The sequence below is a fragment of the Coffea arabica genome, chromosome 5c (genome assembly GCF_036785885.1).
Source record: "Coffea arabica cultivar ET-39 chromosome 5c, Coffea Arabica ET-39 HiFi, whole genome shotgun sequence".
Lineage (NCBI taxonomy): Eukaryota > Viridiplantae > Streptophyta > Magnoliopsida > Gentianales > Rubiaceae > Coffea > Coffea arabica.
Window position 1 is genome coordinate 34,171,201 of NC_092319.1, and position 144,179 is coordinate 34,315,379.

Here is a 144,179-nt window from a genome sequence, read left to right on the forward strand (position 1 = left end):
TTTATTCCTAATTTTGACATATAAAATGTTAGCCATGTGAAAAAAGGAAAATCAAACTTTTGTTTTTCTATTTCAATTTTCCATTCTGTAATTAATTTTTCTTTATATTGTGATTCTAATTGAAAAAACCAAATTCTTTTTTCAGTATTTTCTTCATCATCAAAATCTTCTTGTAAGTATTTATGATTTATTTTATATGGTTTATTTATAACATTTATTTCTCCTTTCATTTGTGAATGAGTAGGGGAATATTCTGATTGATTTTGATTTATAACTTCTGGAACAGGTGTTTTATACTTAAAAGTTGAAGTATTTTCTAAAGGAAAATTTATTTCAGTGGATTCATAATTTCAGTGTATTTATCGTAATGCTTAAGTGTATTCATAATTGAAATTTCATAATATTACCACAAATGATATTTCAGTGGATTCTAGTCCCTGTATGTAGTCTGAACCTTCAAACTGCTAGACATCAACTAATGGGTTGGCCTGTGATTTCCATGATAGCGTTCCCGTCCCAGCTTGACTACATATTTCTTGCTTACCATATGCTTTATACCCTTTGAATTGTAATTCCATGGTCTGTTACCATGTAAAAAACACGCAATTGCTTAGGATCATCTTGATCTTCTCATAGTGTTGGCTAGGAAGCAAGACGACTACTTCCTCTATCCCTGTTGGCACATCACAATTCATAACCTGATGAAGTCTACTTATATGCAATTAATAAGCAGGACTGGGGCATTAACTTGCACTTCTCCTCAATGCTTGTTCTCCTGAGGTGACAATTGCGATGCAATATTCCAAGTTGACAGTTTCACTAGTTAATACCTCATAAATTTTCCTAAGCAGTAGCCAGAGTTTTCCCAAGTTGACAAGTGGTTGTTTTATTTCAAAAGTGATCTAAATAGTTCATCTTCAATTATTGATAGAGAGCTAACTTGTATTATATTTGTGAATACTCCCTCTTAACCCTAGTCAAGTATTGTGTTAATTGATAAATTTTACTTATATTTTGTATTTGGTGCTATTTATAGGAATTTGAGGTTAAAAGGACCTTAAAAGATAGTTTCTAAAAGACTAAACTTTGTTTGGTGTGGGCAAATCTTATTATGCTCTGAAGTCTAGAGAGTGCGGGATTTGAAGTGCCCCTATTGCATGGAACTCTTGATGATTAATTAGGGGAAAAATGCGCTTTTCATCCTCAAAATTTAGGTTGTTGACCAATTTCACCTCAAAGTTTCATCCAAAACACATTTCATCCTCAAAGTTCTGTAATTTTGACCAATTAAGGATAATTGACGGGAAATGAAGGATAATTATTTAATTTGCACGGAACTTTGCACGTGAGAAGCACGCTCCGTCAGATCCAACTTTATACCCAACAAAAAACGGGTCAAACCGAATGAAGCCACTTTTTGTAACGAACAAAAATTTGGAAAATAGCAAAAGGGAAAAGCTCCATTCTTCTCCTTCTTTTTTCTCCACTCTTTTAGGAACTTGGGAAGAAAACCTTAGTGCGGCCGTCAGTCTTCAAGTTCTGGAAATAGCTGATAAATTTTCCAAAACTGCTGCATCCCACAACATCGCAACTGATTATAGGAAACTTGACTGCCAGAATTCTATATTTATGAATGTCTTCTCTTGTAATCAACCCCTGGCATTCTGGAAAGCTCTGTTCCCTATGTTCAACAGTGTCTTTGAACTCCATGGAGCAACACTAATGGCAAGGGAAAATGATCGATTCTTGAAGCAAGTTGCTTTTCATCTTCTTCGTCTTGCAGTTTTTCGGAATGACAGTATCAGGAAAAGAACTGTTACTGGCCTACAAATACTTGTCCGGGTATAGTTACTGATTTACTTAGGATAGTTATATGGCTCCAGTGGTAAATATGCTTCTTGACATGTTGAGTAAAGTTTAGCTTTTTTATGTTGTAGAGCTCTTTCTCCTACTTCACGCAAACAGCTAGGCTAAGGGTCATGGTAATTATTACTCTTTCTGAATTGATATCTGAAGTTCAAGTGACTCAGATGAAATCTGATGGAACACTTGAAGAAAGTGGTGAAGCGCTCTTAGAATATCGTTGAGGGAAATGGAAGATGAATCTAAGAGTCCTAACTTGTTAAATGATTGTGGTCTTCCAGATAATTCACTTGCTCTGTTCCTCAAAATTTATCAGAGAACCATTGGTCCTGGACTGAGGTCAAATATCTTGCTGACAGCTCTTTTTTGGCTTTTGATGCTAGCTTGGAACATACGCTTATGGTATATTTGATGTTATGATCAATCCTACCACATATAATATGCATGATGAATTTTTATTAATATATGGTATTAATCAAAAAATCTTCTAGGCTTCTATTATGACTGTGGATCGATATGCAGTAGCAGAGGGCTTTTACAAACTTGCATTGGCCTTTGCTCCTGCAGGTTGGGGGCTGATGTCAATCATTTGGTCGATTAGAGAACAGTAAAAATAATACACACTTGACATATGCTACCGTTAAGGGAGCAGCCCATGAAGTCCCCTTCACTTCTTCTTCCCAAGCTCTCACAGTTTTCAAAGCATTTCTAAGTGGACATCCTCCCCCAAGAACCAGTAATATTTGAGTCGGAAATTGCTGGGTTGAGTGCTGTACTATACGTTGCTATTCAAGATGGAAGCTTTTGCTTCGGATTTTAACTTACCAAGTCAGCTAAATGTGCAGTTCACTGTGATGATACCACATACAGAGCAATGAACATGAATAATACTACAGTGCTCCAATCAGAAGATTGAAGAAAATTGTTGCAACAACAATGTATGCTATCGTCTTCAAGGGATGCTAAATAACAAATGCATTCGAAACCTAGTAACTTGTATATGATAGCTGTTGAATTCAAACCAATGGCCCCAATTTCTGGCCCCTTATATCTTTACCCTGTTACCTATGCATCATGTATTGTGGAGGCGAGTTGAAGTTGCATATTGTTTCGTAACTAAATTCTACTTCACATAAGGGATCTCTGTAAAAGAAGCCAGGCAAGCTTTCCACAGGGTTAAACTATTTTATGAACTGTTCATCTCTAAAGGAACTAGTACAATAGTAACTCCAAAAAGAAGAGTACCAGATATAAATATAATACTAGCATATATACACGAAAAGGATTTAACTTCCTGCATGACGCCCCCTAACTTCAGTAAAGATCACCAAGGAAGTAATAATACGCTAGTTGTTTTGACAACACTACTTGGTTACAGAAGGCGTTCCAGATCTTTATATAATGTGGTTACTGCATTTGTGTGATGCATATCAGGAGATGCAATCTTGGGCTGAAGCTGCACAAAAAATTTTGGGGTTGCAAAAAGGCAGAGGGGAGAAGGTAGAGGGAAGAAGGAGAAGAATGTTGGTTTTTGTCCGTTGCAAATTATTGTTCTGTTAAAAAATGGCTCCATTCGGTTTTACCCATTTTTTGTTGGGTTTAAAGTTGGTTCTAATGATAAATTTACAAATTCCCGTCAATTGTCCTTAATTGGCCAAAATTACGAAACTTTGAGGATGAAATGTGTTTTGGGTGAAACTTTGAGGTGAAATTGGTTAACAATCCAAACTTTGAGGATGAAAAGTGTATTTTTCCCATTAATTAGAAACGGACTTGGTGTTCTTAATAGGCTAGTTGTCATTGATTCCTTTATAAACAGAAATTACTTATTTTACCAAGTAGTAGTATTGCTTAAGTAAGATTCTTAATAAGGAGATGAGACTCTTTTTAAGATCATTCCCTGAGCAAATCCTAGTTTTTTTTTTGTCTGTGTTTTCACTGTGAAGAGCGGCTAAAGTTCTCTTTTTCTAATTGAAAATTAATTAAGACTTTTGGTTCTACAACAAATGTGATATCTAATTTTATTTTTATGTTTCATTAGTTTATGAGTATATGTATATTCTCTATGCTTCTCAAGGTGATTGTTTTGTTTGATTAAATAACGGACCCTTATTTGATTTGACAAAATAATTTGATGCGTCTAAAATGTTAAATCTGTAATTGTTTGATAGTTTTGATATTTGTGGTAAGTGTTATAAAATTTAATTGTAAAAGAAGCTTTTGAATATATATTACAAGAATATATGATCTAGTTTAAATAAACCTTCGTATGTATTTGCTGATTAGAATTGATGGCTTTTCTAAATCTTTATGCTGTTAATATATTAAATCTTATGGTCGTACATAGGGTTATCATTGAATTAAAGAAGTAATTAATAGTCGTACCTTGGTAGCTAAAAAAGTAAGAAAAGGCAGGTTGTTAGAACTTATTAATAGTGATAACCAATTTATTCATGACTATGTGAATTTATCTTTACATCAATGACTAGTTGATGAACCAAAGTTGAAATTATTCCTTCGACTAAAAGTTGTCTCTTATTAACATACTTTTATTAAGTTTTGCCTTTTTATTTTGTTAATTGAATTATGTTAGTTTAATTCCTTGAAACACTATTACTATTTGCACAAAAAAAAATCACCCAATCCTTTGAATACAACCCTACTCTTTGCTATTGCATTCAAAATTATGTTTTTGGAATAGGAATTTTATACTTACTAGTTTGACACCTATCAATTATATAATATTTAGTTAAAACACTTTTTCCTTAAATAAATTATCAAATCCATCTAATAAAACATAAACTTGAATCTCAAAATTCTCAAATATCTCAAAAAATCATAGATTGATGTCATAAATTGTTTCCCAAATAGAAACTCAAACAAGAAATTTGATTTTGAGCTAATCAATCACAAGATTAAAACTCAATTTTATGTAATTTATTATACAGTAAGAGCAATCTTTACACTCCCAAATTCTAAATTTCAATTATGAGACCAACTCAAACAGCAATCTTGATTAGGGTTCAATAGATGATCAATGAAATTTCAGTGGTGTGTAATGCTTCATTATAAGTAGTTGGACTTACTTTTGATTCTTGAGTGACTAACGGAAGCTTGGAAGGAAATTCAACCTTGAAGACTTTATTGTATCAATTTTAGTATTTAATACTTCCATATGTTGAGATATTGTATGAAGAATTTGATTTGTATAATTATTTTGTTGATAAACTCTACATTATTATTTGTACTTGATTCAGCTTCTCTTCCTTTCTTAAAAGGTGAGGCAATTATTTCTCCTTGTCCTATATTAATTTTTACTTCTTGTAATGGAGGGTGTATTGAGGTTATAATTTGTTCGTCTTTTAATTTCCATTTTTTATATAAATTAGTTTGAACATTTATTTGGGGTGTACTGTATATATCATTTATTCCTAATTTTGACATATAAAATGTTAGCCATGTGAAAAAAGGAAAATCAAACTTTTGTTTTTCTATTTCAATTTTCCATTCTGTAATTAATTTTTCTTTATATTATGATTCTAATTGAAAAAACCAAATTCTTTTTTCAGTATTTTCTTCATCATCAAAATCTTCTTGTAAGTATTTATGATTTATTTTATATGGTTTATTTATAACATTTATTTCTCCTTTCATTTGTGAATGAGTAGGGGAATATTCTGATTGATTTTGATTTATAACTTCTGGAACAGGTGTTTTATACTTAAAAGTTGAAGTATTTTCTAAAGGAAAATTTATTTCAGTGGATTCATAATTAGAATGTCTAGCTGGTATCCATGAATAACTTGAACTAGGTCTTTCTCTTAATGAAGCGAATCTTATTAAAGTATTTCCATCAGGTTTTTCTATAATATTTTCGGCTGTAGTTTGTTCTATATTTCTTGCTATTTGTGGATTTCTAATTTCAAATTCACTTGGTATGGTTATTTCATTCCATTTTAATCTTTTTGGAGTATAAGTTGTAGGTCGGTCAGCATCTACTTGTAATAAAGTTGTTTCTTCTTTAAGAGTTGGAGTCATTATAAATTTGGGATTTAAATGAGATGATAAAGGTCTGTAATACATTCTGTATATTATTGCAAAATTCTTTGTATGTTTTTCAAATTCATTTCCTTGTAAATGAACATCTAATATAACTGAATTTAAAATATGTGGGTCTGTTAGATCTATTGAAAAATTTGGAGCACAGTTAAAATATGTAGGTCCATTACAAACATTTGTTTGAATCATAGAAAGTAAAGAAGTTTTATATCTTTTTAATCTAGTATCTCTTAATGCTAAATATATAGGAGCATCTACTCCTAAATGGAATAAAGGTTTTACAGCAATTTGTATTAAACCTATATGAATATATCAATATCCTTTACTTAAATATTTTTGAATTGTACTATGATTTAATAATGAAATTGTTTGATATTCTTCGTGAATAGATATTGTTTCTTCATGAGTTTTAACTGATAATGCTATTTTGAAATCTAACGAGCCTATTCTATATATATGTTCTATCTTTTCTTCTGGAATAGTCCAATCTGAATTATTTATAGGCATATGATATTCATGACTTTGTACTATATTACCTTGCTTTGAATTAGATCCTAATTTAAATTGTCTAAGAAATGCAGCCATGCTTAATATTTAATTAAATTTTACTTAGACGGGAACAACCGAGCACTATGCCTGGAACATCCTATCCTGGACTTACCAACGGTCTAACAAGGCATCAGGTTTTACCAACGTTTTCAGTAAAAGTTTAATAAAATATGTAACATAAATGCATGAAATAGCCAAATTAAAATAGAAACGTAATTCGAAACAAAGCAAATATAAATGCAAAGTTTAAATATGCGTATGCACTTTTAACAGGGGTGTGGCTCTGATACCACTTCTATCCCAGGTATTGAAATGTAATAAACATAAGTAGTTGGACTTACTTTTGATTCTTGAGTGACTAACGGAAGCTTGGAAGGAAATTCAACCTTGAAGACTTTATTGCAATGTTGAAATATGATACAAAGACTTTTGAGTACAAGGGTTGTTTAGAGTGGTTGGAAGTGGTAAGAAAACTAAGACAAGTCTGTAGGTTCTTCTGATATTTTTTTCACGATGCCTCTCTTCTGGAATTGTATGCTATTTATAGAGGCTCTGATCTTCATTTGGTTTTCATTTCATCTGCATTTGAATTTTATTTGCCTTTATTGAGAAGTGGCCGACACTTTTGAGTGATTAATTTCCTTTTTGAAGTGGCCGCTAACATTACTTGATCTTTACACATAGATTTTGTATAATATGTACTTTTGTAATAATTCTGTACATATTACTGTATTACATCTGGTTAATTTTGGTTGTAATGTAACTACAGAATTGGTAATGTAACCAGAATAACTTTACATCTGGTTATTATATCCATTACTTTACACATAGATCAACTTTAATTCTGTATAACCTTTAACAACTTCTGATATTAAAGCTGCTACGAACCAGAATAACTTTACAGAATAATCTTATTTTCACAAAGAATAATGGATAATTTACAAAAGGAAATAGGAACAGATGTCATTTCATTCGAGAATATTACTTTTGGACAATTATTTGCTTTTGTTAAAAAAGAAGGATTAATGTTATGTTCAGAATTAAGACTTCAAATAAAATATGGATCCAAAAGAAAAGAAGTAGGATCATTCTGTGATGCATTTGGAATTAAAAGAATTAAATCACCATCAGCATATAAGAAGAAAATTAAAAAATATTCTAAGAAAATAAAATATAAAAAGCCTAAAGAAAATGAACCAACTAAAAAGAAAAAATTTATTAAAAAGAAAATTGTTTGTTACAAATGCGGAAAAATAGGTCATAAAGCAAACAAATGTAAATTAAAAGAAAAAATTACAGAAATCCATGCAAACGACGAAGAAATCAAAAACAAGTTAATAAATTTATTAATAACTGAACAAGATAATCATTCTGAAAATGAATATTATGATGATATATCTAGTTCTGAGAGCGAAGAAGATTGTAATTGTACTCCAAAATATATAAATGTTATAACTAAAAAAGAAGATAAATAATTTTTATTAGATATAATAGATAAAATTGAAGACCCAATAGCTAAAAAAGAATATTTAGAAAGACTAAAAAGCTTAATTATTCAAGAAGATAAAATGCCAAAGATAATAGAACCTTTTAGCATTTCGAAATTAATAGATAAATATCCAAATATAAATATAATGAAAAAAGAAACTACTAAAGACCTTCAATCAGAAATTAATAATCTTAAAATACAAGTAAAACAATTACAACAAGAAATTATAGATTTAAAGACAAAAGACTTGGAAATAGAAGCCAAACTAGCATTAATAGATAACAATCAACCTTCAACTTTTAATACTAAAACAAATGAAATATCAATAGCAGAAAACCCAGTAAATGAAGAACAATACTTAAATACTATAGAAAAAATGACTTTTCAAAAATGGTTTGCTTTAGTAACCATCACAGTAGAAGATTTCAAAGAAACCTTTGTAGCTCTCATAGATAGCGGAGCTGATACAAGTTGTATTAAAGAAGGAATAATCCCCACTAAATATTGTGAAAGAACAAAGGAAAAACTAATGGCAGCGAATGGAGAAGATTTAAAAGTAAAATATAAATTTACAAAAGGATCAATATGTAATAATGAATATTGTATTAGACATAATTTTATAATTGTAAATAATATAAATCATGATGTAATATTAGGAACACCTTTTTTAATTCAAATTTATCCATTTCTAGTAAGTAATGAAGGAATTTCAGTAAACATAATGGGAAAAGTTATTACCTTTAAATTCTTAACTCCAATAAGACAAAGGGAATTACAAACATTACAAACATTTTCAATATATAAAACAATAAATACTATTACAAAAGTACAACAACAAATAAACTATATTAAAGAGGAAAAATCTTATTTAAAAATTGAAGAACAATTAAATGATATTAAAATACAAAAAAGAATATCAGAACTCGAAGAATTATTTAAAAAAGAAATTTGTGCAGATATTCCTAATGCTTTTTGGGATAGAAAACAACATATGATAAAATTACCTTATGAAAAAGATTTTAATGAAAAAAATATTCCAACAAAAGCAAGACCAATACAAATGAATTCTGAGTTATTAGAATTTTGTAAGAAGGAAATAAAAATACTAATAGATAAAGGATTAATAACACCTTCAAAATCACCATGGAGCTGTGCTGCATTTTATGTTATGAATCAAGCTGAAAAAGAAAGAGGAGTTCCAAGGTTAGTAATAAATTATAAACCTTTAAATAAAGTACTGCAATGGATTAGATATCCTATTCCTAATAAAAAAGATTTACTCAATAGATTATTTAATGCCAAGATATTTTCAAAGTTTGATATGAAATCCGGATATTGGCAAATAATAATAGATCCAAAAGATAGATATAAAACAGCATTTACAACACCTTTTGGACATTATGAATGGAAAGTTATGCCATTTGGATTAAAAAATGCACCATCAGAATTTCAAAATATAATGAATGATATTTTTAATCCTTACAGTTCATTCAGTATAGTCTATATAGATGATGTATTAATATTTTCAGAATCAATAGAACAACATTTTAAACATTTAAGTATATTTTTAAAAGTAGTTAAGAAAAATGGATTAGTTGTTTTTGCTCCAAAAATGAAATTATTCCAAACAAAAATAAGATTTTTAGGACATAATATATATCAAGGAACAATAAAACCAATTAATAGAGCTTTAGAATTTGCTACTAAATTTCCAAATGAGATAAAAGATAAAAATCAATTGCAAAGATTTTTAGGATGTTTAAATTATATAGCAGACTTCTTTCCTAAATTAAGACAAGAATGCTCTATATTATTTAATAGATTAGAGAAAAATCCAAAACCTTGGACAGATGAACATACACAAAAAATAAAATATTTAAAGGAAAAAATAGAGTCATTACCCTGTTTATGTCTACCTCATCCTAAAGCATTCATGATAGTTGAAACTGATGCATCAGAATTAGGATATGGTGGAATATTAAAACAACGAATAGATAATTCAAAAGAAGAATTAGTCAGATTTCATTCTGGAACATGGTCTGACCCTCAAAAGAATTATTCAACTATTAAAAAAGAGATTTTATCCATAGTTTTGTGCATATCAAAATTTCAAGATGATTTATATAATAAGAAATTTTTAATCAGAATAGATTGTAAATCAGCAAAAGAAATTTTACAAAAAGATGTTCAAAATATAGTTTCAAAACAAATATTTGCTAGATGGCAAGCAATTCTTTCAGTATTTGATTTCGAGATAGAATTCATTAAAGGAGAAAATAATTCTCTTCCTGACTTCTTGACAAGAGAATTTTTACAGGGAAATGGAAAGTGAAACTCACAAAGAATACCTTCGAAGACTTCGAGCAGAAAGAGATAACCCTATTCTTCAAAAAAGAGCTACCAATATTTCTCATAGACCCTTTACCTATTTTGTCAAAAATCCCGACAAAACTATTCAACCAATTCCTTATTCTCAAATTCGAAACCATGATACAGTTCATATTAGACATAGCTTTTGGGCTGCAACCACACCAAAAGAACAAGCCTTTCTTCTAAAAAGGCAGATCAATTCAAATATTATATTTAAGAATGTTTTAGAAAAAGCCAATCATCCTCCAGAAGATATTCAACCCATCATAACTCGAATTCAACAGCTCAAAGAACAGCTTAACAGAATTATTTGTTAAACATTTTGCAGGATCATGGATTCAAAAGCAGGCAACACCAGGCCAAAAACTCCTCAAGATTATGAGATGAGTTTAACCCCTGTAAACCAAAACAGATTCCAAATACTTCAAGATTTTCCAGTTTTGACATATAGTCAAGCTGCTAGCACTCCAACTTTTCCTCCAATAAGATTCATTCAGCAAACCCCTAAATCTCCAGAAAAACCCGCAGAAAACATGTATTTCACAAAACCATTCACTCAACATATTACCTTGACCAGATTTCAAGAAACACCATTATACTCTATACTCAACCAAACTATTCAGAGAATTTTCCCTCCAAAATGCTACTGGCAACCAGATGAGCCTTCCAAAAATCTAGATTATTATGAATTAATTCTTACAGATTCTCAATCTGTAGAAATATTTCCCATTCCAGATAAAAAGAATCCAAATATTATTAGCCACTCAAAATGCATAATAAAGAAAGTTTGTTCTCCTAATGAATGGACTTCTCTTTATTCTAAAAAGTTCTTTTCAGTAAATTTTATTCCAGATGGATTCACATACCAAGACTATAAAATGGCATGGTATCGTGCTTTCCCTTTTAGACCCTTCAATCATTTCTGGTTCTTTACATTCAAAGAAAATTGTACTAGAGAATTTCCAATTTGGTTCAATCATTGGTGGAAATGGTTTGGACCACAATCAGACATATTACCTCCAAATGTGCTTATGGGATTTCAAACCTATCTAAAAAGAGCAAAGGGGGAAGAATATACGAGACCAATTCTATTCCATATGGAGTTCAAAGTTCCATGGATATTTTGCTGGAGTTTCAAAATACAACAAGAATTAGAAAAACCACTCCCAATGTCATTGGTTAGAGAATTCAAAATTAAATGGTGGACAGGATTCAATCAAGAATTCGCAGATCAAGCAAATGTCATTCGATTCCTGACTACTGGAGATGAGCTCAAATGGACAAGACAGCTGCCCACTACCTCAAAATCTACTGCAAATTCTCCACCAACACCAATTATTTTGGCACCTACTCCAAATACTACTCCAATAAAGAAAGAAAAAGCAAAAGAGACGGAGATAGCATCTGAGGCAAATTCAAATGATTTCCTGATGAAAAAAATGTTACAAGATCCAAGATTACTAAAAGAATATTTAGACTATTTGCAAAAGTAAGAGAAAAAAGAAGACACGGCCAAAATTGATGAGTCAGCAGAGTCATCCGAATCAACTTTTGATCCTTTCGGGGGACCATGCGGACAAGACCCAAATGACTTCTGAGTCATTCAAAAGTAGCGGCCACTTCAAAAAGGAAATTAATCACTCAAAGGTGTCGGCCACTTCTCAATAAAGGCAAATAAAATTCAAATGCAGATGAAATGAAGACCAAATGAAGATCAGAGCCTCTATAAATAGCATACAATTCCAGAAGAGAGGCATCGTGGAAAAAATATCAGAAGAACCTACAGACTTGTCTTAGTTTTCTTACCACTTCCAACCACTCTAAACAACTCTTGTACTCAAAAGTCTTTGTATCATATTTCAACATTGCAATAAAGTCTTCAAGGTTGAATTTCCTTCCAAGCTTCCGTTAGTCACTCAAGAATCAAAAGTAAGTCCAACTACTTATGTTTATTACATTTCAATACCTGGGATAGAAGTGGTATCAGAGCCACACCCCTGTTAAAAGTGCATACGCATATTTAAACTTTGCATTTATATTTGCTTTGTTTCGAATTACGTTTCTATTTTAATTTGGCTATTTCATGCATTTATGTTACATATTTTATTAAACTTTTACTGAAAACGTTGGTAAAACCTGATGCCTTGTTAGACCGTTGGTAAGTCCAGGATAGGATGTTCCAGGCATAGTGCTCGGTTGTTCCTGTCTAAGTAAAATTTAATTAAATATTAAGCATAGCTGCATTTCTTAGACAATTTAAATTAGGATCTAATTCAAAGCAAGCTAATATAGTACAAAGTCATGAATATCATATGCCTATAAATAATTCAGATTGGACTATTCCAGAAGAAAAGATAGAACATATATATAGAATAGGCTCGTTAGATTTCAAAACAGCATTATCAGTTAAAACTCATGAAGAAACAATATCTATTCACGAAAAATATCAAACAATTCCATTATTAAATCATAGTACAATTCAAAAATATTTAAGTAAAGGATATCGATATATTCATATAGGTTTAATACAAATTGCTGTAAAACCTTTATTCCATTTAGGAGTAGATGCTCCTATATATTTAGCATTAAGAGATACTAGATTAAAAAGATATAAAACTTCTTTACTTTCTATGATTCAAACAAATGTTTGTAATGGACCTATATATTTTAACTGTGCTCCAAATTTTTCAATAGATCTAACAGACCCACATATTTTAAATTCAGTTATATTAGATGTTCATTTACAAGGAAATGAATTTGAAAAACATACAAAGAATTTTGAAATAATATACAGAATGTATTACAGACCTTTATCATCTCATTTAAATCCCAAATTTATAATGACTCCAACTCTTAAAGAAGAAACAACTTTATTACAAGTAGATGCTGACCGACCTACAACTTATACTCCAAAAAGATTAAAATGGAATGAAATAACCATACCAAGTGAATTTGAAATTAGAAATCCACAAATAGCAAGAAATATAGAACAAACTGCAGCCGAAGATATTATAGAAAAACCTGATGGAAATACTTTAATAAGATTCGCTTCATTAAGAGAAAGACCTAGTTCAAGTTATTCATGGATACCAGCTAGACATTCTAATTATGAATCCACTGAAATAAATTTTCCTTTAGAAAATACTTCAACTTTTAAGTATAAAACACCTGTTCCAGAAGTTATAAATCAAAATCAATCAGAATATTCCCCTACTCATTCACAAATGAAAGGAGAAATAAATGTTATAAATAAACCATATAAAATAAATCATAAATACTTACAAGAAGATTTTGATGATGAAGAAAATACTGAAAAAAGAATTTGGTTTTTTCAATTAGAATCACAATATAAAGAAAAATTAATTACAGAATGGAAAATTGAAATAGAAAAACAAAAGTTTGATTTTCCTTTTTTCACATGGCTAACATTTTATATGTCAAAATTAGGAATAAATGATATATACAGTACACCCCAAATAAATGTTCAAACTAATTTATATAAAAAATAGAAATTAAAAGACGAACAAATTATAACCTCAATACACCCTCCATTACAAGAAGTAAAAATTAATATAGGACAAGGAGAAATAATTGCCTCACCTTTTAAGAAAGGAAGAGAAGCTGAATCAAGTACAAATAATAATGTGAATTTAGATGATATTAAAAAAGTTTATCAACAAAATAATTATACAAATCAAATTCTTCATACAATATCTCAACATATGGAAGTATTAAATACTAAAATTGATACAATAAAGAAATCAGATTTAAAATTCCCAAATGATATTTCAGCACCTCATTTTAAACCCAGAAGCCTGACAAGAGAAAAAGAGCAAGATTTAGTACAAAATATTAATAGTCAAAAAATAAATACTACAGATAATTTATTAAATAAAATATATCAAGCTTTACAAAATATAACCACAGAATCTAAACCTTCAACTCCAAAAATAAATACATTAGATAGAATAATAGAAGAAAATTCATCTGAAGAAATAGAAGATTTATCTGAAAAATCAACAGAATCAGAAGAAGAGGAAGATATGATTTACCAATAGAAAATCAATTTGAAGAAACAGAAGGAAATCAAATAAATAAAATAAAAAAAAATTATAATAAAAATAATTGGAAGATGGTGAGTTCAAAAAATTATTATCCTAGACCAAGTCCTCCGGATATTCAATATGAGGAAAGATCAAAATTTAGAACTACTAAATATGATGGAGATTCAATATATGAATGGAATATAGATGGAAAAGCTGAATATGAAGTATTAAATAATTTGCAAGAAATGAGAATGGCTAGATTAGCCTACAAAATTAAAAATATTCAAGAAAGAAATATTGCAACATTATTAGTCTCAGGATTTACTGGACAATTAAAAAATTGGTGGGATAATGCTTTAACATTACAAGATAAATTATCAATATTAGATCATACACAAGAAATAGAAGATGATCAAGGAAATATTCAAATACAGTCAGATGCTGCATAATTTTTAATTGTAACAATAGTCATGTATTTTATAGGAAATCCAAAAGAGGAATTAAATTCTAATAAAACATTCTTAACAAATTTAAGATGTCCAACATTATCAGACTTTAGATGGTATAAAGACATGTTTTTAACAAATATATTAAGAAGACCAGATTGTAATGCTTCATTCTGGAAAGAAAGATTCATAACTGGATTACCAAGCTTATTTTCACAAAGAATAATGGATAATTTACAAAAGGAAATAGGAACAGATGTCATTTCATTCGAGAATATTACTTTTGGACAATTATTTGCTTTTGTGAAAAAAGAAGGATTAATGTTATGTTCAGAATTAAGACTTCAAATAAAATATGGATCCAAAAGAAAAGAAGTAGGATCATTCTGTGATGCATTTGGAATTAAAAGAATTAAATCACCATCAGCATATAAGAAGAAAATTAAAAAATATTCTAAGAAAATAAAATATAAAAAGCCTAAAGAAAATGAACCAACTAAAAAGAAAAAATTTATTAAAAAGAAAATTGTTTGTTACAAATGCGGAAAAATAGGTCATAAAACAAACAAATGTAAATGAAAAGAAAAAATTACAGAAATCTGTGCAAACGACGAAGAAATCAAAAACAAGTTAATAAATTTATTAATAACTGAACAAGATAATCATTCTGAAAATGAATATTATGATGATATATCTAGTTCTGAGAGCGAAGAAGATTGTAATTGTACTCCAAAATATATAAATGTTATAACTAAAAAAGAAGATAAAGAATTTTTATTAGATATAATAGATAAAATTGAAGACCCAATAGCTAAAAAAGAATAATTAGAAAGACTAAAAAGCTTAATTATTCAAGAAGATAAAATGCCAAAGATAATAGAACCTTTTAGCATTTCGAAATTAATAGATAAATATCCAAATATAAATATAATGAAAAAAGAAACTACTAAAGACCTTCAATCAGAAATTAATAATCTTAAAATACAAGTAAAACAATTACAACAAGAAATTATAGATTTAAAGACAAAAGACTTGGAAATAGAAGCCAAACTAGCATTAATAGATAACAATCAACCTTCAACTTCTAATACTAAAACAAATGAAATATCAATAGCAGAAAACCCAGTAAATGAAGAACAATACTTAAATACTATAGAAAAAATGACTTTTCAAAAATGGTTTGCTTTAGTAACCATCACAGTAGAAGATTTCAAAGAAACCTTTGTAGCTCTCATAGATAGCGGAGCTGATACAAGTCGTATTAAAGAAGGAATAATCCCCACTAAATATTGTGAAAGAACAAAGGAAAAACTAATGGCAGCGAATGGAGAAGATTTAAAAGTAAAATATAAATTTACAAAAGGATCAATATGTAATAATGAATATTGTATTAGACATAATTTTATAATTGTAAATAATATAAATGAGAATTCAAAATTAAATGGTGGACATGATTCAATCAAGAATTCGCAGATCAAGCGAATGTCATTCGATTCCTGACTACTGGAGATAAGCTCAAATGGACAAGACAGCTGCCCACTACCTCAAGATCTACTGCAAATTCTCCACCAACACCAATTATTTTGGCACCTACTCTAAATACTACTCCAATAAAGAAAGAAAAAGCAAAAGAGACGCAGATAGCATCCGAGGCAAATTCAAATGATTTCCTGATGAAAAAGATGTTACAAGATCCAAGATTACTAAAAGAATATTTGGACTATTTGCAAAAGCAAGAGAAAAAAGAAGACACGGCCAAAATTGATGAGTCAGCAGAGTCATCCGAATCAACTTTTGATCCTTTCGGGGGACCATGCGGACAAGACCCAAATGACTTTTGAGTCATTCAAAAGTAGCGGCCACTTCAAAAAGGAAATTAATCACTCAAAGGTGTCGGCCACTTCTCAATAAAGGCAAATAAAATTCAAATGCAGATGAAATGAAGACCAAATGAAGATCAGAGCCTCTATAAATAGCATACAATTCCAGAAGAGAGGCATCGTGGAAAAAATATCAGAAGAACCTACAGACTTGTCTTAGTTTTCTTACCACATCCAACCACTCTAAACAACCCTTGTACTCAAAAGTCTTTGTATCATATTTCAACATTGCAATAAAGTCTTCAAGGTTGAATTTCCTTCCAAGCTTCCGTTAGTCACTCAAGAATCAAAAGTAAGTCCAACTACTTATGTTTATTACATTTCAATACCTGGAATAGAAGTGGTATCAGAGCCACACCCCTGTTAAAAGTGCATACGCATATTTAAACTTTGCATTTATATTTGCTTTGTTTCGAATTACGTTTCTATTTTAATTTGGCTATTTCATGCATTTATGTTACATATTTTATTAAACTTTTACTGAAAACGTTGGTAAAACCTGATGCCTTGTTAGACCGTTGGTAAGTTAGAACTTTTGTATTTAGTTAGCAATGTCTTACGCTAAGTTAGAACTAAGATAAGAAGAAATTTTTGGGAAAACAAAGTTCAACAAATTTGGAAAAAAATTTGTTGAAAACTACTGTAGAAGCTCAATGAACTATGCTGCAAAAATTACGACTATCTCTTCTTTAAAACATGAGAAATTGTGTCTGCATGCACTTCATTTAGGCTTTCACTTCCTTATCTCCATCTGCATGTATAGTTTTACTAGAAGATGGGCGAAATAAGTGTTGGTTTTGAAGAGAGATTTTGCTGAATTTTTGTTAAGAAGGTTGTTGTTGCAGATGTAGTGGTTTAGTTGCAGGCTTTAGTGTTTTTCCATTCAAACTTGCAAGATGATTCTTGTCTATACTATATATACTTCTTACTCCCTAAGCTCAGCATGCATGTAGTTTTTGAGTTGAGTCAAGCATAATAGCAGCAAGTTACAGGATACTCGTTGCTAGAAAAGTAAAAAAATCTTGCTCAAAACTACAAGTTGGCCTATCAGTTATAGCTGAAAATTTTCAATTTTTTTTCAAACGTCTTGTTGAAGTAGTAGTTAAAATTTATTCTCCATATCTTTCCTTACCTTAACTTGATCATGCATGTGATATTTGAAGTGTTAAAAGCAAGAAAAGATGAACTTTTGAAGCAGCACCAAATCTAGAATTTGAAGACAACAAATTAGGAAGAAAAACATTGCAACTTTGGTCATTTTCTTGGAAAATATTGCTAGATCATGATTGAAATCCGTGCTTTGTGCCTTGTCTAATGTTTCTAGAGTGATGCATGTGAGTTTAGACCTGGTTTTGTCGTTTTATAGATGGTTTCTTGCTGGAAATTCCAGCTTTGGCTGAAAGAAAAGAAAACTTATATTTTTTGACTTTCCTTGCGAAATTTCTAAAAGTTTAAGCTGAAAAACTCCTGCTAAATACTTAATACCATCTTTATTTAGTGTTGTGTGCTGGTTTTCTTAATAAAAATTCAATTAATGAGGCTGGAATGACTGAACCGCATTGTTGTTAACCTGTCTATTGGAAAGTAGCTAAATTCTTGTTGAAGCAAAAGTTTATTGGAAGGTTTTGCTGAATTTTGGGAAGCTCTGGTTTCATTCCAGTATATGGATAAGTGCATGTTGGATTTGGTTGATAATTTAATATATTGAATGCAAAACCTTGAAGATATTTGGCTGGAACATCAGTTTTAAGAATCGAATGACTGGTGTGCTTCCTTAGGCTTAGCTTCCAACTTGTAAATTGAAGTTTATGCAAATATTGGTTAAAATTACCCTATGGTGCTATGTTTCACTCTATATATTATGCCTACTTTGATTTAAGAAGAAATGTCCAGCTTTGGAAAAGAAATTTGGGGCTAGTTGAGCCTATAAACCTATTTTGAACAAGTTTAGGATGGTTTGGGAGTTAGAACTGTTTTTCTAGAAGTTTTAGGAGATTTTAATTAAAATTTGAACTAAGAACAACCTATAAGAATAACGGTAAAATGCAAGTTGGATTATAGGAGATTCGAGCTAAGGAAATGGTGAACTTTGGACCAACAACATGGAACATGAACAATCTTAACTTAATTCTTCGATTCTAGTTTTAACTTTAAATTTCTAAGGTAGCAATGAGCAGAAATTGATCAAACTTCTCTAAATTACCTTAAAAAACACTTATCTATAAAAATTATCCAAAAATCTAGAGTAAAAATCAAGGAACTTCATAAGATCTCTAAACTACCAAATCCTAGAAAAACCCACTTTTTCTTTTGATTCTAAATGATCCTTAGAACCTAAATCCCAACCTTTATTGCTATATAATCACTTTAAACATCTTGAATTGTGTATACACATACATATATACTTTAGTCAAAATCATCATGTGAGCCTTAACTCATCATTTTGGGAATTAATAAGTCCATAAATATCTCGGGAGCTGAGGAAGTTTCAGGCAGGGGATCCAAGAACCGAAATGTGAACTCAAAAAATATTTTAGGTGAGTGTTTCCGTATTTGTGTGTTTAAATTGCTTGTGTTACTTAAACAATGTTTATATGATTATGTCAGTGTTTTATTGTACAGTGTATTTCAATTGTCCCTCGCCTTCTATGTCGGTAGTGTACTTTATCACACCCAATTTAGTTTGAGTTTGAAGGTTAATAATTGATAAAGTATTATTGTAAGTGTGCATGACTGTAAGATTTGTGTGTACTTTACCATATTAGCTGAATTGGGCCTCAAAACCCACTATTCAATAGACTATTCAAGCCAATAAAAGGCTTGGTTGGATACGATGTAACTTTGAATAAGTATTTCGGTATGCTCGAGTATTACCATGGAGTAGTAGATTACTGCTAGGGCCATCTAAGTTAGAGAAGTATTTACTATTTTGACAGTTATAAGGAGGAATTCGGTGGAGTGTGTAATGCATTGAAGTGGCTCTAATGCGAGCATCATATCCTTTCAATGCGATTGTTCAGTGAAGTGTTCTTTATTTTATCTAGTGAAGTGTTTTTTTCTTGCTTAATTTTGATTACGTGTCATGTGTTTATTAATTGTTGATTGCTTTGGAAACCTCATTGGGCTTTGCTCGACCCATTAATTTGTTTTCCTTCCAGGAGTAAAGGACAGGTGTGGAGAATAGCCAAAAATTTAAGCCTGAGTCTTGAATTGTACGAGGATGAATTCTTTTGTACTTAATGTTATAGTTTTGGCAGCCTTATTATCTTTAAGGACTGTACATATTAAATGTTGTAGCTTAGGACAACTTTACTTATGTTTGGAATGTATCTAAGTATAATAGACGGTTAATGGTTTTAATTAGTGAAATGTTATCTTTGAAACTAATGTGAGTGAATGAGTGAGTCTTTGTGAGAGTTAGGCAGGCGGTCCACTTAACCCTTTGATTCGCCTTAGGATCCGGCTTAATCGTCACATAAACTTAGAGCACATTCAGCACCCTTAGATCATGCCTAATGAATTGATTGATGATGCAACGAATCCTAAACTCACATCTATAACTATATCATCTGTAGCACAACAAATGTGTGTTAGTAAAGTATATCAGGTGAGAAAAAAAAATGATTCATAGTGAGATGCAAATTTACGCTCTTTCGGAGATCAGTGGTGTGTATGGGAGCATTGGCAAGTGCAATGTTCGTCATGTCCAAATTAGATTGTGAGTAGCAGAGAAAGCGAAAACTTCATAGATGAAGTTCCCTCTATTTTAGAAAAAATTCATATTGCCTGGAGAGATGTAGTTATCACTACAGAAACTGTTCCATTCTTTTTCAAAACAAGAATTCAGAATTTTTATTTCCAATGAGCCAAACCATGATAAAGTGTCCATCTTCAAAACAATTAGCAGCAAGGATCTCTTGAAATGAGATAGACAGGTTAGGTATGTATTAATTTAACAGATGACCTATTTTCCGGTGCTTATGTAGAACAAAACATAACACCATGGTCATCCACTATCCATGAAACCAACTCTTCATTTTGTGTTCAAGAGAACAAAAGAAATGCAATCATATGTGTAGCTCTTTGAGTAGTCCTCATTATATAATGATGCAAACATGTATAAAAAGCCACCTGTTTCTACGAATGCCATCGATGTGATATGTGTATTATTCTATAGCCACTGCTCAATCAATGCAAATGAAAATAGTGAGGGTTTACTCATATATTTTAGAACCATTGGATATGCTTCAAGGAAAGACCTCTTCACACAATAAGTTGTCTCTCCATGAACCTTGTTTATAGTAGTTGCTGCATGAATCTTTTCATGGTCAAATGTGCATAGATAAAATTTAATATTGTTTCCCTTCTCAACTACCTCCCATTTTCTAAAAGGGTCTCTTGGTTTAGCCATAGGTGGTTAATATCAAGAGTATTTTAGTTCTATAATTTTAGCATATCTCAAAGCTGATCACTAAAGCAAGGAGCAAAAACAAGGGAAAGTTTGTTGTGCCACCAAAGGAAGAAGATGTTGAATGTATTTTAAAGAGAGGACGAGCATAGCATGTTTAAATAAGAAGTCAAGATACAAGGACGAGCATTAAGTACAAGAGCATTATAATTGGTTGAAGATATATGAAACCTCTAGATAGAGCAAAGTAGGAAATACCTCACTTAATACTTCCTAACAAAGCCAACATACATAAACTTATTTATAACATGCAATACTTGGGAAACAAGCAAATATTTCGAAAATTTTCCCAACAAGATTTGCATTACTGTAACTACAATGATCACAACCATTATGTGTTACATAGTTGACCCAACTATTCTATCCTGTAAAGACAATTTTAACAAAGACAGATTGTTTTAAATATTCTTATGAAAATAACAAAACACAAGTGGCATATTAGCCTTAAAAATTTGTAGAAAAAATACAATAATTTGGCCTTTACATGAATGTCCAATCTCCAAAACTCAAATACGATACTGGAAATCCTAAAAGCTTAAGTACAAATTATAGATCAAGGCCTTTACTCCATATCAGCCAAGTAATACGCATATAATGCCATCCAACTAAATAAAAAAATTATGCTCACAGAAGCTTTCAAAGCTTTACACATTGAGAAGTAAATCAGTCAAGGATTTTTTGATAAATAGAACTTAATCTGTCAAGGATCATCTCCAGCTATTGTCTCACAAGTACACCATAACCAAAAGGAAGAGTAACTCATCTACATTTTTTCTTAGAAACCTCAATTGTTTCAAAAGTGCAAGTGTAAACAGGCTTATCCCTAGCCATTGTCTCACAACCACATCAGGACCAGAAGGGAAAGCAAAGGAAATGGCCAATGGAAAATCCAAAAGAAAAAAAAGCTACAGTTCTCAGAAAGATTCAACCAAGCTCAAGTAATACTAACATTATTCCATCCAAGTAAATAAAATAAATTTTGGCTCACAGAAGCTTCAAAAAGCTATACACATTAACAGACCTACAACATGAAAGACCCAGGAGAATGCCAAGCAAAGACGAAACCACAACCTAGAAAGGCAAGTCCAAATATAAGAAGTAAATATGAAAATTTCTGCTTACAAAGGCTGCTAAAATCTATGCACATTAACAGAATTATAACACAAAAGACCTACGAGAATAAACCAATGAAAAACAAAATCACAACAAAAAAGATGACAAGAGGATATAAATGCAAAACACAAAGATAAATGAGCAAAGAATAGAAAAATATCCAACAAACATGAAACCAATGGACAGAAAAAAGTGAAAATGGTAAAAAGAAACATAATCAAATATCCATGAGAAAACAAAAAATAGAAAAAATACAATTTACCTGATGGGAAAAATTACAATCAGAGCTCGCAAGTAAGGATCTACAGAAAAGAGGAGCTTGTCAAAATGCAAAAAAGAAAATGAAGGAAACGGAGGGAAATACTAAAATAACTGATGAGAAAAAGAAAGAGATAAGGGGGGAAATGTAGACAGAGCAATAACAAAAATGGTATCCAAGAGCAAAGAAAAACAAAAAATTACAAATTATCTGACAGAAGAAACTATTATTAGAGCTCACAAGTAAAGGATCTGCAGAAAAGGAGAGCTTGTTAAAATTAAAAAAAAAGGAAGTGGAAAACAGAGGAAATATTGAAATACCTGATAAGAGAAAAGAGATGGAAATGCAAGACATAGAGGTAAGTGAAGAAAATAGAAAAAGATAGAAATGTAGAACACAACAACAAACATCCAAGAGCAGGACATAACTAAGCTTCACATAGGCAGAGCAATAACCACATAGAATCCGCAAGACAAAGATGAAGCGATAAGGAAAAGAAGCTAAAAAGTGCCTGATTAGAGTAGCACAAACAGAATTCTCAAGACAAAGACGAAGCGAGAAAATGGAGATGAGAAAGCAATTGAGAAAACCGTAGGAAAAAATGGCACAGCCAATTTGTCTTGGAATTTAGATTGCATCGAAAGAGACAACCATGTTAAATCTTGCCAATTACCATTTCGGAGAAAGCTCTCCTGGTAGCTCTGGACAATGCAGTTGTGAGAGCTGGGAAAGGAAAGGAACTCGTACGGCCATCTGTTCCAAAGCAGAAAACCCATGGGTAACCCAATTACTCGAACCATTCCAATGAAGCATCTGGAAGCGCAAATTTACACAACTCACGTGCGTGGCACATGACGACGAAATCTCTTGGTGCATTGTTTATTTAAAGAATGTATATAAAGTGAGAAGAGGATGCCAAAACATGGTCGTCCTCCATGTGTTTGCCACGTGTTCTGCCAAACCATTTGCTTTCAAGTGGATTCTTTTATTTTTTGTTTTTTTGTTTCTTGAAGGGTAGTCTTGGAACCAAACAATGATTATTACGTTTTTATAAAAGGTACTAACATGTCTGATGACACTGTGCTCAATGTGCCAAGTCAGACCACCGTTTGTATTAGCCAATGCTTATCCACCACCATTTGTATCAGCAGAAAAAGAAAGGACATCCCTGGGATGCTTACATTGTAGAACTTTGACAACTTAATTAATTTGTTGGATTTCCAATGTACAAAAATTGCACATTTAGGAGCTTTCTTTTTGCAACTTTTCATGGATGAGATGAAAAGCTCCTTTCTACTTATTGTCTTAACCCACTTATATCATTTTGTTTCTCTTCATCTGCTTTTTCTTCTTCTCTATTTTTAGTCATCAGTTGGTTCTATTCAATTTACATGATTAACTCTTCAATTCTAACAACTACTTTAAATTCAGCCTTGAATTTTAATACCCACGATAAACTATAAAGATAGGGTAGTTATGTTTAAAATTTATTTATTGTACATTACTAAATTTTATATTATATTTTGGTCCACGTCTACTTGCCATTTTTTCCCCTAGAATCTAACCCCAATTGACCTTACAGTTCGACAGTGGCATAACGACAGCTGCGGCGACCAGCCACTGTTTACCTAAATTATTTTTTTCTTTCTTCCTCCATGAAATCAAGCAATGGTCGCCAGCAACCCTTTGCCCCTTTTTTTTCATCTTGGGGGCCAACCTTTGACAATTACTTCCCATCGCCAGCCATGTGCTAGCAACATTCGTTTTTTATCCCTTGTCGCCAGCCATGCGCTGGCAGCTTTTCCTCCATTTTTTTTTCTTGGTTGCGTTGCTCCAGCAATGCTTAGCAACATTTTTTTTATAACTTTCCAACAATTTGATAAACCCTATTCATCTCTATGATTGAAATTTAATACCCTAATCCTACTAATCCAAACCTAAATCTTCCTAAATTTCTCATGTAGGCATAAATATATCTCGATGTACATATACCCGAAAATTTCAAAATAGTTCATGGAATTAAATAGACATAAGAGAAAAAGAATTTTAGCGTGCGTTCGAAACTTACAGGTCTAAGCGTTTAATCGTCTGCTTGTTCGACGACGATATCCTCTTCTTCTCCTCTACTCTAGGGGAGGCAGACGAAAGAAAGATAGGGATGGTGTTATTTTTTTTCTCTCTATTGTTTTGATAAAACTCTAAACCCTAGCACTACCCACTAGTAGGTGGTTTAGATAAGAGTTTTAATTTATTATGAACTCTTGTCTCCTTACTAACCCCTAATTACTCCTCTACCCTATCCTACTAATAAGTTTTATATATTATTTTTTTTCATACCCATAGTAATTTTATCTTTTTAATTAATTGACAAAAATCAAGTAATAAAAAAAATGAGCAAGGATGTGGGATTTTACATTCTACCCCCTTACAAAAAGTTTCGTCCTCGAAACTTACGTACCTTGATAAAAAAGATAGGGGTATCTATTATGCATGTCCTCCTCCAATTCCCACGTTGCCTCTAGCGATGTATGGTTCGTCCATTGCACCTTGATGTAGGATATGGTCCTTCTCCTTAGAACTTGGTCCTTTCGGTCCACGATTCTTAAAGGAACTTCCCCCACTGATAAGTTCTCCCTCACTTCGATGGGTTGATCCTCCAAAATATGGCTCGGGTCTGATACATACTTCCTCAGTTGGGAGATATGAAAAACATTATGCATCCTTGACAAAGTAGGTAGGAGAGCCAATCGGTACGTTAGAGGTCCAACTCTATCTAGTATTTCGTAAGGCCCTACATACCTCGGAGTTAACTTGCCACTTGTTCCAAATCTCATCATTCCTTTGGTAGGGGATACTTTCAAATATACCTTTTCTCCTAGTTGAAACTTTAAAGGTCTCTTCTTTGAATCTGCCCAACTTTTGTTTCGGTTTTGAACTACTTTTAGTCTTTCTCAAGCAATCTTAATTTTCTCCAAGGTTCTTTCCACTAAATCGAGAATAGTGATCGACTTCTCACCTACTTCATCCCAATATAAGGGGGATCTACACTTTCGTCCATACAATGCTCAAACGGTGCCATACTATACCGCTATAATAACTATTATTGTACGAGAACTCCATTAGTTTCACCAACCTATCCCAATTATCCGAGAAGTCTAGAACACAAGTTCTGAGCATGTCCTCCAGTATCTGTAGGGTCATTTTTGACTATCTATCCGTTTGGGGGTAGAAGGTGGTACTAAATCTCAGGTGAGTTCCCATAATATCTTGGTAGGTCGACCAAAAATCTAGACATGATTTAGGATCCCAATTCGACACTTTCGCAACTTATTTTTAGACTAGATATCACATTCTCTCCCTCTTTAAAGGTTTTGTTCTTGAAACCTAAAAAACATAAACATCAATATAAGTTAACAAAATTTTCAATGTTCTTGCAACACATCTTGGGAATTATTCCTATAATATCTAAATTGGATTTCCTTATTTAATTTCATCAAACTTCTGCTACGCACTCTTATTTTTTTCTCAATACCTCCCATCTTGATATTTATATAGTTTAGATGGACATAATGTCTCTCACAAATCTGGCATTCGAAATATCAGTTTATAATACTCCATAGAGATCAACCTTTATAAAGGATGTCATAAACATTAACAGTATCATTTCTTCTTTTGACACACATTCTATCACAACTTATTCTCACAAAAAGTAGTCATTACCTCGATATATGGGTTCGTGCCCATTGTGTTTGTAATTGGTAATGGAAATTTCTTGTTTTCCTCAAATCTCATTTCAAATTCCAAAAAAAAAGATCAATAATACCTCAAATAGCATCATACCTATTTCCAGATCCTATAACCTGAGTTGTTGTACCACTAAATGCCATGGAAATCTTATTTCCTTCATTTTTTTTTACCTCAATTCAATTTTCAAAACACATATTCATATTATGGTACCAAAACACACAAAATTTCATACAACAATTATCGCCAAATTCTCATATTTGAATATAATAACTTTACCATAACTTTAGTAAAGTATTTATCTATGTATAAAATTTCGAACTCATACAAGTTTAGGAACCTGAAAATGTTTGAAACACATGAGTTAGTTAATTGTGCTTCTTGCACCATTAGAACTTAGAGTATGAAGAAAATTTATCAAGAATTATTGTTAGATTATTTCTATATGATATGATTTTTTTTAATGTAGAATACATTTATCTATAGCTCTTTTTGAGATTGGATGAGTATTATAAAAACATTTTGTACAGGTTTATAAGATACAATTATTTATGGTGTTTATTCTTTTTTTATTGTTAATTTATGTATCGTAATGTATTCATATTTATAGAAATTATACTTATTTGATAAGTATACTTATTCAAAAATCTTGATTAACATTTGTTCGCAAAATAATTTTTTTGAGATAAGAACTATGTAAGATTATGTATTCTAAGAAATTTCTAACATATTTATTGACTAAGCACGATGTAATAATCCAATAAACTAGTTCAATAATTGTTTGGGCATTGGATCTAATCATTATAAATCTCAAAAAGAGACAAGTCTATTCGCTTTTGACCACATCTCCCACCGAGGGAATACTACTGGTAGACTATATCAATTTGTATTTGATAAGGCCATACACCTATTAGTTATCTCCAGTAGTAGTAATAGTTCAACTAGATTAAAATAGTAGCAGCATCAATAGTACATCTATCCAGGTAAGAGCATTATTTATAGAACTCGATTACAAATAGAAAAGATCTGCAACATTTCATTCTTCATCTTTTGAAGTGGTTTCATCGGTCAAGATAAGTCAATATAACCTCTAATGTTGTTGTTACCCATCGTGCAATTAATCCCACACTAGTTAAACTGGATCTCTTTATTTAATTCATCACGCTTGCTGCGTACTTTAATTCCTTGATACTTTTAATTTCCTGTAGACACTACTTCAAATATATATCATATTTCCTACACATCCGACATCTTAAACTTAGAATGTACTACCAAAATCATATCCAATTAAAGGAACATCCTAAACACCAATAGTACCATTTCAACTTAAATCACATATGCAAATTTTCAAGCCTATTTATTCAGTCACAATTGATCATTTCCTAGTATGTATTTTCTCTAAAGAGTAAATCGTACCCCAAGCTCAGTTATCACTAATATTATGAAAATCTCTTATTTCACAATATTCTATCCAATTTCATTCCAATTCCTAAAATCACACATATTACAAACATCGTTCAGCATACATCTAGATCGCATAACCTAAACTTTGATAATATTAAAAATTACAAGAATCTCTTATTTCCTTTAATCCTTTTTGTCTTTTCATCTCATTTCAATACTCAATACCCCTAATATCTCAAACACCATTTCACATACTTTCAGATCATATAACCTAGGCTCTGATACCACTAAAAAATGTCATAGGAATCTCTTATTTCCTTTGACCTGTTTTCCATCTCCTTTCAATTTCCAAAATCATTAATATCCAAATATCATTTCTCATACTCTCAGACCATATAACCTAGGCTCTGATACCACTATCCCGCGCGCACCCGTCGCGTGGCATCCGCCGTATTCTCAAGTCTCACTCAAGAATACAAGGAAACATTTAACCAGACTAAACTTTAAAAGTACTAAATGATATAACCAAATAAAGTGCTGTACAAAGATCATATAAAAGGTAGTCTATGAATACCCGATAAATTCTTACATTTATTCTCTAGTTGAAACAACGGAAACAATGTAAATAAAATTAACAACTAGAAGTAGCTAGCTTGCTAACTTCTGTTCACTTAAAAACTAATAAAAATCATCCTCAGGGTCTTCTACGTAAATCAACTCATACTCTTCAGAATTGGCAAAGATGGTAAAAAGTGGGGTGAGCGACAAATCGTTCAGTAGATAATATCTACCCCTCTGTTTGACCATGCACTCATAACTTTATAGATACATGTATAGATATAAATCAAATCATTTACACCTCGTTCACATCCATAATCATGAAAGTAACGTTGTTTATAAAACCGTTAGTAGTAATGAGTGATAAGCAATTTAAAAGTATCTTATTGCTAACTATACATGAAAAATCATAAAGTCGTAAATTATTTCATATCAATTCATAAGGCTCTTCATATCAGTTCATAAATCATTTCATATCAACTCATAATAAGTACATGTAATGACTGGCTATTGAGTACTCAGTTTAGAGATTAAACCCCTTCTAGGTGGGCGACCAATAGGTTTCATAACTACCAATTGTTCTCATTACATACATGGGTCAATCGGCCGGATTCTATACCAGGCTATCATGACCTTGTCAATCGGCCGAACTTTATACCAAGCTACCATGACCATTAGACAGGACTATAGCCTCTATCATCTATCCCATGATTGTTTTGAGCTTTTCTTTACACAAATTCATTTCACACGTCACATGCATAGTTCTTGATTTCATAAAAAATACAGCTCAGTTGGTATATAATAAAATATCAAGTTTCAAATAAGTCACATGGTTCATTTTTATATAATCAAAATAGAATTTGCTTAAACAGTCAAGTAAATTATTCAATAAAAAACAATTCAGATTAACACGTAAAAATATAATCGATGACAAAAATTTCCCTTTAAATTTTTGAAATCTCAGAAGGGTAGGTATCACCTACCTTTGTCTGGCTGCTCAAGTGGAACTACTTTAGATTTTTTAAACTTGTGTCGTAGCTATCAAACACATAGGTTTCCTAATTAGTTGACATTTCCTATAAATGTATACATATACAAACTCTGAGCAAGTTGAAGATTCATGTCTAGACCATTATATGAACCCTAACAGCATTTTCCTAAATTGAATGATTTCTATTTTTGAAAAGTTTTTATTTTTAGAAAGTTTCTTAATTTGGAAAGTTTTCCTTTTTGTAAAGTTTCCTAATTTAAAAGAAAATAATTATTCATAATTATATTTATTATCTTGACTATTATCTTACTATATATATTTATAATTTATTTTTATTCATTATTACTATTATCGTCCTTGTCGTTGTTACTTTATTTTATTACCTTATTTTATTTCTTACTATACATATATACATACATATATATATTTGTTAATTAGTTACCATTATCTTGCGCTTTACCTCCATTTTTTTTGTGCATGTGTAGGTGTTATTATTATTTATGTATATATGTACATTGATTTATTATTATAATTATTGTCTTAGTTTATTCTACTTGTTTTTATATTTTTATTTTCATTTATATCCTTACTTTTTTCATCCATGTATATGCTACCATTATTATTACTATCATTGTTTTATTAATTATTATTAGTATTATTATTATTATCATTATTACTGGTATTATCATTATCATTATTATTATTATTATTTTAAGCGTTTCATTTAACAATCTAGAACTTATCTTACATTGTCTAAATTAATCTAATAAGGTTAGATTAAGATGTTTTAAATTTCTATTTAAGTATTTTAGACTTAATCAATTAAGCATAATTTTACATGACTAACTTTTCAATTTAACTACTTTAAATTTGGTCCTGAATTTTAATACCCACAATAAACTATAAAGATGGGGTATTTTTATTTAAAATTTATTTATAGTACATTTACTAAATTTTACATTATATTTTGGTCCACGTCTATTTGCCATTTTTTTTCCTAGACTTTGACCCCAGTTGACCTTACAGCTCGACAGTGACAGAACGATAGCAGTGGCGACCAGCCACTATTTTACCTAATTTTTTTTTCTTTCTTCCTTTTGGGCAACCCATGAAATCAAGCAATAGCCGCCAGCAATTGCTGGTGACCTTCTACCCCTTTTTTTTCTTGGGTTGGCCGAAAAGCCAACCTTTGACAATTACTCCCTGTCGCTAGCCATGCGTTGGCGACATTCGTTTTCTTTTTTTTTTTGGCACTCGGCCAACCCTTTTCCCATGTCGCCAGCCATACGTTGGCGGCTTTTTGTCCCTTTTTTTCTTGGCTGCGTTGCTCCAGCAACGCTTAGCAAAACAGCAGCGGCGGCGTCTCTGCTTTTTTTTTCCTTTTTTTTTTTTTTTAACTTTCCAACAATTTGATAAACCCTATTCATCCCCATGATTGAAATTTAATACCCTAATCCTACTAATCCAAGCCTAAAACTTACTAAATTTCTCATGCAGGCATAAATATATCTCGATGTATATATACCCGAAATTTTCAAAATAATTCATGGAATTAAATAGATGTAAGAGAAAAAGAATTTTAGTGTGCGTTCGGAACTTACAGGTTTAAGCGTTTAATTGTCTACTTGTTTGACGGCGATGTCTTCTTCTTCTCCTCTACTTTTAGTTGATTCTTGCTCTAGGGAGGCAGACGAAAGAAAGTAGGGATGGTGTTATTTTTTTTCTCTCTCTATTATTTTGATAAAACTCTAAACACTAGCACTACCTGTGACGACCCCACCTTCCCCTAAGGCGAACCAAAGGGTTCGGCGGACCGCCTGCCCAACTCTCGCCGGAACTCAGTCATTCATCTCAAGGAATTGAAGATAAAATTTACAAAACAAGCGAATAACGATCCCAAACTTAAAACATAAATTTATATACATTCCTATCTCCAAAGGAATTACAAAATTTAAATATACAAAGGTTCCCAATTTCTCATACATCCAACCCTTGCCAAGTGTTAGGGTGAGAACCATTATAAAAGAATTCAAAGAATTTGACTAAGTTAGTCTATACAGAGCTCTCGTCCTTGTTCGCATCTCCTGTTAAGGAAAACAAAACTAACGGAATGATCTAAAAACTCAGTGAGGTTCCAAACACATAAACAAACAATGAGTTCAATACATTGACCATAGATAGCAAGTAATTCAAGAAACATGACAACATAAAGCAATAATAACATTCATTAAAAGGATACGTGCTCACATGGAGCCATTCATTCATTCTCCTTTCATTTTCTTATTCCTCCAATCATTTGAAAATGCATTTGATAAGTAAAACCCTTCATTTACATTGACATTGATTCATTCATTTCATTTCAGCCCCTCTTGGACGTTGGTCAGGCTCCACCAGACTACAAGGTAATACTCGAGTATACCAAACGTTCACTCAGGGTCACTAAATCGCCCGACCGAGTCCACTTCTGGCTCGAGTCGATCAGTAACGAAGGGCAAGACCCAGTTCAGCCAAGAGACTTACATTCATGCACATATAATCATTCAATCATTGAAAATTTCACATTCATTTAGGTCGAGTGCGATAAAGTACACACTCGCCTAGAAAGCTCATTTTAAGCAATCAGTGGAAGCATTTAATATGTTATCATTCATTCATAACAAGTCATATAATCAAGAACAAGCCACATAGTCAATGAAAATATAGCCAACAAGGAACACTCACCTATTTAAGCAAAATAGCGTCCAAAGTATCCTTCCGGATAACACCCTTAATCACCAAAGAACCCTAATATAATCAAAAGAACACATTATGCTTCAACCATCAAAGATTTAAGTGATTCAAAGAAAATTTGAATACGTACTAGTACAAGGTATAAATATGGTTTTGATAGTGAAAAGAGTACATTTAAACCAAAGGACATAAGTAAAATATTTGTAAAACTTATGCTCACTCGTAAAACTTTAAAATCTCCATTTGAGTCGAAGTGACAAAAAAAACGTATTTCTATTAGTCGTAAATTTCATTTTTTTAAGGGTACAAATTTCGGCCAAGTTCTAACTTATATACCTCAATAAAAAAAAACGTAAATATCCTAGATAGTTCAAGTGGTATTCGTTCTCAAATCCTTACGCAAGTCGCAAGTACATCTACCTAGTTTTTGAGCGTAAATTTGGGCAGTACGCCCTTTGTATTTACCTATTTTCCAGCCATTTATGACTTCATTCTTTTCCACAATCAGCCCCAAAGTCATACACAAAATCATCTCATTTCAATAGCCGTTTAATAGGCTCAAAGTCATACAAGCACAAAATCAAACTAGGAAAATGTCCGGAAATGAAGTTTAAGTTATAAAACAAAAGACAGATTTGCCGTTGCTTAGCGTAATGGGCACAACCAAAGCTACGCTTATCAGATTGAGGTGAAATTTATACTGTTTTGAAGTTAAGAAAAAGGCCTACAACTTTTATGAAAACCACTCAATCCAGTTTGTAGTGTATCTAAGTCAAAGTTGTCATTTACAGAACCAAAATCTCACATTCAGATTAGTTAACCGCACTATGCGTAACCAACAATAACTCAGGCTACCGAAGTCCGATTAAGGTGTTTTTAGGGCCGTTGGAAAGCTGAGACATATTACTACAACTTTCATGTTTTGGCTAAATACTAGTTCAGTACATATCATGGTGAAAAGACACGGCCAGATTGGTGAAATATCCAAAACGGATCACTGGATTCACCTAGGGCAGTCAGGGTATTTTGATCTTTTCACAGGCTACGTTGCTCCGATTGAGATGAAATTTTGCAGAAAACTATAAAACATCATTCTATACAACTTTCATGTTTTAGGCTAAGGCTAATTCGGTCTCTAACATGGTGAACTAGAACCGGGCAGAACAGGGTATACCTTAACTTCAATTCTGGAAATTTGCTACAATCAAGGTATAAATCTCATTTTTAGCTTGAAACCATCACTACCACCTCTTATACCAACTTATATACATCATATACCACCCATACAACAAGTATGATAAGTGAATCATTCAAACCCTAACTCAAATTCATCACCCCAACCATCTAAAATCACATGATATAAGCATTACAACCACAAATACAAGCTACTAAGCAACTCCAACATGATTAAGGAAAAAGGAAAGAGTGGTCAGCCATATTACCTCAAAAACAAAGCTTGCTTTCTTCCAAAATAGCTCCACTCTAGCCCACCTTTCTTCCTTGTGGTAACTTCTTATGAATTGGTTTTTGGATTAGAGAGTGATTTCCTACTAGTTATAGCTTGGAATCAAGGTGAAATTGGAGCAGTTTTTCTTTCTTTTGTTGTCTTGAAGGTTCGGCCAAGAGAGATCAAAATGAGGGATGGTTGGTGAAATTTGCAAGATAAGGACTAGAAGTTTCATTGGTCAAAGAATGCCTTGACAATGTCAACCCTTGGCTTTCCCTCAATTGTCCTTTATTTTGGCTTCTTTTCCTTTCTTTTCTAGTCAAGGATTTCGGCTACCCTTAGCTAAAATGGAATCAGAATTTCGGCTATCCTTAGCTGAAATGAAATCAAGAATTTTGGTTGAAATGGAAACTTACTCCAAAGTAAAGACAAGACTAATGTTAGTCAAGGTCTTGGTCCAAAGTTAGGTAGTTGATTGAGACTTGTGAAGACAAGACATAATGTCTATTTATTGACCAAAGTATCTCTTCTTTTCTCCTTCAAGAATCGGCCAAGACAAGGAAGAAGTGAAGGAAAAATGGTGATGAAAATGATAGCTTAGTCTTAGTCAAGTTTTTGTCAAACTTTGTAGGCTTGTTGACCATTGGCAATAAAATGAGAAATGTCTATCCCTTGGTCTCCCTTATTTATTTATTTTTTTAGTACTTCTAATCACATACTTAATATCATCTAAAACTCACTATTAATCACCAAATTTTATCGCACTAGTGGGTCCCACGTCTATAATGCGTTTCAAATTTGACATACACTAACTCATACTAGGAAAATGATTTTAAAACTATACTTGCTTGTAAAAATGCATAGAAATTTTAATATTTCTAAGGAAAGTATAAAATGTAGGAAAAAAATAAAATAATGCTGAGAAAATGTGAAAATTTTTGGGTTCCACACTCTCTCCCCCTTAAGAAATTTCTTCTCGAAATTTTTACCTTCCGTTGCCTCAAATGATCCCGGAACTTGTTGCTGGTCTACGGCATAAACCTGTGCTGGTATTTTCATCTGGTTCCCTCTTTCATTAGTTTGTTTTGATTTGATTCCTTCCACTTGTTGCGTACTACTCTCTCGTGGCTGTTTCTTCGGGCAAGTGCTAAGTTGATGATTGCTAATCCCACAAATCAAACACTTTTCCCCTTTTCGCCAGTAATCATTCTCAGTGTGATTTGCCTTTCCACAGTATCCACATGCCAATCGAGGAGCTACTGTTTGACCTTCTCAAGAAATTTCCTTTGATTCGATCTGACTTCCTTTCGTAGACCCTTCATCTAATGCTCCTAATGTCCATGGTGGGCGGGGTAAAGGGTTCACTTTCTGTACTTTGGAAGGTGCTATCGATTCACTTGGTTCCTCAGTCACACTACTAGGTGCACCCCTTTTCCGAGTTTGGGAGGCTTTTATCTGTGCCTTCGCAGCCTCAATTCTTTGGGCTTTCTCAAGGGCTTCCGTGAAAGTATTAACTTGAATCGCCGTTAGAGTTTCTTGAATTTCTAAATTCAATCCCTGTATAAACCGTCTCACCCTGCTTTGTTCCGTGGCCACTAATTCGGAAGCAAATTTAGACAATTTGGTAAATTTTGTTTCATATTCGGCCACACTTTGAGTTCCCTGGCGTAATCCAATAAACTCATCCTCCCTCCTTTCTTGGACTAAAGGTGGGAGATACTTTTAATTAAATTCTCTTAAGAAATTAGCTCATGTCCATACGGTTTGTTCTCTTTCCCACTTTGCCTTAATCACGTTCCACCATGCTCGGACCGGTCCTTCAAATTGAAATATCGCAAAATTCACTTGTCTTTGTTTGGTATAGTTTAAAACTGCAAAGATGTTGATCATGGCCTCCAACCACTGTTCAGCTATGTCCGGATCAGACCCTCCAAGGAATTTCGGAGGGACAAATTTTTGACGCCTCTCAAGGGCCCGATCTTCTCCTATCTCAAGGTTCTGGGATTGATTCACAGGCATTTGACCTTGTTGGTCCACCAATCTTGCTAAAATATTTATCATTTGTTGTATAGCCGTCGCCATTTGGTCCCCGGCTTCAACCCTCGTTCCTTGTTCTAGCTCAGCTGTTGTTTCCCTTTCGTCTCTTGGCTCTAGAGTTCGCTTAGTCCCACGACCACGACCACGATCACGTCCACGTCTCCCTTCCATACCCTTCTCTCTCTCTCTCTCTCTCTTTTCTTTTTCAAAAGTAATTTAATGGATAAACGGAGTAAATTGACTAAAATAACAAATTCGAACACACCAATTATACAAATAAACATAAACACAACATGATACAACATATGCACAAAGAGACATATCAAGTTTAACAGATAATCAAAAGTAGTCAATATTACACAGGTAACATACTACAAACAAAAATCATGTAGTAACATTACAAGGGCAAATCAAAAGAAAAGGCGATATGTCGTCCCATACGCAGTTAAGATAATCCCGTCCGGTCTCTCACATCACTTTCTATTCGAACTAAACGTCCGTTGATTTCTTGTACTCATTCTAGTCAAACAAAGTCTCTTAATGTTCCCAAACTGCAAGTTTCAAGCACTTAGTACCGCTTCAACTCTGGAGTACTCGGGCACAAGAATCCGAAATAAGATAATTCACATCTCGAGTTGGCCAGTCCCAAGAGTAAACTATTTACAATCGAGATTCCTACATGACATACCTATCAATGGTCCTCAAATACTGGGAGAAAGATTTAAGACCTATAACAATTCATGACTCCATAGCTTAAGCTCAACGAGCACTTAATCCTTCATACTCATTCACCACTTAACCCGATCTCACTCCACGCAGAGATCATGCGAAGCAGGCTCTGATACCAACTGTGACGGCCCCACCTTCCCCTAAGGCGAACCAAAGGGTTTGGCGGACCGCCTGCCCAACTCTCGCTGGGACTCAGTCATTCACCTCAAGGAATTGAAGATAAAATTTACAAAACAAGCGAATAACGATCCTAAACTTAAAACATAAACTTATATACATTCCAATCTCCAAAGGAATTACAAAATTTAAATATACAAAGGTTCCCAATTCCTCATTCATCCAACCCTTGCCAAGTGCTAGGGCGAGAACCATTACAAAAGAATTCAAAGAACTAGACTAAGTTAGTCTATACAGAGCTCTCATTCTTGCTGGCATTCCTTGTTAATCAAAACAAAACTAACGGAATGAGTTAAAAGGTCAGTGAGGTTCCAAACACATAAACAAACAATGAGTTCAATACATTGACCATAGATAGCAAGTAATTCAAGAAACATGACAATATAAAGCAATAATAACATTCATTAAAAGGATACATGCTCACATAGATCCATTCATTCATTCATTCTCCTTTCATTTCCTTATTCCTCCAATCGTTTGAAAATGCATTTTGATAAGTAAAACCCTTCATTTACATTGACATTCATTCATTCATTTCATTTCACCCTTTCCTGGACGTTGGCCAGGTTTCACCAGACTACAAGGTAATACACAAGTATACCAAACGTTCACCCAGGGTCACTAAATCGCCCGATCGAGTTCGCTTCTGACTTGAGTCGATCAGTAACGAAGGGCAGGGCCCAATTCAGCCAAGAGGCTTACATTCATGCACATATAATCATTCAATCATTGAAAATTTTACATTCATTTAGGTCAAGTGCGATAAAGTACACACTCACCTAGAAAGCTCATTTTAAACAATCAGTGGAAGCATTTAACAAGTTATTGTTCATTCATAACAAGTCATATAATCAAGAACAAGCCACATAGTCAATGAAAATATAGCCAACAAGGAACACTCACCTATTTAAGAAAAATAACGTCTAAAGTATCTTTCCGGATAACACCCTCAATCACCAAGGAACCCTAATATAATCAAAAGAACACATTATACTTCAACCATCAAAGATTTAAGTGATTCAAAGAAAATTCGAATACGTACTAGTATAAGGTATAAATATGATTTTGGTAGTGAAAAAAATACATTTAAACCAAAGGACATAAGTAAAATATTTGTAAAACTTATGCTCACTCGTAAAACTTTAAAATCTCCATTTGAGTCGAAGTGACAAAGAAAACGTATTTCTATTAGTCGTAAATTTCATTTTTCTAAGGGTATAAGTTTCTGCCAAATTCTAACTTATATACCTCAATAAAAAAATGCAAATATCCTAGATGGTTCAAATGGTATTCGTTCTCAAATTCTTACGCAAATCGCAAGTATATCTATCTAGTTCTTGAGCGTAAATTTGGGCAGCACGCCTTTTGTATTTACCTATTTTTTAGCCATTTGTGACTTCATTCTTTTCCGCAATCAGCCCTAAAGTCATACACAAAATCATCTCATTTCAATAGCCGTTCAATAGGTTCAAAGTCATACAAGTACAATGTGACAGCTCCACCTCCCCCTAAGGCTAACCAAAGGGTTCGGCGGACCGCCTGCCTAACTCTCGTCAGGACTCACTCACTAACATTAATTTCAGAGATAACATTAACTCTAAAGTAAGAATGAATCTCCCCAATAGATATTACAAGCCATCCAACTTCACAAAAACTCCATACTTATGTATACGACTAAGCGAAATGAAATGCAAATAGTTCAATCACTTCTCTAAGTATAAATAGGATTGCAATTATTTAAAATAAGGACTACAACTTTTGAATTCCTTATTCGTTGGATAGCAAATTAATAACGCTAAAATTCTTCAATATAACATCTACATGCTACCGATCATCCGAATATACAAACCAAAATATAGACCAAAAGATAAGAACTTGTAAACTAATACTATAATACAGTGCCGTCCAAATACAAGATTAAGATTTCCTATTACAACTAGCACTATTCTTGTCCTTGTCATCCCCGTACCCTGTTAAGGAAAACAAATGAAGGGATGAGCTAAAAGCTCAGTGAAGTTCCAAGAGAACAACAAGCAATTAGGCATTTTAGCATTCACATGATAGCATGATCACATTTTCCATAAAGAACATAACATCCAAACAACTCATTTAACTATGTACAACGGATAATACATGCATATAAAAGGATACAGTCTGTTCTCGGGAACAGGTTCCGTGACAACTTGTTCAGAATCTGTTGACACTCCGTCAACCATGGAATCATAACAAGTCCAGTAGATCACCACTTAATTCCAACCTCCATCCACCAATCAACCCCCTACCGGGCCCGAACTCCAAACATAAACAGTGGTGGTAATACTCGAGTATACCAATTAGTCGAGGAGATAACACTCTATTCGACAAAACAGTAGACCTAGGATTCGTTATTTAATCGACCAGACCCTTGCCGGCTCGATTCGATTAACTAGTCTATGGGGTTTAGGATCCAGGCCGTTACTTTCAACTCATGCATATGAATCTCAGTTCACTTGTAAACAATTCACTTATAGTAGTCAAACAGGAATTCAGTCAAATTAGGTCGAGCGTGATAAAGTACACACTCACCTATGTAATAACAAGCCAATTCAAGTAACAAGTCATATACAAGTCATATTTGCGCAACAAGTAGCATGGAACTTGCAGTTGGAACACTCACTAGTTCAAGCAAAAATAGAGTCAAAAGTTTCCTCCTGGATTGCCCCCTTGATCAGACAAGCCCTAAGAAAAACCAAGTGAACAGAATTCATAATTTAGACTCGACTATGAGTCGTATACCTCTCCAAGTTAATTTAATTTTTTTTCAAAACCCAACATATACAGCCATATTTGGAATGCAAATCAAGGAAAAATCTAAGTATACTCTAGGGCAAAACTCAAGTAGGGTTTTGAAGCGTATGAGAGTATTTTGGACTCAAGAAACATGAATAATCAACAAGTTCCTTATTCGCTTCATGGCGGGAAATTTTCCAGCGGCGAGCCAATGAAAGATGTTATTCTTGGTTTTAATGATCACAAAATACTTTGAAATGTTTGTCTAACTTTCTTCAAATATAAGTGTTTTTGCGTATCAAAGAATCAGGTACAAATATGTCATGAAACGCAAATCAACCAAAAGAAGAAGCAAAAACAGGACACTCATGTCGGACGTCCAAAAGGAATCTGTCGGACGTCCGAAAGGATAAAGAACATCAAGAAGGAAGCTCTGTCGGACGCTCATAAGGAAGCATCGGACGTCCGGAAGGATCGGACGCACGCCTCGGACGCACATCAACCGCATCGGACGTCCGAAAAATTCCAAGATGACTTGCCAACTCTCTGCCAACGATCGGACGCTGTGCTGTCGGACGATAAAAACGCATCGGACGTCCGAACTTCAACTTGGCTGCTTTCGGACGATTGGTTCGGACGATGATTTGGTCGTCGGACGTCCGACAGCCCCAACGGCTAGCTGACTCTTCATCTGCCTTCTATCCGTTTGAAGCATTGATGAAACCCATTTTTGGTCCCCTTTAAAAACAAACTGTTCTGAACCAAGAAGGGACTTTTGCACACTTTGTTTACAAGTTCTCAAGAGATATTTTAGCTAGAAAATAGTTTCCAAAGCTAGATTTGTTATTCAAGTGGTGTGAATTTCGTGTGAGCATTTCTTTTGTGGTTGAAAGTTTCATTAGTGTAGCTTTGTTGAGGGTTATCTGAGTGATTGTAAAACTTCTTAGCTTGACTAAGTGAGGCTTAGGGCAAGGAGGAAGTGCTCCCTCCATTGTACATCTAGTTGAACATCTTTCATCAAAGAGAAGTTGCTCAACCTAGTGATTGGTCTTCAAGTTTGAGAAAAGTTTGGTAGACAATCGGTTTGATACTCTATCTTACTTTTTGTTTTAATAAAAATCTCATTGCTTATTTATACTTGTTTCTCTGATCAATAGTGTTCTCTTATTCTAATCTACTTGGTTGATCATTACTAGAAAAGAAGGTAAATTTTTATTAAAGAAAAAAAATGCATAAATTTGATTAAGATTTTAATTAACCTAATTCACCCCCCTCTTAGGTTGTCTTTGGGCCTTACAATTGGTATCAGAGTTTGGTCTCCTAGAGATTAAGCTCAAGGGGTTTGGAGTAAAGATGACAACCAATCATGCCATGTTTGTTGAGGGGCAATCTGTTACTAGGCCTCCCATGTTTAGTGGCTCCAATTATGTTAGCTGGAAAGAAAGGATGATTATCTTTTTGCAATCTATTGATATTGAGTTATGGTTTATTGTGAGTGAAGGATCGCATGAAGCTAACTTTCTTGATGCAGATACAGGTTTACTTCGGCCAAAAACGAGAGTTGAAATGAATGCTCAAGATAGGACTAACCTCACATTAAATGTCAAGGCCATGAACGTTCTTTATAGTGTCTTAGATTCAAATGAATCAATTAGAGTAAAAGGCTGTAAATCGGCCAAAGAAATGTGGGATAAGTTAAGAGAAATCCATGAGGGTGGTGACAACGTGAGAGAACAAAAAAAGGCTATCTTGGTGACAAAGTATGAATCATTTAAAATTGAACCTCTTGAGTATATTGACAAAATGTATTGCAGGTTCAATGACTTGATCAAAGATCTCGAGGTGTTGGGCAAAGAGTACACCTTGGGAGAGAAGAACAGGAAAATTCTCAATGCATTGGGCAAAGAATGGAAAAATAAAGTGACTGCAATAGAGGAGGCTAAGGATTTAAATTCTGTGCCTATTGAATCTCTCATTAACTCACTAACCTCTTATGAGTTGAAATTGAAATCCAAAGTGCGGGAGGAAGAGGATGCTAGAGCAAAGAGAAATATTGCTCTAAAGACTACTCAAGGTGAAGATGATCCAACTCACTTGGATGATGAAGATTCGGATGGTGATGATAATGACCCTGCTCTCATCATAAGAGGCTTCAAGAGAATATTGAATTAAAGGAAGTTTAGAAATGGAGGACCTAGCAATCAATTTCAAAATTATTCATCAAATGTAAGGAACAAAGGAAAATAAGAATTCAACAAGAAGCAAGTGGACAAATGCTATGAATGTGGACAACCTGGACACTATGCAAACGAATGTCCCATGAAGAAAATGAAAGATGGTAAAGCTGATCGAAAACCAAGATTCAACAACTTCCAGATTACTTGGAATGAATGTAACTCCGAAGGGGAAGTTGAAGAAGAGGAAGAATCAGCTCAAATGGCTTTCATGGCTATTGAAAATAATGAGGTAATTTCCACACACTCTCAATCTGAAAGTGATGATGATGAAGATGATGATCTTGAATCCTTTATTGAAAAACTGCATAATGTCTTGAAGGAATCTTATGATAAAAACAAGCAGTTAAAACAGAAAATGGCTTTTCTCATTCAAGAAAATACAAGTCTTTTTCAACAAAATAAACAACTAAAGACTGACAATGAAAGTCTTGTAAGAGCCGGATGTGATGTTCAAAATGAGTTTGATAGAAAAATAAATATTTGTGAAATGCTGAAGGAAAGACACGGTGATTTGAAAAAAAGAATGGACAACTTGGATGAAACTTTGAAAGCAAGAAAGCAGGATTTTATCAAAAGGAACATGTCATCTACCCATCTTACTACTCATCAAAGAACTTTAGCACATAACAAAAATGCACATGGTTTCATAACATATAGAAGAGGTGGATTGAGATATGTCAAATCATTACATGTTAAGGACTCTTCCATTATGTGTGGTTTTTGTTGTCAAAAAAGGCATTTGAAAGGTGATTGCTATGTGAAAAGAAATCTGAACAAAGGGATGAAATGCATGTGATTAGTTAGATACAATGCTAACTATTGTGGACCCAAAAATTAAAAAGGGTACCAAACACTTTCTCTTTTCAGGAAAAAGGCTCAAACAAATCAAAATGGTTTATTGATAGCGGCTGCTCAAGGCATATGACCGGTGATCCTTTTTTGTTCATAAAGCTGAAATCAAAATCAAGTGGGAAGGTGACATTTGGTGATGATGTGAAAGTTAAGACAATTGAAATAGGTGATGTTGGTAAGGATGGTGAAACTTTTGTTCATAATGTGCTCTTAGTTGATAACTTAGGTTATAACTTGCTTAGTGTTAGTCAATTGTGTGATAAAGACTTGTATGTGTTGTTTAAAAAGCATGAATGCATTGTGCTTGATTCCAAATATAATGTTGTGTTCAAAGGTAAGAGGTTCAACGACATATATATTGTGGTTCTTGATAAAATTGATTCATCTAGCTTAAAATGTCTTAAAGTTTCAAATGAAGATCCTTGGTTGTGGCATAGGAGACTTTGTCATTTTAACATGAATTTACTAAAGGAAATTTTGAAAAAGGAGCTTGTTAGAGGCTTGCCAAAAATCAATTTTGAAAAGGATAAAATTTGTGATGCATGTAAATTTGGAAAGCAAACAAAAGTTTCTTTTAAACCAAAGAAGTGTGTATCTACTTCCAAACCTTTAGAACTCTTGCATCTTGACTTATTTGGTCCTACTCAAATCACTAGCTTGGGAGATAAGAAATACTGCTTTGTGATTGTGGATGATTATTCTAGATATACTTGGGTAATATTTCTTGCTCATAAGGATGATGCGTTCAAGAATTTCACTTCATTGTTTGCTAAAGTGCAAAATCTGCTTGGTTTAAAAATTGTTAGAATTAGAAGTGATAATGGAACAGAATTCAAGTATTGTGGTTTTCCAGAATTTTGTGATTATAATGGCATAACACATGAGTTTTCTATTGCAAGAACTCCACAACAAAATGGTGTTGTAGAAAGGAAAAATAGGACTCTACAAGAGGCTGCTAGAACCATGTTAAGTGAATGTAGTTTGCCAAAGTACCTTTGGGCTGAAGCGGTAAACACTGCATGTTATGTGATGAATCGAATCCTTTTGAGACCCATTTTGAATAAAACATCTTATGAACTGATTTTTGACAAGAAACCTACAGTTGGATATTTCAAGGTCTTTGGTTGTAACTGTTTTATTTTAAATTTAAAGGAACATCTTGGTAAGTTTGAGAAAAAATCTGATGAAGGAATATTTTTGGGATATTGCGAGAATAAAAGAGGATATAGAGTCTTTAATAGAAGGACTCTTGTGATAGAAGAAACTATACACATAACATTTGATGAAACTAATGATGATAATTCCAAACGTTCGTGTAAGGATGATGATGTAGGTGTTCGCGAAGGAATGGAAAAGCTAAAAATTGGAGATGGAGGAAACTCTGAACCGGAAGCAAAGGAAATGGAGAATGAAGCTCATGAAAATCAAGAAAGGGAAGATGAGGACAGAAATGATGATCCATTCAAAGATCTTCCCAAGGCTTGGAAATTTAGCCAAAATCATCCGAAAGAACTTATAATTGGTGATCCATCCGAGAAGGTAAGGACTCGTTCCTCTTCTAGAAAATTGATAGATAATTTTGCTTTAGTTTCTCTTTTTGAACCCAAAAATATCAATAATGCTTTAAAGGATGAAAACTGAATTTTGGCAATGCAAGAGGAACTTAATCAATTTGAGAGAAATAAGCTTTGGACACTTGTTGATAGACCTCAAAATCAACCTATCATTGGCACAAAGTGGATATTTAGAAATAAGTTGGATGATAAAGGTGTTGTTGTAAAAAATAAAGCCAGATTAGTTGCTAAAGGATATGCACAAGAAGAAGGAATTGATTTTGATGAAACATTTGCTCCCGTAGCTAGATTAGAATCTATTAGAATGCTTCTTGCTTTTGCTTGCTTCAAAGGCTTCAAATTGTTTCAAATGGATGTTAAAAGTACTTTTTAAATGGTTTTATTGATCAAGAAGTATATGTGGATCAATCCCCTGGTTTTGAAAATACAAAATTTCCAAGTCATGTGTTTAAACTATCTAAAGCTTTATATGGTTTAAAACAGGCTCCAAGAGCTTGGTATGAAAGACTAAGTGGTTTCTTGATTGAAAATGGTTTCAAAAGAGGTATTGTGGACACCACACTTTTTACTAAGCAAGTGTTGAATAACCTTATTGTGCAAATATATGTTGATGATATTATTTTTGGTGCTACTAATGAGTATCTATGCAAGGATTTTTCCACCACTATGCAAAGTGAATTTGAAATGAGTATGATGGGAGAATTAAATTTCTTTCTTGGACTTCAAATACATCAAGCTCTTGAGGGAATTTTTATAAATCAAGCAAAATATACCAAGGAATTGCTGAAAAGGTTTGGCATGGAGGACTCAAAGCAAGTTGGAACTCCAATGTGCACTTCTACAAAACTTGACAAAGATGAAGAAGGTAATCATATGGATGAAAAGCACTATAGAGGTATGATCGGAAGCCTACTCTATTTAACCGCAAGTAGACCTGATATTATGTTTGCTGTTTGCTTGTGTGCTAGATTTCAATCGTGTCCAAAAGAATCACATTTGAATGCTGTAAAAAGGATTTTTAGGTATTTGAAAGGTACATTAGACTATGGTCTTTGGTATGCTAGATCTAGTGAGTTTGCACTATATAGTTATTCGGATGCTGATTTTGGAGGTTGTCGTGTGGATAGAAAGAGTACTAGTGGAACTTGTCACTTTCTTGGAAATTGTTTAGTCTCTTGGTTTAGCAAGAAACAAAATGTAATCTCTTTGTCTACAACCGAAGAGGAATATATTGCCGCTAGTGCATGTTGTGCTCAACTTTTATGGATGAAATATACCTTGAATGATTTTGGATTGTTGTATGACTGCATGCCTGTATTCTGTGATAATACTAGTGCTATAAATTTGACCAAAAATCCTATTCAGCATTCTAGGACAAAGCATATAGATATAAAGCACCACTTTATTCGTGATCTTGTTCAAAAAGGTGAAATTTGTGTAAATTATGTTTGTTCTAAAGATCAATTTGCTGATATTTTTACAAAAGTTTTGCCATTAGATCAGTTCATTCATCTAAGATCAAAATTAGGGATAATTGAAAAATCAGCTTAAAATTTTTTTTTTCGGACGTCCGTTCCGAAAGAGGATGAACGGACGTCCGATGATGTTCTTCAGCTATTTTCCCAGAATGCACCTGTTCGGACGAAACTGTCGGACGCACGACTTCGTTCGGCCGTCCGACAGTACAACGGCTCATTTTTTAAAAGTAACTTTCTTTCTCATTTGCTTCAAACTCTTCTTTTTCTATTTTCTCTCGGACGAAAACTCTCTCATCTCTCACTCTCTAATTCATACCATTTTGAAGCTCTCATTCCCAAATTGACTCAAACAAAACTTTTCCTGATCGATTGTGTTTCATTTCTCCTGATCATTTCACCGAATCGCATAACATTTCGCAAATTCCCAAATTTCCCTCAAAACCCTACTCTTTCATAACCGCTCTGTCAAATCTTGTTTAAGGCCTTTTTGTCCCAAAATTTCTGTGTATTTCACTTCCTTACTACTGTGTGCATCATTTGCATCTTTCATTCCACACATTTCGCACAATGGTGAATCTAAGAGGAGGAAAGGTTACTGCCGGACGCAAGCATCCACTCAGGGATGAGGATGATGATCTTCCTACGGTCAAAAGGACATCCAAACGTTTCAAGAGAGGAGCTGTGAAGGGTCAAATGTCACGGCCTACACCACAACCTACCCCTCTATCTGAATCTGGACAGGGAACCTCAACTCAACCGCCTCCAAAATCAACTACTCTCCCTCCATTTTTTGATGATGCTGCAAAAGACAGACATTCCTGGATATCCCAGAAAGGTGTCATCCCTCAACGCACTATAAATTCTTCTGAATTTCGTCACATAGGTTTAGAATCCATTTTGAGTCTATTTGCTTTCCAAAAATGGTCACATCTCATTTCTATGCCCAATGTTTATTACCCTGAAAGGCACTGGCCAAATTGAGATCATGTCCAGGGTTAATGGGGTAGACTTAGTCTTTAATTCTGAAACTGTAAATTCCATTTTAAATACTACCATTGAACGTGGTTGCAAGGATAAAATTGTAAATTTCTTTTCCTATGAAGAGCACCCTACTGCTGATAATCATTTTGATGGGGCTAAAATGTTGACTTATTTTAAAAGAAGTTTTTCCTCCCCTGCCGATGCTAAACTGAATGATCTTCCCCCTGTGAATCTAATTGCATTTTCAATCATTTCAAACCTGCTTGTCCTACTGATGGTCATAGAACTGATGCAAACAAAATGGAGTTGTATTTCTTTTACTGTTTTCGAGAAAAAATTTGTATTGATTTTGATTTTGTCATGTGCAAGTTTTTATTTCGCTATGCCACTGATTCTCGCAGAAAATTATCTTATGGAAAGTTTCTTCAAAAGATTTTTGAGTTTTACAAAGTTCCAATTCTGGGTGTTTGTCCCAAAGAAGCATCTTCTTATGCCTTTACCAAAGGATATTTTGAAAGGAAAAATCTTGTCTTTAAGGATAATCTATGGGCTTATAAGCGGGCATCATCTAGTAAACATAGGTCTAAGGCTGCACATGATCCTTCATTTGTCACACTCACTCCCATTCATCCTAGGAAGTCTGCCACTAAGGCATCTTCCTCCTCCAATGATGAAGTGATTGAACTCCTTCGTGAACTCAAACAGCATGTTCTTCTTCTGGAACATGGTCTAATGCTCACCATGTCCTCTGAGCATCAAACAGCCTACCTAGACAAAAAGAATCTTCTTTTTCCCCTACCTGTGGTTGAGGAAGTTTCACATGGCAAAGAGCCTCGCACCACTGATCCAAGTTCATCAATTCCAGATCCGAACTCATCAACTCCTGTGACTCCTCATGGCCCTTCCACATCAGACAAAGGCAAGGCACCAATTGAAGAGGCTGCTGAAAATGATGAAGAAACTGATGAGGAGGACCTCTCCCAATATCAGCTCTCTCGAAGATCACCTGGATCCACATAGTTCACCATTTAGGACATTTGCATTCTGTTTGTCTCTTTTATGTGTTTATGGTGTTCAACAATGGATATGTAGATGAATTCAACATTTGGTTATGCTTATGTTTATGTTTCTTTTGGTACTTTTTGATCGATATGTAAGTGTTTTGAATGATGACTGTGTGGATATAATGAATTTCTTTTTGGTTTGCATTAATGAATGTGTTTGTTTGTGGATGAGATGGATGTGATTGATTGCCCTTTTGTGATGACAAAAAGGGGGAGAGGACTGGATTGATTGATGATTGATGATGTTGGATTGATATTAAATTTGGATTGGCTGATGGATTGAATTAGTAAAATGTTGGTTGTTGGCTGCTTAATTGTCATATTTTTGGATAATTGTTTAATTCGGTTGGGCAGCCAAGTGAGGGGGAGTTTTTCAAAATTTTTATGATTCACTAAGTAAGGGGGAGTTCTTGTCTATTGAGAAAGGGGGAGCTTTTATTCCAATCATCAAACCTCATTTCAAACATTTGTTTTGTCATCATCAAAAAGGGGTAGAATGTTATTCTTGGTTTTGATGATCACAAAGTATTTTGAAATGTTTGTCTAACTTTCTTCAAATATAAGTGTTTTTGCCTATCAAAGAATCAGGTACAAATATGTCATGAAACGCAAATCAACCAAAAGAAGAAGCAAAAACAGGACACTCATGTCGGACGTCCAAAAGGAATCTGTCGGACGTCCGAAAGGATAAAGAACATCAAGAAAGAAGCTCTGTCGGACGGTCATAAGGAAGCATCGGACGTCCGGAAGGATCGGACGCACGCCTCGAACGCACATCAACCGCATCGGACGTCCGAAAAATTCCAAGATGACTTGCTAACTCTCTGCCAACGATCGGACGCTGTGCTGTTGGACGATAAAAACGCATCGGACGTCCGAACTTCAACTTGGCTGCTTTCGGATGATTGGTTCGGACGATGATTTGGTCGTCGGACGTCCGACAGCCCCAACGGCTAGCTGACTCTTCATCTGCCTTCTATCCGTTGGAAGCATTGATGAATCCCATTTTTGGTCCCCTTTAAAAACAAACTGTTCTGAACCAAGAAGGGACTTTTGCACACTTTGTTTACAAGTTCTCAAGAGATATTTTAGCTAGAAAATAGTCTCCAAAGCTAGATTTGTTATCCAAGTGGTATGAATTTCGTGTGAGCATTTCTTTTGTAGTTGAAAGTTTCATTAGTGTAGCTTTGTTGAGGGTTATCTGAGTGATTGTAAAACTTCTTAACTTGACTAAGTGAGGCTTAGGGCAAGGAGGAAGTGCTCCCTCCATTGTACATCTAGTTGAACATCTTTCATCAAAGAGAAGTTGCTCAACCTAGTGATTGGTCTTCAAGTTTGAGGAAAGCTTGGTAGACAATCGGTTTGATACTCTATCTTACTTTTTGTTTTAATAAAAATCTCATTGCTTATTTATACTTGTTTCTCTGATCAATAGTGTTCTCTTATTCTAATCTACTTGGTTGATCATTACTAGAAAAGAAGGTAAATTTTTATTAAAGAAAAAAAGTGCATAAATTTGATTAAGATTTTAATCAACCTAATTCACCCCCCTCTTAGGTTGTCTTTGGGCTTTACAAAAGAAACAAGGTTTTCTCAAGTCAAGTCAGCGAGGTTGTGTCCAAAAGACTTTCAAACTAAAGACATTGAGGCTAAAAGGTAGCAAGGTGCAAAACTGCCCTCTAAATCAGAATTTTTCGCAGCAGTGAAACAAGTACAATCATGAGGTTTTCACCTCCCAATTTTCATAGTTTTCACTCAAATTCACGCACAAAAGGCTCCACCAAAGTTTGGAACAAGTTTTGGCCAAAATCAATTACTAAAAGGTTAGACAAACAACAATGTAATAGGCTGCACTCTCCATCGACAAACAAACACAATTTTAGCCAGCAATTTAGAAGAAAATCCCAATGAAACCCTTCCATTTCAACCAAAATGCAATACATAAGCAAAGCTTAAAGGTTCGCTAAGCATATTAGGCAAGTACATCACCAAATCAGTTCAAAATCAAGGTAGTAAGCTGCCCCAAAATTTGGACAGCATAACCCCTGTTTTATCCTATATTTCCTCTCCAAATTCAATACAAAATTTCATGGCCAAACCATCCAAATCAAGACCACAAATGATAGGCTATACAAGCTACTAGTTTCAGACCATAAAGCCACCAAAAATAGACAAGTATTCAGCTCACATATCTCCATACCAAGGCTGGCCGTCAAGCAAAAGTTCAACTCCACAAGCTTAAATTTCCATAAGCAAACTAATGGAACATATGCAAGTTGGAAAAATTACATGACATGGCTAAAATATATAGTACACATGATATTAGCATTTTAATACTCATTTTCATTTTCCTTAACTAAAACGGGAAATTTATTGCTTGGGACATGAAATATGTAAAAGTGAAGTTTTCACCTCTCAAAACCTTTCATTTTCTATTCCAATTCACTACTCATACCAAAGTTAATGTTTAATCACGTGTTTAGGACATTAACAAGTTGATTTCACCACACAAAACCAAGAATAAAGCTAAATAAAATCACTCTCTCTTTCAGTCAGCCTCAAGGAGAATTCCAGCCATGAAAACAGTGAAATAAATGGAGTTTAAATCACTTAAGGTCCATGGTTTTGGTTCATTTCCAACACATACTTGTAGTTTAAAGTCTTCTAGGGTGTTTTGAACAAATTGAGCTTAAAATCATCTTGAAAATTTAGCGATCAAAGCTAAAATTCCAGCAAGCATTCTTTCTTTAGAAAAATTATAACTTAAGTTATAAATGTCGAAAACTCATACAAATTATCTCATTTAAAACCAGACTTGAATACTAACAATCTTTAGCAGACATCTCAAGGAGATTTGGTTCATAAGTTAATCCAAATTGAGTCACAAGTTACCACAGCATCCCAATTTTTACTTGTTCAGGACCGATTTTTCAGTCAACTTTGCTGATTTTCTGGTGCATATATAAAATGAACCACAGCTCCAATTTTATACCATTGGAAAGATCTATGAGTCTAGTTTCAAACGCAATTGACGGTATTCAATTTTGATTTTTCTACGCTAAGTTATGATCATTTTGCTAAAACTGCCTAGAGGTGACTGTCACCTGAAGTTCAAGCTTTCTTAGACAATTTTTCAGCCAAATCAATGAACATACAACTATGATTCAACCATATAAACATACCAACTTCTATATACACAGTTGTCATGATACAAAACATGAAATCTTTGTAAAACTTCACTCCAAATGCAAAGTACAACTGATATATCCGGCTTTATGCAATCAGTCAGTCCATGCTCATTAACTTAACAGATTTTCAAGCAAAGTTTCTTCACAAATCAAGTTTTATTTCTCCTGAAGGTAAAGAATACAATATGTGCAGGTCCTAGAAAGAGAAATAGGAGATATATACGGTAAATTTAAATAAATTGCAGCAAGATTTCTTGGGAGAAAGGAACCAAACTTGCAGCCTCACTCCATTGGTTTCACAGGAGTTATTCAACTTTGTTGCTGCCAATTTTCTCACACGTAAGCCACCAATTTGCTACCAAAATCAGCGACAACATGCTATATATCATACTAAACAAGAAATACAACACTTATAGCATGAATTCCTAGTGGAAACTCCTCAAAAGGTTGAAATAAGAGGCTGTAAATTGAACTCATTTCCCCCTCGGTCAAAGCTGGAAATCTTCAGCATATAAATCAACTTCTAATGAGGGTACTTTCCCACCAAATTTCCATTTCCATGGCTAGAACTAACATGCATCAATCATCTCACTGTGTCCTGAGAAAAATGGAAAGTTTGGCTAGCAAGTTTACCTTTGATCTTGCAAGAATGGAAGCTGCAATGAAACTTATAGCTTCAACTTCTTTCCCCACGATTTTTTTTTTGAGCTGGAAATTTCTGCCTTTCTTCCCCAATTCTTGGCTAGGATGCGTTATAATTTTCTTGTTTCTTGATTGATGTTCAAGATTGAAGAAAAAGAAAAGAGGACTGGTTGGAGTTTCTTTCGGTTTCTCTCAGCTCTTCTCTCTCGGCTGCAAGAAGGAGGGGAAAGGAGCTCTCCCTCTTATTTCTCTCAGCTTTTCTCTCTTGGTTGGTGTTAAAAAAAAAACAAAGGACCAGTCTTGTTTTTGTTTTCTTTCTCTCACTCGGTTGAACTGAAGAAAAGAAGCAAAAGGGAGTAAATTTGGTCAACATTTGCATGCTACTTGGAATGGTCAAAAATGGAGGCAAGGAGCAAGATATTTTGTTGAGCAATATCTCTCTCTCTCGGTTGGAAATGAAGACAAAACACACTAGTTTCTCTCAAAGCTCTCTACTTTCTTTGCTGGACAAATGAAAAAGACAGGTCTCTCAACTCTTCTCTCTCTCAGGCCCAACATGAAGTGAAGAAAGGGGAAAATGGCTCTCGATCAAGCTGAATAGAAACAAGAAAGAATGGAAGCTGTTTTGACTCGGTCAAAATTTGTGGCTGGTCATGCAATGAGCAAACTATCCCTCTCTTGGTTCCTTGGTTAAATGAGCTGGAGTTTCTCTTGGTTCTTGGCCAGTGTTCATGTTTGAAAAAGGTAAGAGAGCTTCTCTATTTTTCCTTCTTCTTGTTTCTCGGTTTTATGTAGCAGGGGAAGTGAATGGAACGCGGTTTGTTTTCCTTTCTTGTTTCCTCTCGGTCAATTAAGAATGAAGGCACTATCTTTTATTCTTCCATTAGTTCCTCCCCTAGATATTAGTAATGCTTGGACAGGTGTGAAGGCAAGTATCTTCCACGTTTTCTTTTCTTTTCTTTTTTTCCTAATACCACAACATATTCTAATACTAACGTTTTATGGTGTAAATGATATAATCCTCCTAAGATATATATCGACTCACTTATTTATTAAAGGGACAATTTAGACCTATAATCATTCAATAACAAAAAGAAAATAAAGTGGGACATGCACTAAATTTTAAATAACACATGAAAATTTTCTTACGTTCATCTAATAAATTCTCACACATTTAGCTTTAAGAAAAACTTATTAAACATGTACTTATTGAGCTATATAGTATATGTTACATGTCTAGTAATATTTGCAAATGACATCAATTACGATATGCATGCCATATATTTATTTAATTCATAAAATATTTCTACACTATTCTAGGAATTTTCTAAATTCTCAATTTTATAGGAATTTAATTACGCATTTAATTTAACCGTTTATTCGTTATATATAATATTTCTAATATCAAAATAAATAAAATAAAATAAATTCAGGGCATACACATAATTTTCTCGGGTTCTCACATCCTTCCCCCCTTAAAAGAATTTTGTCCTCGAAATTTCAACCTTTGTTCATACAAAACTTGATTCTACAGGGTTTTTCCTCAACTCCAAAGTAGGAAGAACAAATGTAGCAGTAAATGATAGCCACCAGCATTTGCTTGATAACATATGAATTATTAGAGGAGATATCACGAAAGTAGGAAGAGTTTTAAATGCATTAACTCATTATTTTTCAAAAATAGAATAAAGACCTTAACGGAAAATTTTCACCTATTATGCAGTATTTCGAAGATATCATCTAAGAATATATCATCAATAGTTAGAAGTTTTAAAACAAAGAAAAATTTTCAAAATCCTTGGTTTAAAGGTTTTTACAGTTTTCAAGAAGCATTAGATGCATGTAGAAAAATGTAGGAATTAATTTCTATATAAGTAGGATGGATTGAGCCTATTAAGATAGAGAAAGTAATGACATTTTAGAAGGTAAAAAGCAAAATTTTGTGTTCATTGAGAAAAAATGCCTAGAAGTTTTAAATTGTTAAACAATAAATATAGAAAACTAAATGACGAAAAAGAACAATTAATAGAAAAACTTAAAGACTTTTCACTCCCATTACCTAAAGGCAAAAGATTATCGTCATCTATGGGCCTTGATAAAAAAAAAAAAGAGTGCTGTGAATTTCTTTAAAAGGAAAGAAAATTTCCCAGACTAACCATCTCTTAGTCTCAAAGAAAAGCAAAAAAATGAGTGCCCGATTTTTCTTCTTTCAACAAAAGACTTTGGCACCATTTCCTTTCAAAATCCAAAAATTGATCATCTCCAAATCCCAAAATAGTGAGATAAAAAAGATGATCACAATTTACGAATTTCTGCAAGATATTTCAAATTCCAAAATTTATCCATAGGGAATGTTGTTCACTTATGAGTCATATTATGGGAATTACAGTGCTTGTCCTAGAACTAATGATCCTCTATGCCAGGTACTTCCATTATAAAAAGAAAACTATAAATACCATTTAACCTATATGTTTTATAGAGATTCACTATATTTAGACACATATCAACCATTAGAATTAAACATTGAAGGACAAAGCATGACTCTCACCCCAAAAAAGCTCTCGAAATATGTATTTGTATATATATTAGTCTTTTCAATCTGAAAAAAACATACCAATTTGGCAGAAAACTGGCATGTGTAGTCAATTCTTTATTCTTCCAAGATCGATATAAATATGTAGAACCCACTATATTTAGCAAAAGCTCCAAATTTATCTAATGAGCATGCTACTCGACTCAACATCATATTATCCTAGACGAGCAATGAAGCATGGCAATAATGCCCATCAAAAATTATTTGTAGATTTGCAAAAATTTCGCAATAGAAGAAAAAAATATACCATTAGAGTGCATGACAGTTAGCATATGATGGAGTTGAAGAAAATGAAACCCGTACTCACTGGCCCCCTATTGCATTTGGAGATGACTTTCAAAATTCTATTGTATGTATAAATTTCCTGATATAAAATTCTTATAGACAACCCAATAAAAAGAATTGGTAGAATTTCACGTAAAAGATATTTATTGGGAAATTCAAGATCTGTACATGGATGAAGATTATAATGATGGGGAAGAAGATATTATAGGTGATGAGAGGATGCAAAATCTAGAAAACATGCTTGATATGTTAAAAGAAAGGCCAACAGCCAAAAACTATATTCAATACTCAATAATGTCTCTTTGGTCCACGGGTCAAAAAGAAACAAAAGTGTCAACAACGATATTTAATTGGAGCCATAGACAGCAATTGCCTGGATTGTGAAGTTCTGTGGGTCCCCCTTAGGTTGAGTGAGACTCTCTTCGGTGTGCCCTGAATGTAGTTTAGTTTTTCCCCTGTTAAATGCCTAATGTCGAAAAAACTGGAGCCATAGACAGATTAGGTAAGATTCAGTATTAAATAACTTAGGTTCCACTCCAGCAGAAATAAAATATAGTTTCCAAAGTCCAAACAAGCATTCGACCCTCATAGGATGATAATTCTGACTCAGCCTGCAATACAAAACCTTATGAGGAATAGAAATAAGCAATAATGCAATCAAGTAATAGGAATAATTGGCATCTATAAAAAAGATTTAGAAATGAGGATGGAAGGGCAAGTGATGGACAAAAGCATATACGTATTACATAAATCCACAAGAACAATCACAAGAAGTTGATATAAGAGGCAAAGGAAAAAATTTTCTTCTATTACTCAAAAAAGGCTGCGACTACAAATACAGCAACAACAGACAAAATTGATGCAAAGACTACTAACTCTTAAAAACTAAAATGGATGCAGAGGCTATAGTACTAATCCCTTATTGGTTGACCTCTACTACTAACATTATGGGTCGAATCCAATATGGCCAACTTTACTAATTCACAATGCAACTTACTATACTAACTAACATATTAATGACACACGGCCTCGACTAACATATAACCAAATAAACAAATTAATAAGCTTGGTTTATATTTTCCTATAGCAAGTCCTAAGAGAGATTGAGAGAATTAGAAGCGACTAGCAAGGCATCGGTATCATCATTGCATCAAGCGAACAAATAATCCAAGTTCTAACAAATAAAAGCTAAAGAGCCTTTTAGTCTCTTTTAGGCCAATCTAAAACATTTCTTAGATTGTAGAAATCATCAATACTCTAGTAATAGTATTTGTATCTTAATTAAAATTTTTACAAATTTCTAGCAAAAGTCAACATTATTTGTAAATTGTAAGTCCATTATTTTTCCATATATTATTATGTTTAATTTGAAACTTCATGTTATCTAATTAATAAAAAAGGGATGATCTAATAACAAAAATTTGTTCAAGGATTCTTCCATTAATCAGTTTATTTATATGTTAAAATTATATACTAATTTTGAAAGGCCTTTGAGTCCAGTTTATACTCGAAAGTACCAATCCAAGAATCAAATTATTTAGGGAAAAAGAGACCTTTTGGATCTAAAAATGCCAAAAAAAATTAAGATATAATTTTAATATGAGAAAAAGATAAATTTATTATTAGTGACTTAGAAAATCCTTATTTGAGTAGGAAAAGCCACTATTTTTATTAAGATTTCAAGGTTGTAGGCAAGGAATTTTAAAAGAGAAAAATAAAATAATAGAAATAATTAATAAAGTATCCTTTCTCAAATTTGATAGAATTCTTTCAATCTCTGCAGCTCTCCATATCTTGTACTTTAGCTCGAATCATTTATCATCCATAGTGTTGCTCTATTTTCGCCATTGATGTTTAATGAATACAATGTGGAGATATTTTTGGTGAAAAAAAAACCTAATTGTTTTTGCCAAATTGCAAGTATTATTTTCGACATTAGAAATTGCTCTTTTGGACATATTTTTGGGTCAGGTCATTTGGTGAGTCATAAACAAGATCTGTCCTTTTGCCTTTAAAATTGATCATATTGGGCTCATGTGATTAATCTTAGCCAAAAAAAAAGTCAAAATATGAGTTTGGAACCAAATTAGACAAATTTGCTATAATGAAGGATCCACAAATTGACATTTTGAATATGAGAAATATTAAAATTATTTTCATGATATGTGAGGGACGCTTTGTATAATTTTTCCTATCGGATTCCTTGCGTGAAGATGAATGTTCTAGTGGTGGTCTAAAGCAAAATGGATAACCATTGGGCTTTGGTTCAACGTGGCCAAGGCCAGAGAGAGCCTCTTTAAACTCTGCCCTGCAGTAGATCAAGTGTTCAAACCCTACAAAATGGATAACTGTGCTTCCTTGTTTTTATAAAAATCCGGAAAGTGAAGTAGTGTACTTGTTTGGTCTGGCGCTTCATCTCTCAACCTTCATGCAAGCCTCTTTAGACTCTCTCTCCCTTATAGTGTGTTTGTCTGTTCTGGTGGTTCATTCCACAACCCCCCACACAAGTCTTTTTAGGCTTTTGCCTCTCCTCCACCCCCATATAGTATAGGTTAGTGTAGGATCTATACAAGTTTCTTTAAACTCCCCTTCCTCCGTAGTGTAGGTTAATCCATAGTGCACTTGTCTAATTTGATAGTTCATCCCACAACCCTCATACTGTCTCTTTCAGCTTTCCCTGTGATAGCCTCACCTTCCCCTAAGACATACCAAAGGGGTTAGCGGACTGCTTATCCACCTCTTGCCAAAACTACTAAGACAGTTATATACAATCTAAAACATTTCGGAAGATATCAGCGCGCTTAAACGATTCAAAAATCGCGAAACGAAAAAACGAAAATCGGAGCCACAAATAAATAGTGCCTGCCACGTCACAATCTGGCCGGATTTCTGGCCAGATTCTTGGCCGGATTGGAGGCAGAGGCTGAAATCTCACGGATTCAAAAAATCCATGACAATTCGGCCAGCAATCCGGCCAAGATCTGGCCGGATTTGCGAGCGGATTCCCCCTGTGTCCTTTCTTGCCAAAAATTTTTCTTTTGTAGTTCAAAATCCGAACCTGTCCGAAATCCAACCGATTACCATCAAATCACATAAACCTTGAAAATAGACATTTACAAACCGAATGTAACACATGAACATTACTAAACACTTTTATACACGTATAGTTGCAAATTTACAATTCAAAAGGAAATGTTGGATCAAAATACATTTAAGGTTTTTCCAACCATCGAGGAGTTATACAAAAGAATATTAAAACTAGCTCAAATCGGCTTCAAAACATCATAGTCTCCAAAAGGTTATTTCCTGTAAGGAAAACAAAAGCAACGGAGTGAGCTTTCACTCAATGAGGTACCATCACGCAAGTAAACATAGTTCACATAAGCACAAAGATACTCAATCCAAATACGTTCAATAAGTGAGCAGAACTAACACCACATTTCAAAAAAAAATTAAGAAGAATACGGAGGACTCTCAATAGCCCTTTTCGTCACTTGCCGTACTTGATCTCACCCCGTTAACTCTCCGTCAATGCTTAAAGAGTAACCAATACCGTAGACTCCACTTTTCTCCAATTTTCATCCGCCTCACATACCCCTTACCGGGCCCGAAATTCAACCAGTTCAGAAATGGTAATACTCGAGTATACCGGAATCAAGAGTCTCATACCCAATGATTTCACAGAAACAGTCCCCATAGTTTGTCAATTTCCTCGACCATGCCCTTACTGACTCGATTCAATTGACCACCAATGGGGTTGACCTCAAAGTCAATAGTAAAAGTCGCTGGATACACGTCCAAATGACACCAGTTCAAGTATAATCAAGAGAATTCAAGTGATACAGTAAACAGTCAAATAAGCCATAGAGTATGAGAGTGATAAATTATACCCTCGTCTCAACCAATATCATCAGTAAACACAAGCATTCCGATCATAGATTTCAAGTATAACAAAGTCATAAAGTAACAATCATGTGAGTAGTATACTCACCAATCAAACAAAGAGATTTCACAAATTTCCGCCCAGCGAGCGCCCTGGGTCACCGGCACGTCCTAAAACATTCAAGAAAACACAGTGAGACTCGAACATGAGTCATAAACCTAATTTACATACTACTAATGCAAAGCCAAGAGAACTTGAAGGTGAAAAAAAGGAACACTTGATGCTAAAGGTTTAGACAACCCCAAAGTCACTCATGTCCACTCACAACAAGCCAACTACCATGAAATCACCTAGATTTAAAAATTGGACATCATTTCCCCTAAAATTTCAGATTTTTCATCCTACAAACAATCATTTATATTCCTCCAACACAACCACAATTACAATTCCAAGTCATAAGCCATTCAATACACCTTATTAGGGTTATAATACCTTTTAAACAAAGCCAAATCAAGAGCTCCACAATAACCCTAGAAAAGCCCCAAATTGCAACCCTAAATCTGAAATTTTCGCACAAAACTGAAATTTTCGACAAATAACTACAATTAACACACCAGAGCTCCACTTTAGACCATATCAAGTCATAATCCATGGCCAATCAACACTTATCATATAAAACCAGAAAAATCATGAATAAAATCAGAAATTTCACAAACTCCACTTAAAACCATAAAACCTACCACAAATCAACATATTTAGCCACTAAAGCCACTAGTTTAACATTATCAAGAACAAAGGAAGAATTTCTTAGCAACTCACCTTGTAAACTCAAGAGAAATGGCAACTTAGCATCTCCTATTTCCAAACCACTCCACCACCTTCTTCAATACTACTTAACAAAGGATTTTTACGGAGTAATTTGGATTTTTAACGGTTAGATCACAAGATTGGAGCAAGAAATGAAAAAACAAGTTGAAGGCTTTCTCTCTTTTCCTCTCTCAAGAAGCTCGGCCAAATGGATGAAGATGAAGAGGATTTTTGGTTAATTTTGGGTTTTAGTAAAGTTGGTGAATAGTGGTCAAAGTGTGACCTTGAGTAAGAATGTGACACATGTCACCTTTTGGGTTTAAAACTATCTTTTTGTCTCTCCAAAATTAATTCATCTAGGTAACCTCTAATTATCCCCTAACACCCAGTAATTTAATCCATTTATGCAAAACTTAACCTAATTGACCAAATAATTCACATTTAACGTACTAGCGGGTCCCACGTCCAATGTACACTCCTAAAATCTCATGAACTAAGTTATATTAGAAAAATGATTTAAAAACTATTTTTACTCATAAAAATTATCTAGAAAATTTTTCTAATGAAGGAAATGTAGAAAATGCGTGCAAATAAATAAAATAAAGCCTAGAAAATAAGAAAATTTTCGGGTTCTCATACTCTCTCCTCCTTAAAAGAATTTCGTCCTCAAAATTTCTCATCTTGATTCACAAACAGTTCAGGGTATTTCTTTTGCATTTCTTCTTCCACCTCCCAAGTAGTCTCTTCTATCCCATAAATTCTCCACAAGATCTTCACCAAAGGGATTTGTTTGTTTCTCAACTCCTTAATCTTTCAGTCAAGCAACTGCACAGGTTTCTCCTCATAGGTGAGTGACTCATCTATCTCAATCTTCTCCAGTTGCAAAATATGGGTCGAGTCGGGATAATACTTCTTAAGTATCGAAACATGGAAGACGTCATGAATCTTGGACAGACTTTACGATAGTTCAAGTCGATACGCTACTTTCCCAATTTTTTGGAGAATTTCGAAAGGTACGACGAACCTCGGTTGCAGTTTTTTTTCTTTACCTGTTGTGACGCTTCGTAACAGTGTGATTTTAAGGAAGATATGATCTCCAACTTCAAACTCCAAATCTTTCCTTCGATTGTCCGCGTAGCTCTTTTGTCGGTTTTGAGCTGTCTGGAGTTTTTGACGTATCAACTTGACTTTTTCTCGTGCATCCTCCATCCATGGAATAGTTGTTGGATCTAGAACCTTCCTTTTACCTATTTCATCCCAATAGAGCGGTGATCGGCACTTCCTCCCATACAGAGCTTCGTACGGTACCATTTGAATTGACGAATGGTAACTGTTATTGTAAGCAAACTCTACAAATGTCATATGTTGGCCCCAATTACCCCCAAAATCCAAAATACAAGTCCTTAACATATTTTCGAGAGTTTGAATTGTTCGCTCCGACTTCCATCAGTTTGGGGATGATAAGTAGTACTAAAGTTGAGTTTAGTCCCCAAAGTCTCCTGAAATTTTTGCCAAAATCTAGTTACAAAACGGAGATCTCTATCCAAAGCAATGCTCACAAATACTCCGTGTAATCTTACAATTTCATCCATATACACCTGAGTCAATTTGTCCATAGAATACTTCATATTTACCGACAAGAAATGGGCCGATTTGGTTAACCGATCAACGATCACCCAAACAGCATCATGTACTCATTGTGTTCGTGGCAAATCTGAAACAAAATTCATTGTAATGTTTTTTCACTTCCATTTGGGTATCTCAAGAGGTTGTAACAATCCATATGGTTTTTTATGTTCCGCCTTAATTTGTTGACAGATGAGACATGTTTGCACGTATTGAGCAATTTTCTTCTTCATGTTGTCCCACCAATAGACTCCTTTTAGCTTCTGATATATCTTGCTGCTACCCGGATGGATTGTATATTTGGACAAATGAGCCTCCTCTAAGATCTCTTTCTTTAATATTTTATTTTTAGGCACCACCACTCAGTTTCGGTATTTCAAAACTCCCTCGGGACTGAAGTTGAAATCTGACAATTCTCCTTTTTTCATTTTCTCTCCCCACTTTTGTACCATAGAATCTTCCTTCTGAGCCTCTTTAATTCGTTCCAACAGAGTGGACATTACTTTAACATTACCAAAAATCACCTTATGACTTCCAAAATAGGGTTTCCACTCACAAACCGATTCTAACAGATCCCACTCCTTAATCATTAACCCTGCTACTTGAGTTTTTTGACTTAAGGCATCGGCCACCACGTTAGTTTTTTCCGAATGGTAGTTAATGGTGTAGTCGTAGTCCTCCAGAAATTCTATCCATTGCCGCTGCCTCATATTCAATTCCTTTTGCGAGAAGAGGTATTTAAGGCTCTTAGTCTGAGTAAATCTCGAAAGTTACCCCGTATAGATAGTGTCTCCACTTTTTCAAAGCGAAAATAACTGTGGCTAAATTCAGGTCATGGGTTGGGTAGTTCTATTCGTGGGGTTTCAATTTTTCAGAGGTAAAAGATATCACATTTTGGTTTTGCATCAGCACACACCCCAAACCTTCCCGCGAGGCGTCGGTATAAACGGTAAAATTATCCGTTAGGCAAAACTAGAATCGGTGCACTAGTTAATCTTTTCTTTAGCTCTCGAAAACTAGCTTCACACCCAGCATCCCACATAAAATGGCCATTTTTCTTCGTCAGGTCGATTAAAGGACCGGCAAGTTTGAAAAAGTCCTTAATAAAACGCCTATAGTACCCAGCCAACCCTAGAAAACTACGAATTTCTGTAGAATTTTCTGGTCTCTTCCAATCAGCCACGGCCTCTACTTTCGCCGGGTCAACAATAATGCCCTCTTGGGAAATTACATGCCCTAAGAAAGAAATTTTCTCCAACCAAAACTCACACTTACTAAACTTGGCATACAACTGATGATCTTTAGGGTTTGCAAAACGATTCTTAAATGCTGCTCATGCTCCTCCCGAGTTTTTGAGTAAACCAAGATGTTATCTATAAATACAACTACAAATCGATCCAAATAGGACTTAAAAATCCTATGCATCAAATCCATGAAGGCAGCAGGGGCATTGGTTAGTCCAAATGGCATGACTGCGAATTCAAAATACCCGTATCTAGAATTGAAGGTAATTTTTGGTATATCGTCCTTCCTAATTAACAATTGATAATACCTCTGTTGAAAATCTAATTTCGAAAAGACCACCGTTCCTTACAATTGGTCAAATAACTCATCAATATGGGGCAACGGGTACTTATTCTTAACCATTACATTATTCAGCCTCCGATAGTTTATGCACATTCGCAAACTTCCATCCTTTTTTTTCATGAATAACACAGGGGCTCCCCAAAGAGACCTATTCTCCCGAATGAACCCCCGTTTCAAAAGATCTTGTAATTACAATTTCAACACCTTAAGTTCACCAGGTGCCATCCGATATGGGATTTTAAAGATAGGTGACGTCCCTGATAACAGATCAATTTTGAATTCTATCTCTCTCTTCGGAGGTAGGGTTACTAATTCATCAGAAAATACGTCTGGATAGTCCTTCACCACGTGCACATCCTTTACCTTCAATTTATCGGTGAGGGTATTGATTAGAAAGGCTAAAAACCCTTTTGCCCCTCTATTTAGTAATTTCCTAACCCGAATACCCGAAATTAATGCAGATGAGGCCAACCTACCCCTTATATCTAACCTTAAGGTCGCCTCTCTAGGAATACGAAACTCCACTATTTTCCTCTTACAATCAAGTTGAGCATTATACCGGGCTAATATTCCATACCTAGAATTACGTCATACCCCTTAATGGACAGACTTATCAAATTTTCTAATAATTTCCTCTCTCCTACCCAAATTTCACAATCCTTATAAATCATACTAGTGATTAAACGGTGATCCCCCGTAGGAGTACTAACTTCCAGGTCATAAGGTAAACTAGTAGGTTTTATATCTATTCCGCACATGAAATTGGAGTTGACAAATGAATGAGTAGCACCGGGATCTACTAAAACTTTCACAAATCGGTAGAATACGGGAATCGTATCTTTTACAATTTCAGAAGAATTGAGGACCTGTTGTGGCTCCAATAAATACACTCGAGCCGATATCTTAGGTTTAGTCCCTTCCACCTTAGTCGGTTCGGAATTAGTCCTCGTCGGTTGTTAGCTTCCCCTTCCATCTCGTGATAGGACCGGACAATTGCAAACTGGTGGTCTGTACTTCTACAGCGCAAACATTTTCTCTCCTTCTTCCAACAATTATCCTCCCTGTGATTTGGCTTTCCGCAATACCCGCAGGATCCGCGAGATACAGAAGCCGAGCCTCCTTGGAAACCTCCTCTTTGACTTCTCCCAACTTAGCCACCTCTTGACGGGGCCCCCTATGACATTCCCGGCATCCTTCCTCCTCTAGCTCCCCGTACAAACTTGGGAGGAATACTCTTATCCCCCTGTCCCGAACTATTTTCAGGAAATTCTCGCTTCTTCACCTGGAAGTTTCTCACTTGTAGCCTGGCATTTTCTACTCGTTGAGCCTTCTCCACTGCCTCACTAAAGGCGTTAATCTGGGCTATAGTTAGATCCTTTTGGATCTCCACGTTCAGACCCTGGACAAAGCGTCTTATTTTTCGTTGTTCGGTCATGATGAGTTCGGGCACGAATTTGGACAGTCGAGTGAATTGACTCTCATACTCGGCTACAATCTAGGTCCCCTGGCGAAATCTAATAAACTCGTCTTCTTTCCGTTCTTGAACTAGAGGAGGGAAGAATTTAGCGTTGAACTCCTTCATGAAATTAACCCATGTCTTAGGCGTTTGTTCTCGGTCCCATTTCTGTCTTATTACATTCCACCAGGAATGGGCTGCCCCTTCTAGTTGGAAGACAACAAAAGTCACCTGCCCTTCCTCCGTGTAGTGCAGGGCAGCGAAAATGTCCACAATCTTTTCTAACCATCTCTCGGCCACATCTGGATCTAGCCCGCCAATAAACTTCGGTGGAGAAAACTTCTGAAATCTTTCGAGGGTCCTATCCTCGCCTTCCACATAAGTACCAGGGTTTCCAGGGTAGGGATTAGGGTTTTGACCCTGTTACTTCACTACATGAGCTAACAAGTCGGTCATTCGTTGGATGGCTGCGGCCACTTGCACGTTCGGATCGACCCTAGGTTCAGGATTTGGTTCAGATGTGATTTCCCTAGTACCCCCTTCAGTCGTGGGTTGCCTAATTCCGCAACCACGACCACGTCTATTACGGGTTTCCTCCATTGAAATTAATCAATCTAGGGCCGTAACATAAAGATAACAGTAAAAATAGATGGAAGCATAAACAAGGAACAGGAGCTACTCACAACCAAACATATATATACACATAACACGACCATATCAAACAAATTACACAGTCACAGTCAGCCAAATACAGACAAAAGAACTTCCATGAGATAACGGAGTCATCAAAAGATATATATACAAAGCTAGTCCAAACATACAAAAACGGCTAGCTAAGGGTTCTTTCCCTAATCTACTTTCCCATGGAATCAAAAGTTAGTTCAAACGATGTCTAGCCTAGTTTCCTACTGAGCCCACAGACTCTCCCCCTTGGCTAGAACTAGGGGTGCTCCCCTCTCTAGGTATTTCATCACTAGGAGCCTCCACTTGCGCATTGGCGCTAATCACACCTTAGATTAGCGCCTCGCACTCATCAATAATGCCGCCGGAACGGTCTCTAACCTCCCGTACCACATTAGTAAGATGGGTGTTTACCACATGCAACTGCTCCCTCAGAGCATTCGTTCGCTCTTGCTCTATGGCTATATCTCCTTGGAGCTCTCCAATCCGATCAGCTTGCATCCTTATGATGCCCCTTAGCCTAAGCGCCTCAATGTGATCCCTGGCGGCGGCACTTTTAAGTCTCCTCCTCTCATCTAGTACCGCCACGACCATATGGTCAGCATAAGAGTAATGCTAGCAATGCCTACAGCGACGGGTTCGGCTAGCAGTATACCAAAATCGGATCGGACCTCCCGGCCTCTCCTGGTAATCGATGACTCGTGGGCGCCTATGAGGTGGCTCACCTCCGCCCGCTCCACTGGTTCCGACCATTACCTACAAGGATAGTAAAAGTTTACATCTTGGACAATATAATCACACTTAACGGCGTCTTAACGTAGTCCCCATAGGTCCTAAGAAGCAAAAATCAAACTTGCCTAAGTCACTTCTAACTTAAACTCTGATACCAACTGTGACAACCCCACCGTCCCCTAAGGCATACCAAAGGGATTAGCGGACTACCTGTCCAACTCTCGTCAGGACTACTAAAACAGTTATACACAATCTAAAACGTTTCAGAAGATATCAGTGCGCTTAAACGATTCAAAAATCGTGAAACGAAAAAATGAAAATTGGAGCCGCAAATGAATAGTGCCTGCCACGTCACAATCCTGCCGGAATTTGGCCGGATTGGAGGCAGAGGCTGAAATCTCACGGATTCAAAAAATTCGTGACAATCCGGCCAGCAATCCGACCAAGACTTGGCCGGATTTGCGGCCGGATTCCCCTGTGTCTTTTCTAGCCAAAAATTTTTCTTTTGTAGTTCAAAATCCGAACTTGTGCGAAACTCAACGGATTACCATCAAATCATATAAACCTTGAAAATAGACATTTACAAACTGAATGTAACACATGAACATTACTAAACACTTTTATACACGTATAGTTGCAAATTTACAATTCAAAAGGAAATGTTGGATCAAAATACATTTAAGGTTTTTCCAACCATCGAGGAGCTATACAAAAGAATATTAAAACTAGCTCAAATCGGCTTCAAAACATCATAGTCTCCAAAAGGTTATTCCCTGTAAGGAAAACAAAGGCAACGGAGTGAGTTTTCACTCAATAAGGTACCATCACGCAAGTAAAACACAATTCACATAAGCACAAAGATACTCAATCCAAATACGTTCAATAAGTGAGCCGAACTAACACCATATTTCAAAAAAAAATTAAAAAGGATACGGACGGCTCTCAAGAGCCCTTTTCCTCATTTGACGTACTTGATCTCACCCCGTTAATTCTCCGTCAACGCTTAAAGAGTAACCAATACCATAGACTCCACTTTTCTTCAATTTTTATCCACCTCACATACCCCTTACCAGGCCCGAAATCCAACCAGTTCAGAAATGGTAATACTCGAGTATACCGGAATCAAGAGTCTCATACCCAATGATTCCACAGAAACAGTCCCCATGGCTTGTTAATTTCCTCGACCATGCCCTTGTTGGCTCGATTCAATTGACCACCAATGGGGTTGAGTTCAAAGTCAACAGTAAAAGTCGTTGGATACACGTCCAAATGACACCAGTTCAAGTATAATCAAGCGAATTCAAGTGATACAGTAAACAGTCAAATAAGCCATAGAGTATGAGAATGATAAAATACACTCTCGTCTCAACCAGTATCATCAGTAAACACAAGCATTCCAATCATAGAATTCAAGTATAACAAAGCCATGAAATAACAATCATATGAGTAGTACACTCACCAATCAAACAAAGAGATTTCACAAATTTTCACCCAACGAGAGCCTTGAGTCAGCAACACGCCCTAAAACATTCAAGAAAACACAATGGGTCCGTTTGGATTAGCTGTTTTTGGGGTTGTTTTTCAAAAACAGCACTGTAGCATTTCGTTTTTCAAATACAAGTCCGTTTGGATTAGTTGTTTTTGGGGTTGTTTTTCAAAAATAAAAAACTTTTACTGTAGATGTTTTATGGATTATTTTTAGATGTATTTTTAAAACATATTTTCGAGTATTTTTATAATTTATAATTTTTATATTTTTATAACAATATATAATTATACATTTTTATAAATGTATAAATTATAAATGAATATTATATAAATCTATAAATTATAAATTATAATTTTTAATTTTTGTATTTTTATATTTATATACATCTATGCATTTATAATACATTTATTAATATTTATAAATAAATATATTTAAATATTTATAAATAAATATATTCATATATTTATATATAAATGTATTATATTATATATAATACATAATATAAATATATTTATAAATGTTTAAATGTATATTACTATAAATATATAAATTATAAATGAATATTATATAAATGTATATTATAATTTATAATTTATAATTTTTATGTTTTTGTATTTATATACATTTATGCATTTATAATACAATTATAAATATTTATAAATAAATATATTTATATATTTATGAATAAATATATTTATATATTTATGAATAAATATATTTATATATTATTCTAAATAAGTAAGTGTATTATATTTATAAATAAATTTATACTCCCTCCGTTCCTTATTAGATGGCCTGAATAACTAGTTCTCTTAGATTAAGAAAGTTGGTTATTTTCTAAAAGTCAACAAAAATTTTACTTTACTTCTCAAAATTACCCTTTATCTCTCTTCAACTATACCTAATTAATACTACCTGTCATTTAATTATTTAGAGTTCCAATTCAAGAAAGTTGAAAGGGTAAGCAAGGGTAAATTTGGAAAAAAGTTCATAAATGCTTTCTTGATATCATAAAATGACAGATAAAAAGAAACAATGGATTAGAACATCTAATAAGGAACGGAGGGAGTATATTATATATAAATAAATAAGTGTATTATATTTATTTATTTATTATATATTATATTTATAAATAAATATATAAATGTATTATAAGTGTATTATATTATATATAATACATAATATAAATATATTTGTAAATGTATAAATGTATATTATTATAAATGTGTATAAATTATAAATGAATATTATATAAATGTATAAATTAATATATTATAAATATATATTAATACTATGTATAAATGTATTAATGTAATAAATATAAATGTATACATTTATTAATATTATGTATAAATGTGTAATTAATATTATGTATATTAATATAAATGTATAAATGTATTGTATTATATATAATACATAATATAAATGTATATTATAAATATACATAAATATATATATTATGTTTAAATGTACATTTATATAAATGTTCAATATATATAATATATATTATTTATATATTAAATATATATAATATATAACATTTATATAAATGTATAATAACATATTTATAATATTTATAATTTATATAATATATATTATTTATATAAATATATAAAAATATATTTTATATAAAGTAAAATATTTATAATATGTATAAATAAATATATTTAAATTAATATAATATATATATATCCTATACATAATTGAAATATATAAGTTGAAATAAACATATTAAATATGTATTTGGAGTTATTTTTGATATATTGTTTGGATATTGGTGTTTTTGGAGTTGTTTTTGAAATACACATTTACTGTAGCATTTGGATTGTGAAAAACAGTTTTTCAAAAACAGGCCAAAAAACAAGAATCCAAACGGACCCAATGAGACTCGAACATGAGTCATAAACCTAATCCACATACTACTGATGCAAAGCCAAGAGAACTTGAAGGTGAAAAAAAGGAACACTTGGTGTTAAAGGTTTAGACAACCCCAAAGTCACTCATGTCCACTCACAACAAGCCAATTACCATGAAATCACCTAGACTTAAAAATTGGACGGCATTTTCCCTAAAATTTCAAATTTCCCATCTTAGAAACAATCGTTTATATTCCTCCAACACAACCACAATTACAATTACAAGTCATAAGCTATTCAATACACCTTATTAGGGTTACAATACCCTTAAACAAAGCCAAATCAAGAGTTCCACAATAACCCTAGAAAAGCCCTAAATTGCAACCCTAAATCTGAAATTTCAGCACAAAGATGAAATTTTCCGCAAATACCTATAATTAACACACCACTCCACTTTAGGCCATATCAAGCCATAACCCATGGCCAATCAACACTTATCATATCAAATCAGAAAAATCATGAATAAAATCAGAAATTTCACAAATTTCACTTAAAATTATAAAACCTACCACAAATCAACATATTTAGCCACAAAAGCACTAGTTTAACATTATCAAGAACAAAGGAAAAATTTCTTAGCAACTCACCTTGTAAACTCAAGAGAAATGGCAACTTAGCACCTCCTATTTCCAAACCACTCCACCACCTTCTTCAATACTACTTAACAAAGGATTTTTACGAGTAATTTGGAGTTTTAACGGTTATATCACAAGATTGGAGCAAGAAATGAAAAAACAAGTTGAAGGCTTTCTCTCTTTTCCTCTCTCAAGAAGCTCGGCCAAATGGATGAAGATGAAGAGGATTTTTGGTCAATTTTGGGTTTTAGTAAAGTTGGTGAATAGTGGTCAAAGTGTGACCTTGAGTAAGAAGGTGACACATGTCACCTTTTGGGTTTAAAACTATCCTTTTGTCTCTCCAAAATTAATTCATCTAGGTAACCTCTAATTATCCCCTAACACCCAGTAATTTAATCCATTTATGCAAAACTTAACCTAATTGGCCGAATAATTCACATTTAACGTACTAGCGGGTCCCACGTCCAATGTACACTCCTAAAATCTCATGAACTAAGTTATACTAGAAAAATGATTTAAAAACTATTTTCACTCATAAAAATTATCTAGAAAATTTTTCTAATAAAGGAAATGTAGAAAATGCGTGCAAATAAATAACATAAAGTCTAGAAAAAAAAATTTTCGGGTTCTCACATTCCCTCCCCCATAGTATAGGTTAGTGTAGGTCCTATACAAGTTTTTTTAAACTCCTATTTCTCCATGTCGCGCCCCATTTTTTGGAAAAATCGAAAAGAGTCGTTTGAAATCGTAATGTGTAGTGTGCGTGAAATGTGTGAAGTGTGTGAATGTGAGAAATAAAGAAAAAGGCCATGGAAATTTTAAATGCGACGGTTTGGCCAAAATGATAATCTAAAAAGGTTTTCAGAAGAGTAGGAGTCGCCACTTGGTATTGAGTTGGAATGTACCAAGTCACCCAAAAAGTAATTTTTGAAAAAGTGAAGTAAAAACCTTTTTAGATGACTCCTAGCCTACGAAAATTAGAGAAAACGATTCGGGAGTCACATTTGAAGAAAGGGAAGGCAAGGATAAAAATCCAAGGCACCTTTTCAACCTAACCAAGGTTAGCTGCGCGATTTAGTCAAAGATTTTCTTATTTTACCCTTAAAATTTATCACATTTAGATGTACTATATGAATGCATACCCTAGACCTAGGAGGGTGTCGGGGGGTCGAAATGTATCTTCAAGGCTTACTTGGTACCAATCCATTAATTGTAACGCCCAATAAAGATTTTTCGAAGAAGTCACGAATAATGCAAGTCATGAGACTCGAAAGAAAGAAAAAGTAAAGAAAATAATAATATACAAATGTGTATGACCTAAAGGAATGCATCATAATGGGTGCGGGGAACTTATACTCGTGACTTCAATGTTCCCTTTAATAGAGGAAATACGAGCGTGCTAAGATTAGAGAAGCCAAACTCGTCCATATCCCATATCCAAGGGGTTTTTCCTAGTCTAATCAAGCAAATGTACTAACCTAGGTCTAATGCTTAGATGAAATGCAAGTCTAATGTCATGTTTCATACAAAGGGGTAAGTAATATACACATAAGGAAAATATGGAAGAAGAGATATACGTATAAGGAGGGATGTCATGCAAAAAATGATAAAAGACCCTAAAAAGTGAAAATATGCATGAGATGAAGTGATTTTATCACATAATCATGATCTAACGTGCGGATGGTTCCTAAGAGTCTACCATTGGACTAGCCCTTGACTATCGTTCTCTCACAAGCATTGGACTTGTGAGAGCTCGAAGGGAAGACTATGACTAACATTGGACTAGCCACGGTAACGTACATTCCATCCACATAATCAGATATAATATTAAAAACAAGTAGGCATGCAAAACACATAGTTTCACATAACACGTAACACACAAGCATGTTTGTCTAGATGCAGAATCCTAACAAAAGCGATTAAACACATAGACATATAGGCACACACAAACACATAGCACACAAGCCCTATCGATTGCAAAAGGGAATGTCTATTACAATCTAAGAAGGAAAAAAATAAATAAACAAAATCATAACCCAACTATTACAACTTTGGCATTAAATTGCCTTTCAAATGATCAAAATTGAACTAAAATAAATATACAAAAACTAAAGCCAATAAAGCAAACAAATAATAAAAAAAATTCAAGAGGCATGCAATCGAACACATAAAGTCACATAGGGCACGTAGGATCAAATAAAGTGAGAAATAAGGGTTAGGGTGTACCTCCCTTGAGTTGGGACCCTAATGGAGTGAAATTACTTATTTACCCTCCAAAAAACAAAGAAAGGGTCAAGGCATCACTTTAGTTAACAAATAATCACAAAAGATAAACATGATATTGAATCATGTAAACAACCCACATTTAAGAAGTTAAAAGAAGATGGGACTTAATTGGAAAAATTAACAAAGTTTTAGGGCCAAAATTAAAGAGAAATGAAGTTTAGGGGTCTGTTTGCAATTAAGTTAAGGACCCAATTGAAAGAAATTAAAAGTTTTTCGGGCCATAGTAACATTAAATAGAAATTAAGGGGTTATAGGCAACTTTTCTTTTTGATTTGCATGCAAACTACGTAGAAGAAGCTTTCCTTAATAGCATTTCGCATGCAATTTCTTTCTGCAGCTTCATTTCGGATCACTTGAATGCAATCTCCTTTCCATCCCAAAGCAACTAATCTCAACCAAACATCAAAGCCTTATTCCAAGTAACAAAACACAGAATTTTAACATCCCAAACAAGCAACAGAATGCAATCGCAGAAATGCAAACCTCTTAGCAGCTTATGGAACAAGTATAAAGAAAACAGCAGGTTAGCAAAATAATAACAAACAGCAACATTTTCTTCGTACACTTGGAGAAATGGAAACTAATATGATGAAGCAATTACAAACTAAATAGCAAGCTTCAATGCTAACAAATGCAAATGAGTGTGGAGCTTTTGAATTGCTCTGTAACAGCTTTATAAGCTGCGGATTTCATGAGCTGCAAACCGTGATGCAGCAAAAATGAAAAATGGTTCCAATTAACATGGAACTCACGGTTTCATGCAGCACAAGAGAATAAAGCCCTTAACAGACTTAAGAGACTTAGGATGTTGCTAGTAGAATGCAAGCAAGGAAAAGAAGAAGGACCGCAATGTGGACATGCAAGTAATCAAAGGAGCAATGGGGGAAACACATTAGCCAATGGAAATGCAAACCAGCAAATTTTTGTTGTCTTTAATTGTCTTCAAGAAACGTAGTTACACAGCAAACCATATCAGCAATTTTGCCCATCAAATACATACTAAACCATTATCTAATACAAAAACAACAAGAACCCGCTCCAAAATTCCTTGTTTCTTTTCCTCTCTCCCCAACTAACGAATACACAGGTTCTGGCCAGCTTTGGACTAGCCAGACTTCCTCTTGAACACATACAGAAAATGCACAAGATTGACTCTTTTGGTTTGAAATTTAGTTTGGGCATTTTGTCAAACAACAAACGGCCACGAAAATTTCAACCAATCTTTGCTCAATTTATGTTGTAACCGGCCCCAAAATTTGTCAGAGATATGAGATTTCAGTCCAATTCAACACATAAGGTGCATACAATCTAAAATCGTGAGCAATCAATATGAAATTGGCACCGAACAAGTGCACAACAGACTTGCTTTGAGATTTATCAATGTTTGTACTAAAATGGAAGACTGAAATTCAAGGAGGGAAGACGGCTTACAGCGTTTGCTTGGTGAAATTTCGCCAGTGATGATGGTGGGCTCGGCGAGGTGGCGGCGGCTATGGGCAGCGGTGATTCCGATTCTTTCTCAGCCGCAAGCCTCTTCGTCCACCGCCATCCTTTCTTTCTCTGTTTCCTTCTGCCATCCTCCTGCCTCTTTTTCTTTCCTCTCCTTTGCTCTATTTTCTTTTCGGTCGAAGCCCTTCCCCTCTGATTTTTCCTTGTTCCCCCTTTTTCTGGTTTTTTCTTCCAGATTTCTTTCTTCAGCCGCCACTCATCTTTTCTCTACCTCTTCCTTTCTGGTTTTTCTCAGTCTCCCCTGTTTTTCCTTTTTCTCTCTTTTTCTCAGACCAAGCTCTCCGTTTTTTTCTAGCCCCCCAAGAGACCTCCCATTCAAAACTTAGCTGCCCTTCCATTCTTTTTGTTATTTCTCTTTTTCTTTCAAATCTTGGGCCTCCAAGTGTCTAACACCTAATCCCTTAGGTGCTTATTGTCCAATACATAAAGTGACACTTGTTCCAATGCATGCCTCCCACTTGCCATTTTTTACTATTTTTCTTTTTTCTTTTTTTTCTTTTTTACTCTTTTTCGCTTTTTGCTTTTTTTCTTTTTTCTTCTAAATTTAGTATGAAGACAAAAATAGATAATAAAATAAACCTAAAATTGAAACAAATAAAACTAAAATTAAATTAATTAAACAAATAAAGTTTAAAATCAAAAATTTGGTGTCTACAGTTTGCCCCTCTTTGTCTGAGTTTCGAAGAAACTTGAGACAAAGACGTAGACACCAAATATTTACCTGCGTTATTCGGCTGTGAACGACTCGAACGACTGCCGTTTTTGAAATGAGAACTGATCCCTTTAACAAAAATTTTAAAATGGGACTGACCCCGACGAGCAACTTAAAACAGGACTGATCCGAATAATAAATTTAAAATGGGACTGACCCAAACAAGAAATTTAAAACGGGATTGACCTGAATAAGAAATTTAAAATGGGACTGACCCGAACAAGAAATTTAAAACGGGATTGACCCGAAGCTGCATGACATCGGTTAGTGGAATACAACCCAAGCCTGCCGAGATTGGTGGCACAAAATCCAAGCCCAATGGGATGAAATGAAGTGAAATGAAGTGTTAGTGGGACTGACCCATGTCTAACGATAAGATGTAATGTACATTAGTGGGATTAACCCGTGTTTCATGGCAATGATGAATGAAATGTCTTGACAATCGGTCAGTGGGATTAAACTCGAGCCTACCTTGATAATCTTGATAATCGGTTTGTGGGATAACACCCGAACCTGTCAAGAAAATCGAAAATAGAAAGACACGTTAGTGGGATGAACCCAATGCTAACGAAGATAGACTAAAAACAACACACACGTTAGTGAGATAAACTCGATTCTAACGGTGGCAGAATAAAAACGCACACGTTAGTGAGATAGATTCGATGCTAACGGTGGTTGAATAAAAAAACACACGTTAGTGAGATAGACTCGATACTAACGGTGGTAGAATAAAAACGCACACGTTAGTGAGATAGACTCGATGCTAACGGTGATTGAATAAAAAAGCACACGTTAGTGAGATAGATTCGACGCTAACGGTGGTAGAATAAAAACGCACACGTTAGTGAGATAGACTCGATGCATCTCACTCGATGCTAACGGTGGTTGAATAAAAAAGCACACGTTAGTGAGATAGATTCGATGCTAACAGTGGTAGAATAAAAACGCATACGTTAGTGAGATAGACTCGATGCTAACGGTGGTTGAATAAAAAAGCAACATTAGTGAGATAGATTCGATGCTAACGGTGGTAGAATAAAAATGCACACGTTAGTGAGATAAATTCGATGCTAACGGTGATAGAATAAAAAAAACACACGTTAGTGAGATAGACTCGATGCTACACGTTAGTGAGATAGATTTGATGCTAACGGTGGTGGAATAAAAACGCACACCTTAGTGAGATAGACTCGATGCTGACGGTGGTTGAAGTCAGTGAATTAAATATGATTGTCAAGAAAGGAGGTAGAAGGGTGCGCGGCGGACGCTGAGACTCGCTAACAAAAAATTAAAATTTGAGATTGAAATTGATTTCTTCAAGAAATAAGAAGCTAAACCTTATTTTTGATTTTTTTTTCCATTTTTTCCTTTTTGTTTGGGAGAAACTTTTCAAAAAATAATTTTGCCCCAATCTCCATCAATTATTGTGCAACCGATCATTTGAATTGCATTATGACAGGGTTGCTTCTCCTTAAAACTTTGAATCACCTCTTCTTTGGTCCGAACCCTTCAATTCTTGGGTAATACTCCACAGTCATATAAAAATTGCCCCAGTGTGTTGTTATTGGACCATTGGACCTACAAAAAGGAAAAATAATGGTAATGATAGATAATGCCACCACCATCCGATCAATCTTACTTTCAAGAAATGTGTAAACATGAGTTTTTGGACGTTTTTCCGATATAGCGAAAACTTCACTTTACTCTGTGAACTGTGTCAAGTTTTCTCAACTTCCAATGCTAACAAGACCCTTGGTATCCAGTCAATCATAGGGGTTGCCATTTAATAAATTCTTGATCCAACTTCGCTCCTCGAATCACATTCCATCTTCTTGACTTCTAATGCTAATAAGACACTTGGTATCCAGGTAATTCCAATAAATCACAGGGATTGCCATTGGATAAATCCAAAAAATAAATGAGACCATGAAACAAATGAAAGAATATTATATTTACACAATCAATGATGAAAATCTCTGTAATTTGAAAACAAAAATTAATTTAAGAAAAATGAATCTGTAAACTTAACAATTTATATTGGATAAACCAAAACCCTTTAATCTCTAACAAATTATCACCGTTGACTCTTTGGATATCATTCTTCCAAAATTCAATGTCGGCAACCGAACCACAAGGTGAATAGAAATTTCAACGAACTGAGTCACCAGTCTTTCAAATCCAAGCTTACTTCTCCTTATAAAATCCTACCCTAGTGCTTTTTCAGGTTTTCACTAAGGCTATTCTCACCTTTTTATTTTTCTTCCCTTTCTTTTTCTTCTTTTCTTTTCCTTTTTCTTCTTGGGTGATACTCCGGTTTTCACTAATGAACCAATCCTGCCGATAGCCTTCATCAACTCAAAATGTGTTTAAGAAATGATGGCATCAGTGCAACAAACGTTCTCTTGCAAAATGACGAAGATGTATTGACATCATTTGTCATTTGATTAAGAAAATTTCCTTAAAAAGGTGGTACAAAAAATGGAAGTCAGGACTTTTGGCTTTTGGAATGGGATCTAACTAGGTGATAAGAAAAGGTTAAGGATTGAAGGCAGATTTTATGAATAGTTTAAATGATCTGAGTTCGCATTGTTGCGCCAACCCTATTTTAGGCTTAAATCAAAACTTGCCCCAGTTTATTCTCAATTGAGACTCTCTTTTCTTTCATTTTTCTTTTCTTTCTTTTTCTTTTTCGGCCTTCTACCATTTCATTGAAAATTTCAAAATTTGCCCCAATTTATTCTCAATTGAGGCTCTCTTTTCTTTTATTTTTCTTTTCTTCCTTTTTCTTTTCCGGCCTTCTACCATTTCATTGAAATTTTCAAAATTTTGCCCCAATTTATTTTTTAATTGAGGTTCACTCTTTTTCTTTTCTTTTATTTCCCTTTCTTTCGGCTCAAACTTACCCCAATGTGGGGTTTGCGATTCTCAAGGGTTGTCAAACGAAATGATTTATTCTGAAGGTTCAAAAGAGATAACTAGGGATAAAATGTTTAATTGGAAAGAAAGAGGGCCTAAGTTTTATTCCATTCTTCGCATTAACCCTAAAAGGAAACTTCCATTTATCAGATGAAAATTTCTTACACATCTCCGAATTGATTGGCTGAGAGAACAAGTGCTCCACCAGGCAATACCTTTTTGATAATAAGAGCACCTTGCCAATTCGCGACAAACTCTTCTTTTGGCTTCATTTTGTACTGACAAAAACCACCTTAATGCTTTGCTTCCTTGTCTGAATGGTCATGATTTAACCCTTTAATGGTAATCACGGACCAATCCTTTTGATCATATTGACCATGATGGACCGTGTTTAACTGTTTCTTATTCCTAATCTTGATCCCGATTCGTCTTGAACTTCTTTTTATTCCATTCGGGCTCCTTTGAAACATTTTCGGATGTCTCCTCGCCACTTCTCTCATTTTGAAATTCAAATTTACATTCGTGAGATCGCTGCCATCAAATTTTTGAACAGTGATATCCAAAGGGTCAGACGATTTTATTCTAGGCCATCTAAAAAGAATGTGTAAGTCACAATATATATAAAACTGTACATTTTACTGAATTTCCAGACAAAACCCAAACTTAATATCATGAAACGTGTCTTTAGCAGTCACTTGATTGAAAACTATTTACAAAAAACATAGTTAAACAAAAGACACATGTATGAACGATTTTCATTGATTTTAAACAAAACAGCTCCCCAAATTTATCGAAACTTCTCTTCAAGAGGAACCTCACTAATTCAGCCATTTCCAGGATTTTTAAATTTCTTCATTGGGGGTAAATGCCTCAAAGGTGTCATTGTGTTCAGGAAAGGGATTCGTACTTATACTCGATCCTTGTTCTTCCCTTTTCCTTAACACTATATCTCCTGCTTCGATCATGTCTTGGATCCTATGTTTCAGTACCCAACAGTTACTGGTCGAGTGACCGGACGCTCCAAAATGGTAGGCACAAGTGGCTTGAGGGTCGTACCCAGAAGAGAGACCTCGACGAGAGTAGATTGGAGGAGATATGTCATCGATTTCACCGACGGCCTTGAACTGTTCATACAGTTGGTCAATGGGTCGGCCTAAGTTGGTAAAAGTTCGAGATCGACCAAGTTTTTGTATTTTATTGGTTTGAGGAGGGTTGTAAGTCTGTTGGTTTGGTGGAGCAGGTCTGGGATTATAAGATAGACGAGGTTGAATTTGAGGATTGCTTTGAGATATTGGGAAAGGTATTGTAGGTGGGCTTGCATAGTTTGGCTGAGGTCGGGGGTGATTGGTAGTAGTATGGTAAACAGGGCGTGGGTTTGGGTAACGAGATGAATATGTGTGGTAACGTTGGGATCTGGGTCTTGAAAACGGTCCTTGGCCCCAAACAAAAGTAGTTTCCTCCTCTTTTTTCTTGAGTTGAGGCTCCCTTCTATTATTACTCTGACCTTGCAAGGCGTCCAACTGTGATTTTAAAGTTGATACATTGACAATTTTCCCTACTTTGACGTATTCGTCATATTCCTCCAACTTATTGATAATTGCTGCAAATGAACACCCGATCATACGAAAAATCTCCTCAAAGTAAGGCGGGTCATGAGTTTTGATGAACGTACGAACAATCTCATCTTCAGTCATAGGAGGCTCCACCTTGGTGGCCAATTTTCTCCATCTCTTCGCATATGTCTAGTGGTCCTCGGATGGTCTCCTCTTGGTTCCCTCCAATGTGGTCCTCGTTGGAGTTAGCTCGCAATTGTATTCGTATTGCCTTACAAAAGCGGTTGATAAGTTCAGCCATGTCCTCATATCCTCGGGTTTCAAATTGGAATATCAGTCCAATGCATCGCCTTCTCAGCTTTCAGGAAACAAACGAACTGGTAGATTCTCGTCATCTATTGGCTTGCTCAATTTGTTGGCAAACATTCGGAGATATGTCTTGGGGTTGCCCGTTCTGTCATACTTGCTAAACTTGGGCGTTTTAAAACCTATGGGCAATTGCATATCCAAAAATAGGCACAGCTCGTTGTAGTCCAGACCTCCTTGTTTGTTCAAACCTTGGTTTTTCCTTATGAACTCCTCAAACTGATCCAATCGCTTTAGCAAATTCTTATCCATTGACGCGGACGACTCCCCAGCTTCTTCTTTCCCTTGAGTGGCGGTATCCATGTGGAATGGCTCAGTGATGGGGTAATAATGTGGTCCCTGAGGTTCGAGTGGCATATTCAGACTAATGTGTAGGTAATTTTGGAAAATTTGGGGGTGAAGAGGATTGGTTTGGATAGCGGGTGCATGGGTATGGGGTAGGCCATGAGTGGGATAGATAAAAGTTTCTTCACGCGGATTTGCAAAATGCGGGGTAAAGGGGGTTTGAGTATAGGGGAAAAGTATTGGTTGCGGTTTAGGTTGGTTAGCAGGTAAAGGCTCAGGTTGACCACCACTACCACTACCAGCAACTAACTGATCAATCACGCGCCGTTGTGTGGCCATTTCCATATTCAGCCCATTGAATTTATTCAAAACTTCGCTTAGTTGAGCTCCTAGGTTTGCCAAATCAGCTAACGGGGCCGTTACAGGCCTGTCGGATGATTCCGGGTGTGTACTCATATTTACACAGTTTCTCAAAGCCCAACTGCGAGATCATGTAACGATGGGACTTTTTGTGTAGCTATATTTGAAAAACACCTGAAAATTTAGGAAAAATCCCTATTTAGACTCCCTTTCTGGCTTAACTACTGTTAAAAGAAAGAAAAAGACACGAGTTAGTAAAAATTAAAGCAATTCGGATGCATGTCCTATGGGGGAACCCTTTTTGTGCCAATGGTAGGTCTAGAATGAGAATGCAATTCTCCAGAACAGACACTATACAATACCTGATGGATCCAATCAACTTATTGAGTGAAAAATAATTTGAAAAATTTTGTCCAATTGGAGTGAAAAATAGACATTTGCCCTAAAAAAAATGAGGATGAAATCCGAATGGATTGCCTGTTTTGATCAACACATAAAATGGTGTGTGAAAAAGTCTACTCTTAAAAGGATTACATGTCTCGACTAGTTTATTCAATGAACCTTAAACTTAAACCCTAAAAGGGAAAAAACAGGTCAAAGGGATTGGATGAAATTGATGATTTATTCAAAATTGACTAGATCATCTCAAAAATAGGTAAACTGGTCAAAAAAATTGAATGGAATTGATGATTTATTCAATATTGATCAGATCACCCTAAAAGGGTAAATTAGTCGAATGAAATTGATGATTTATTCAAAATTGATCGGATCATCCTAAAAAGGGGTAAATTGGTCAAATGAATGAAAATGATAATTTATTCAAAATTGACCGAATTGTCCTAAAAATGAATGAATTGACCAAATAGATTGGATGAATTTGATGGATAATTTGATCAAATGAATTGAATGGAAATGATGGTTTATTGAATTGTCTATCTATTGGTAGTTTCAAAATTCATTGTGATACATTAATTTATGAGCCTTCTAAAATCAAGATTTGGCCTCGATACATTTATCGTCTCAACAATGAGGGATCGTTTGTAAATTTTTTCATATTAATGTCCTTTACGCAAGAGAATTTTACCAATTTTTGATAGAATGACCAAAAAGTGATTATTAGACGCTCATATTCCAAAGATCGCTTTATGAAAATGATCGGATCCTACCTTACCTTGTGCACTACCCCTTTGAATGGTACAAGAAATATAGACGTGCAAGTCTCATTTGGATTACATATCCGAGACACGAGATGGTTTATTCCTATAACGGGATTCCCTAAATGGCATTCCCTTCTAAGGTGGATGCATGATGCCAGCTTATCAAAGCGACCAAATATGCAGTACACCAATGAAACGTGTCCTAAAGGAACCCCATTTTCTATATCGGGGTAAGTCTAAAATGAAATGTATTTAAGCTGCCAATGCGAAGTATTGAATTTAAACGTGTCATATCAAATAGGGTAGACTCCTAGAGAATACCATGCCAGGACTCTTATTTCTTAGGGCTTATGAATACAATAGAGACAAAAACCAAGAAAAGTTAGTTCAATCAGATAAATACATATAACACATTTGTAGCAAAACAATACAAAGAGATAAAGCAATAGAAGGAATAGAGGGGTTGGATCCCTCCCCTCGTGAATGGTGTCCCTAATAGGGTAAGGCACACTCTACCCTAGGTAAACTATCATGGATGCATGAGGTATTGACTCACTAATGCATCTAGACTCGAAAAGTCTTAGGTCCCCGAGCCTTCAGACTTGGAAACCGAAGGTCATCACTCCCAAGGTTCCTTGTCGGTCGCTCGAGCGATTCCTCAAACACCGTTACGCACACATCGTGTCACGGCTACGTGTTTGAGTAAATCTATTAAAAATCCTCAACCTTCGATTAAAAGCTAAAGATTATCAACCCAAAACTTAAAATGGAAGATTGAGTGACCCCTCGGATCATGCTACGCACACATTGTGTCGCGATCACACGTCCAAGTGGGTCGCCTAATCCTAGAAGGGTGGAGTGGTGTGACAAGCCACTAAAAGAAAAATAAATGAGGGATAAAAAATAAAGCGTATGCACGTATGCTAGTGTTTCGTTTGGAGGGGAGGGATCGAGAACCAACGCGAGACTCTAGGGTAATATCCCCCCGCCCAAATGCAATGCAAAGCGCGGGATCACATAAATAAACCATTCATCCATCCAATCAATCGTACACAAATGGGTGAGAGAGTGAGTTGATACGCGCGAAATGCAAAAATCATAAAAAAAATGCAACCCTAAACATCCAAATGCGATATATGGAAAGGTTAAAAGAAGAAAAAGGTTAACTAAATCAAATTTGCTCAGACTCTCTAAGTCCCCAGTGGAGTCGCCAGCTGTGGCGCCCCATTTTTTGGAAAAATCGAAAAGAGTCGTTTGAAATCGTAATGTGTAGTGTGCGTGAAATGTGTGAAATGTGTGAATGTGAGAAATAAAGGAAAAAACCATGGGACTTTTAAATGCGACGGTTTGGCCAAAATAATAATCTAAAAAAGTTTTTAGAAGAGTAGGAGTCGCCACTTGGTATTGAGTTGGAGTGTACCAAGTCACCCAAAAAGTAATTTTTGAAAAAGTGAAGTAAAAACCTTTTTAGATGACTCCTAACCTACGAAAATCAGAGAAAACGATTCGGGAGTTACATTTGAAGAAAGGGAAGGCAAGGATAAGAATCCAAGGCACCCTTTCAATCTAATCAAGGTTAGTTGCGCGATTTAGTCAAAGATTTTCTTATCTTACTCTTAAGATTTATCACATTTGGATGTACTATATGAATGCATACCCTAGACCTAGGAGGGTGTCGGGGAGTCGAAATGTATCTTCAAGACTTACTTGGTACCAATCCATTAATTGTGACGCCCAATAAAGACTTTTCGAAAAAGTCACGAATAATGCAAGTCATGAGACTCGAAAGAAAGAAAAAGTAAAGAAAATAATAATATACAAATGTGTATGACCTAAAGGAATGCATCATAATGGGTGCGGGGAACTTATACTCGTGACTTCAATGTTCCCTTTAATAAAGGGAATACGAGCGTGCTAAGGTTAGAGAAGCCAAACTCATCTATATCCCATATCCAAGGGGTTTAATGAAGCAAATGTACTAACCTAGGTCTAATGCTTAGATGAAAAGCAAGTCTAATGTCATGTTTCATACAAAGGGGTAAGTAATATACACATAAGGAAAATATGGGAGAAGAGATATACGTATAAGGAGGGATGTCATGCAAAAAATGATAAAAGACCCTAAAAAGTGAAAATATGCATGAGATGAAGTGATTTTATCACACAATCATGATCTAACGTGCGGATGGTTCCTAAGAGTTTAGCATTGGACTAACCCTTAACTATCGTTCTCTCACAAACATTGGACTTGTGAGAGCTCGAAAGGAAGACTATGACTAGTATTGGACTAGCCACGGTAACGTACATTCCATCCACATAATCAGATATAATACTAAAAACAAGTAGACATGCAAAACACATAGTTTCACATAGCACGTAACACACAAGCATGCTTGTCTAGATGCAGAATCCTAGGAAAAGCAATTAAACACATAGACATATAGACACACACAAACACATAGCACACAAGCCCTATCTATTACAAAAGGGAATGTCTATTACAATCTAAGGGGGAAAAAAATAAATAAACAAAATCATAACCCAACTATTACAACTTTGGCATTAAATTGCCTTTCAAATGATCAAAATTGAACTAAAATAAATATACAAAAACTAAAGCCAATAAAGCAAACAAATAAATAAATAAATAAATAATAAAAAAATTCAAGATGCATGCAATCGAACACATAAAGTCACATAGGGCACGTAGGATCAAATAAAGTGAGAAATAAGGGTTAGGGTGTACCTCCCTTGAGTTGGGACCCTAATGGAGTGAAATTACTTATTTACCCTCCAAAAAACAAAGAAAGGGTCAAGGCATCACTTTAGTTAACAAATAATCACAAAAGATAAACATGATATTGAATCAATTGAATCATGTAAACAACCCACATTTAAGAAGTTAAAAGAAGAAGGAACTTAATTGCAAAAATTAACAAAGTTTTAGGGCCAAAATTAAAGAGAAATGAAGTTTAGGGGTCTATTTGCAATTAAGTTAAGGACCCAATTGAAAGAAATTAAAAGTTTTTCGGGCCATAGTAACATTAAATAGAAATTAAGGGGTTATAGGCAACTTTTCTTTTTGATTTGCATGCAAACTACGTAGAAGAAGCTTTCCTTAATAGCATTTCGCATGCAATTTCTTTTTGCAGCTTCATTTCGGATCACTTGAATGCAATCTCCTTTCCATCCCAAAACAACTAATTTCAACCAAACATCAAAGCCTTATTCCAAGTAACAAAACACAGAATTTTAACATCCCAAACAAGCAACAGAATGCAATCGCAGAAATGCAAACCTCTTAGCAGCTTATGGAACCAGCATAAAGAAAACAGCAGGTTAGCAAAATAATAACAAACAGCAACATTTTCTTCGTACACTTGGAGAAATGGAAACTAATATGATGAAGCAATTACAAACCAAATGGCAAGCTTCAATGCTAACAAATGCAAATGAGTGTGGAGCTTTTGAATTGCTCTGTAACAGCTTTATAAGCTGCGGATTTCATGAGCTGCAAACCGTGATGCAGCAAAAATGAAAAATGGTTCCAATTAACATGGAACTCACGGTTTCATGCAGCGCAAGAGAATAAAGCCCTTAATAGACTTAGGACATCGCTAGTAGAATGCAAGCAAGGAAAAGAAGAAGGACTGCAATGTGGACATGCAAGTAATCAAAGGAGCAATGGGGGAAACACATCAGCCAATGGAAATGCAAACCAGCAAATTTTTGTTGTCTTTAATTGTCTTCAAGAAACATAGTTCCACAGCAAACCATATCAGCAATTTTGCCCATCAAATACATACTAAACCATTATCTAATACAAAAACAGCAATAACCCGCTCCAAAATTCCTTGTTTCTTTTCCTCTCTCCCCAAATAACGAATACACAGGTTCTGGCCAGACTTCCTCTTGAACACATACAGAAAATGCACAATATTGACTCTTTTGGTTTGAAATTTCGTTTGGGCATTTTGTCAAACAACAAACGGCCACGAAAATTTCAACCAATCTTTGCTCAATTTATGTTGTAACCGACCCCAAAATTTGTCAGAGATATGAGATTTCAGTCCAATTCAACACATAAGGCGCATACAATCTAAAATCATGAGCAATCAACATGAAATTGGCACCGAACAAGTGTACGGCAGACATGCTTTGAGATTTATCAATGTTTGTACTAAAATGGAAGACTGAAATTCAAGGAGGGAAGACGGCTTACAGCATTTGCTTGGTGAAATTTCGCCAGTGATGATGGTGGGCTCGGCAAGGTGGCGGCGGCTATGGGCAGCGGCGATTCCGGTTCTTTCTCAGCCGCAAGCCTCTTCGTCCACCGCCATCCTTTCTTTCTCTGTTTCCTTCTGCCGTCCTCTTGCCTCTTTTTCTTTCCTCTCCTTTGCTCTATTTTATTTTCGGCCGAAGCCCTTCCCCTCTGATTTTTCCTTGTTTCCCCTTTTTCTGGTTTTTTCTTCCAGATTTCTTTCTTCAGCCGCCACTCATCTTTTCTCTACCTCTTCCTTTCTGGTTTTTCTCAGTCTCTCCTGTTTTTCCTTTTTCTCTCTTTTTCTCTGACCAAGCTCTCCGTTTTTTTCTAGCCCCCCAAGAGACCTCCCTTCAAAACCTAGCCGCCCTTCCATTCTTTTTGTTATTTCTCTTTTTCCTTCAAATTTTGGGCCTCCAAGTGTCTAACACCTAATCCCTTAGGTGCTTAATTGTCCAACACATAAAGTGACACTTGTCCTAATGCATGCCTCCCACTTGCCATTTTTTACTATTTTTCTTTTTTCTTTTCTTTCTTTTTTTCTCTTTTTCTCTTTTTGCTTTTTTTCTTTTTTCTTCTAAATTTAGTATGAAGACAAAAATAGATAATAAAATAAACCTAAAATTGAAACAAATAAAGCTAAAATTAAATTAATTAAACAAATAAAGTTTAAAATAAAAATTTGGTGTCTACACTCCATAGTATAGGTTAGCGTAGGAGTAGATTAGATAATGTTACTAATGCCAAAAAAAAAGTCTAAAGCAAGATGGAAGCTCAATAGGCCGTGTGGTCCACATGCGTTATGTGGCACACGCAACAACTGCGCATGCATTATTACTAGCTCATTTCTTCTTTTTGTTATTATTATTTATATATTATTTTTAATCTACTTGAACTTATTTCTTTTTTGTATCATTTTTATGTTTAATTTTAATAGTAATAATAATCACAAATATATGTTACCTATGTGCAAAGCATATTTTGTTTTGTATTTAAATTATTTATATACATCTAAACAAATGAGAGCTTATGACTAATAAAAAAGAGTTCCATTAATATTTCCCAATTATACACACAGTAAAATATAAAAGAAACAAAAATATTATTTGTATTGTTTATTTCATAATTACTTTAAAATTTCAAGTAATCTTGTATTTTAACTTGTTTATAATTGTTTAGGTAATTAAGTTGCTATTATATATGCCTTTCATTGTGATGAGGATATAGCATTTTTTCACATACTAGTTATGAAAATGCACAAGCAAACAAATTACAACAAGAGTAAAATTATAAGTAGAAGAAAATTAATATATTAGTATAAGTATACAACTAGTAATACTAATAAGAAATGGAAAGAAATAGTGGCATGAAAGATGGGTAATTAAAACAAGGAAAAAAAGAAGGAAGTAATAGAAAAAAAAAAGGGATGAGTAAAGAAGAAAAAAGAAAAAATATAGAAAAGATAATATTGTCCAAAAACAAGAAAGGAGACTAAGTGCCTTACTAAAAAAGTTTAGAGAGTAAAGTACAATTGTGAACAATGTTCATAGAGGTTTAGTGAACTTTTTTTGATGTATTTTTTTTTTGTTCAAGGAAGACTTTAAATTTTGTCAGATAATCCAATTCAACATTTAAACTTGATAGGTTCAAAGTTTAATATGTTTAGATGTGTTTGACAATAAAAAAAAATAGAACATCTTAATTAATTATGTAACTCTATATTGCTTAGGCAAATTTTACTCGAAATAATAAGTGATAAGTTGTTCACTTATTATTTAATATCAAATACGCTCAAATGTTACAATTTCAATACTTAACAATTTAATAAATTAATATATTTAGATTTCATATTTCAAATTCCAATTTTATCAAATACACCTGAGAAGGGGAGGGTTTTGATGTCAAACTAAGTACTTCATTCTTTTTTATGTTGTAAAGGGTTCAAATAACAATTCTTAAAAAAAAACTCAAAATGGTTATTTTGAGGAAATTAGAGGAAGCAAAAGAAAGGAAATGAAATGGAGGGATAAAGTTTTTGTTGTATGGATCAAATTTTTTGCACGTCAATCTACTTTATGTCCAAAAGTGGGGGTGAATTTTTCAGAATAATATTGGTGTACGAAAACATTGCAAATGTAGTGTTGTGTGGGATTTGTTTTTGAAATAAGGGTCGCCACAACTGATAAAATCGGTGCACAAAAAATCAAATTTATTTTTGAAATTTTTTTCAGCAGCTTAAGATTTTTGGTTGAATATTTTATTTTAGCCTCAGATCCAAGATGTGGTAAAAGCTGCTGGACCATTGATCAACATTTGATCAATATTTGATCAATGGTTGGGATTTGAAGTTGTAGAAAAAATTTCTTATTCTATTGCAGCAAATAAAATTTGTGGCGAGTGCTGAAAAATTTTTTAAGTTGCACATAAAATTTATGGTGAAGGCTGATTTAAATTTTTTTTTATAGCCGCACATTAAATTTGCAACAAAAGGGCTGGACCATTGATCCATTTGATCAACAGTTGGAAAAATTGCCGTAAATTAAATTTGCAACTAATTTAAAATTTTTTAGAAGCCGCACATTAAATGTGTGCCAAAAGCTCTTGATCTTTGATGATATTGATCAATAGTCATGATTTGATGTGTCATTTTTGTATTTCTTCACCACAAATTAAATTTGTAGTGATGAAATTTTGTTTTTTTTTTTTTCAAAATGCCGCAGCTCTAGACCGTCGATGTAAGCGATCAACGGTCTCAACTACAATGAAAAAAAATTTTGCAGTCAAAGTAGTGTCGATACAACCTAAGCTGCTTTTGAAGTTTTGCTGTAAAAATAACTCAATTTTAGCTAAAACGAGTGTATTCTCTCTCAAGCAACCCCAACTTCAACTTAAACTTCAGCTTATTTCTTTCTCGCACAACCCCAAATTCTCCCATATTCTCTTGTGTCTTTTAAAATGAGTGGTGTTGCCAAAGATAGTTTTCAGAATAGATTTCAGTGGCAAGTGTATTCACAAAGTCATTGTCAAATTCTGTTCATCAGCATTGTCATCTTAGGTCCCAGGTGAACAAAAAAGTGATGGATTGGAAAAAGAGTTGTTGAAGAAGTGCAGAGCCGTTGTCATTATAAGGTTTCTTTAATCGTTTTATTAGTAATTGTTTTGTAATATTAGCAATTGTTTTAAAGTTTTGAGTAAATAGTAGCAGTCCTTTTTTATTGGATTTGGTGGTAATTGACTTTGAGATAGTTGATTATTTGATTTTAGCACTAATCCTAAGTAAATGAACTACCGACTTAATTTTTAGGTTAAATGCCCAATGTATTTTTCCATTGCTTCGTTTGCTTGGTTAAATGTCTAGATTATTTGTGTTTTCTTTTTAATGAATATTATGCTTGGGAGGTATGCAGGGTTGGATAGAAATAGAGGGTTTATATGGTAAATAAAAAATAAAAAAATAGTAAATAGTAAACAATAATTGATAAATAGTAAATAGTAAATAGTAAATGTTAAATAGTATATAGTAACGGTAAATAATAAATATCAAATAATACATATGATGTAATAAATAATAAATAGTAAATAATAAACTGCAATTGTAAATGTTAATAGCAGCAGTTAATTGTAATAGTAATGAGCTAACAATAAATAGTAAGAGTACTAGTAAAAATTAAATAGTAATAGTAATAATAAAAATTAAATACTAATAGTAAATAGCAAATAGCAATAGTAAAATGTAAATTGAGATAGTAATTGATAATTAGTAGTACTGGTACTAGAAATTGGTAAGTAATGGTTATAGTAACTAATAGTAAAAAGAAATAAGTTGTAGTAATGTTCAGTAGTGGTCAGCAGTTTACTAGTAACTATGATTAGTGAGCAATAAATAATAATAAATAATAAGTAGTATTTAGTGGTTACAAGTTAATTGTAAATAGTACTTAAAAGTAGTTAATAGTAATTATTTGATTAATACTAAAGAAAAATCATTAATAATAATTTAATTAATAATAGTTGGTTGATAACTTTATCTTTAATTATTCGTTTGTAATTATTTGGGCAAGGAATTTTTTTTTACTTATTAGGACTGAATAGTAATTTGTGATTGTTTTATTACATATGTTATCAATAATGATGATGTTTGTTAAGTTAACATTATTAATGATGGCAAATTGTTAAGAAGTATAAGTTGACTTAAAAATATTAATAAGATTAGGATAAATGTCAACGGACATCACATTGATGATTCAATTTTATTGGGGAGGCAAAATAGTTGTAACCGAAAGATCATTCACATATGATCCTCCGAGATACAAAAAAGTCATATTAGCAAAAACATGGAATAAGTTATGATGAGTTGGTGGATAGAGTGTACACCAATACAGGGTTAGATCAAAATATTTTCAAGTTGAATATATGATTTAGGAATTTTGTAAGTATAAATACATTTGTTGAAGTACAATTGGGGTGTGAGGATAATATTGAAATACTATATCATATGAAATTGATGTCACTACACACGGCATGTGAGATATATATGTAGGTCAAGCCATAAAACCCATATCCACAGTGATCACGATGTCTGATAAATATAATTTGTTCAGTTTGGCTTTGAAGCAGAGTTAGACAACATGTTTCCTACTCCTACATGTAAAAGTAAAAAAATGATAGTAAAATCAGAGTATGGACGAATGTTGCATGATAAGTCAAGTCGTAGGGAAAATCATATAAATTGAAAGCTCAATGATGACAAAAGTAAATGCATGTTTGATAATAGTTTCTTTGTCGAATTTCCTCAAACAAAAATTCCCTTGATGTCCTTCCTACCGAACATATCGAAAAGTGTGGGTGTTGATGTTGATCCTGACACATAACTAGAACCTGACAGTAATGACTCTAACAATAATTGTCATAAGCGAAATTGAGTCAATGAAGAAGCCAACAATCAGGTTGGCCTTTCACATCCTGATCTGTCGACCTTGTTTCATATATCACTCCATTTACACAATCTTGAAGAAATTGATGCTTAACTGGATTTGTATCCTTGTAACAAGGTAGCAATAGAAAAGTATAATGTGTGAAATGACCGTACAAAGGATCTTAGATTGGGAATAGTGTTTGAAACAAAGAAACACGTACAACGAGCTATTAAAATTTTGGGCAATCAAGCACAATAGGGAGTACAAAATGAGAAAAGTAAATCAACAATGTGGTATGTTCGTTGCAAGTTTTACAATACCTTTCTACCATGTAATTGGCAGTTAAGAGTCACGTTAAGAACGGTCCACTTTATGCCATCAAGAAAATACAGATTATCATTAAGTGTGCTTTTGAAACGGATGTTTTGTATAAAAAAGTATGGTATGCTAGGCAACATGCGATTGCTATTGTGTATGGTGATTGGCCAACTTCAATAATCTAACTGCCTGCGTACATGCAAGAATCGATGGCAATTAATCCGAAAACAACTATCGTGTGGGAGTACCATCTGTAAAGCATTATTGGATGCATAATTTTTTACTATGTGTTTTGGACCCGTGATTGAGTCATTTTGACACCTTAAATCAGTTATTTGTGTTAATGGCACATTTAGAAATGGAACATACAAGGCAAAATTATTGGTTGCTATTGAATTTGATGCTTCCAATCAATAGTTTTCAATTGCATTCGCACCTGTGGACGAGAAGACAAATCGAAATTGGGCATGGTTCATGTCACAATTGTGACATCATATGTGTCGAGAGGTTGAGAATGTATACATTATTTGGGATCAATATAAGGACATAACACATGCTATGAATACTTTGTCAGAGTGGAAGGAATCGATGATTGTGTACCAATATTGTTTAGTACACATGCATAGCAATTTTACGCAAAAATTTCGAAATTAGATGTACGAATTTGATTTAAAATTCAGTGAATATAAACTAATATATTATATGCTTTGCTAAATGTAAGTTTAAACATACACAATTATCTTTGTCAAAATTTAAGGATCTTATGTAGGCTGTTGGGACTCCAAATCAAGCCAAGAAGTATGAAACATTTATGGAATATATTTGATTGTTAAATAAAGAGGCGTATAATTGACTGAATAATGGTTTTATCAAACTAGAATAGTGGACGTTATATAAGGATGAGAGATGTCGATGGGGCCACATATCTACAAATATAGTTGAATGTTTTAACCACTTATTGCGTAATGCTCGATTATTACTAATTACAACATGCATACAGTTTACTTTCAACCAAATTGTTGAACTTTTTATAACGAAGTGAAAGTTGGTTTTTAATACGATATACCTTTTTCTCAAAGAAATAGGAAATAATTTTTTAGCAAATAAGTTAAAGGTATGAAGACACTCAGTACAAGTGTACTATCACAGAGGTGAAATTTTACTACATAACCACTGGCCGACGTGATAATAGAAAGGATGCCAATGCATAGATTGTCAACTTTGAGAATGGCACATATATGTGTGGCAAGTGGACTGAACTCAAATTTTCATACTCTTACGGCTTTACAACTTGATATCGATCGGACACTAATTCATGCCATTTAGTTGGCCACGTGCACATATTTTTTAGCCTGACAAGGTTCTTTTCAGGGGCTGTTTCAACAACTACAAGATGCAACTTATTGGGTTCCTTCAAAACTATGATTTAATTACGATGTAAGAAGAATTAAATAAAAGAGACTTAACCCTAGGACCCTAGTTAGAATACAAATCAGATGGATTGTCGATGCCCTAATGCATCTTGTCACTATAGCTATTATTCATAAATAGGACATAATGCCTCCAGTTATCTTTATTCTAGTCATTTTCATATGTAAAAATATTATGGGTAAAAAATGTGTACAAGAAATTGCTTGATCGTTAGACTCTATATTTAAATATTTGCTATAGTTTTATCTAGTCATCAAGTCCTTTCGCAACTTTTTATTGTATTCGAGCATTATTAATTGCTAATGTTCAATTTATAAATCTAAATATCTTTCAATTTCATCTAGTTAACTTTTGTATATGCAGACTTTTGTAGACCTAGACTATTGGCCCAAGCAAACCTTTGATCCTATACAAGGGCCACACATTACCGACTATTTATATTTGCAGGATATACATAGATTGAAGGCAATTTTTTGGGGCCATGAGAATCAGCTCGATAAAGTTAGCTGACAGATTTTTTTGGGGCCTGGTACGGAATCATCTGAACTCTCGAATAGCAAATTATTTTCATGCTACAGGTTTTTGGGGAATTATACAGGTAGACTATTTTGAATTTGATCATATATTGATTATCACGCTTATTGAGCATTAGAGGCAGGAGACCCACACATTTCACCTTCTCGTGGATGAGCCTACCATCATTTTACAGGACATGGAGGTATTATGGAGTTTTCATGTTGATGGATTACCAATGATGCTGATCGATTCTAATAGAAATATTGTACAAAAAAGGATTTGATTGAGAAGCTTCTAGCCTTTAGGCTAGTGAATCGGCACTTCAAGGATGAGATGTTGAAACTTGTTCCCATATTTGACTTTTTATATGAGTCTCTTCCAAATGATGCACTAGAGGAATTAGTTCGGCAACAAATTTAGTACTACATTTTGATCATTTTTGTTGGGTAGTTGTTTGCTAACATCTGTGGGAACGTTGTAAGTTGCCACTGGTTAGAATAGTTACAAGACATAAAAGGTATGAGTCATTTCAGTTGGGGCAGTGCTATACTTGTTTGTTTATACTCCCGACTCTATAAAGCATTGTACCCAATCACAAGTTGCATTGTTGGTCCAAATATATTTCTACAGGTACGAATGAAAACAATTCTGAGATGTTTGAGCGTCTTTATTTCAGTTGATTGCGTAATTAATATGACGTTCACAATGCTTATATTTTTAACAGTTAGAGGTATGGGAAAGGATGCTCAAGATTTACTTGATCATGGTGGTTCCAACTGCACAAAAAAATGATTTTTCTAGAGGCGATAACTGGATAGGCAACCGTATGACAAAATAAGTGCTCTCGCATGTTGTGTCCTTGTTTCATAATACACTAATCAAGATAGGTGTTGATGAGGTACACAATTAATGAATATTGCTATCATACTATTATTATTTATTTACTATGGCAACTAACTCCGCTCTCTCATTGCCATAGTTTATTTTGAAATCTTTTTCTGCTAACCTTATTGCACTCCTTTTCACCTATTGCTCAGTCGAGCAACACACATGACGATCAGTAGTTTGATTAATATATTGGGAGGTTGTCGAATTTCGCCTTTTACACTAGGTATTATGATAGTTTGGAATACATCAGCTAATACCTGACATTGTTCACACAAACACAGATAATAAATTGTTTTCTCTATGTTGCTTAGGTCGTGCAAGGAGGGATTAGCCTTGGTACCATAATCATTTGGTGCAATACTGGGAGCATCGTGTTGAATCGATTGTTGGAGGCCATCAACACGAGCTAAGAAGGCCTACGAATGAGTACATGATATGGTTCTAAAATCTTACTATCCGCTACATTACACCTCCTATTTCACAAAAGGCCCGATATGCCGGTCATCGAAGAGATGGGGGATAGTTTGATTACTTGGTAAATTATTTAATATTTATCTTGTTCATCTAACCATATGCTTACTTTTTATAAAATAACATACGAAATGATTATAATACACAAAATCCTCTTTTTTTCAGGTTATACTCGATCTTGGATCAAATCAATAGTAACATGTACTTCAATCCCGTCAATCCTATGCAATGTGCTTATCCTAGTCTAATATTGATACGAGAGGAAACTTTTGGGACATTATAGTACTTAATTCAAGAAATGCAAATGACAATTGATCCATTTGACTGTTAAGATGATAACCCATCTACCTCTCATATTGCTTCTTCCGAGATGCCTGTCAAGCATTTATCTAGACAGGTGTGTGGTAGGAAATAGGCAGGTAGGTATCACAGATAGGAAATCTTCACACATGGTATTGATGTGCCTAACACAGAGGTTACGCAAAGTTCATATGACCCACCTATTAGCATACACTTTCCTCACACTGAAACTTTCTTCAAACATCCAATTGTTTCAGCTTTCGGAGGGCATTTCACTGATATACCTACTCCCATATACATATTCGACTATACGTCCGCCTAAAAAATGAGTTAAAGGATGCTCTTGATCATATTTACGATTTCCTAGGCATCTCGATGAGTTTTTCACCTATTTTTCAGATAAAGGCTGATAGCGTTTCCGTTCATGCTCCTTCCACGACGTCTATAGATTGTTCTTGCCCCAGATGTGGTCAAACTCCTGTGATGCATCCCTCTGTTGATGATGACAAGGACCAAACGCTAAAGGAGTGCAGACACTAGTTCGAAGGTCTGAATGACTACAGCTACAGTAAGATCTCCATACAGTAGGATATACTGAAAATTTGGCTACTTTACGTGATAAGGGCAAGAGGTGCGTTTGTGGGTGATATTCAAATTTTAAGAAATTTTCTTTTCAAGCCACCCGTTTAATTGTCACCGAAATTTTAATTTAATAATTTTACCCATTTATCGTTGAATGCCGCATTATTTATCGTTATTTAAATTAACATTAAAACCAAAATATTAAAAAATGGATGACTTGAGCATATTTCATTTTAAATTAATTTTGTATTTTCAACTGAAACCTGAAAGAATTTTTATAAGATGATTAATCACCGTTTTATGAAATTAGCACAATTTTGTGGTAAATTAAATTTTAGACTTTTAGGGTTAGGATTTACATATAAGGTAGGGTTAGGGTTTGGGTTACGGATTAGGATTTATGGCTTTAGGATCTAGGGTTAAGTGGTACAAAATCAGCTGTGATTCCTTTTAGAAATAAAAAAATAAATGGTTTGTCACACCTCAAATCAGCGGCGATTTCTTTTTACAAAAATAAAGCGAGTTTTGCCCCCCATTTGGGGTGTGGTGAAGCCTTTTCAAAAATAAATAACTAACTAAACAAAATTGATCCTTTTACTTCGTCCAAAAAAAATGTAATTTAAATCATTTTTTAAGGTTATTATCACTTTACCCCCTTCAACTATATCACTACTATTAGTCTACCCCCTAACATCATCTTTTAGTCACTCACCCCCATAAGTAATTTAACTCAACATATTAAAAATTTTGGACATACCCTTTTATTCTATAGCAATATTATATTGTTATTATTACTTTATTCTTTTAAATTATAGTGATATAATCGCTTTAATTCCTAACATTATTTTCTAGGCATTTTACTTTATCGTTAATCTAATTAGTTTGGTAAAATTTTTTTAAATATATTGACCCTTTTATATATATAATTAAAAATAAAAAATTTGGAATGATTATTCTTCTTTTTTCACTTTAAGGGATCCAAAAATATAAAAATAAAAGGATTTTCTCAAATTTCTTTTTTCATACTTATCAATATTAGGAAAAGAAAAGAGATAGGAAAGAAGGAGATAGAAAATTAGATTTTATAAAAGAAATAATAAAAAAATCTAACATTATTGTATTAATTTAAGCCTGTTGGGATTATGATTGAAATCTGGTGGTAAACAGTAAAGTAAAATAATTTTAAAATAATAAAAATATTTAACTTTCTTATTTGTATTTAAAAAAATGAATTGAGCTCTCTCTCTATCTCTCTCTCCCCCTCCTAATTTTTCTATTAGTTTTAATATTAATAAGATTGTCAAGAAGAAAAAAATTAATACTTTGACTTTTTTTCTTGATGCTAAAAATGAAAAGAGCCATTTTAAATTTTTTATTGTTTTTATCATACAAAGAGGAGGGTACTTTCTCTAAAGTTTTTTAACTTGCTAAATTGGTTTAATGGTGTGATAAATTGGTTAAAAAATAACTCTATGAGGTAAATCCATAATGAGGTTATAGTTTATGGGGGTAAAGTGATAATAAATTTTAGGGTTAAACTTATCTTTTTATTTTAATTAACAAATTTCGTTAAGTTTGACCGTTAGTCTTGGGGTAAAGTAACTAAAAAATAACATTAAAGAGAAAATTGATAGTGACACCAAACGTTAAGGGGGTAAAGTGATAATAACCCTTTTGTTTTTATGAAACTTCATTTACTATGTAGACACCAAATTTTTGATTTTAAACTTTATTTATTTAATTAATTTAATTTTAGCTTTATTCGTTTCGATTTTAGGTTTTATTTTATTTGATTTAAGGTTAAAAGCATTTTTTATCTACTAAATTTCAGAAAAAGAAAAAAGAAGAAAAGAGAAAAAGAAAAAAGAAAAAAGTAAAAATGACAAGTGGGGGGCATGCAATGGGGACAAGTGTCCTTTTGTGTGTTGGGCAACAAAGCACCTAAGGGGTTAGGTGTTAGAGACACTTCGAGGAAAAAAAATGGAAAAATCGTCCAAAACATCCCTCACATTTTGTAAAATAACTTTTTTCGTCTCTCACTTTTAAAAGTGTAATTTTATATCCCTTACATATTTACATCGGACAAATTTAGTTCCTAACTAGGTTTTCGATAATTTTTTGGTCGGAATCCATCATGTGCAAGGCACGTGATCATTTTTGAAGGGTAAATTTGTCAAATTATATTTTACATAATCTAATCTATAGTCCTCCACATCTTATAAAATAAATTTTTTCGTCCCTCACATTTCACAAAATGAATTTCTCCATCCCTCACATTTCAAAAAATGAAATTTTCTTTTCTCACTAATTATGTGTGTGAATACATTTTTTTAAACACATGTATATGTCTATTTGATTTTGCTTAATAATAATAGTATAAACACATGTATGTAATTAGGCCCAACTTGTGGGCTATCTTCTCTTTTTGTATGATTATGACTAATATTTACCAATAGAACCTTAATTTGCATATTCTTATTGTATTTTGACCGAAAATAGCTTTATTGGTCAACTTGACAATGGATGCAAGATTATTTACTAGCTAATAACAGATGAAATCAAATGATCACGTATAATATATGGTATTCGTATTGTTAAGTGAAATCAAATAAACACATATATATATTTATGCTATTCGTATTATTAAGCAAAATCAAATAGACAAATACATGTGTTTAAACAAAATGTATTTACACACAGTTTTTTTTTAGGGTTTCCCTCACATACATAATTAGTGAGGGATGGAAATATTCATTTTTTGAAATGTGCGGGATGGAGAAATTCATTTTGTGAAATGTGAGGGATGAAAAAATTATTTTATAAAATGTGAGGGACGAAAAAATTTGTTTTATAAAATGTGAAGGACTATAGATCAGATTATGTAAAATATAATTTGACTAATTTACCCTTCAAAAATGATCACGTGTTTTGCACGTGATGGATTTCGGTCAAAAAATGATCGGAAATCTAGTTAGGGACTAAATTTGATCGATGTGAATATGTAAGGGATATAAAATTATACTTTTAAAAGTGAGGGACGAAAAAAATCATTTTACAAAATATGATGGAGGTTTTGGACGATTTTCCTAGAAAAAAAAATCAAAAGAAAAATCAAAAGAGGGATTGGATGGCCGGCTGGGAGGAAAAAGAAAAGGAGAAACAGCGGCTAGGAAAAAAGGAAGAACGAAAAAAACAACAACTGGGGGGAGCTTGGGAGAGAGAGTGAGAGCTAGAAAAGAAGAAGGAAAATCTGGGACGAAAAAAGAAAAACAGAGGAAAAAGGCTTCGGCAATAAACCTGGAACAGCAAAACAAAAACAGGAGAGAAAGGCTAAGGAAAAGAACGAAGGAGCGGCTGGAAAAGGCTGGAGTCGGCGGGAATCAACGACCATCATCGCCGTCAATCATCACCTGTATAGCTTTGTAAGCTATCTTCTTCCTTCAAATTTCAGTTTTTCAAGCATGGCCGCTTGAAGCTCTGTTGTTTTTTTTATCACAATTTCTTGGTGGATTTGCCTACGTTTTCTGAAAGATTACTGCTTTATTTGTTAATTGGGTTGAAATTTCTGGTTTTGCTGTCAGTTTTGGGGCCAACCGAGACCTCATTTGAGTAGGGAATTGCTGAAATTTCCATGCCCATTTAGTGTTTGATAAAATGCCTAAACAAAGTCTTGAATCAAAAAGATGAGATTTCGTGCATCTTTCTGTATACGCGTGAGAGGGATTCTGGCTAACTTGTGTTTGTTAGTTGGAGAGAGGAAAAGAAACAAGGAATTTTGGAGTCGGTTCTTGCTGTTTTTTTGTATCAGATGATGGTTTAGTATGTATGTGGTGTGCAAAAATTGCTGATATAGTTTGCCGTGGAACTACTTTTCTTGAAGACAATTAAAGGCTGCAAAAAATGTTTGCCCTGTTTGCTGATTCACTGAGTAATGTTTTGAACTAGAAGAATATGTTTTCTCCAGTTTGCCAGATTGGCCTAAGAATCTGAATATAGATAGACATCAATCTATTCGTTAGTGCTTATGTGCTGTTTTCTCTTGTTTATCTCTTCCATTTCATGGTTCCCTTTGTTTCATGTCTTTCTTTGATAAATTAGTCAGATGTTGGGTTTTCTTTTGATGAGTATTAGTCACGCCTAGAATACACACAGCCAGAGTGGGCTGGTTTGTTGTTGCAGAAGTGTTTCTCCATTCCTTCATTGATTGCTTGCATGTCTTGCTTCTCTGTCATGTTTGTCTTGGACAATTCGTTTGCTGAACATGCTTTGCTTCCATTGATGAATCTTTAGCATTTGATTATGGAAATAAAATACATGAAGTGCATGTTCTCGTTGGTATGAGATTTTGCTTTGTACGGTTCATAGACGTTGAAACTCAGAAAATGGCAGAAGACTTCGTGTGCATGCATGAAAAACAAAAGGAAAATTACACTTTGGTCCCTGTGATTTTGAAGCAATGCTACAAAGGCCCAATTATGTTCTAATTTCTTGCAATTAGGTCCTAGAGTAATTGCAATTTGAACCATTACTTGACCTTTTCATTACTTATGGACCTTTGAAGTTCCCAAAATATTTTAATTGGACTTGAATGATTGGTTAATGTTTGCTATTGGGTCCTTAGTAGTTTTTATTTTAGAAATTTGATTGATAATTTACCTTCTTTGTAACTATGCATTATTTGATTACATTTAAGTTGCAATTGGGAAGGATTTGGTGATTTGTTGGTTTAACTTATTTTTGTGTTTTTGTTTATATTTTACTATTTAATTGGTGCCTTGACATTTTTATTGTTTTAAAGCTAATTTTTTCTTCATTTGATTACCATTGCAAGGGAGGTAACCTCTATCCCTTTAATTTTATTTTTCCCACGTACTCCTACGTGCTTTCATGAATTTTGCATGCTTTAATTCGTTTTTTATTTTTTATTTTATTATTTTATTTTGTTTGGTTTGATTTAGTTATTTACTTTGCTTTTCTTTAATTTCATTTTCTTTAGTTAATTATTTGGGGGCATTTAAATGCCAAAGTATGTAATAGTTAGGGATTTAATTATTTTATTCCTTTCCCCCCTCTTAGATTGTAGTTAGGCCCCCCCCTTAATGTAATAGTTAGGGCTCTATTTGCTTTATGTGTTTTGTGTGATTTGCATGCCTATGTGCTATGTGTTACCGCTTTCTTAGGGCCTTGCATCTAGATATTATGATTATGTGTTATGTGTTTATGTGATATTATGTGATTTTATTAGGTCTTACATGATTTATTTGATTGTAACAAGTGCATGTCGTCACCACACTAGTCCAACGCTAGTTGTGGCCCCCTTTCTCGAATCCACACTAGTCCAACGCTAGTTGTGACTCTTTGTTTCGATTTTCTCACGAGTCCAACGCTAGTGAGAATTTGTAGATATGGGTTAGTCCAAACGCTAGACCCTTAGGAATCCCCCTCGCTAGATCATGTTTGCATGATTACATTGCATGTCATGCATTTTTTCTAGTATTAGGATCTTTATCATTTTGCATATAATATTTCCTCTAATAAAATATCCCTTGCCCCTATGTGTATATAACATTTAGATTTACATCTCATTTAGGAAATTAGGGGTAGATTAGTACATTTGCCTGATTAGAGCAGGAAATAACTCCTTGAGTATGGGATATGGATGAGTTTGGCTTTCTAGCCTTAGCACGCTCGTATTCCCTCTACTAAAGGGAAAATTGAGTCATGAACATTAGTCTCTCGTACCCGTCTTGTTTGCATTCCTTTAGGGCTCATGCATTTTGAAGGCACATTTCTATTTGCACACCCCCGCTTTACACACTATCATTTTTTGCACATTTTCACTTCACACACTCTCATCTTACATATTCTCACTCTGCACACTATCACTTTGCCCACTATCACTTTTGCACTCTCACTTTACATATTATCACTTTGCATATTACCGTTTTACACATTCTCACTTCACACACGCTCATTTTGTTCACATTGCACACATTCATTTCACTCATTTTTACATCATTGGCACTATTTGTGACCTCTTGGAGGGTTTATCCTTGGCTATCACAACTCATATGATCAAGTCCGATTAAGCCTCTAAGAGATATTTGTCCCTTTCGATTCATCATTAGATTTAGGATTGCATCCATGTTAGTTACATCTAAATGTGATACATCTTTTGGTTAGAAATTAGGAAAATCATGACTAAATCATGTAATTATCTTAGGTTAGGTTGAGAGGGTGCCTTAGACATTGTCTTTGCCTTGTCTCTCTTCAACTGTGACCTCCGAACCATTTTCTCTGATTTGTCGTAGATTTTGGAGTCAATCTAAAAAGGTTTTACATTTTTAAAATCCACATTTTTGGGTGACTTGGTACACCTTAATTCAATACCAAGTGGTGACTCCTATATTTTTACCAAAACCTTTTTAGATTACTATTTTTGGTCAAACTGTCGTATTTCAAAGTCACATGGCCTTTTTCTTTTATTTTAAACACCACATCACCAATTTTCGATCCACACATCACTCGTTTTACAAAAAAATGGGGCGCAACATACTATTTGCGACTACCCTTAAATTAGAACCCAACCCCAACTGATACCACTTTTGTGATGTTTTCTTGTTTTTAGAAAATATAGAGAAGTTCGCCAAAAGTGGGCAAAAATAGAGAGAAAGAAAACTTAAGTTAATTAAAAAAATTTAAAATTAGACTATATTAAGTTATGGGTAAAATTCTCATTAACACATAATATTTTCCTTTCCTTTTTTTTTTCCCTTCCATAATCTAACAATATCTAGTTTCAATATTTTGATTCTTTGCTTCCAGATTTAATCTTAAACAAGATTGATGAAATCACTTTCTTTTTCCCACTAGGCCCTTTGCTTCCCTTCTCTTCCCTCGCACCAGTCAGCCTGCCCAGTTGGCAAAATCCCCCGCAAAACCCTTTTTACGGCCTTCGCTAACATCTTAAACCCGCCAGCACGGTAAAGTACCCATTCCACTCAACGGCCACTCCCCAGCTAAACCAGTCGCCCGTCTTAGTCCCCTTCTCCTTCTTTCCCTCCCAATCGCTGTTCTTTCAGTGGCTTTTTGGGGAGGCAGGTTTGGCATAAATACAGGTAAGTAGAGTAGTTTCTGATTGTTTCTGGTGCAATTTTCTTTCATTGATTTTATCCAATTGGATTTCACTTATCATTATTTTGGGATGTTGTTGGGAATTGATTGGCATTGTCTTTGCATAAATTTTTGATTAATGAAACTGATCGAGTCCCATGACTCGTTGCATGTTAGATTCACTGAGTCCACACACCCGGCATCAGCCGCTCCGACTCGTTTGCTCCTTCTTGGAGCAGCCCGTCCAAGTCACTGAACCAGGCATGCCCCCTTTGCTTTTGAATTTCGGAAAAATGGTTATTACTTTAGACAGTGATAAGCATTCTTCAGCACCTTTCGTTGACTCTCTCTGAAGCTTTTGCATGTACTAAGATAGTTCAATCAGTATAAAATTACAAGGTCAACTACTTGTATGAATGCCATTGATTCAGAAGTTGGTGATTTGGTTGAGCTTGCAATACCTTTGAACAATTATTTGCTGCTGCCCCTTGTTCGTTAAACTGGCCATGGCCATCGTATGAAATTGATGAATTCTGTACTTCGTGTTGTACTTGCTTCCTTAGATGCTGGACGTGCTTTCTCTAAACGTTACTGGTTAATTTTGGCCTGATAATTGGTATAACTATCTACTAATGTTGTTCTCAATGTTGCTTGAAATAAGAGTTTGGAAGAATGTAATGTAGGAGCTGCATATTGAACTATTACATGGAGAAGTTTTAATTCTTTGGGAGGCATTGCATGCTACTAATGACGCGTGAGAGTTGATACTATACTTTTTGCATCTCTTGTGCAGTTGAAAGAGCTGGTGATGGTTATTGCACGTGGATTGCCTCGATGTTTTCCTTATCGACTTATCTATAATCAGCGGAGTCTTTGGTAACTGGCTATTGGCTCTTGAAATTTGTTGGAGAGCTTTGTCCTCTTTCTGATCTGTAGTTGAATTCAGTGTCATTTTTGCAAGTAGCAGAGGAATCTTTATGGACTAGATTTTCCAAGATAAGGAGTAGATTGATAATTTTTTTTTTTATGTCACTACCACCAAAAACCATCATTCACCATTTTTTGTTTGTACTTCTTTTGACACCAATATTTGTTATTCTTTTGGGAGTGAAATTATTTGGTTGTATTGGAATAAGTAGATTTGTTCCTACCATTTCTTGACATGATTTTAGTTATTTTTACAGTATCTTTTTCAGTGCTAATAAATATTGCTTATGTTGCTGTTGGAGTTTTGCTCTATGACTTTTCATTTTTTATATCTATACTGTTAACAGAGTTTTCCTTGAATTTCAAGTTGGGATTGTTTTATTAAGTTTTTGATAAATGCAAGACCACTTTGTATGTTTTGTGACATAGGCAAACATTGCTAGGTTGTCATATTTTGTTGTGCAGTTTGTATAGATGTGGTTTAGAGATGGTTTTGTGGCTCTACTGAGAAACTTAATACATGTCTGTTTTATCTAGTATGTGCATGCTGGAGATAATACCTACTTGGAATGATAAGGCAGTGGAATTTCTTTCTTAAGCCTTCTTTACAATGATCAAGGACTTAGTTGTAGCTTGTTGAACTACAATATCCCAAGCCTTCTTCAGCATCAGGTGTACATGCTCACAATTTAATTTATCTGGTTTTCTTTGAATTTAATTTTGGAATGGTAATGGTTATCCACTAGAACTGAAACCTGGAAGAATGATAAGTTAAAATGGCTATGACCAGAGGTCTTTGGCTGCATTTCTGATTAGTTGAGAAGAGTGTATTCAGTTATCTTAATAGCAGATCTTGACTGTTTTAGCATGCTATTCTTTTTGTGCCTTATTCTGTTTTGCATGTTTTCCTGTTGTTTTGTATTATTGATGTGATACATAGTTGGGCACGATCTAGACAATGACACCAACAGCGGAGAATGTGACCCAATCTAACCCTCTAAGTAGCGAACAATATTGATACAATCTCAACCCGCGACTTAACGAATTAGCGAATCAAATTATACGTAGTAGAACGCCACAACCAAGGAGATAGTTGGTTGATAAGTTCAGTATGAATAACTTCAGAAAGATTCTCAAATATTCAAAGGAGCTCTCTTGGAAAAAAAAAAGTGATTAACTCACGAAATTTTATTGATCAAAAACCGATTTTGAAGGTCTCTTACTTGGGCTATATATAGCCATACAAAACTAGAAGACCTAAAGTGAATTGGATTCACTTAAACTAGACCTTAAGTGAATTGGAATCACTTGAACTAAAAAATACCTAAGCAAACTCGGCTAGACTAGGATCCCTTTGGGCCGAAATAACTAAAATGGGCTATCTAATATTCGGCCAACTAGAAGGGCTGTTTGGCTGAATTTATTAACAAGAATAAAATAACTAAACAGCAACTAAAATGACAAATAAGCCCTTGCTCAACAAGACCAAATGAACGGCACAACTTGAAACTTTGAATAACTTTCGTATGTGAGATCTTCGTGGACTAGAGTTGGGGGGGGGGGGGAGGGCTCTGGATCATATCATTTATCCCATTGTACTCTGCCATGTGCCAGTTTCCCATTTTGACGTTTATTATTTTTTAAATTAGGGTAAAAAGAAGACAGAGGAAAAGCATATTGCGTCCTTGTTCAGTGAAGAAGCTTCTAAGTCATTCTAGAGAAGAGCATGAACGAGAGAAAGAACATGAACATGCTGTCAGCAAAGATGAGGAGAGGAAGAAAGACATGGCAAAAGCCAGAAAAGAGGAGGCAAAAGCTGGTGACTCTGAGGATATACTTCCGGGAATTCCACCAGTGCCTTCGAGCAACCATCCAAAATCTGGTGTAGTGTTTGTTCTTGAAAAAGCTTCACTTGTGCCTGCTTATGTTGGCAGGGTACATGAGGATACTACTCTTTAACTTTTTCATTCTCTAAATATTTATGTTGTTTTTGTTTTCTTCAGTTTGTTCAAAGGATGTTACAGAATTAGGCTCAACACTTGATGCATTATTAAATTTCAAGCTGCTGTCTCTTTTTATTTTCCCGCAGACATATGAGATATTGAATCCCGACAAGCATGCTGATTTTTTAAGGAAGAAGAACATGAATCCTTATGATTACAGACCTGATATTGTCCATGAGGTAATCTTCATGAAAGCACTACTTGATGAATGCTATGATCTAGACAGAGTTGTTGAATTTGGAAATTTACCTTGAAGATATTACTTGCAGAGTGTTTAAAGTAGTTTTATGGCTTTTCACGCATTACCTGAAGATGATACTGTGAATATCTCAAGGAAATTCCTTTGTTTCTGTTATCAATCCACTCATGATTTTTTCTGGGGTTTTTTTATGAGATTTTTGTGAACTCTGATGCGTCAGTTTAGACTAAAATGATATTGATATGCTCTTTGCTTTCACATTTTACAATGTTCATGTGCTAGACATACACCTGTATGTTTTCTTTCTGAAGATTGTGAGTTGTGCAATTGAGGGCTGAGAGAATTATTTGTGTTATAGGCTGGTTTCATTGAGGGATAAATTAGATACAAGTTAATTAACTTGAAGTTGCATCTAGGGAATCTAATGTGTGATCCGTAATTATACAGTCAAATGTGACCTCAGAAACCTAGTGTTTCCCATTCCTCTGATGGATCGTCTTTCTTTGGCTTTAGTTTCTTGGTCAAGTTGGCGAGGTTTTCCTTTTAATATTGTGACAATCAATTTGTAATTAACCGTTGTTGTAAATTAAACCACTGCATATGGAAAATCAATGATCTTGTTTGGTAAACTTCAGTTGTTTTTGGTCCTTTTTCTACCAAGTTTAGGGTAGGCTAACACCCTCTAGATGGTTCATTTTTATTTCTTTTTCTGCAAGCGATATTCAATGTTTTTCCTGCATTTAGATTGTACTTGCGAGTTGAAATCAGTTTGAGGTTCAACATCCAAAGTAGAAGATGTGTACGAAATCTTTATCCCAAATTTTGTTTGTTGTTTTTCTTCAGAAGCATTCAAGGTAACTAAAAAATTATTAGTCCTTTATTCTTGACATACTCTGCTTATGACTGATCAGTCTTGGCAGATTTAGAGGTACATATAATTTCTATTTAAAGTTGTAAGTGGTATAAATGTCATAATCATCTATCTTGGTATACATAGAGAGAGGCATATAAACAAGTTTGTATAATATGTTTGCATATACGCCCAGAGTGACAATTGTATATTTACTCTCTCTCTCTCTCTCTCCATACATATACATATAAATGTACATACATTATATATATGTGTGTGTGTATTTGTGAGCGTGCGTGGTGGGTGTGCATATTTCTTTATGTCTGTCATCCATGTTCTATTTTTTACTTTAGGAACTTAGAAATGACTAAGTTCCATGCATAAATCTCAGGGCCTTGCTTATTTAATTAATATTGTAGTTTTTGGTATTTTGCCGACTAAAATTTCAGTAAAGATTTTTTTTTTATGAGAGTTACTGTGCTAAACCCTCGTTCCGAGTCATAGCTTCCTATTTATTTCTTGTTAAGGATGATCCTTTATCATTACTTAGTTTTCAAGCCCTGGCAGCTTCTCATTTAGATGTAGTCTAAATCTTGGTGTCATGGTAATATGGTATAGAGGCATTACCTAGTGTTTATTTAAGTAATGGAGCAGGCAGGCAAAGGAGAACCAAATAAGTTAGCTGTTTCTCTGTATAAATCATTTATTACCATTTTACTTCTTAATTCAGGAGATGTTCTTTTACTTTTGTATGTTGCTTTCGCAATACCAATGGGACATGTAAGTTTCTGAGGTTCTTTAATTTGCATTGCCATTTTCTATGAAGTTTCCAGGTTTTGAAAATTCCAGCATCATAAAATCTCTTAAGCATGTGAATTTGAAATCTATTTAAACATGATTACAAATTCTATGGTTTTCCATGATTATTACACACCTTTCCATGTGGCTTTCCTGAAATCTTTCCTCCTAATGACGTGAAAGAAAGAATATTAAATTACTATGAGTTCATTTTTCCCTGGAATTTATCATGTATTTTGAATGTTGATACCCTTAGATTGGAGAAGAGGGTCCGAGGGTAAGGATTAATAGAAAGGGTAATTGACTTAGTTGACTAGGACTTTGGAGATAAAGATAAGAAGGAAAAGCATTTAGACAGGTCTACTTGATTACACTTGACTTTGACAAAGCTCTCTCTCTCTCTTCCCCTCTCTCTCACATTCACTCTGGTTTGGTACTAAGTTATTTTGTGTAATCTATAGGGTTTCCATTGGGTTATCTGTATCCAAGTTTCATAGTATTGACAAAATCCAAAGCTTAAAAATGAATTAGAATCGTGTGTGTGCGCGCGTGTGTTTTTTTTGGGTGCCTCTACCTATATGCAGTAGTAGGTAAAGAGAAAAGCATGGGGTGTGAATATCCAACAGCGTTAAGTATGCATTCATCCACTTATGGCCTCTCGTTTGTCGGTCACTTTAGAAGTGAAGAGATTCCTGCTTTTCTCTGACTTAAATGCATTAGAAATGCATCTGTCACCTTGTGTTTTGTAGGCCTTTCCATTTGTTTATTGTTGTATAAATGAACATCCATCTGAAGGAGTAGTATTTGGTATTTAGTTACTTTTCTGCTGCTTTCATGTTTTCCCATTCTCCATTAATAATTTACATTGTGGACGATTCTTATCTTTTCAATATAGCATTTAAATCAAGGAGCCTTCTTGAGCAGAATTCAGAGGGGTCTATATGCCGAGAGCAACATCTTTGTGAATAGCTTTGGGTCTTCAGCCCTCCATAGGGCCGAAAATCAAAATACAAAAATAAAAGGAAAAAAAGCGTGAAGTATGGCAGCTGGTTTATATGTCAAGGCATAGAATAGTAAAATCTATTGATTTTGTATCTGGATGTTCTAATTTATCTGCATGGAATGTTTTCCTTGTTTCTTCTTCTACCTGTGAACGCTTGTATTCCATATGACTATGTGCAAAGGATGTATAATGTTCTGTCAACTAATGATCCCATTGTGGCAATAAAGTGCTATTTATTCGTCTATTGTTATTGCTTGAGCCCATTTTTTTTTAATTCAAAATTTTACTCACATTGACCATCTATTTTGCTACATCTTTTATCTCCAGATTCTCGTTGATATATTGGGCAGCCGACTTAATATGGCTGGTATGGTTCAGGCTGTGTTCGTTAAAACTGATCTTGGGCATCTTATCAAAATCAAGCCACATGTTCGCATACCGCCGACATTGGGCAAATTTTGTGCTATGATGTGTGAGTCTTCTGTGTTGTTTTATGTTTATTATATGTGCTCTTTCCATCTGCCTACTCTCATTCTGCTCGTTTGTGTTCCCTGTATCACTTTATTAAATGATGCAGCCCAGTTATTGCAGAAGTTTAGTATCAAAGCTAGGGGTGGGGGTGAGAAACTAATGCAGTTGATTGAGAACCCTTTGGTCAAGCATTTGCCTGTTAATTCTCGAATAATAGGTAATCTGTTGATTTGCTCATTTCATGGAAAATGCATCTTTCTTTTGTTTATTTGACAATGGATAAACTTTTTTTGCTTCAGGGCTCTCTGTTAGTTCGCCAAAGGCTGTAAGGTTGCGCGACTATGTTGATGATGTAGGCAATGATTGCACTCCTGTATTCGTGGTTAGGTCTCCTTGGATTAGTTGTGTCTTAATTAGATTTACTATCATTTTTTCTGGTAGACCACTCCTAAAATTTTGAAAACTTCCCAACAGATTGGTGCCATGGCTCATGGGAAAATTAATGATGACTACACAGATGATCTTATATCAGGTACTGTTTTTATTTGAGTCTACATGCTTGAAAATTCACATTTCCTGTGAGTAAAATGGCTTTGCATATGAATTGGCCTTTTTTCTTCGTTTTCTTTATATGTTAATATCATATCTGGATTTTGTACTTGTAGTTTCTGCACTTCCCTTGAGTGCGGGTGCCTGTGTGAGACGTATATGCTACGAATTGGAGAGGAAATGGAGGATATTATAGTTTGCTACTAAGATTTGGTTCCCAGTATTTATGTAAAACTAGGGGTAATTCTCGCTGTGAACCTTAGTAGGTCACCTGACAGGACAGAAGTTTCTGAAAGTTCAGTTATTGATACAATTTTCTTCTTTAATTTCGCATTATGATAAGGTATTTATTAGCTATTGTTGTTTTTGAGCTGAGTTGGGTTTTGGAACTTTTGGTTGTGTATTCTTGCTTCTTTTATTCCAGGATTTTATCTATCTCTAGCTCTAATTACTATTCATTCATTTACCTTCAGTTTGTCTTTTGCCTATTGGTATTGGTTGTCAGGTGAATCTAATGGACTGCGTCCTTATTTTCATGACAATTTTAGGTGACCCCAAACTTTTCTAATGCACTTCTAATAATTCTTCTGGATCCAAGTATTGTAATGTAAAAGAATAATTAGGCAGTGTTGTGAATATCTTAGGATAGAGTCATGCCTAACCAATTGAGAGAATTTATGGGAGTGTGTGTGCCTTGACCGCTGAATGAACTTACCACCCGTTGGTTCGAGGGTTTTTGGGGGTATTCAATGGGTATGGCCATCAAGTGTTTGGTACTCTACCATGACAATGAATCTATGGTAATGGAAGACCCAAAATACTTCAATCATCATTCCTGAGTAGGAACAATTTTGCTTCTCATTAATGACCAGACCAAACAAAGTAGGAACAGATATTCTCTAACCATTCTCTCTCTACTGGTGTTTCTCAATTCTCATACTCCATTATCACGGCCACCAACCACCAACTAAGCCCACTTGTTTCTACCACTTGTCTTGCCATCTCTTCTTCTCAGCATTGCTCCCTTCAATATGGATCAGCCATGGAAGCCAAGCTAGAGAAATAGTTGAGGTTTCTTGTTTTTTCCTTTTCTCCTTGTTTATTTGGGTTGTTGTTAATGGGATTCAGAACCCTTGTATTGGTGGAAAGATATGAAATTGTTTTGCAGGAACGCTTGAGTCTTTAAGTAAATGATATGTTCAAGTGTTGTACACAGTAATGAGCAATAGAATAGATAAATAAAAAAAAGTAAAAATAAAACATTAAAATAATAATGCAATCTTGTAAATTACGAGGGCGAGAGTTAGATTGAGTAGTAAGATACGAGACGCGGTAAGTAAGAGGTTTTTGGTTCAAGTGCTATCACTCATGAAAAAAATGCAGTCTAGTAAATTGTATAATTGCTATCGATTATGTCACGAATTTTCGGAAACAGATAAGAACATTGTGTTTATCGATTATGCCATGAATTTTTAGAAACTTATAAGAGCATTGTGTTTAAATCAGTTTCATGTAAAATCATGTAAATTACACAAGGGAAGGTTAGATTGGATGATGAGATGGGAGACGTTGTAAGAGGTTTTTGGTTCAAATGCTCTCACTTATGAAAAAAATGCAATCTAGTAAATTACATAATTACTACCGATTATGCCACGAATTTTCAGAGACCTATAAGAGTTTTGTGTTTAAATCAGTTTCATTTAGAATCATTGCGCAAATCATACTACAAGTTGAATTACGTAATTGCTACAGATTATGTCACAGATAGGATTGTGTTTAAATCAGTTACAATAAATCATTGCACAAATCATACAAGTTGAAGTTGAATCGGTAGTAACCGAAGGGAAGGCCAAACGGGGAAGCTTAACATCACAAATAACTCGCAATAGTCAATCCAAAACTAATCACAAATTAATCTATAAAGTCATTATTAAATTGTTAATTTGGTAAAGAAAATGTATTTAGAAATATTTATATTTTATAATTATTAATATATTATTCGGGTCCAAACAGGATACGGATCGGAATCTTATATTCTGTATCCGACCCTTTTTTTGTTATAGTGAACGGGCCGGGATCCGGTTCGGGCATCGGAATAATTTTTCAATCGAAATCAGAAAAAATTTATCGGATCCAGGTCAGTTCTGGGTCCAAATCCAACAAGTTGACACCCCTGTTCGAAAGTGTACAAGCGGTAAGCTGCATTTCGTCTTGCTTCAAATTAGACGAGACATGGAGGCAAAGGTATAGAAACCGAAAGTAGTATTTAGGACAAAATCATTTCATTCTACTTCAGAGTGGAAAAGCCTTGAGTCCAGTAGAAGGTCTTAATAAATGTTCCATTTTCACCTACAACATCAACAAACCTCATCACACAAGTCGCAGCATCCAAGTCAAAATTAGAAACTGCAAAGCACGTAACCATACATAATTGTTAGCACAATACATGCCTTTGCTTTTCAATTTTAGTGAAAGCACGAAACAACCACCACACCAGAATTTGCTCACATTTTCTCCAAACATTTTATGTAACAAATGAAAGAAATGGCCGCAACATCTGAATAATGCTTCCTCACTTTTAAATGGTCCTATCGATCATAATTGGGACTACTAAGAGTGAACGCTAGAAGAACAACACCATTATTATGAAAGAATTCCCAGACAATTTGTTTACATAATATTTGCTTATGATAAACTTTATTCGCTTCCTAAATGCAAAATTTTCTGCAATTTCTCGTTACATAAGTCAATAGCAAAAGGAACAAACTGTCTAATTAATGTCAACATTCAGAAAGACACAAGTTTTGCAAAGTGTCAAATGGAGAAACTAGCTCGAAAGGAGGCGAGTGCCTACTCTTAAATTGATAAATAAATCTCCTCCCATGCAAGAAACAGGTGTCATCAAGAATAGGTTAAACAATAATAAGTTAAAATTCAACTAGATCTGAATGCCACATCTCCTCAAAAGACGAAGAACCTTGAGCAAATTTGTGAAATAAACTTGAAAGAAACGGATGCTAATGGTTCCTGCAATCTTAGAAAGTTGCATATTTGCCCACGAGTTTGCAGTAGAACTGAATTTCAAATGTCTAATCCATCAAGCAAAGGAAAATCATTAGTTACTTTATCACGATTGTCCACTATACAGACGAACAAAAATTGTTGTTAATTGTATATATGAGGTCTTATGAAAGATTGAGTACGCAAAATGAAGTGATAATCGGCTTTTAAAAGAAAAGATCTTTCACATACTAACAAAAGAAAAAAGTACAGATAAACCAAAAAAAAAAATCTTCCGAAGTTTCTGTACTCTGATGAACATCAGATCCATTTTGTAACACAAAGAGTTTTCTCCCAGCGGATATAAATTCACTGCCTTCCAAGCGCCAATACAATAAAAAATGTTGAATAATTTTCTAAGAGTTTTAGGCTACATTAACATAACATTCAATTATAATAAGCATGTTAAATTTAAGGACGATAAAAAGTTCACATCAACTTGTTAGGAAATTGGGTTAATTTCTTTCAGACAGGTTTCTTGTTTTGGTTTTAGTTTCCTATTTGGTTTTAGTTACTTGAAGTAATAGCCAAGAAATTTCTTATTTTTATAAATTTAGGAATTAGAAATTATTTTCTGTTCTATATAAGATTAGGAATTAACAATTATTTCCTATTATTATTTGAGTATTAGCCAAGCAATGTAGCTTATAAATAGGTGGGGTTTGTCATACAACAAAGTGACATGTAAGGGCAACATGCAATCTTATACATAGGGTGAGAGAGGATTCTTGAAATATGAGAGATGGTATATAAGGGTTGGGATTGGATTCAAGTTGTATTCTTCTATAGGATTTCCTCTCATAGTGATGAATTGATTTTCTTTCCGTGGGCGTAGGATCCATGATAGAGTTGAACCATATTAAATCTTATGTATAATTTATCTTTCATATTTGTGACTTACTTGTCATTAAATTGTTGTATATTTGATATCTCAATAGTTCTTTGTTTCATGCTTGGATCCCAATAAATGGTATCAGAGCTTCTGATTATGAGTCTGGACTACTCATAGTAAATTGGACTGGTAAAATTTCTCTTCTTAGTGGTGGACCAAAGTACCAAAGAATTTGGCTGGTGTTGGATTAGGTACGTCATGGTTTTGGCAGGAAGTCTTATTGGTGTTAGATCAAAGAGTCATGGGTTGTTAAGGGGTCTGTAATCCAATTTGGATGTTAAAGAAGAGTGGGTCTATAATTGCAAGAAGAGATGACTTTAGGTGTTAAGGTGCACTTGTATTGAGCATTAAAGTGGGTTTAGAGAAGAGTTTGTAAACTTGGATTCAATGTGAAGGGTTACTCATAAACGAAAAGAATATTAGGTTCATGAGTACCACATTGATTCGAGAGATGGAGAAAGTTTAGATATGCAAGTAAGAGTTTGAAACCTAATAACTTAAACTTTTGAATCAAAATTGAGTTTCTGACTCATATCTCTTATATATTGGATTTTTTGATGAGTTCTCTCGAGGTGTATCTCTCTAACACAATTCGTATGTTAATAACTTTAACAAATTAAAAAATGAATAGGTTACTCTTTAGTTATTATCACTTCCATACTTTATTCATTTCAATATCCAGGGAAAAAATAGCTCAAAAACCATTGGCACCGAATGTTTCTGACATGATCAGGAGAAGTTAGCTACATTAACTAACATGGATTAAGTTAATTGTATGCGTAAATTTGTAATGGTATCAATCCAATACAAATATATGATTGATTGCGAGAGGAACAAGAACGAAAGATTGGTACACTTCACAAGTAACCCTTAATTCACAAAACGTTCAAGATTAGCTCGGCCTTGAAGTAAATGCAACAGCCTAACATAGGGCAGGGCAATAACGGATACAGAAGTTCTATGTCATGGTTAATTAGCCTATTCTAAGTAATATACAGAAGTCAATAAAGCATTTAATATGCTGATCAGATTAAGCTAAATATACCGTTCACAAACTCCGCCAAATATTGCTCTAGTTCTGAGTTGGAAAAGTTACCAATCTGACTTGTAATGCAATTGATAACATCATAAGAATAAAACATATTGAAGGAAGAGATGAAGAAAGGAGGGAAAAATGGTCCATATCACGAAAAACAAAGGCTGGTCCTCCTCAATACCATTGACAAAATTCTTGAACTGACTTGCTTCAAGAGAAGTAGAGCCAGACAAGGACCCCATAATTGGTCATTTCAGCGTATATAAGCAAAGTAAGAGATAGTTATCCCCAGAAAAAGAGATAGAGAATTATTGGATTAACTATATAAAATTTATGCTCCTTGCCAACTATGCGACAATTGTTAGGCAAAGCAGCAAGTACAGTGTTTATGTCTTGAAGCCTTCGTGCAGCCACTTCATGTGAGGCAAGTTCCAATAATTGGTCATTTTGGAAGAGTTCCACTGCAAAATCATTCAAAACCTTTGTGTTGGAATTATTGAATGGTCAGAAAACCTATGACTACTTTCTTGACATACAACCTTTGGGCGATATTTTGAAACTCGGACCGTTAATTGAACTGGTGAGGTGTTCGGGTTGAGGTTCAATCGGTCGGATCGGTTTAACCCTGTTTCAATAAATTTTTTAAAAAATAATTTATATAAATATATATGCACAAAATAAGACATGCATTGGACTAATTTAAGACTTTATATGATGAAAAAATTAATATTTTCACAAATAAAAATTTTAAATTATAAGTTGAAATAAATAAATTTTATCTCAATCTTAATTGAATTTACCCAAAAATAATCTTAAATCCAACTCAAAATACCACAATATTTTGAAATTATACAAAATTCACGTCTATGAAAATTAGACATTGTGAGTTTAAATTTTAATTCAAGTTTTTGATATTTAGATATTGCAACTTAAAAAAAAAAAGAAGTTTGGAGTTTGGAGTTTTTGAGAAAGTCAAGAAAATAAAAAAATAAAAATACAAACTTGATAAGAGGCAAAAAAATGAGAAGAAAGTGAGTGAATGTGGCATTTAATAATTAGTTTTTAGGATTAAGGAAAACATATTCTTTTTTTTAATTTTTTTTCAATTTAATAGACAAAAACCAAAAAAAACCGCTAGTTTAACGTTTCAATCAGGTTCACACAGTTCGAACGGTTAAACCTGATTTTTAAGTATAATCAACCCAAAGCATGAACCGGACCGGAGCTAAGGCTGCTTTGCGGTTCGACCGGTCGAACCGGCCGGTCCGATTCGATTTTTAAAACACTGCCTTCGGGAGAACAATGACCATAATGAGATCTACCTTACAAGATTGAATGGATGATGGAACAGAGACAATGAGCAAATTTCCTAATTTAAGCAGTACAAAGCACTGATTCTGTGGAGTGTTGCTTTCTACTTTTCTCAATAATTAAGGTAAACTCTCCTATGTGCCGAACCAAACAAACACACAAAAGTTCCTACTACCAAATAACTGCTAGTGGCAAAATCTACATGATGGAGGAACAAAATTCTCGTCTTTTATAGAGCAAAACGTTTGTTAATAGTGATACTTGCTACAAGACACCAGAAAACAAGAGAAATTATTTAACAATCTAGAAAACTTCAACCATCATTCTGAATAGTAGTACTTCAGTAAATATTCAGGTTCTTGACTTTTTTTTTTGCAAATATGTTCAATGGGAAGCTAAGAATTACATAATTTTGGAATTCAGGATTACGAAAAGTTTTTGCTTGTTCTTTTTTTCCGCCTTAACGTATTTACTTCATAAGCCTACATCATTGATTCCTCCTATTGGTGACAGTAGAATAGTGTGATAAATCTTCATAATGTTCCTCAATATATCTCTTATGCCATAATTAACCTCCAAGCAGACTTTATTATCCACGGATGCAATCTTTCATTGTCAAACTGAACTCACAACAAATAATGGATATGATCACTAAGGTAAGAACTAGATTGTTCTCTAATTTAAGGTCACACAAAATCATCTTTGACAATCCTATCAGAAACTGTACTGCAAAGAATAATCCAGAATATTTTTTAAAGAACTCCAGAACATATATTACCTATTCCCAGTGATATGTATAAAGGGGATGTGTGTTTCAACTATAAACGGCAAATTGCAGAACAAATGAGGCAGACAAAAAGGCCATTATTGTTCGTTCTCTTCTGCTACATATAGACTCAGAATTCCTTGAAAATAAACATATGTAAAGGGTACACTTTACCAGCCAATTTTGCATATTTCTTTTGGGCAACATAAAGCCTTGGAACGTTTGGCAACACAAACACTTTTTATCGCTATCAAAATTATATGAGTCCTTTGTGATAAATTACAATCGATTACCAAAAGCAGTACACCCTTCAAGAACGATCGTTGTATCAAACTTCTCAATTTCTGGAGCAGTAGTAGTTATTTTTACTATCACTAGCATATATCAAGAATGAGTGGTTAAGAGTTTGTTTTGAACGAAAAAGCACTAAAGGATTTTCGGTTACACGAGACCCTATTACACTTTTGTCGTACACCTTGATTGGTGTAAGTTTTACAATATTTGATATATCTTTTTACTCTTTTCATTAAGTTTGTGTTCACCAATTTTTGTTTTATTTGCACAAGTCTTGCACCATTTGGTGCAAGTCTTGATACATACTAAATCAATAGAAAAATATGCCAAATATTGCAAGACTTGCATGTTATTAGAAGATCCTTTCCCAAGAAGCTCGTTTATGTTGAAAATAGTTGTGTGGAGATGTATGAGGCTCTAAACTCCCTATAATGATTGTAATTGACTCAGTTTAAATTTTAACTATAGCTCCTTTTCCTAAAAAAAAAGAAAAAAGGAAAAAGAAATAGAATAAGGTGTGGTTAGAACTTACAAACTAATGCAAGACAATACTCTTTTCGTCCTATTGAAAGTGTACTAATTTCCATTTTGGGATGTCCCAAAATATTTGTCCTATCGAAAAAGTTAAAACATCCTTTAGTTTCTCTTTCCGACATAACCCTTCCCTCTAATCATAGTCAAAGCATCCATTAGTCCTTCCATTGAAATATAAATTTTGAATTTGTGAAGATAAAATTGGAAAGAAAAGTGCAAACATTATAATCAAACTATTATTTTTAAAAAGTTGAATTTTCAAAATAAGATCAAATAATGGGGATGGAGGGAGTAATTAAAAGGACTCCAGTACTCCAAAAATTCCAATATCTTTTGTTGGGCCCCCGGAATATGATAGTACTATTCCCTATTACGTAGGGCAAGTTTTACTCAACGTGGCGGAAACTAGCCAACCACCACACAACACTGTCACCTGAGTGCCGAGTTACAGGTTTGAAGTTGTTTGGTAATTAAAATTAAAAAACAATGTTGATTAAAATTATAGAAGTAAAAAACATTAAGTAGGACAAATTTGGATTCCATTTTAAATCTAGAATTCATAGAAAATAATGATGATGACAAAAAAAAATTGTGGAGTAATACACATGCACCAATAAGATTACTTTTGTGAACAACAAATGATATCTTTTGAGGAAATTGTTAAGTTTCACTTCTCCAAAAAAGAGCACATTAATTTAAGAAAAAAATATGGCAGTTGATAACTAGTGAGTATCCTTATTCTTTTTATCATTCTCTAAGTTAAACGAGCGGGCAATCAGGGGCACTTGCTAATATTGCCAAGGGGAAAAAATTTCGTGCTAAGGTTGTAAAGGAATCAAATCAAACTAGGTAGAGGATTGGGTTGGCCGGTAAGATAGAAGGGATTATAACAAAAAAATTTTAGATTCAAAATTTTTCATTCGTAAAAAAAAATGATAATAAAAAATGAATCGAGTTTCAACATTTTCCATACGCAATCTCTTGGATAGACATGAATTGACGATAAGTGATTTCGTAACCCAAACTTTCCTTAACCAGTCAACTTTACTTTGTAACCTCAACCTACTTTTTTACTGTAACATAAGCATTCATAACTTGAACTTCCTTAACCAATTGAGTTTACTTCGTAACAGGCCCCTCAAATAGAGCAGGTTTTACTTATTCAAAGGAATGAAAGATAAATAAAGGGATCGAAGGGCTTTATGATCGGAAAAATGGAAGGGGCATGGTTGGTGTGTCACTAGGCTTGTGAGGGAACCCACGGAAGAGGTAAATTAAAACCACTCCATAGTTGTTCGTCCACATTAAACCCAAATAGCAAAGAAAAATGCTCCATTGCTGAAGATTTGGTTTCTGTTAAAGAACCCAACCACGTGCCGTCCTCCTTTTTAATCTGAGCGATGAAGTTCTTATGTCTATTTTGTCTAATAGCCATGTGTAAAAATGGGATCCGGGGCTGGAACGGTTGTCAGAGCAACCGTTCCGGAAGGTGTAATACTATTTACACACGGTATAACATCATCTGTACAAAGTGTAACAATAGAACAACAGCGAGTACACTAGAACAACATTTTTGTGGGTTACACACGGCATGAAAATCGAGTTATAATGAGTGATCTGAGCCGCACAAATTTTTTTGGCCTAATCATGGCCATGAACCTTCTGGAACGGTTGTCCCCCTCCTCCGTAAAAATGCAGTATTCGTATCCATAGGGGCATTAAATTTGGGCCTACGTCAGATACAGTGGCGTAGCAAGAACTGTACTATCTCTCTTTGCGTCCCCCTTTTTGTTTGAAAAATTTTTAGTGTGTTTCGATTGTTAAATTATTTTACATAATTTTCCTTTATATTACAAATATATATTTTAATTAATTTTTTATATTTTTAATTATTCTTTTATTTCACATATATCACATTATAAAAGTACTATAGTAATTATTCAAAATAATATTTAAAATAATACTTTATCCAAACACATTGAGGTGGAATAACGTATGTAAACCAAAAGAACATTGTTGGAATTAGAATATGTTCATTTGGGAACTAAAATGAAATTTCTAATAATTTTCCCTCTACAGCTGAAGAATAATGGGTTCCTTGTTTAATAGAGACTGAAAGTTCAAACACATTTTTCACATGCTTCCTCTGTTGCCTCAACTCTAAAAGCCTCGGAAAGATCGGAAGAAGATACGAATACTGGTATCATGCCTTCTGAAAGAAGGGCAACTCATGTGAATTGGTATCGAGGGCATTCCGCCAGTCTTCGGTGACTTTTTACTTTCAACCCGATTCACCGCCTACAAACTCAAGTATTGCTCGAGCCAAAATAGTAAAGTTCAAATTCAAGTTCCAACTCGACTCCTTTATTATTTTAGTTTACTTGAGGTCAAATTCTAGTTTTGATCTAAGTTAATTAAATTCCATTAAACTTCGACCATATAAATAAATACTTTGTATCTTTTAATTAGGGATACAATGGATAATTTACATTACTAGATATAAAAATTGAAACACATTATATCAGGTACACTACCGTCGGATCCATTAAACCATTTGAATTGTCTCAAGTTGATAACTTATCTATTGTAAGTATCAAATTGGCCCATTAGAAATAAAAAGTATCAAATTTTAATACTTCATTCTATTTCCACCATTAAATACTTCAAAAAATTTTACCCTTAGATCCATTAGATTTAACAGGAAAGATAGACTGAACCATCAGAATATGACGCTTTTTTTTTTGTTGAAAAACCGATTTGAGATTTAAAATAGATAGGGGTTAATTTGAGATAATTAAGATAGTTTAAAGGTTTCGTAAATAGTTTTTCGTTATATATCTATGAAGTTCAAATAAGTTCGATGACCTTTTGAATCTCACATATATATTTGCTCAAACTTGAGTCTAAAAAATAGAATCTAATGCAAATCATATTCCTTTTTTCTTAAAAAAATGGGATATGATCCAATCCATATTTATTTTTACTACTAAAAATGTGGAATTTGACTCTAGTGCATAAAAAAATGAATACATATAGATCACGTAGTGATTTCAGAGTAAAAATTGGTCGAAAATTTAAGTTGTTGACCAAATTTTGCTAAGTTAAATTTGTAAAGAATATAAAATTAATATTTTAAAAGTGAAGAACGAAAAAATTTGTAGCAGAAATTTTATGTAGTAATTTGGATTTCAGTTATAAATCTTGAACTTGAACCCTGATGTTAGCATTAGTAATATCAAATGTCAGTGTTTAGCTATCTGAACTATTTGAATTACTCAATCTCTATCAACGCGAATTCAAACTAGATTTGAATTTGGTCAAAATTGAACCAAGTCAACTCGCAACAAACTAGATTAAGCTCGATTTATCTGCAATAGGGTGGAAAATAAAAAATAATAAAAAAAGTGGCGCATGCGAGTTGCATGGCACCCAATAATTGTAAACTCACAAACGACTGCATCGCATGCCTAAAAGCCATATGCATATTGTACAGTGGAAACGTGGTCTACCATACAAATAAATCTAAACCAGTTATAGTCCTTCAGGCTCCAACCTTATTACTACTACCTTAATTGTCCAAAAAAAAAATTACTACTGTCTGACCCTCTGTTCTGCTCTGTTGCAGTAGCATTCGATATCATACAACAACCAACACCACCATTCCCTTCAGTGTAATTATTTTACAACTATATGCAGCAATCATTGTTGGATTTGGTATATTACTATAATCCTTCTTTCAGCTGCTTAGCACAACAAATTATCAAGACACAGAGGAAGACGATCAGATCAGATTACAAGATTACAAGACTACAACGATATAGATAAGTTTCAAGCAGTTGAAAGCATTTGTCTCTTCCACACAGGGAAAGCCAATTCAAGTTCCCCTCGTAATCATCAAGTGTGGTGATAATGTCGACCCGCAATAGCTCCAATATCATAACTTGCAAAAGTACTGAACCCACTACGGATTGATTGGCTCCTAGCTAAAATAATGCAATCTGTATACAATTGTCATTGTTTCACACTTCACGTGTTCTGGGACATGAAGGTGTCGGGTAATCGATTCCTCTCCCAATCTCTCTTTTGTTCTCGCATTTTGCTTCAGTAATTTCAGTTTCAAATTTCAAATTTCGGAATTCAGTTATAAAATAACGACCAAATAGAGCTGAATAGTAATCCCTTTCATCTTCTTTCTAGCTAGATAGAGAGTGTCGGTGAAGGAGTCTCTTACCTCAAAGTGGGAGACATGGTCATTCCTACATACTTGGGGGAGTGTCAAGAATGCAACAACTGTATTTCCGGAAAGACCAACCTATGTGAGACCTACCCCTTACAAGCTTTCACCGGATTAATGCCAGACGGTACGTCAAGAATGTCCATTATAACTTCAGGTAGCTGCCAAAAGCTGTACCAATTTCTTAGCTGCTCCACATGGTCCCAGTATACCATTGTAGATGCTAAATATGTCGTGAAGATGGATTCACGGCTATCTCTGCCACACGCTAGCTTCCTGTCCTGCGGCTTCACCACTGGGTTTGGAGCAACCTAGAAAGAAGCCAAGGTTGAAAAAAGATTTTACCGTAGCTATTTTCACCACTGGGTTTGGAGCAACCTAGAAAGAAGCCAAGGTTGAAAAAAGGTTTTACCGTAGCTATTTTCAATCTTGGCGCTGTTGGACTGGGAGTACGTGCAACATCAACATGCCAAATATTAGGACGAGGGACAGGTACGGTTAGGATTTCGTGTAGTTCCAACGGTTGCCATTCTTCTTACATAATTTGGTGTACCACCAAATAACCTTGGTGTACTTGTAAATTTTTTTCATGCACATCAACTCAATGTGTAATACAACTTGGTACACCAATGTATGAAGAAGTACAACAACCTCATTTAACTGCACGAAACACAACCGTATCTATCCCAATGGATCCTTCCTCAATCTGTCCTGCTCTTCTCATAGGACCAAACTTTCCAATGCAATGCAGGCAGTTGAGGTTGCCCGAGTGCATGGAGCAGCACAAATTATAGGCATTGACATCAACAAAGGCAAGCGCGAAAAGAGGGAGGCTTTTGGAATGACACATTATATAAATCCCAAAGCCATTGGTGATAAATCCATCTCAGAAATGGTAAAAGAGCTGACTAATGGATTAGGAGTGGACTACAGCTTTGAGTGCACAAGGGTCTCTCACTTAGTTAACGAAGCTCTGGAAAGTACCAAAGTGGTAAATAACTGTCCCATAACGCAACCATGTAGTATAGTATTTGAAACTGCTACTAATTCCAAGTTACCTTTTCCCTAGTAATTTGCTATCAGGGAGTAGGGAAAACGACTATGCTTGGAGCAGGGACTTAGAAGAGCATGGAAATAGAATTTGTTTCGCTGCTCGGATGTAGAACATTCAAATACTCTATTTTTGGCGGGGGTAAAGTCCAATTTGACCTTCCAGTTGTAATTGACAAATGCATCAATAAGGTAGAGTAATATTCAAGAAACATGCACTGAAATTCCATTTATCTTCAGCATAGCTTTTCTTCAAAAATTTCGGATACTTTCATATTCAAAAGGACAAAACTTAACTAAAATAATTCAATTCTTCGCCATGGAAATTAGCTGGAGTTTCCTATCTATCTTACAGGAGATACAGAAACTAGATCAGCTTTTAACTCATGAAGTTCAACTTAACAACATAAACCGAGCCTTTGATCTACTGAAGGAACCTGAAAACGTAAAGGTTCTCATCCAGTTATGAATGGTTCGAAGACTCGGCCGAGACCGAGACGTCTCGGCCGAGTCGTAACCGTCTCGGCCTAGGCCGAGACGATACCGCGACGATTCGAGACCGAGATACTCGTCTCGCCGAGAAATCGGCCGAGACGTCACCGCGACGGGTTGTCACGGTCGAGTCACCTCGAGTCACCCCGAGTCATCCCGAGTCAAGGTGAATTTAACAAAAAATCTATAGAAAAAAAGCAAAAGGGACACAGTACTATCACATGAAAAGATGCGTTTTCTTTTCCACGTTAAAGTGAAGGTAGTACCTTCACTTTACTTTGAAGGGTCCACGTTCACTTTACTAAATTATTGGACTAGTAGTGTTGCAGAACGTAGTAATCCTTTCCGTTTCCTTCAATTCTTCTTCATGGTAACTTAACTCTGTCTTCTTGCCGAGCTTTGGAATTCCGCCCTCTGAAACAAAGTAGAATGTTGCAAAAAGATAGTGCCCAATGGAGTCATTTGGCCATACCTTCACAGAGATAACCCAGATGGTTGTGATTCATGTCCTTTTTGCCTTATTCTCCCTTGCCTTGTCAAGCTTCAGCAGGTAATTGATTTTCTTATTGTACCTTCAGATATTCTGCTTGTAAGGTGCTCTAAGACATTAGAGTTATTAAAAGAAACTGATCCATTACAAGGGCCAACTGTCGTGAACAACACATGAATTAAAGGGTTAAATGATGCCTTTTATTAAGCCAGCTGCATTTGTTCTTTATTTGAAATCATAAATTCGTAATATTACTTTATTAAGCCAGCTGCACAAAATAAACTACAATCACGACATTATTGCTTTGCTCATGTGTTGTTCAGTTGATGCCAGTAAGGAATTCTTGGGGGCCTAGGTTGTTGAATAGCTGGCCGTCCTGCTCTTCCCTCCTGCTGATAGGTATCCCCAGGTGGAAATTAGCAATCTGCATTCACAAGTGACTCCAAAGCGTGAGTAAATTTCTTGTCTTTTTGCCGGCTTTTTAATGGTTAGCAATCTTGGAGGTTGGATTTGTACTTTGCTTACTAATCCATTGCGATGCTTACTAAATTATTCTTTTTTCCAAGAATAATTTTTCCTCTATAAATTTAGTAATCCTTATGTATAAAACAAAAACTTTTGTAATTCTTGGACGACTAGGTAGCAAAGTGAGTGAAAAATCATGTCTAGTTATATATATATATATATATATATATATATATATATATATATATATATATGACGATGGTTAACAAAGAAATTGGAGAGATATGAGAATTGCTTCCACTGTATGTGTATATTTTTGTGCTAATAGAGAGGGACATTTAGTATTATCTTCCAACTTATTATAATACATAATCATCCTGGTGATCATGATCATGAACTAAAAACTATAGGAAGATGGAGAGCTAAATTATATGTTTAAGTTAATCACCCATCAACAAACAAAATGCCGAAGTTCTTATAATAAATGAAAAAATGATCATTGTTGCAGGTTTACATTATAGATTAGATGTTTAACTTACTAATATAATAGAAATAAATTATTATAATTACAAAATGTTAGAAACTGCTTGTTGTATTTTTTTCATATATCTTTAATTATTTTGTGATGTATTAACCATTTATATTGATATGTGTAATAGTTACAATGACGAGCAAGGATATTGGTTGGGAACATGGTAAACCCGTGGGAGGGAATAGAAAAATTGTGAGATGCAATTATTGTGGAAAAATAATGCATGGTGGCATTACAAGGTTGAAAGAACATGTCGGTCATGTCATAGGACAAGTTGAGCCTTGTCCAAGGGCCTCAAGTGAAGTTAGAGATTTAATGAAATTGCATCTAAAGATTGGTAAGATTCAAAGAGCTACAATAAAACAGAAAAAAGAAGAAATATTGAATTCTTTCCAACAAGAAAGTATGCATGGTAATTTCAACATGGTTGGCGACGAGGAGGACGAAGTCTTTTTTGAAATTGATGAAGAAAGTCGGATGGCGTTGGAAAAAAAACAAATGAAGCAAGCAATTAGAGAGAGCCAATACTTGCAATTTTTAGACGAACAACGAAGGCATTCGGTATCTGGGAGTCGACCTTCTATGTTTATGTCAGGTATGATTTGTAAACTAAAATATTATAACAAAATTGATACTATTTTATTAAATATAATTACATAAATTTGCAATTTAGTCATTCATTTTTTATTTGTTAAATATTGTGAATTTTAGGGAATATGGATGTTGGCACTTCAAACCCAACGACTTCTGAAAATAAAAGAGGATTGTCACGTAATTTCAGTGTCAGACAGCAGATGAAATGACAAGCAGAGGAATTGACTCACATATGTTTCCTTCGAAACAAAAATCAGTCAAATCAATGTTTGCGAAGGAAAATATAAAAAGAGTTGGTAAGGCAGTTTCAAAGTTTTTTCATTTCAATGCTATACCATTTCATGCAACTGACAATCCTTATTATCAATCGATGATTGATGAAATTGCCAAAGTTGGTTCTGGTATTAAAGGGCCTTCAGCTTATCAAATTGGAAATGAATATTTAGATGAAGAATTTGAAGAGCTTGAGAAATATCTTGGAGATATTTATGATAAATTTTCAACTTTTGGTTGTACACTTATGTGTGATGGGTGGAGCACTCGTACAAAACATCCAATAATAAATTTTATGGTATACTGTGATAGGCACATGATATACCATAGTTCAGTTGATTGTACCAATATTAAGAAAACTGCTGAATATATTTTCAAGTTAATGGATGAGGTAGTAGAGGTTGTGGGGGAAAAAAATGTTGTGCAAGTTGTGACAGATAGTGAATCTAGTATGAAAGCTGCTGGACAACTGTTGATGAAAAAAAGAAAAAATCTTTTCTGGTCACCTTGCGCTGCGCATTGTATAGATTTGATGTTGGAGGATATTGGCAAAATAGATAATGTAAAAGAAACTATTGCTCAGGGGAAGAAGATAACAAGTTTCATATATAACAGTGACAAAGTAGTGAATCTGATGAAGACATATACAAAAAAAAGGGAACTGCTATGTCCAGGTATCACTAGATTTGCAACTGAATTCATTTCTATGGAAAGTCTTCTTCGGCATTGTACAGAACTGAAAAGAATGTGCACCTCAGATGAATGGGCAGAGTTTAATAACACTACCAAGAGAAAAGCAGAAGCTATTAAAGTAGCTGAGTTGATATTGTCAGAGAAGTTTTGGAAAAAAGTTAGAAATGTGTGTGCAATAATGGAGCCTCTGGTCAAAGTTTTAAAAACTATTGATCAAGATAATAAGCCAACATTGCCAATTATTTATGAGGCAATGGATAGAGCAAAAATGGCTATTCAAAAGTCGGTGAAATCTTGGAAAACAATTTGGGAAGTGATTGATAATAGATGGTACAATCAACTTCATCGGGATTTACATGCGGCAGGTAATTTAAAATATTACATCCAATTTAAATATGTAATATTTATTTATTTATTTTCTAATTTTGTTATTTTATTGTATTTAGCATATTTTTTGAACCCGATCCTTCAATATTCTGGAACTTGTGAGTTTAATCTGGATGAAGTTCGAAGAGGGTTAAAGAACATCATTGCAAAGTTGGAGCCAAATTTAGATGCACAAGTTGATTCAATAAATGAGGTATTCTTTTGATTATTTTATTTATTTATATTAATCAACAAATTTTAAAATTTTAACACTTGTGTATACATTATTTTTGTAGATCAAAATTTTTGCAGACAAAAAGGGAGGCTTTGGAAGTGCTATTGCAGCAAGAGCATTACCAAAATCTTTACCAGGTTTCAACTTAATTCATACTTACATAAACATCCAAATCATATAAATGAAGTTAATATTTTTATAATATTAAAATAATAATAATAAATGAATGTTATTATTACTTTGTTTGTTTAGCTGAATGGTGGCTTAACTACGGTGAAGATGCGCCAAATTTAAGGAATATTGCAGTGAAAATATTGAGTCAAACCTGCACATCCTCTGGTTGTGAGCGAAATTGGAGTACATGGTCATTAATTCATACAAAACTACGCAACTGTTTGGCAGTTAAAAAATTGCATAAATTAGTTTTTGTGCATTACAATATGCGATTGAAGGTGAAAAATTTGATGCATCAAAGAGATACTGATGATTTCTACAACCCAATTGACTTGAATCACATTTTTCACCAAGATGATATATTGGATGATTGGATAAGAGAAAATGAACAACCCACATTGCCTGAAGATAATCTGGATTGGTTGGATAAGGGCATTCATCAAACTGAATCAGAAAGTAGTGAATATCAAGAACATGACAACGATGGTTTTGGTGATACATTGTCCCAATATATTACCAAAAGAAATAAGAAAGGTCTTGTTGCATCCTCAAGTAGGAAACAAAAAAGTAAGACTAAACAAACCAGTAAGCAGACTGTTCCGTCATCTTCAAATAAAAGTGACAGCAGTAATGATGATGATGACAATGGTGACAATGGAGATGGAGGGAACAATTCTTCCAGGCATAGTGGTTACAATCGAGATAGCCAACAAGCAGGAGGTATGTCATGGGCTCAAGGACAAGATAATTATTATGCCACTCAAGATACTGATCATGGCTATCGTCCTGGTATAGAAGCACAACGTCAATTCCTCAATGATTTAACTCAATTTTCAAGTGAGGATACTTTCTCTCACCATTCAGGGTTACAAAGATATAGAGGAGTCAATGATCAGATGCAAAATTTGGGTATATACTCAACTTATGAGCATGAATCTAATCAAAATCGTAGTACTAGTCAATTGGGATATGGCTATGACCAATCATATGGAATCACTCCTGACTATTACAGTGGATATCGGCCATTTGACAGACCTGGACAGGTTGAAAGGTCTACTAGCATTCATGGTAGTGGATACTATGAAAAAGAAATAGATAAATCTCATGATGGTTCTTCTTTTGATTCCAATAACATTGGATTTTATGGTCATGATTCTACTGCATCATATGGTACCAGCGATAGTGTTAACTATCGAGGGTTTGGATACTACCATCAACAAATCATCTCCAATCCAGAAGTTCTTCCGTCCAATGATTATGGAACATCTAGTCAATCCTCACATCCAATAAATACACCAGATAACTCGTTTACACTACCTACTCAAGGTCCTATGCCACTTCCACATCTGTTTTACCATTCATCGACCAATCAGGATGATTTTGAACCATATCGTCATTCTACTTGGTATTAACAGGTACGAAAATATAAAGTACTAGTATATCTTTTTACATATTTACCTTTATCTAATATGATTTCTTTTTATTTTTGGCAGGAGATTGATCAAAATATTCCAACTTTATGCTATAAATAAATCTTTAGTTTGTATTGTTAATGGTTGATATTACTTTTGCAATTATTAGTTTTAAAATTGTGGTCTATGTTATTTTGATTTTATTTGTGATGCCATTGTTTTAAATAATTAAAAGTACTTATCATGTGTAATATGTATAAAAATAGTACATTTTACAAATTTTCTTTTGTTATTTTTTATTATTTTTGTTTAGCATACTTTTTTTTTTATATTATTAACAGTTTTTAGAATATTAAATGCTTTAAAATTTGCGTCTCACCGAGACCGTGACCGATATGCCGAGACCGATGTGGAACGTTCCGGGCCGCGACCGCGACCGCGACTTTGAACCATGGTTATGATTGCCGAGCAAGAATTTCCAATATGGCTTTTGGTCTTTTTGGTTTTCAATCTTATCTGATTGTAGTCCATAACGAAAGGGAGCAATAAAAGAGATCTTGAGTTTCGCCGACCTCAGATCCTTGAGCATGTTTAAAATCCAAGCCAGTAAGCAATTGGATTGGGTTTAAACAATACCCAATCCACTGACGTATCTATCTATCTCATCCAAATTAATAGCTAAGCTTTTCCAGTTCCATTATGTTTAGGGATTTGGAAATAGTCGTGAACCAACTTATATCAATTGAAGAGATAATGAAAACAAATATTCCTTTCATTTCATTGGAAGAGTCATAGTTTTTATTTTGGTCTATCATATTTGTCACTTGCTAAAAATGGTTGTGAACTTTATCAATAATTTCCAATGCTTGCTGCTGTCTCACCTAACTAAAATGTAAGTGTTATTGGGCTAGAAGTCTTCCGTTAAAATTTGCAACTTCGTTGTTCATATGATTGATATGCATGTACCAACCATTTTGAAATGATTGCCTTGCGCATTTTTACGCTCTAATTCCAACTACAATAAGTCATATGCCAATCAATAATAAGTGGACCACACACTATCATGTTTTGTCCCCCCATTGTCCACCTTTTGAGTCCAAACGAAGGACAAAATGGAAAACGTACCGAATTCTTCAAAAGTTGGAGGCCGTTGATAATAAATTGGAGTCTCAAAAAGCAACAAATTTTTCATGAGGGAGGGAGTAAGAGAAAAATTATGGAATCTAGAAAAAGAAAACACAAGAAGGCTGTTGGTTGAGTTGCTACTAGACAGATTTTTTGGTGCAAGTTTTTTTTGAGTAAATTTCATTTTGACCCCCTAAACTATACGTGATTTGTCACTTTAGTCCCTAAAGTTTAAAATGAGACACTTAAGTCCCTGAACTACTGAATCCATCCCAATTAAGTAAAATCGTTGATAGGATCCATAAAGTTGTCATAGTTTTCGGAGCATGTATAACACGTACTGTTGACCAAGGGTAAGAATGAAAATTCAGAGAAAATATATAAAAAAATAAAAAATAAATTTATTTAGTACAAAGAAGGGAAAGTATCTCTCTTTTTATCGGTACATTCATGTCACATAATTGACCCAATCCAATTCATAAAACGGGTACGATGTGCCTTAAGAAAATAGAGACTAATTGGCTGAATCTCCAAAAGAGGGGAACGAAAAAAGAAGATAAGAGCTTTTGTAAATTTGAAGATAAGAAAGGAGACAAAAGAGAGATGGTTAGGGACACTTGCAACTATGGAAAATTAACAAGCATTGATGGTGACATCATGGATAGATTTAAACCCAAGAAGAAGGTTTTATTAATGTCCAAATTACAGTGTAATTTCCATTTCTATTATTTTTGTTTGTACATCTTCCCCTATGTTTCTGATTTGTATGCAATGCACCTAGGTAAACTTGTATTCACTCTCTTGATGGTGTTGTTAATGTAGGAATCGGGGGATGCAGGTATTGTAATTAGGTGGATCCTGAAATGTGTCATAGGTCCAAGAATATAATTCCTGGATTGATAAGAATGAAGAAAAAATTGGAATATGAGATTGAGAGGTTGCAAGAGAACTCAAGGCTGCAACAAGGAAAAATAAGAAGGCTGAAGATGTAATTGTTTCTTCATTGGGTTGTCACTGTTTTATGGATACTTTTGTTTAAATCTCGGCGATAAAGGTCATCCTTGGAGTTCACGAAGAAACATCTCCATAATTGTGGGAAAAGAAGCGACAGTGTAGTAGGAAAAAATAGTGTAGTTTTTAATGAAAGTCACAATGGTTATATGGAATTGGGATAGAGAAGATGTAATTTTTGCTAGCAGTATAAGCTGTGGTTTTTGGTGTAATGTAATATGTGGTTCAAGGAACACTAGGTTTACTAATTTTGGATAGATTTTGTAGTTTAGGGGTCTATGTGTTCATTTGTTTGAATTTTAGGAACCTAAGTGTCCTTAGCTACTGAAGTATGAGGATTGAACTATCTCTTTTTCTATAGTTGAGGGACTAAAGTGTCCCAACTTGTTAAAGTACATTTGACAGTATATGATAAACCTGTAAACATTCGCAACACCACCAAGTATTTGAGATAGTAGATGCAATTGAAAATAGATTAAATTTGATCATTTAAGAAGAAGGCATGTTTAGCCTCACACCAAAAGACAATATGTTTCACAAAACATAAAACATCAGTTCCCCAAAATATAATATAAACGATTTACTTAAAAATTCACAAAACAACAAAACATCAGTTGTGAGACATCCCAAAAAACACAACTATTTGCTTCTCGGATTTAAATTCCCTAACTTTGCAGCTTCGTTTCCATTCCCATAGAGCTGCACATTGCCAATGCTAGTTGAATCATTCACGTGACCTATAGCTGCTTGCAATGTAGACAAAATTTACACATATGTTCCCCCTCCAAGTGAAGAAGGCTGGTTGAAGTCCTTTGGTGACACAACTAGTTGAACCCAGCTCTTTTGTCTGCCTATCATCAATGCATGAGTTTGGTGGTTTCATTGTTAGTCCTGGACAATGGGAACAAAGTTTGCCACTAACATTGGACTTCAACTACATGTCAAGAGATAACAAGCAATTAATAGGAGAGTAAACGAATTTCTATCTCACACAGCAACAACCACAGATTTCAAAGCATTTACATGTCCAGATTGAGTTCCTTTTGTAGCTGTCTCATATGGGTTAATAAGAATATCAGTTGCACCATTGTTGAATCTAAGTTCTCCAGTCATGTTTAGTGAGTTTCTAAAGGTTGCATCAGCTTGCAACCTTTCTTCTAGGTTTCCAAAAAAAAAAAAAAAGAAAAAGAGCATATGTTGCTTTAATTCTTTGCTGGTTGTTCTCCATCAATTTTCTATTCATTTTGATTTTGAGGAGTAGTTGTGCAGCTCTTTTGTGTACTTATTTGAGTCACATTAGCAGTAGTTAGACTAGTACTAGTATTCCTTGTTGCACTTTTATTTTTGGTGGCATCTGTTTGTGTGTGTTGGTCCAACCAGATTCCTTGTCCATAGGCCCATCTTGTCCCTCTTCGACTACAGTAGCTTGCTAGTTTTTATCAGGGCAGCTCCTCCTATTATGCCAGTATTTCTTGAATAGACTGCAGCGCATCCTAGTTTCAATGGGAAAATTCCACTTTTTGTTCTTGAACTTTGAGTTAGGAACATATTTAATTCCCAAACTTTTAGACGCACCACATTTAATACATGAATTAATTATTTTGGGCTGCATTTCATCCAAAAATGATAAAATATTCAATTTGGATGGAGAATGCTGATATGGCCGTCAATTTTGACTAAGAAATTGGTTTTACTTACAGCCACGTGCCAAACACGTGACTTTCTCCATCCAAATTAAGCGATTTACTATTTTTGGACTAAATGTGGCAAAAAATAATTAATTCATGTACTAAATGTGGCATCTAAAATTTTAGGGATGAAATGTGTCCTTAACTCAAAGTTTAGGGACGGAAAGTGGATTTTTCCCTAGTTTCAATCTTGCTGATTTTGTGAGGTTCAAATGGATTGACACATGACTGCCTATTCTCATCTTTATCTGGTCCCTTCTTTCACACCTTTTTGGTCTTCCAAGTGATCTCCCATAATTTAGAAACTTCATTGGTGGGTAAATCTACTTGGACCCATAAATTGGGACCATTGATTGGATTCAATATAACTTCATAACTTATCATGTATGTACTCTTCCAGTAAGTGGGTGTACAAATTTTTTTTTTCTGATTTGTCACATCTCTTATTAATAGTAGCCATTGCAGGGCCACATAGAATCCCCTCAGTCGCCATTTTCTGCAAATGCAAGTCTTGCCTCCCAAATCAACGACAAACTGGTCACTGAAATGACAACATATCTGATACTTCATTGTTCCAGCATAATGATAGATGCACATGCAATGCTCTTTCTTGGCCTTCTTAAGAATGTCAAAATTATTGGACATAAGAGACCTGACAAATAAAGGACATGCAAATTAGATATGCTTCATGTAACTCTAAAAATTGTGATAACCAATAATAGGCAAGTAGCTTAACCTTCATGCTTGGACATTATCTCTCTTTCATTCTCCATCCTCTTCAACAAATATAAGTAAATAGTCTGCAACATGCCTATGATAGGCAGTGATTATACCTTTAAAAAGATTGAATTAAAAGATTAACACATATTATTAACCAATATATCATAGTCCAATCTAGTTCTGACATGGGCTGTAGACCAAGTATTGGGGTCCTTTTCATCCAACCATGCATATGCATTCTTTGATTCTTGCTTCATCATCTCCATTTGAATCTGGCAACTTTTCATCAACATTGACTCCATTTTCATCCTCTTCTGGTCCAGCATCATCTGATGCGAATACGGGTGTGCAATAACTTCAACCTTGGGTCAAGGATCCTCTGGTCCATAAAAGGGTGAAGGAAGTTTTATGAGTTTTGATCATTCACCATACAAACAAGGAGCAAGCTAAGTTTGAAGATTTGATACACCATGAAGTTAACTTGTTCACTTGTACGTTTGAAGTGAAAGAGTGATCTCATACTTGTTAGCTTAGTTGGTAGTTGTTTTAAGACTGCCTAATTTAGTAGTTGTTAGTCGTTGAGTATTTTATTACTTATTGGGCCTTATCGGGAAGTCTTAAAGAGCTGACTCTTTATGCAGACCGAATTCTTATTTTAGGTTTATGTGGGTTGGATTTGCCATAGTTTTATCCTATAAAAGGCACCTATTGTATGAGCGACACAGAGATTATTACAACCAGAAATTGTGAGGAATTTTTCTTCAAGTTTTTAATCGAACTTACTCTTGAATTCTTGAGTTCATTGCTTAGGATTCAAATCTGACTTTATCGATTAGCTTGTTCCCTAATCGTGGTGTCTTTTCATCCATCATATTTGCTTAAGGTTGCTGATTACCTTTGTGTGTCAGAGGTCTTGAGTTCATGAGAACAATCGAGTTCAATTTCCATTAGAAGAAAAGATCCAACTCTGATAATTACAAGGTTGGGAGGGTCTAGGAGGGTCTTCCCCTAGGGTTGGTTATCAGTTGGTAATTAGAGCATCAGGTTAATTCTCTTCTAATTGAAGTTGTTCATATCTTGTTAGTTTGTGTCTTTTGTCAAAAAAGAATATATACTGTAGCGATTACTGTTCATCGTACTGTTCATGTTACTGTTCATCCGAGTAAAAAAAAAATCTGTTTGGGTGTTATTTTTTTTTTTTTGTGTTTTTCTGTCCAAGTTCTTGGGTCTGTTATACTTGTGTTTGGATTGTTAGGGTTTAAAGACAAAAAAAAAAAAAAAAGAGTCACGTACCTTATATTGTTTTAGTGTCCAAGTTGCTAGAGTATTGCTGGAATTTTCTTTTGAGTATTGCTGAAATTCTGTTTTGCATATTTCTTGAGTATTGGTTGTTATTCTTGCAAACCTAGACACCACAACATAATTTGGGGAAGTTCTTAAGCTCCTTGAACAAAATTCTTGAAGTTCTTGAACCACCAAGTCTTATTTTGAAAGTTCTTGAACAATAAATCAAGAATTAGGGCCTTCTTGAAATTTGCATAACCTTTCATCCGTTTTTCTTGAACTTGTTGGTGTGACCTGAATTTGTGTTCCTTGAAGAGCCGAAGCAAAAAAAAAAAAAAAAAGGAGAACAAAAAAAAAAAAGGAAGAAGAGAAGGAATCGGCTCTCACACAAAGGAAATCAAGTTTCCCAAATCTTGAGTTTCCAATTATTGATTTGTCTCCAATTCTTGATTAGTCTCCAAATCTTGATTGATTTCTCAAAAAAACTTGAGTCTCCAAATCTTGATTGGTTTCCAATTCTTGAATTTTCAATCTTAATTGAATTTCAACGACCCCAAACTACCTAACCAGACCCCAAGCACCCCAAAATCAGTTTCCAAAACCAAACCTAAACCACCATAAACACCTTAGCCACACCGCCTTTAAATTCTTGGGTTTCTAAAATCGGCTGAGCTAGTCTTTGCGAGCCGATTTCCCTGAAATTTGAGGACTGGTTCTTGCATTATTTGAACATCCCAAAAGCACCACTTATCCTCCAAAATACTGACCAGAAACTCAGCAAAACAGCAGCTCAAAAAAAAAAGTTCCAGCTTTGGGTAGAGTTTTTTTAGGATTTACAAAATTCTGTTTTGTGTCTTATTACTTGCTTATAGGGTAATTAATTCTGAAATTTTTGAGAGTTTGAGTTGTTTTAACAACTTTGAGAAGGAAAATTGAGAATGAGTGTGTTTTCCTTGAGTGATACACGAGTGCTTTGTAAGATAGACTAGGATACACTTGTTTTGCAGGTTTGACAATATGTCTCAAGAAGGGAACATGCCTGAGCCGTCTGAAACCGACGTGTCACTCAAACTGGTGCTCCAAACTCTTCGAAAACAAGTGGAGAGACATGAAGTTGTAATGACACAATTATTAGACAGATTGGCTGCCATTGAGATGCGAGGTACCGAAAATACACACAATAGAGTTTCGAGTGTTCAGAATGTTGATCATGATGCGGATGATGAGAGATATCATTCTAACACCTCATTTCGATCAAGGAAAAGCCAAAGGGGAGTGATGGAACACAAACATAAACCCCAGCGAGAGAACGAATCTTTTAAGAGGAGGGGTTCCATGCAATCTACCTCTTTAAAGCCGGTTTATACAAGAGGTGATAAAAAGCTTCATTCAACATTTTCTAGGTCTAAACCTAGAGTTGAATCACCTCATGAGGAGTCATTTTGAGAGACATATCAACGTCTTCTACACCAAAAACAAATGGAGTCAAATGGATGCTATCAAAGTGAGTTTTCTAAGAAGGAGGTAGCTGACCATATTCCCAACAAAGGAGTATCTGATCCTATTGAACCATTTGTTGAGGAGGTTGATAATGAGAAAACAATCGAAGGCGTTAAGCTAGATAAAGAGATGAAAAATTTTGATGAGATGAGTGATAAAAAGGAAGAAAAAAAAGAAAGTGAGCCAATTTTGAGCAAAAATGTGAGAGCTTATTGTTTTTCTAACGAACTTACCTTTGCTTTATTTAGTGTTTCTTCATTTGTGCAGATTAAGCAAAGTCAAGTGAAGTTAGTCATGCCATGCTCCATTCCAAAGTCACTTGTACAATTCACTAGTTTCCATGGAGTTTGTCTTTTAGGAATTAAATCTATTTGGGATCACCTCATGGAACAATTTCAATTCAAATCTATCCATACCAAAGGGGAATCAATTCAAACCAACCATGAAGGGAGAATTCCAAACTTTGACTCTCATTTACTACCTATGGTTCATTCTTCATCTTTACCTTCTTTTGAGTATAATTTCCATCCTAACACTTGTATTTCTTATGCAGATTTTGAAGGAAAGTGTAAAAGGCTAGCAATGCCTTCTCAAGTTGAATCAATTGGTGGAAGGAATAATGAAGTGGTAAAGGGAGTATTCACACTTAAAACTTGTTCTATACCTTCTTACCATTTAGTTGATGATGTACCATTACTTCTTTACCCAATTTCTAATTTGTTTCAAGTTGAAGGTTATTTTGTTTTTGTAGGTTGTAAAGCTGTCCAAAATTTTCCAGTTTTGATTAAAGACTTACAACCTGATTTCGTGCTTATTCCAACTAAAGGTGGTGATCTTTCATACTTATTCACACAGCCAAAAGCTGGTGGCCAAGTGCTCAATTTGTCAACTTCAATTTGTGCTAGTTCGAGTAACTCTCATGAAGTGGAATTCAATTGTTTGCTACCTTATATGTTGGAAGATGAGAAATTGTGTGTCATGCAAGATCCCAAAGCTGTCCTCCACGAGTTGTTTAGTGGCTCATCCATGCAACAAGTTGCTCCCAATTTATCCATGCAAGATGATTCAAATCAATGTCAACTAGTGCTGGATTTTACACCTTTGCACAATCAAGGTGTCAATGTGAAGATTCATGACCAAAGGCTAATTAGAGAGTTTTGGATTGCCACTTGGGATTTTCACACGCCTTACACAAGCTCTTTCCTACCTTGGCGCATGTCCTTGTTTGAGAGCTTCCCGAAGCTGACCAAACGACATGTAACATGGCTCGTAGTCATTCATCTATTTCCAACATTGCTGTCCTTTAAGCGCGCCATCGATTTGTAGACAAATCACTTTCAAGAGAAAACTTTGAAGATTCGAGGACGAATCTTTTCGAGGAAAGAAGGAATGATGCGGATACGGGTGTGCAATAACTCAACCTTGGGTCAAGGATCCTCTGGTCCATAAAAGGGCGAAGGAAGTTTTATGAGTCTTGATCATTCACCATACAAACAAGGAGCAAGCTAAGTTTGAAGATTTGATGCACCATGAAGTTAACTTGTTCACTTGTAGATAGTCTTAAGCTTGGAAAGAGGAACTAAGGGCCTCCCTGCTGCTCTAGAAAAATTCTTGGAGACCAGTCCTTTCTTCCCTTGTTTATTTGCTGCCCTTTTCCACCCCTGCCGAAACAATTTTTCTTCCTCCTCCTTTCGGCCAAGCTCTTTGTTTTTTTTTAGTTTTTTTTCTCTGCTTTTTGTTTGCTGAAACCCCCTTTTCCTTTTGCTCCTCTCCTACTCCCGTAGCTCTTTTGCGCTTCCTCGGCTTTTCCTCTTAGCCGCCGTTAGCCTCCTGCCAGAACTCTCCCTCCTTCTTTTCCTTTTTCTTTGCTCTCTATTTTTTCCTTTGGCTCCCCGTTTTCCTTTTCCCTTGTTCTTCGTTCAGTCTTGAAGGTGAAGCCTTCCGTCCTTTCTTTCTTTCCCTTTTCTTCAGCTTTCTTCAATACCCGCTGATCCTCCTCCTGCTCGCGTTCCTCGCCGACGCTCTGTGTCCGCCGCCCGTTTTCTCCTTCTCAAACTCACTGCCGAAAAACCCTCTATTGTGTTTTCCTTGTTTTTTCTCTGTTTTTTTTTTGGCTCTCCCCCAAAGCTCCCCGTCACTCTCTCTCGGCCCTCTTTTTTTCAGCCCCCCTTTGTCTTCCTCTAGCTCCCTCTTTTTCCTTCATAGCCTCCTCAGCCGTCATCCCCTTGGTTTTTCTTTTCTCTCTGTTTTTCCCACCGTAAGCCTTGGCCGCCCTTTCCTTTTCTGTTTTTTTTTCTTTTCTGCCCCCTTCTCGGTCAATGGACCCCCATCTCCGGTTTCTTTCTTTTGCTCTTCAGAAGACCTCCCTTGATGCTTGCGGCTCTTTGGCCTCTTAAAGGCCCCTCCAAAAACTAAACCTAATATCAAGGGCCAAGATCTCAAATCCCAAAATAGACTTATGTGTCTTATTCTTTGTCCTTTGATTGACTTTTTCCTTTTTCTTCTTCTTCTTTTTTTTTCTTTAATAATAATTTTTCATCATTTTTTTCATTTTTAATTTTAAATAATGAAACTAAATCTAAAACAACTAAAACATATTTTTTTGAAAGCTTTTCTTTTTCCTTTGAGAAATTCTACGCTAAAATGGCTAAAATAACTAAAACTAAAAAGTAAATAAAACTAATTGTGACAAATAAAAATAGAACAAATAAAAAACGAATAGTAAATAAATAAATAATAAAGCACCAAAAATTTGGTGTCTACAGTTTGCCCCTCTTTGTCTGAGTTTTGAAAAAATTTGAGATAAAGAAGTAGACATAAATACTTACCTGTGTTATTTGGCTGCATGAAACTTGAACGACTGACACTCTAGAAATGAGGATTGACCCCTTTTGACAAAAATTTTTGAAATAGAACTGACCCAAACAAGAAATTGAAACAGAAAATTTAATCGGGACTGACCCGAGACAGGAAATTTAAAATCGGTACTGGCCCGAACAGGAATTTAAAACGGGATTGACCCGAACAAGAATTTAAACGGGACTGACTCGAACAGGAATTTAAACGGGACTGACCCGAACAGAAAATTAAACGGGACTGACCCGAACAGAATTTAAACGGGACTGACCCGAACAGAAATTTAAACGGGAACAGAAATTTAAACGGGACTGACCCGAACAGAATTTAAACGGGACTGACCCGAACAGAAATTTAAACGGGACTGACCCGAACAAGAATTTAAACGGGACTGATCCGAACAGAAATTTAAACGGGACTGACCCGAACAAGAATTTAAACGGGACTGACCCGAACAGAAATTTAAACGGGACTGACCCGAACAAGAATTTAAAACAGGACTGACCCGAACAGAAATTTAAAATGGGACTGACCCGAACAAGAATTTAAACGGGACTGACCCGAACAGGAATTTAAAACGGGACTGACCCGAACAGAAATTTAAAACGGGACTGACCCGAACAAGAATTTAAACGGGATTGACCCGAACAGAATTTAAAATCAGATGAATTGAAGTGAGATGGAGTGTTGGTGGGATTGACCCATGTTTATTGGTGATACAAATGAAAGAAGTGAAATGAAGTGTTAATGAGACTGACCCATGTTTGTTAGTGATGCAAATGAAATGCTCACTAGTGGGACTGACCTACGGCTAGTGACGATACCAAAGGAAGTGCTCACTAGTGGGACTGACCCACGGCTAGCGGCAGAAGAAATGCTCACTAGTGGGACTGACCCACGGCTAGTGACTAACGAAAGGAAATGCTCACTAGTGGGACTGACCCACGGCTAGTGGCGAACGAATGAAAATCCTCACTAGTGGGACTGACCCACGGCTAGTGGCGATACGAATGAAAATGCTCACTAGTGGGACTGACCCACGGCTAGTGGCAGGATAAAAGGAAATGTTCACTAGTGGGACTGACCCACGGCTAGTGGCAGAATAAAAGGAAATACTCACTAGTGGGACTGACCCACGGCTAGTGGCAGTGAAAATGAAATGCTTACTGGCGGGACAAACCTAGCTCCAATGAAAATAAAATGCTTACTGGCGGGACAAACCCAACTCCAATAGCAATGAAAATGAAATACTTACTGGCGGGACAAACCCAGCTCCAGTAGCAATGAAAATGAAATGCTTACTGGCGGGACAAACCCAGCTCCAGTAAATGAAAAGCTTTGACAATCGGACAGTGGGATCAAACCCGAGCCTGCCGTGATGAACTTGATTTGATTTTTTGATTTTTTTGATTTTTCCTGACTGAGAGAGACTTGTCGAAATAATTTGTCCCAGTGTGATGAATTGGTCAGTGGGATTAAACTCGAGCCTGCCCAATGAAATGTTGGTGGCACGAAATCCAGGCCCAACGGGATGTTGTGAAGTTGGCGGCATGAATTCCAGGCCCAACGTGATTTTTGGAATGTTGGCGGCACGAAATCCAGGCCCAACGTGATCCTTGGAATGTTGGCGGCACCAAGTCCAGACCCAACTTGATATTTGTGATGTTGGCGGCACGAAATCCAGGGCCAATGGGATATTGTGAACAAGAAATTGAATTTGATTTGTCAAGAAACAAGCAATTAAATTTGATTTTCCAAGAAACAAGAATTTGAACTTGATTTTTGACTTTTGAATTTTTTTTTTAATTTTTCTGATTTTTCGAGAGAATCTTTTTCAAAATAATTTGCCCCAGTGTAGGGCCCTTTTCCTTTCTTTCTTCTCTTTTTTCGGCATCGGCCTTCCACATCACCAAATGCTCTTTCGTCGATTTCAACTATAAATACCTGCACCGGGGGTTTACCAAAATATGACATGCACTCAAATTTCCATGAAAAGAGCAGCGTGATTGATTTGAAAAATGCATTATTTGATTCTTTGAACGAAATCCTCAATTGGACTACAAAAATATTTGCCCCTGTGTGGGCTTATTCTCACGAATTCTCATAACAAAAAATTGCCCCAGTATGGGCCATTTAATTGCAAAAACTTGTTTGGATGACTTTCCATTTGTTTAAACACTATAAGAACTATGTTTCCTAAAAGAAAATTTCATGATGAATTTCTTGAAATAATACCAAATTACAGAAGATTTCTTCCTCACTTTTAGCATCTGTGCTTTGGGTAACGGGTCACCACTTCTTGTTGGCTCATCTTTCAGGACCAATCAAGTGACTTTATTTCTGATTTTGAGGTGGCCAAGGAAAATGAGAGGTCAAGATTTGTCTGATTTTTTGTGCCCAAATTGTATGTAATCCTTTCAATACCACATCTTAGTGAAAGCAAAGAGTTTGTCACCCTTATTTTTTAAGAAAACTTAGTCAACGTATAAGCTTTGTAGGCTTGCAACAAAATGGGTAGAAGCGATAGCTAAACCTGTGAAAACTGGTTATACCCCCATGATCACGAATGATTGATGGATTTCTTACGAGCATAATCCTCACTTTGGATTGTCATGAAGGAATAAGTCAACTATGGACTTTATTAGCTTGTAATGTGGTTTGAAACGATAGTTGAAGGATAAGGCTTTCAAGGACATTGCACCACAGATCGCATTTTTTCAAAATTGCCCCTATTTTGAACTCGAAGATTCTGAACTTTGTTTGATCACTCAATAGAGACTTCACCATCGAATCTTTTGTATTTCATTTTTCCTTTTTGCTTTTCCGTTTTCTTTTCTTTGATCTGGTGGGTTTTCCATGGTGAGTAGCGTCAGCCCCCATACTCAAGCAATTCAGAAATACAGCTAAAAATTTTCCGGCATCAGAAATTTGACAGAGCCATTGCAAAGAACAGAAGTCAGGACTTTCAGCTTTTGTAATGGGGTCTGGTGGGATGTTTAGAAAAGTTAAGGCTTGAAGGCAGATTTCAAGAGTGGTTTAAGTAATCTGAGATCGCATTGTTGTGCCAACCCTATTTTTAGGGTTAAATCAGAATTTGCCCCAGTTTATGCTCAATTGAGGCTTTTTCACTTTCATTTTCTTTCTTCTTTGATTTTTCGACCTTTTGCCATTCTTTGAAACTTTCACAAAATTTGCCCCAGTTTATTTGTGAACTGAGGTTCTCATTTCTTCTTTTGTCTTTTGATTTTGTGGCTTTTCACTTTTTCACTTCTTGAAATTTTCCTTTTCAACTCAAACTTGCCCCCAGTGTGGGGTTTGCGATTTTCAGGGGTTGCCAAATGAAATATTTTATTCTGAAGGCTCAAAAGTGATAACTAAGGATAGAACGTTTGATTGGAAAAGAAGAGGGTCTGACCTTTGTTCCGTCCCTTACAATAACTCTGAAAGGAAACTTTCGTTAATGCGAAATTTTTTGCATGTATCTGAATTACTGACTGAGGAAGACCCTTGTTCATCCATTTTTGTGAAACATAGGCGGTCCGTGCGGACAAATCTCTTCCTTTTCTTTTTTTTCAAAATTGGAACCCAAGTGGAATCAAATTTTCCCAATTTGAGGTTCCCTTTCCCCTTTTTCTTTTTTTCTTTTTCAAAATTCCCCAATCTTCTTCCCCAATGTGAGGTATGACCATATGTGCACTCGAAAAGAACCACCAATTTTTTTTTTGGCTCAAATGAGGATGCAAGGGATAAATGGTGTTTAGGTTGTAAAAACGATGGCCAAAGTATCATTCTTACACCTCATGACAACCAAAGTAACGAAATGGTTATTGAAAATCCATTCCCCTTTTTGATAATTGAAAATTTTCCAATATAGGGTAGTGATCATCAAGGCGCTCATTTGAAACGAAATCATTCTTTCAAAGGCTCGAATGGGAGAGCAAATGATAAAAGCTGTATGGATAGAGCAACGAATGCTGGAAGTATCATTCCAAATTTTTAAAACAAACAAGAATAATGCACATTTTTTCTTTCACTTAGATGTGAATTGAATCTAATTAGACACCATGGACATTTTCCGAAGCAGAGGTTGCCCCAGTTTGCAATTTATCAATCAATGTGACTGATTTTATTTTGGGGTCAATAGAAGTGGACAAAATATGAATTGTACAGTGAAGGAAAAAAGGTATCTCATTGGGTCTTTTGAGTGACTTCTTTTATTTTTGAGCACTTTTATTGTACAGGTTGGATCACCAGTCGAGTGTAAGGATTTTAGAAAGCTTACACTTGTGAATTTTCAGGCTGGAGGTTGAGGAAATCTCAATTTGATCTTATTTTCTTAAAATTCATCATGAAATCTCCAAAGAAATGTACATGAATATACAAAACAATAATTGTCCAAAAATTTTATTGCTGAAAAAATTTGAAACAAAATTTCTCATTCAAATATGATACAAATGAGAAGAGAGCGACTTGTAAAGAGCTCCACATATACACTTTTCATCTCCTTTTCTGTTGGAACAAAATGTATTAACAAATCAAATAAATAGAATTTCCCCTTTGGAAATAATTACAAAATCTCTCAGAAACTTTAGCGTAGAGCTTCCAGATAGGTCATTTATGTTTTTATTGTAGGATCTGCCCAGGAATCACACAATACTTGCAATTTTGACACCTTATTAGATCGGAAGTGCCATCCGATATAGAAAAATATTTTTCCTTTTATTGAAGTGTTTTTTATGAATGCAGGGGAGGGGGGAAAACAAAAGAAAAATACCCTGAGTTAGTAAGAAAGAATATAAAATCGATATGCATGTCCTATGGGGGGGACCCTTTTTGTGCCAAGGGTAGGCCTAGCATGAAAATGCAATCCTCTAGGGTAGGCATTATACCATACCTGACGGATCCGATCAACTCATTGAGTGAAAAATAATTTTGAAGAATTTGATCAATTGGAGAGACGAAAGACATTTGTCAAAATAAGGACATTGTCCGAATGGATTGATCACTTTTGATCGATACAAGAATTGGCAAAAACGCACGGGTTTGACCTTGACAAACTTCCTATTGAAGAGATTGGAATTCGTTGACAAATTTTCTCAGTAAAGCACGGGTCAAAAACCCCAACTGATCAAATGGCTGGATGCAATGGATGGTTTTCTCAAAATCGACTAGGTTTCCCAATTTGAAATTCGACACTGAAACCCTAATAGGTCAAACGGGTTGAATGAAATTGACAATTTATTTAAAATCGACCGAATTACCCTAAAAGGGAAACGGGTCAAATAAATTGAGTGAAATTTAAAACTTACTCAAAATGGACCGAATCATCCTAAAAAAGGAACTTGATCGAATAAAATTGAGAATTTTATTCAAAATGGACCGGAACATCCTAAAAAAAAAATTGGTCAAATGAATTGAATGAAATCAAGAATTTATTCAAAATTGACCAGATCACCCTAAAAGGGTAAACTGGTCAAATGAATCAGACGAAATTGATGATTTATCGAAAATCGATAAAATTGCCCTAACTAATCAAATAAATTGAATGAAATTGGTGATTTATTCAAAAGTCAACTAGATTGCCCTAAAATGGATAAACTAGTCAAATGAATTCAAAATCGACTAGGTTGTCCTAAAAATGAACAAATTGATAAAATGGACTAGATGAAATTGAGGAATCAAATGATCCAATGGATTGAATGGCTTGACGCATTAGTCTATGAGGCTTCTAAAATCAAATTTTGGCCTCAGTTTATTTATCGTCTCAATAGGAGGAATCATTTGTGAATTTTCTTCAAATTAATGTCCTTTTACGCAAGGGAATTTTACCAATTTTGATAAAATAGCCAAAAAGTGATTATTAGATGCTCATATTCCAAAAATCACTCTATGAAAATGATTGGATCCTACCTTACCTTGTGCACTACCCCTTTGGATGGTACAAAATGTAAACGTGCAAGTCTCCTTGGATTAAGTATCCGAGACACAAGGTGGCTTATTCCTAACACGGGATCCGCTAAATGGTATTCCCTTCTAGGGTTTATGCATGATGCCAGTTTATTAAAGCGATGTAAATATGTGACAAATATGGCCTAAAGGACATAAATAATGCATCGGGGGGAAAAGATCTAAAAATGAGATGTACTTATTGAAAATTAAGTGTAATAACTGAAATTTAAACATGTGAGTTATCTAGTGGGTAAGTCACTAAAAGAGAGCCAAAGAGGCCTCTTATTTGCTAAGGCACATGAATGCAAGCCAAGAAAACAAAAGAATGGTTAGTGCAATTGATAGTACACATAACATATTGGGAGCAATTAAGAAAAGAAATACAATAAAAACAAGTAAAAGAGGTGGAACCCCTTCCCTCGTGCCTAATGTGCTTAAAAGAGGGTGAGTCTGACTCTAACCTAGGAAAATTCTAACATGGATGCATGAGGCTGGGGTTCACTAATGCGACTAGACTCGATAAGGTTTAAAAGGTCCCCAAGCTTTCAGACCCAAAGGCCAAGGGTCATCACTCCCAAGGCCTTCGATCGGTGGCTCGAGTGATCCCTTAGGTAGCGCTATGGGCGCAGCGCACACCATCCGCCTACCTAAGGCGATCGATCCTAATCCTACAAGGCGGTGTGGGAAACGCCCACGAAAATAAAAATAAAATGGGATAACAATAAATAAACGTGCACGTATGAAGTGCTCCCTATTTTGAGGGAAAGGGTTGAGAACCAACGCGAGGCTCTAAAGGTGACACACCCCCCCAAATGCAATGCAAGCGCGAGATAAGTAAGTAAAACATACATCCAAACAACCAACCATACATTCGTGAGCGAGGAAGTAGTTTGATGCGTACGTGAGACAAAAGGTCCTAAAAATGGAAGATGCAACCCTAATATCGACATGCCATGCATAAAAAGGGTAGAAAAAGGAAACGAATGGCTAAGTCAAATGCTTGGACCCACTTAGGAATTCCCCAGTGGAGTCGCCAAATTGTCGCGCCCCACTTTTTGATAGTGTGTGAGTGTGAAAGTAGTGTGTATGTGAACGTGTGTGAAAAAATGAAAATAAAAGGCCGTGGGACTTGAAAATGCGACGATTCGGCCAAATAAAGTTCAAAAAGGGTTTTGGATGAAAAAATGGAGTCGCCACTTGGTACGGAGTTAGGGTGTACCAAGTCACCCAAAAAAATGATTTTTGTTTTGTTTTTGAAAGAAAAAGTAAACAAACCCTTTTGAAGAACTTTTAGGTCTACGTAACCAAAGAGAGGGATCGGGGGTCACATTTGATAAGGGAGAAGGCAAAGGCAAAGCCTAAGGCACTCCCTTACCCTAGCCAAAGCTAGTTGCGTGACTTAGCCCCGCTTTTCCTAATTTTTCTATCTAAGGTATGTATCGCATGTTGGATATGACTAATGGATGCAAAATGGAAAGAAAAATGCAAACCTAAATCTAAAATGTCTCTTATGAGATTTTTGGTCCCAATCACATGGGTTTGTGAAGGCCAATAGGAAGAATCTCATAGAGGTCATAGGAAAATGCAAATGAAGACTCAAATATGTACAAGTATGAAAATGTATGAAGG

At 34.6% G+C, this 144,179-nt stretch overlaps 1 protein-coding gene, 3 long non-coding RNA genes and 1 pseudogene across 5 annotated transcripts; 3 read left to right on the forward strand and 2 right to left on the reverse strand.

Moving 5' to 3' along the window:
• Positions 1 to 13,918: 13,918 nt before the first annotated feature.
• On the reverse strand, positions 13,919 to 23,396 carry LOC140007507 (uncharacterized). The gene is made up of 3 exons (XR_011814822.1): positions 23,216 to 23,396; positions 22,546 to 22,585; positions 13,919 to 14,145 (listed from the first exon to the last, which is right to left on the reverse strand). It is a non-coding gene; the product is annotated as an uncharacterized lncRNA (long non-coding RNA).
• LOC140007710 (uncharacterized) lies at positions 16,302 to 20,085 on the forward strand. Its single transcript, XR_011815069.1, has 2 exons — positions 16,302 to 16,994; positions 19,861 to 20,085. It is a non-coding gene; the product is annotated as an uncharacterized lncRNA (long non-coding RNA).
• Positions 23,397 to 38,043: 14,647 nt separating the features above from the next.
• LOC140007711 (uncharacterized) lies at positions 38,044 to 51,976 on the reverse strand. The gene is made up of 2 exons (XR_011815070.1): positions 51,136 to 51,976; positions 38,044 to 38,329 (listed from the first exon to the last, which is right to left on the reverse strand). It is a non-coding gene; the product is annotated as an uncharacterized lncRNA (long non-coding RNA).
• A 44,766-nt stretch (positions 51,977 to 96,742) lies between these two features.
• LOC113690071 (uncharacterized) lies at positions 96,743 to 107,881 on the forward strand. 2 transcript variants are annotated; one of them, XM_072050783.1, is made up of 9 exons: positions 96,743 to 97,023; positions 101,508 to 101,590; positions 103,291 to 103,576; positions 103,731 to 103,823; positions 106,822 to 106,966; positions 107,072 to 107,182; positions 107,265 to 107,347; positions 107,440 to 107,497; positions 107,631 to 107,881. In XM_072050783.1, exons 2-9 carry the CDS (start codon positions 101,523 to 101,525, stop codon positions 107,708 to 107,710), a joined length of 924 nt encoding a protein of 307 aa, XP_071906884.1. In that variant the 5' UTR covers positions 96,743 to 97,023; positions 101,508 to 101,522; the 3' UTR covers positions 107,711 to 107,881. The 2 variants fall into 2 exon arrangements, with proteins under 2 accessions (XP_071906884.1, XP_027063688.2); XM_027207887.2 differs by lacking the exon at positions 96,743 to 97,023 and adding an exon at positions 100,579 to 100,719.
• Positions 107,882 to 119,427: 11,546 nt separating this feature from the next.
• Positions 119,428 to 121,160, forward strand: LOC113689306 (CYP enzymes assisting alcohol dehydrogenase-like; annotated as a pseudogene).
• The last annotated feature ends 23,019 nt before the right edge of the window (positions 121,161 to 144,179 follow it).

Excerpts from the sequence above, each read along its gene's own strand:
- LOC113690071 (XM_072050783.1), top strand. The coding sequence starts at position 101,523 with ATGGTTATTGCACGTGGATTGCCTCGATGTTTTCCTTATCGACTTATC. Across the intron at positions 103,824-106,821 it reads GACCTGATATTGTCCATGAG|ATTCTCGTTGATATATTGGG; the intron begins GTAATCTTCATG and ends TTTTATCTCCAG. Across the intron at positions 106,967-107,071 it reads CAAATTTTGTGCTATGATGT|CCCAGTTATTGCAGAAGTTT; the intron begins GTGAGTCTTCTG and ends TAAATGATGCAG.